The 144179-nt window shown below is 40.6% G+C and overlaps 9 protein-coding genes across 24 annotated transcripts; 6 read left to right on the forward strand and 3 right to left on the reverse strand.

Annotated features, from left to right (window-relative positions):
* Window positions 1–4835: 4835 nt before the first annotated feature.
* Window positions 4836–6935, reverse strand: LOC111601826 (RILP-like protein homolog). The gene is made up of 4 exons (XM_023318652.2): window positions 5762–6935; window positions 5250–5704; window positions 5095–5190; window positions 4836–5031 (listed from the first exon to the last, which is right to left on the reverse strand). The coding sequence occupies exons 1-4, from the start codon at window positions 6374–6376 to the stop codon at window positions 4896–4898; spliced, it is 1302 nt and encodes a 433-aa protein (XP_023174420.1). The 5' UTR covers window positions 6377–6935; the 3' UTR covers window positions 4836–4895.
* A 2317-nt stretch (window positions 6936–9252) lies between these two features.
* Window positions 9253–25805, reverse strand: LOC111601834 (serine/threonine-protein kinase phg2). 10 transcript variants are annotated; one of them, XM_030223517.1, is made up of 4 exons: window positions 25651–25805; window positions 17032–17711; window positions 11038–11458; window positions 9253–10722 (listed from the first exon to the last, which is right to left on the reverse strand). In XM_030223517.1, the coding sequence occupies exons 3-4, from the start codon at window positions 11428–11430 to the stop codon at window positions 9304–9306; spliced, it is 1812 nt and encodes a 603-aa protein (XP_030079377.1). In that variant the 5' UTR covers window positions 11431–11458; window positions 17032–17711; window positions 25651–25805; the 3' UTR covers window positions 9253–9303. The 10 variants fall into 10 exon arrangements, with proteins under 10 accessions (XP_030079377.1, XP_023174431.2, XP_023174432.2 ...); XM_023318663.2 differs by having other exon boundaries at window positions 25647–25805; XM_023318664.2 differs by having other exon boundaries at window positions 9253–10719; window positions 25647–25804.
* A 1033-nt stretch (window positions 25806–26838) lies between these two features.
* Window positions 26839–32732, reverse strand: LOC111601838 (putative mediator of RNA polymerase II transcription subunit 26). Its single transcript, XM_030223535.1, has 4 exons — window positions 31170–32732; window positions 30271–30718; window positions 28135–29926; window positions 26839–28008 (listed from the first exon to the last, which is right to left on the reverse strand). Exons 1-4 carry the CDS (start codon window positions 31852–31854, stop codon window positions 27109–27111), a joined length of 3825 nt encoding a protein of 1274 aa, XP_030079395.1. The 5' UTR covers window positions 31855–32732; the 3' UTR covers window positions 26839–27108.
* Window positions 32733–34863: 2131 nt separating this feature from the next.
* LOC111601816 (dynein light chain 1, cytoplasmic) lies at window positions 34864–47310 on the forward strand. 5 transcript variants are annotated; one of them, XM_030223508.1, is made up of 3 exons: window positions 34864–34949; window positions 38868–39039; window positions 47090–47310. In XM_030223508.1, the coding sequence occupies exons 2-3, from the start codon at window positions 38932–38934 to the stop codon at window positions 47249–47251; spliced, it is 270 nt and encodes an 89-aa protein (XP_030079368.1). In that variant the 5' UTR covers window positions 34864–34949; window positions 38868–38931; the 3' UTR covers window positions 47252–47310. The 5 variants fall into 5 exon arrangements, with proteins under 5 accessions (XP_030079368.1, XP_023174405.2, XP_030079370.1 ...); XM_023318637.2 differs by having other exon boundaries at window positions 34911–35007; XM_030223510.1 differs by having other exon boundaries at window positions 34929–34949; window positions 38834–39039.
* A 4053-nt stretch (window positions 47311–51363) lies between these two features.
* On the forward strand, window positions 51364–54129 carry LOC111601818 (pyruvate dehydrogenase E1 component subunit alpha, mitochondrial). Its single transcript, XM_023318638.2, has 5 exons — window positions 51364–51498; window positions 51790–51858; window positions 52479–53043; window positions 53106–53428; window positions 53486–54129. Exons 1-5 carry the CDS (start codon window positions 51439–51441, stop codon window positions 53666–53668), a joined length of 1200 nt encoding a protein of 399 aa, XP_023174406.2. The 5' UTR covers window positions 51364–51438; the 3' UTR covers window positions 53669–54129.
* A 183-nt stretch (window positions 54130–54312) lies between these two features.
* LOC111601820 (pyruvate dehydrogenase E1 component subunit alpha, mitochondrial) lies at window positions 54313–56647 on the forward strand. The gene is made up of 2 exons (XM_023318640.2): window positions 54313–54649; window positions 55228–56647. Exons 1-2 carry the CDS (start codon window positions 54497–54499, stop codon window positions 56602–56604), a joined length of 1530 nt encoding a protein of 509 aa, XP_023174408.2. The 5' UTR covers window positions 54313–54496; the 3' UTR covers window positions 56605–56647.
* A 995-nt stretch (window positions 56648–57642) lies between these two features.
* Window positions 57643–95470, forward strand: LOC111601821. 2 transcript variants are annotated; one of them, XM_023318642.2, is made up of 9 exons: window positions 57643–57693; window positions 58836–58970; window positions 90438–90783; window positions 91790–91962; window positions 92668–92784; window positions 92859–93140; window positions 93272–93486; window positions 94563–94766; window positions 94824–95470. In XM_023318642.2, exons 3-9 carry the CDS (start codon window positions 90599–90601, stop codon window positions 95277–95279), a joined length of 1632 nt encoding a protein of 543 aa, XP_023174410.2. In that variant the 5' UTR covers window positions 57643–57693; window positions 58836–58970; window positions 90438–90598; the 3' UTR covers window positions 95280–95470. The 2 variants fall into 2 exon arrangements, with proteins under 2 accessions (XP_023174410.2, XP_023174411.2); XM_023318643.2 differs by lacking the exon at window positions 57643–57693 and adding an exon at window positions 57758–58046.
* Window positions 95471–102291: 6821 nt separating this feature from the next.
* Window positions 102292–104637, forward strand: LOC111601822. Of its 2 annotated transcripts, none has more exons than XM_023318644.2 (2): window positions 102292–102627; window positions 102682–104637. In XM_023318644.2, exons 1-2 carry the CDS (start codon window positions 102405–102407, stop codon window positions 104583–104585), a joined length of 2127 nt encoding a protein of 708 aa, XP_023174412.2. In that variant the 5' UTR covers window positions 102292–102404; the 3' UTR covers window positions 104586–104637. The 2 variants fall into 2 exon arrangements, with proteins under 2 accessions (XP_023174412.2, XP_023174413.2); XM_023318645.2 differs by having other exon boundaries at window positions 102685–104637.
* Window positions 104638–137052: 32415 nt separating this feature from the next.
* Window positions 137053–137693, forward strand: LOC111601837. The gene is made up of 2 exons (XM_023318669.2): window positions 137053–137195; window positions 137268–137693. The coding sequence occupies exons 1-2, from the start codon at window positions 137124–137126 to the stop codon at window positions 137508–137510; spliced, it is 315 nt and encodes a 104-aa protein (XP_023174437.1). The 5' UTR covers window positions 137053–137123; the 3' UTR covers window positions 137511–137693.
* The last annotated feature ends 6486 nt before the right edge of the window (window positions 137694–144179 follow it).

The following is a 144179-nucleotide window of genomic DNA, read 5'->3' on the forward strand; positions in this document are numbered from 1 at the left end:
CCGGTTGTCCGAACGAGCGACTTCGTCAACAGCGTCAGCATTAGACGGGCATCATCGACTTGACTTGAACTTGAACGTTAGCCCGCCTAGCGTTAAATGCATTTTATATACATGTATGTATGTGAGCATGTATGTGATGGTGTATGTATGTTGCGCAATGACAACTCATTAAATGTTTTGCTCTTAATTACTCTCACTAAAGCACCACGCAGCAGAACAAATAGAGCAACCCCATTTCCTCCTCCAGCCCATCCCCTCGCAGTGCGCTGCCCGCAGGCTTAGCAGCCAAGCCAATTAGTGAAAAATATTGGCCACCCTGTTCATTAGCTGCACACATTTCGACCTACGCTTTTCGCAGCGCATCTTCTTCTAACCTATTACGCCGGCATCTTCTTAATTAAAAAGCTGACAATGTTTGCCCCCAGACGCGGTGGCGCATTTTTAATTGCTTAATTGGAATTGCGTAGACGCCGGGCTCGGCTCGTCCGTTGGCCCGGCTCGGCCCGGCACGACACGGCTAGGCCGAGCCCGGCAAATGCATGTATCCTTGCGCGCCCAGCCATTGGTGGGCATTGGCCCAGGCGACGCCCTCAACAGTTGCTCGCATGCCGTTCCTTTCGCACAGCCAATTAAGCGACCCGCCTCTCAATTCAGCAGCACGGCCCAGCGCTTGCTATCTATCAGCCGGCATACCGGGCCTGGTGTCAAGGTCATCCGCGGAACAAACACCACGCCTAGATACGCCTCAAACTCAGCGGGCACAGCAGGCGCCCAGCAAACAGCAGGCAGCAGTTACCAAGCATCAGGATTCTATATGTGTATTCCGGATGCTGAGCTGGAAGCTGTGAGCACGTCGCCATGTCCTTGACTCGCAATTGAACGCAAGTTTACGGTAGCTTAAAAGCACATCCAGCAGAAGAAAGAGACAGACTGAGAAAGCTTTTCAGTTGCTGCGAAAGCAATGAGCATTTGAACCATCTGCTAAATGTGCTGAATTATGTATGTATGTGTGAATGAAGAAATGAATAAGTGAGTGTATGTATGAATGTGTGAATAGATGAATGAAAGAATACATCCATTTATGAAAATATGAATGAATGAAGGAATGAAAAATACATCAATCTAAAAAAATATGATGATGATGATGATGAATGAATGAATGAATGAAAATATGAATGAACGTATGAATAAATGAATGAATAAATAAATATATGAATGTATGTATGAATATATGTGAATATATGAATAAATGAACACATCAAGCTACGAATACATCAATGACTAAATATATGAATGTGCGAATGACTAAATGAATGTATGAATGTGTTATATGAATATGTGAATGAATACATCAATTTATGAATATATTGAATGAATAAATGAATGGATTTGAATATGAAAAAATATATTTATTAAAATTTGAATGAGTGTGTAAATGAATGAATGAATAAATGAATGTGTGAGTATATGAATTTATGAATACATAAATTCATGAAAATATGAATCATTGAATGTATGAACGTGTGAATGAATGTATGGATGTATTAATGAATAAATGAATGTATGAATATATGAATATATTGATGTATATATGTAGGAATGAATGTATGAGTAAATGATTATTTTAATGTATGTATGAATATGTGAATATATGAATTTTGATTATGTGAATGTGAGATGGAATAAATGAATATATGAATGATAATGTATGAATGAACGAATGATTGAATGAATGCATGAATGAGTGTATGAATGAATATATGAATATGTAATTGAATGAATGAGGAAGGTACTGTTGTAGAGGCCATATGAGGATTGAGAGTCACGCTCTAGTAACAGCAGCAGATGAACTAAATAAAGCAAAGTTTTGACCAACGTAAGGCTGATCAAGCTAGAGTTAAGCCTACGAATCAATGAGTAAGAAGTAGACTAAGCTATGGGCGTGAATAGGGAATTGAAATAAATATTATAATAATATAGTTTCTGCATTTCAAGAGGTACAAATATTTTATACCCTAGTCAAAATAGATGAATCTATAAAGTCGAATCTAATCTTCTTTCTACTTATTTTTGTGTTATTTCTAAATTTTATTTTATTGCTTTCACATCTCTATAGCAATGTCAAATATACCTCTAGTTGGATTAAATTTTGAATCAGACTGAAGTATATTATATAGAGTACTTACTAGTCGAGCATGGTCTGGCTAAGACAGTTTTGACTTGTTACTTTTAGCTTACCTTGAAGACATAGTATATTATAGATTAAAAATAAACCCATGGAGAACTTGCCCACCGCTTGAATCGAAGTTTCGTCACTTGACTTCTGCTTGTCAAATATTTAACAACATGTTAAAGTAAAATTCGAATTAAAAGTCACAATTTTGGTTTTTCTTTTTTGTTTCTTGCCATAACTTTTATTTGCCGCATCCGTAAAATGCATAAAATGTGTGTCTATGTGAGAGGAGTACGATTGATGATATATCTTGTGTTCGTGGAGCCGATCCGTCAGCTCGCTCCGATGCACGCGTACTCGAACTAGGCATCTAGTAATTGTATATAATGTATATAGATATATATATGTATATAATGTTTCAAATATTTTTCGGTTAATATATATATATATGTATATCCTTTTCGTTCATATATATATAATATGTATATGTATATATAAATTTAGTTAACATTAATTTTTATTGAATATTTTTTTTTTCTTTTTTCTTTTTTTTTGTATAATTCATGTCCATTTGCTGCGCTGTGCCATGGAAAATCGCAAATCGCACAGGGAAATTTCGAAATCGAATCAGTCATTGATTGATAAAAGGAAAACCAAAAGTGAAACAAAAAATTTTGAAAAGTCTTCCACGACACAGCGCTTAAATATTACAATAGCTTTAATAATTTCAGACAAATACTCGAGCGTCTTCCATTTATCATTATAAATTGTTTATTCAATTTTCATTTGTTGTTTGTTTGTGTGTAAAAGTTCAGCTGCCAAGTGGAAATTAGTTTTGCAATTGATGTGGAAAATGTGGAAAATGAACGCGGAGCTGGGATTAGCTTTAGATGTGCGAAATCTGGGATCAATGGCAACCGTTTGGCACATGTTGTCTCGTTCGAATAGGAAACCAAAACCAGAAGAGCTCGATAAAAAAGAGAAGACTGATATGTACTTCATGATTGATCAGATTTCAAAGCAGTTAGCAGCAGGATGGCAGGGCAAAGCAGGAAATAAAATGCAATCTGTATTCAAATCTATATATATATATATATGTATATATATATATATAAATGTAATTGTGTGTTCGATCTATGTTCAACTGTGGCAAATGCAACAATGCACAAAAAACTGTTAAGCTACTTTATATATATATGTATATAAATTGGTACTTAGTTCTCATTAATTACTTTATAACAACATTTCTAGTTCATATTTTATCGAATTTCTTTTGTGGTTAAAATTTGCGGCTAAAATTGAATTTGATTTCTTTTGTTTCAAATTTGTTAATATTTTTGCGTTTGCTTTTGCTTTTGTTCATAATTATAATTAATTTGTTAACAAACAATCGGCTACAATTCAACACTGGCTAATTATGTTTAATTATAGTTTGATTGACTAATTAATTAATTTCGTTTTTGTGTTTTTTTTCTTCTGTTTTGCTTTTTGCAATGTTTTATGTATTAGTTTTAATTGTATTTGTATTTTAATATAAGGCCGCTTGGGGCAACTGCTATAAAGGCTCAATTTGCTATAAAAAAAACTTGGGTTGGCTAACGGGTTACAGCTACGGCAGGTGAGACACGGGAGTGAAAGAGATAGAGCTATGCATAGATTAGACTTGAGATATTCAGCTAAGTCCGAAGTAAATTTAATTTGTAGATTTGTTAACTGGAATATTAGAGCTTGCAACAGATATTGATATATATATGTATAAATAAATAAATAAATATATATATATATATATATATATATATATATATATATATATATATATATATATATATATATATATATATTGTATTAGTTATAGTTAGTGCTAAGGTTCTGTTTAAGGTTTGTTTTGGCTAATCTCGATTTGAACTGTTTAAAAACTCTGCTACAAATTACAAGGTATACTCATTCATACATATATATATAGATATATGGTTTCTAATTGGTTAAATTCATTCAAAACTCACTCACTGGCCTGATAAACTTGCGCATACATTTTGTTCTTTGGAACATTGCATATGTATAGGGTATGTATATGTATGTCTAAATGGTTAGATAAGATTAATATATAATGTAAAATTTAAAATGTAAAATGTAAAATGTATATATATATATATATACGTGTGTGTGTGTGTATTTGTGTGTACGGTTCGGCTTCGCAAGGAGTCCGTTTCCCATTGTGCCTGCTAGTCAAGCCTAGAATAGTTCCTTGTATTTGGTCATAGATTAGATTAGATTATATTAGTATACACACATAATGGGATAGGCGGCGGGGGGTAGTACAAAATCATACTAACTAAGTAAGTAGTCGAAAGCATAATCCAAATGGTGGCATATTAGGGTCAGTAATATATATATGTATATATAAACGTCTACATAGGTGAGCAAATTACATATTAAGCAATCACGTAAACAAGAAATAACAACTTATGATTATGAGAGCACAGCAATCGAATAGATAAGTTATGTACATCATAAAAGAAAACGGTAAATACTTAGCGAGCATATAAAACATAATAGCAAGGGACAGACAGGGACTAAAAATAAATAAATAAAAAAAGAACGAAAAAAATAATACATAAACAAAATCAAAGCACAATCAGAATAATTGTTATTGTTATTGTTGTTGTTGTAGGTTTGTTTTTTTTTTTTTTGGAATGCAGTTGGCTCTTAGGCTAAAAGGCATTTACTTCGGCTCGCCGCCTCCGCTGCCGCTGCCACTGCCGGGCGTGGCGGAGAGCGCCATTTTCGAGAGCGTGGCCAAGGAACGTTTCGGGAAAGTGTTGCTGCCATCCGATGGATCCGAGAACAGTTTACGGAAGCTGCAAGCCAAAACCAAAACTAAGTCAAGATGCAAGCAGTCAAAACTTATTTGAAGCACTCACAACTTGCGTATGCCCGACTCGGAGCTCTTCTTCCAGGGCGCGTCGTCTGGCTCATAGGGCAGCGGTCCCTGTACGGGCGCGTCGTGTCCAGGTGGCCTGGCAATAGACAGAACATTTAATATAAGCAAATAGAGTTAGCGTTTAGCTAGACGCACGTCTCGCCGGCCACATTGTCGTCCTCGACATCGGCCTCGACGCCGTCATCGGCCTCGTTGTCGTCATCGTCGTCGCTGTCATCGGAGCTGGATATTTGACGTGTTCGCTTGCCGCTGCTCGCAGGCTTCAGCTCGGCCAGCTGCTCGTTGAGGTTGTCAATGGTCGTGAGTAGCTCGTCGCGCTCGCTGATTAGATCCTTTAGCTCTCGCGTCGTATAGCGCGGCCGGTTTGGATCGTTTTGATCGTCATCGTACGACTGCACCAGATCCTCGTTCTCCTTCTCGGCCAGGCCCAAACGCTTGCGCAGCTGATTGATCTCGCGGCACTGATCCTGCAGTTGGGCGAGAAAATCGGCACGCTCCTCGCACAGCGTCTTCACCTGCGCCTGCATCAGCTTGTGCCGGCGTCGCGTATCCCGCTCCGATGCCTTCAGACGCTCCGCCTGAATGTTGACCTGCACATGGTGAAAAGTCTTGAGCTGTAGGCCAATCGGGCTAAGCTAACTACTCACATGCTCCAGCTCGCTGTACTTGTCCTGGAGTTCGCGTTCCCGCTGCTTCAGCTCGTCGCGCTGCTTGTATATCTGCTCCTTGAGCCGCTGCAGCACCTGCGTGTCGGAGAGCGCGCTGTGCAGCTCATTGTTGGTCATGCTGATGATGCTCTCGGTGAGGCTGGCGCCCAGCCCGGAGCTTTGGGCTGACGACGATTGCAGATCCTGCGTCTGCTTCACGAGCCGCTTGTTCTCGTCCTGCAGCGAGGAGACCAAGTCAACCAGCTCGTTCGTCTCGCTGCGCCACTGCTCCTCAATCAGCTCCAATTCCTTTTCGAAGCGCCGCCGAAACTCGGCCTTCTCCAGCTTCTCGCTCTCCAGCTGCGCTATCTTCTCGCGCAGCTCCTGTATGGTGGAGTTCTCGCGCTCGTTTTTCGTCGCCAACGCCTCCAGCAGCTCCAGGGTGTTAATTATCTTGGGCATCAGGCCACTTACCGCATCGGTGCCATACCGATCCATGATGCGTTCATACTCCTTGCCAATATCCGATGCCAGATCGTAGACATCGACCACGCCAATGTCATCGATGGCGTCCAAGACCATTTCGCCCATTTCATTGAGATGGAAGCCGGGCATCGGGCGTCGTTCAACTGTGGGAATTCAGCTACGCACAGCAGCTTGCGTTTTGCTATCTATCTATCAATGGAGCTGGGGCTTCACTTGGTCTCTAAATAAACACTCACGCACACGCACACTCACACACTCGCACAGTTGGCTTGGTGTATCGAATTCGCATTCACTTTATCGCTTGGCTCGGTCGCCCACAACAAATTGCACATATGTTACAACAAAATATGCGCATATGCAACGAGCTCGAACTTGGACCTGCAACTGGACCTGGTTTTTACAAGTCTTTCGATGACTGCATACTCGCTGGATGAGTAATAAATAAAAACTTGCAAATTCTGCCCCACTCCCTTCCGAACGGAGCGCTCGCAGCTGTCCGCGGAGAGCTATGCAAAACGAGCGTTGCCCGCTCTCGCTCTACACATGCGCGCAGCGTTGCTTCTGCTCTGGCATAGAGATGAGCGTTGCGGTCTATTGACTTGGCCAATTATTTCAATTTATCAATTTGATTTGATCTAAATTGAATATTACAAATGCGGGCATTTTCTTCAAATGAATTGCAACAAAACAATTTACGCAAATTTGCATGCCTAGCGATGCGCAGCAAAGTGTTCAATAGTTACTTGTCACGAGTATGCAATGGCAATTAGCTAACAGCTGTGATTTAATTAATAAATATAACATATAAATAACTTTTCGAATGCAGCAAATAACCGTATATAAATACTAATTTAATAAAATAATTATGTATATTTTATGTACGATATCTATTGCATAAGTATATTATCATTTTATCACTTTAAGTTCATAGTCTCGTGCTCATGTCTTGCTCATCCCTATATTTAGTTTCAGTTGCAGTAGGTCTGGCAGCGCTGTATTTCATGTTGCCACCCAACGATAGTTTTTAGCCGCCCAATTTGAAATTTGAAATTGCGCTCGAGCTTGGTTTAAAACTAATTTTTTTTTATTTAAGTAAGTTTAACGTTTAACTAGGCCACCAAATAAATTCACTGGTTTTTTTTTATTAATTTGTTTTCTTTACAAAAATTGTATAAATGTTTTTGTTTTGGTTTTTTCCTTTTCTTTGTAAATTGTGGTTACATTTAGGCAATATTTTACACATATTTTATGTTGTCTATATATATATATATATAGATATATATATATAGTACTATAATATGCAATTATTTGTATTATTAATATTTTGTTTGTGTATGCTAGACTAATGAATACAGTTATGCAGCGGCGACTAGCAAGTTGCTATCCAAAACTAACTAATTTAATTTTAGTTTTTTCTCTTTTTAGAGTTTTCGGTGCCTCAGCTTTGTTAAGTACATTAAAATTAGCTACAGTTCTTTGGATGGTTTTTGGGATTGGGGGCTTTGCATTTAAATATTACACAAAAAAAAAAAACAAAAAAAAATTACACACGTTGCGCTATATATGCATAACAATTATATTTTTTTTTTGTTTTTTTTTTCTTTTCTTTAAACAGTTCTTAGTTTTTTTTTGTTTTGTTTTTTTTTTTTTCTTTTTTTAAGGACTAGATTAGGAACCACATTTGTACAGTTTTCATAATTTGTTTGTTTCTTTGTTTTTGTTTTTTTTACATGACAAATAAAATTGTTATGTAATTTAAGGTAAAATTTACAGTGACAAATGAAAATTGATTTGTTTTTACTTTTTCTTTTCTTTTTTTTGGGCCTTTCGTTGCATTTCTTTTGGTTTGCAGCTACAAAAAAAAATACTTAAATATTAAATCTCAGCTAAATAAATTTGCTCTTTATATATATATATATATATATATATATATATATATATATATAAATGGGTTTATGTATGTTACATGAAAAAAAAAGATTGTTTAACAAAACACATAAATAATAAATAATAGTAGGCGGGGTCGGCTTGGTTTAAGCAATAAGTTAATGCTTAAAATTAAATTTTGGCAAGCATTTCGTTAAATGGCAAATAAAATTTGGTTTTTCTTTTTTTGTTGCAAATAACTAATTTAAGGTAAGGTTAAAGGGTAAAAAGACTAAAAAAAAATGGGACTTAACGGCCATGCACTCAGTCGTTCGCATGTTCTCGTTTTCGATTGTTTGGCACACAAAATTAGGCATAAATAAATAGTTGTACAATTAAGCATAGGTTAACGTAATAGTAATAATAATAGTCATAATAGTAATAATAATAATAATAATAATAATAATAATAGATTGTATATTAGTTGGTAATTTGGTTGTTAACATAAAATGGCAAATGAATTAAAGGGGGCGAGGGGCGAGGGGCGACGTTTGTGAACCGGGCCTCAACTGGAAAAGTTAAGAACCTGTCTCTAGACTAGCTAATAGCTCTCACGCAGATGGCAACTGTTGCTGCTGCTGCGCCAGTTGCAGCAGCAGCGCTGAGGCGGCTGCTGGTGGCAGCACTGCAATGTGACGTTTGATGCGCTTCGCTGGCGGCTGTGACGATAGCGACGTTGGTGGCGGCGGTGGCGGTGGCAGCGGTGTTGGCGGTGTCGGCAGTGGCGACGATGTGGGCGATACGCCGCCCACAATGCCCACGTCCTTGACCAAGGCATCCTGTGAGTCATACTCCTCCTCTTCGTGCAGCGTTAGGTCCGTTATGCTAAGCTTTTCCTGCTGCAATTCCACCTGCAGCTCCACCACATCATCGTCTCCATCCTCCTCATCGTCTATGTCCACAATGGATATGATGTCGCTGCTGTTGCTGTTGCTGTTGCTGCTGCGATTCTCGAGCGTTCCAGCCAGATCGGCAGATTCGTCGTCGAGATCGCTTTGCAGCAGCCCAATATCATTCAAATCGTCATCATCATCATCATCAGCAGCAGCATTGCCAATATCATCATCATCATCATCGTCGCCATCGCCGTCTCCATCATCATCATCGCCGCCGCCGCCATCCGCTTCGGACTAGCTGCTGCTCGACTGCGTTTGCAGCGCGCTCGCTGCGGCTGCGCTGCCGGCGCTGACGGCCACGCTGGCCCCAATGACACTGTTGCCCGGAAAGTGGCAGAGGCACGCCGGATTCGGATAGTGGCCGGACTGTGAGTCCAGCTTCTTGGTCAGCGTCTGCCAGTACTCGATCTGAGCATTCAGCAGCTCGATCTTCCGCTTGCGCTCCTCCACGGCCAGCGACATCATGTACTCATTGTGCTGACCCCGCGAGCCGCTGCTGCTGCTGTTATTCAGGTGGTTCAGGTTGTTGTTGTTGCTGCTGCTGTTGTTGTGATTGTGACTGCTGCCGTTGCTGCCGACACTGTTGTTCAGATTGTTGCTGTTGCTGCTGTTCGCTGCGGCACAATTGATCGCATTGATGCTGCTCACGCCGAGTCCATTGTAGCCATTGAAGCTGCCGGCAGCAACGCTGAGGCCGCCGCCCGGCTGCTGCGCATGCACCTTGTCGCGGCTCTGATGCCCGTTGAGCAGCAGCTGAACACCGCCGGCAACGTTCACGTTGTTGTTGTTGTTGTTGGCGGCGCAAACGGCAGCAGCGGCAGCGGCGGCGGCGGCAGCAACTGCTGGCGTCTCGGCCCCTCGCACCGCGCTGCTCGCCGTGTGGCCGCGCGCCAGACGCGGCAATTGCAACGTTTGCGTTGTATGCCGCGTGCTGCTGCTGCCGGTGCCGCTGCCCACGCCGCTGGTGCTCGCATTGATGGCCGCCTGCAGCGATTGCGCCGGCGGATGCTGTACGGCGGACAGGCCCAGGCCATTGAGCAGCAAATGCTGCTGGATCTGTTCCGCTGTTAGCTCCAAGCCATTGCTGCTGCTGTTGTTGTTGTTACTGTTGTTATCATTGTTGTTGTTGTTGCAGCTAATGCTGTTGTTGTTGTTGTTGCTGCTGCCGTTGCTGTTGTTGGAGACATTCTGCAGCGCCTTGCTTATGCTGGCAAAGGCGCCGACGCGTATGTTGCCCACAGTTGAGAGCGTGATCTCGGCCTTGGGCAACCCGGCGGACATGTAGCTGCCGGTGGATGAGACGGAGGTCTTGGTGGAGCACACTGGTGAGCTAGAGGCACGTGGCACTGGATCGTTGCTGTTGTTGTTGTTATTGTTGTTGTTGTTGTTGTTGTTGTTGCTGCTGCTGCCATTGGCCAAATGCGTGCCGTTCATGCGGGGAAAGCAGCCGTGATTTAGCTGACGCAGATCCGCCGCGAACAGCTCATCGTCATCCTCCTCGAGACACACTTCCGGCACCTTGGTGCTGGGGCAGTCGTCATCGTCATCATCGTCCATGCAGTCCATGCCATTCTCTGTCTGTTCATTGTCGCTAATTGTCTCCGATTTGATCAGAATGACATCCGTGTCCATGCCCTCGTACATGGGCAGCTGCTGCCGGGCAAGAGAGAAAAAATACCAAGTTGCAGTGTTGTAAAACGCTAATTGAATAAATACGTAACTCTAAGACTATTAACTAAAGCCATTCCCGGTTTGAGTTTGGCAACTAAAAAGCTCCTTGGGAAAGCTTTTTGCAGTGTTGGAAAACGAATAAAATGAGCTGCATTCAGGTGTGTCGAGTCCAGAGATTAAGCGCGGATTAGTAGACCGAACTAAAGCCAATTGGTTGGGAATGAACTTCGTAGTGTTGGTAAACGCGAGTAAGTGTTGGACAACGCGAACTTAACTAAACTTTACATATCTGTATACCTTAGAATCTTCAAAGTCATCGGCCAAGTGACGTCCATTGCCGGTCGCTTGGCTGCCAGCACCGTCGGTCTGCTCGGATATGTATTGGGCGACCGAGTCCTGTTGGGAGAGCGTGTTGAGCAGGTCCATGAACGAGCGATTGCCCTTGTCCTCGCCGCACAGATCCTTCTTGAGCAGCAGCTTCATGTTCTTGTAGAGCTGTCGCAGCTGCTTGGCGCTGCGCTGGTGATAGACCTTCGAGTTGAACTCCTTGGCTATCTGCAGCCAGACCTCGTCCTTCTTCCGATTGGACTCGGCGTCTGTGCGCTTGTTCTCAATAACATCCTTGTACTGGGCCGCATAGCCGAGCACCATGTTACGCTCCCGCTGCGTATACCGGGGAGTCTTTTCCATTTTCAACCGTTTGCAAGACGTCTTGAAGCTGATCGCAAAGAGGCAAGTATTTTAGAGTTAAGTACAGTTATAAAGGACAGATCGAGGCGTCTTAAAAGCAACCTAAGCTACAACTAATTAGAAGTAATTTAATGAGAAGTCATGAAAATCGCAGAGAAAGGTTTTAATGGGAAGAGAGGGAGAGGGAGAGGGAGAGGGAGAGGGAGAGGGATAGAGATAGAGATAGAGATAGAGATAGAGATAGAGATAGAGATAGAGATAGAGATAGAGATAGAGATAGAGATAGAGATAGAGATAGAGATAGAGATAGAGAGAGAGAGAGAGAGAGAGAGAGAGAGAGAGAGCGCGCAAGAGGGGTGATAAGCATTCTACTCACTCTCACTCTCACTCTCACTCTCACTCTCACTCTCACTCTCACTCTCACTCTCACTCTCACTCTCACTCTCACTCTCACTCTCACTCTCACTCTCACTCTCACTCTCACTCTCACTCTCACTCTCACTCTCACTCTCACTCTCACTCTCACTCTCACTCTCACTCTCACTCTCACTCTCACTCTCACTCTCACTCTCTCTCACTCTCCCTCTCCTCGAGCTTATCTAGTCACAACGTTTACCGCTTAGACTATCTTAGCTAAGAATTCAATAAATTGCTTAGATAATTTGTGGGATAAGTTTTCTATTTTGGGAAATAAGAAATTTCAACTTGGGCTAATGCTGGGAGCAGAGCTCGGCCCTCTGCACGTCACGCTATCCAATCAATTCACCTAACTATTAGATGCGCCATTCTTTAATTAATAAATGAAAATAAACATGAGGGGAAAAACAATTGAAGAGAATAAAATGAAAACGAACGCTTAACTCTTTCGCACACATCCATCTGAGCATATGTACAATACGATTATTGATAACACGATATGGTAGGGGCGTGTGTGTGTGTGTGTGTAGATGGCCTGGCCCAGACTGTGTCTGTGTCTGTGTGTGATAAGCTGGCGACGCAGCTAGCGACTAGGCCAGGCAGCAGCTAGACCCGGCATAAACCAAAAACCGTTCACTAAGAATTTCCACGAAATCCTTCATGACTGTGTTTTCTTCTTCTTATTTTTTGGTCAGTTCAGGCACTGAGTAAGTTGTGCTTATGATTGATTTTATTTCATTTCATTTCATTTCATTTTTATTCTTTCCTTTCTAGCATTGATAAGCGCAAAAGCTTTTGTTTTTTATCGATTTGTAATGTTTTACAATAAGTGCAGGGGTTAAAACCACGAAGACTTTAAGCTTAACTTAAAGCTTTAAGCTGCACAAGCTGAGCTTTTAAAGCTTGTATCTATAATTATATATATATATGTATCTATGTGTCTATATAGAATACAGAATGCAGGCCCAGACTAAAACAATAATGTAAGGCAACTTTATATCTAATCTCAAATTGGAGATTAGGGCGCCAACTCACTCACACACACACACACACATACACACGCACATATATAATCATCGAGTAAGAGGGAGCGCGTGAGAGCGCGCGTATTCAATAATACTCACGTTTTAAGGCCGCGCCAAAGCCGGCAAAAACACACGCACACACACAGAGAGACACCCACACTCGCACACACACACACACAGACACACACAGTCAACGAAAGAACCGAACGAGGAATAGGCGCAACGAGCACAACAAAATAAAAACGCCAGCAACCGACTTTCGTTGGGTGGTTGGCTCGACTGGGATGGTTTGAATATTTCTTTTTTTTTTTTTGGGTGCAACAACGGGACGATGACGACGACGATGGCGACGACGACAACGACAACGCGACAACTTCGCGAGCAGCACCAACGAAGCACAAAGCTTGACTGAATTCGAGCAAATAATAGCTGGCGCTCAGAAGTACCGTTGGGCAACAACAACAGCAAGAACTAAAGCAGCAGCAACAACAAGGGCGACGTCAACTGACGGGCAAACAAAAATAGGAATACCGCGCAACAACAATTCAACAACTGCGTCGCAGCGCCCCCTGACGGCCCCGCATAAAACGTACATATGAACACACACACACATCTACACAGCTGCGGCTGAGGCTGAATGAGTCCGTCTGTTTGCCCTCGCAGCTTTGTGCGCCTGTGTGTGTGTGTGTGTATGAGACGTAATTAAAGCTTGAAACCGAGTTTACAACAACAACCCCGCAACGACAACGACGGCGACGACGACGACGACGCGCGCATGAGTGAGTGGGAGAGCACACAACTGTAGGCTGCGTGTGAGTGAGAAAGGAAGACAGAAGGAGAGAGCAAGAAGAGAGCGCAGCGTAATATAACTGTTAAAGAGGCCGCGCTTGCCAGCACAGGAGACTCAGACTGAGACACTCAAACACACACACAGAAGCGTGCTTGCTGAGAGCGAGTCAAAGCCGCGTGTGGGGCAAACAATGAGCTCAGTTTATAAATAAATGCAATGCATATATACACATTTATATATGTGTGTATGTATATGTTTTTTATGTATGTGTATATATATTTACACTCACACGTGTAGAATTCTAAGTGAATGCAACTCCAACGTCAAGTTGGTGTTATAACATCCGCCCACGCGCGCCCCTCGGCTATACGCCTAGAACATAAGTGAAATGTTTTAAGCGCAGCAGCAACAAAGTAAGGGTTGACAGCGACAGCGACGCCAGCAGAGACGTTACGGCAGACCGAAAACCGAACGAAGCTCAAAACGAAGAGCAACTGAAGACTGACGTGGGTCGCTCTCGCTGCAGCTAAAATAGCCCGAATAATAACAGAAGCGCGGATGTAAACAGAGATGAAACAAATGGACATGGAATGAAATACAAAATACCCTGCACTAATAATACTGCAATGCATGCACATACATACATACATACATATATATATATATATATATATATATACATATATATATATATATATATATACATATATATATATATATATATATATATATATATATATATAGCTATGCTTTACATGTTTATCTTACAGTTGAAAGCAATTGCCATAACCCTCATATGTATCTAAGCTGTATGTACATATATGATGCATACAGGGTATGCACACATACATACCTACTTGTGTACTCAACTATGTACTATATATGTGCTACATATGCACATATTTCATGAGAATAATTGCAGCATATGTGAGCCCAGACATAAACGTAAGCTCTGCATAACCCCTGAATGTGGTAGTATATGGAGCGTTACGTGCAACATGTAAGCCTGACACTATATGATCGTAACTATAATATATGGCGGCTAATGCAGTTACGTTACATTACGATCCCAACAACTTCTGTTTAGCTCATTCTCAATGAAGTTTAAGCTTACACAGTTAACTTTAAATGGAGAGCTTTAACTGTACTTCAAGTTTGCTTGCCCAGGATCAAAAGCCCAAATCATTGATATTTTGCTGCTACCCCTAGCACAACAAGAAGAAGAGATCTGATGAAAGTTATCGTAAATTGAAAGCAAGTGTGCGTGTGTGTGTGTGTGCGTGTGTGTGTGTGTGTGTGCGTGTGTGTGTGTGTGTGTGCGTGTGCGTGTGTGCTTGGGTGCATTACAAAGCGTCAGCATTGGTATGGCGATGTCGACTCAAGTCTTAAGATAAGATTAAAAAGAAACCCAACTGAATCGCAGTCAATGATTCTATGTGTGCATATATGTGTGTGTGTGTGCTGTGTGTGTGCCTTGGTGCGCGCTATCTATGAAATCCATTGACAATGGGCCAGGCAACGGCTTTCTGCTGAGCAATGCAAACAGCAGCAAAATTTTTACTTCAAGCACGATACTCAAGTCTACGTACATATGTAAAAAGCTGCAAGCAGCGGCTCACAAAAGATACAAATGTATGCGTGTGTGTGTGTGCATATCTCTGTATATGTGTGTGTGAGCATATAGACATGCATGTCTGTCTATATAGTAAGCGCTGCTTTGCTCGCTCGTACTAAAGGCACAAGCCTCAAAGCGACACCTGACTGAATTTATCTGCACTTTACACACATATACACATACACACACATATACACATACACACACACACGCACACTCAACTAGACACACGTTGCTAAACAGCGCCCCTTCATACCGTAAACTGTGTCCATTACTGTTCGCCGCCCGCCCGTAACCCTTCAATAGCCAAAGCGCCCGCCCACCCCTGCCCCTCCCTGGAACGCCTCGCCAGCACAACAGGTGGAATTATTTACTGATAAGCCGCTGATAAAAGCGAGCCCAAGTGCTGGGTTTTGGGGCATACATATATATATATTTTTTTTGTTCTGCTGCTGCTGCTGCTGCTGCTGCTGCTGCTGCTGCTACTCTGACTGTTGCCCAAACACTCGCTTGATTCTATTTGTAGAGCTCTGATATTGGTAATGGCCGCGTGACTATATGATATCATATATGAGCACAATACTGTCTTTAACTACATATATATATATACATAAATATATATGTTTATATATATATAGACGCTATCAAGCTACAGCAATGCTTTGGGGTTTTCCTTATGTATGATTCTCCTTAAATGTATTAGACAATCTCATTTATAACATGTGTCTGGCTAGATATAGATATCGATCATGCTATATAGAACACATATCATTTATTTTCCACAGATATAATGCATATGTGGCTTCTAGCCATGGCCATCGTTGCGTATGCGCAATTTTTGCAATGGAGTTAATTCTTACTTCTTCTATATCTAGGTCAAAATATCGAACAGTTATACACAATATATGTGCACTATACTGAAGTCTGGCTGCATAGGTTTCAGAAACAAATGAATTCTGAACGTAATTTATTCGTAATTTGCATTCTTCTTCTTTGCATTCAATTATAAATTAAAATAGGATATCTTTTTACTTGAGACGCGTTTTCATTTGGTTATGGTGCCGCACTACTATTTTTGTGAACACTCCTCTCTAGTATATATGCTCAGCGTGTCACTCGTGTCACGACTGCAACAGCCATCTCTAGTCGACAGACAAGTCACACTATTCATTTGTTCCCGGCCTGTGGGTTGAGCAAGTTTTAAGTTCTAACTGTTTGTTGGCTCTTTGATAAGACTGGCCGAAACTAGCGACTGACAGGGCCTTGGTCACGAGTGTTGCTCCCTATACATATATATATGTGCGTATGTATGTGTGCATGTGCGTGCGTACGATGAGCTGCTCCAGTATCGAGCCAGCAAGCAGCGATAATGTAGAGTTTTTATGAATTATAAGTTAAATTGGCAAATTTATTTCAACTGCAAGCTGCTTCCCTCTCGCTCTCTCTCTCTGACTCAGAGACTCATATAACTGTGACTTCCTTTTACCTCCCGCTCTCTCTCTCTCTCTCTCTCTCTCTGACTTCCTCTAATGTCGAGCTAAAAGCTTCCTTAGCTCTTCAGGCTCTAGCGCACAACGCTCAGTTCAAAGCGCAGGTGTGCACAGGTAACAAAGCTGTTTACCGTAAGCAAGCCAAGTGGGCTGACTCGGACAGCTCTAGCCAAGGTTGCCAAGGCACAAGCAACTCTACAATAAATAGGCTACACTTGGTTTTAGGCTAGAGTATTGGGCAGGTAATCGCAGAGCTGAACTCACCTGAGTTTCGGGCCGGCTACAGTTTGAATAGTTGCACCACCAATGCAATGCTGCCTGCACGGTGGCTCTGAGGCAGCGATACGCTCTCGTTGGCTGTTGTTGTTGCTGCTGCTGCTGCTGCTGCTGTTGCAGTTGTTGTTGTGCTAAGAAGTTGCAGTTGCTCCAGACACTTGACAAACGTTTCAATTACTGCCGCAAACTATCTTTGATCGTTCACAATTTCGCTGGCCAACGGCATTGATGGGCGGGTTGGGCGCTGCACACACAATTGGGCTGAGTCAGTGCCGATCAGTTTATTTGATTATTAATCTTTTCTCTTGTATTTGCTGTTCGTTCTGTTTGTGTGTTTTGTGTCTTGTTTTTGTTTTGCTCTTCTTGGCTGCGATTGCGCTTCACACTGCGTATGCGTAATTTTTTCGTATTGGCCAAGCTACAGCTGCCAGCTCGCCTGCCTGTGTCTCCTCTATGTGTGCACGGCGTAAGTATGTACCTCGATCAGACTCTCTCTCTCTCCCTCTCCCTCTCGCCCTCTCTCACTCGCTTTGTTAACGACGCTCGTCTCGCTCTCTCCTTCGCTGCGTTCCTCGCTCTCAGTTGAAGACTTTGTTTTTGCGTCGTGCGCTTCTTTGTTGCTTTGATTACGTTTATAGTTGGCGGCAGTTGTTGTTTCAAACCTTGGACTAAAATTAAAAATACATAGAATCGAATTTGTTAGCATGAAATCACGTCCATACGTAAACATCACAACAGATACACACACACACGCACAGCTGTGTACGAAAAATGAAAATCGTGACGTCGCAGCTTCTGAATGAAAATGAAATTGCAAAAAAAAAAAATACAAATAAAAATATAATAAATAAAAACTTTACGGATTTTATTTAGAAGAACTGAAAACTAGAAAACTGAATATATAAATCACTTCACGAAACGTGTCTCAAACCTCGGCGCTTCGCTCTATTTTACTGCTTGCCAGTCTTGGAGATAATGTGACTGGCTTCAGCGACGCGAGGCGACGCGACGGCCAACTCATGCTTTGGCTGTTTGGCTGGAACCCAATAGGCGGCTAATATCTAATCTCTGTTAGCGGCAGCTTTATCTTATCGCCTTAAAGGTGAGCTTGCGGCTCCATGGTTACTGTCGCATTATAATATGGCGCGTAGCACTCCAACAGCAACAACAATACGCTGCAATTCAATTTGAAGCACCCCAAATACACACACACAGCCTGAACTGGCTGCTTTAACAGCCATGAGTCATATCAAAAAGGGGCGCAGGTGTTGAACCTGTTCACTTCGCTTGAAAAAGCTTCACAAAAGGGTTGCTTAAGCGCTTTTCTCTCTCTCTCTCTCGCTTACTCTCTGTCTCTCTCTCACTGGCTCTCTTGCTTCCTCGCTCTTTCTGCAGAGGCAGCTCAAGCCAAGCTTGCGCAGAGCTTTCATAAAGCAGTACCTAAGCAAAGCTTCAAACAGCTCTTTATGTACATCTATAACGGTAAATGCCTACATAAATATATATATAAATATATATATAAATATATATATATATATATATATATATATATATGTATATATCGGCATATAGCTAGCTATATATACAGCTGTCTAGCTGAAGCACAAGCGCGGCGTGAGCCAATAAAACATTTAACAGCAGCTGCACTCGAGCAATGCCTGACTATAAGATACCCTAACCAAGCTTTGGATGCGCTGCTGGAGTCTCGAGCTACAGCTAATGCGAGTGCTCAATGCAGTCAGGCTTCTACATTAAGACTCGCCTCTTCAGCTCGCTGCCAACTCTGCCAAGATCAGACGCTGACTGACTGCTAGATACCCAGACTAAACTGGTTAAACTCTTTTTTTTACTCCGCTGCGCGAAAGTAGACTTTAGTTTGATCTCTAAATGAAGTACGACAAGTGTCTGAGCCTTAAGACAAGCAGCGCTGCTCGAAGTACCTTCAAATTGAAGCATATTTAAGGCCTAATGATGATGCTAAGGTGAAGTTGATTTAGCCGCAGGTGTTTAAAGAAGCCGCACTCGGGCTTAAGCGTAACTTGAACGAAAAATATGTCTAATGCAAGCTTCAATATGCTATTATATATATTATTTATATATATTTATATAATAATTTGCTGGAAATCTACTGTGATTGATCTCAGATCTTAGAGATATACAAAAGCTCGCGCAGATGGCGCATGTTATCGAACGTGATGTCTGAGGCTGGACACACTTGTGCCCTGAAGACATAATGAGATCATATTATATGATTATATGAGCCAAGTCTGGACTCGAAATATGTGATCTTGCTGCAGCCAAAGTGAGTCTGCAAAGAGACATCGAAGCCATTTAAGACCGCAGACCTCGCCAGCCCCGCCCACTCAGCAGGCAGCGGACGGTCATACGCTTAGCCAGAAGCGAACAAATTATATTGTAGTATGCGCTGTGCAAGTGAAAATCAACAACAATAACAAAAAAAAGCAGCAGCACACACACACACAGACACATGCACACAAACACACGGAAAGCAGGAAAAGCGCAAAGCGCGAACGAAAGCGTTTTACCGTCTCTCTCCCTTGTTCTTGTGCTCCCGCTCTCGCTCTCTCTCGCTCTCGCTCTCTCCTCTCTTTCCGTCTTGATGTGTTTTGTTTTTAATTTTGGATCCGTTTGTCGGGATTTCGGTTCTCGGCGCGATGAAATAGTCACAGTCGCAGTCCAATCGAATACTGAAAACTGAATTCAGGCAACCAACTCGAATTGGCCGCGGCCCGAGCGCCACGAGCGGCCGAGCAGCCATCGCAGCCTGTTGTTGGCGCTGTTGCGAGCTGAGCAACAGCAGCAGCCGGCAGCGCATTCTCTGCCGCTGCGCCGGCTGTGCCACTAGCTGTGCCTCTATCTCTGGCTGTGGCCGTGATTGTGGCTGCTTCACTTTGCCACCCGCTTGCCACACCCCCCCCCCCCCCTCCCCAACCCCAACACCTCGCTCCACTCTCTCCCTCTTTCATTCTTGCATCAAACAGATCCACCTTAAACCTAACACCCCCTCAGCCAGCCCAGGCCCCCAGTTTGGTGCCACGTCCGTCCGTTCTATTGGGGTCTCTAGCTGATCGTCCAACAAAAGCGCCGTGTGGGGTTGGCGATTTTCCAAATAAAAGTTCAAAGTGTGCGCGCACACACATGTGTGTCTGTGTGTGTGTGTAGGTGTACATAAGTACAGCGGAGGCAGCAAGAGAGTGAGTAGCCAAGAGAGAGAGAGAGAGCGCAGCTTCATGGCCCACAAAAAAAAAAATAAATAAAGAAAAAAAAGAAAAGTCAGTCGGAAAAACGTTTCGTATTTATGCACAATAGAAGGAAAAATTAACCTAAACATTTTGGCCAAGTTTCACATTGTGTGCACATTCCATTGCCATTACACAAAATTAACTGAAAATTTGCATTCAAGCTAATCGGGCACGATATAAATATATATATGGCTATATATGTGTGTAGTATATAAGGCTTGATCATTAACTTTTCCGATTCAGATATAGATATGGAAATTTGGGAATACTGCGAGTCCCTGATCTCAGTCTTAACTTGTTTGTAACAATTTGATTGACTGACTGAAAACTAATTTCTGACTGAAAGTCTAACTGAATGATTGATTGAATGACTGATGATTGATGAAGCATTTGATTGACGGGCTGACTAATGGACTGACTGATTGATATTATTACTGCGTTGTTTTTAAGTAACAATTTGATTGACCGGCTGATTGAACTGTATAATTAATTGTTGAATGATTGACTGACTGACTGACTGATTGGCTGAACAAGCAACTGACACATTGACAGACTATTTGATTGATAGATTGACAAACTGACTGACTGACTGACTGACTGACCGACTCACTCATAGATTGACTGATTTAGAGATGGTTAATTGAATGACTGATTGGCAACAGATTGAGCGACTCGCTGATTGACTGATCAAGTATTTAACTGACCAACTGATTGAGAGCTTGTCTAAGTAATTGATTGAAGAGACGACTGATTGACTAACTGCTAAATAGACTGACTAACTGACTGACTGACTTAATCAAGAGATTGATTGAAGCACAAGCTTATAAATTGACTGCCTGACTGAATGAAGACAGACTTAGCTCAAAGATAGATTGATTGATTGACATATGAACTGACTGAATGACTACTTCTAGACTTGAACGACAAATCGAGTGACTTACAGCATAGCTGATTGACAAACTGACTCAATTGCTGACTGCGTATAAGGTTTAACTACCAAAAGGCTGGCTTACAGCCTCACTGATTGACAGTCAGATTGACTCATGTCAGGTCTACAGATTTACAGTTTAAAGCACAAAAACTGCCTGCTCCATCTAATGTATGAGTTATCAATGGCTTATAAAGAACCGGAACATAAACATAGGCTTTGCATCCAACCCAATGCATGCTGATTATGAGAAGGCTTCTGTTGACTAAAGTCGTTTGACTATGGCTTAATTCTCTGTGCATTTTAGAGGATTCAAGATTGACTTCTTAGGATCTATAAGCTATATACACGCAAGATAACAAATCAATGGTATATATAGAGCATGCCCATCCTTGAATATATCAGTTCTGGAACAGGACTTGCATATATATATATAGAGAGAGATATATATAGAGAGAGATCGTTATATAGTACATCTCGATCGGTGGTTCAACTTGTTTCGCTTGCATCAATTAGAACGTAAGCACACAACTGTACTTTATGCATGGTCCAACTTGGATACTCTCTGAATTATTTCGACTTTATAAATAGACACGGATGAGACAAGGCGGCGGCCAGACGTGAGACGCGAAACAAGATGTGAGATGAGATCGGGGCCAACCGAGAAAGATCGCTTGATGTGTATTTGTATATATATATATAAATATATATATATATGTGTGTGTGTGTGTTTCTATATATTTTATGCATATATATATAATGCTTCATAGCTAGAGTTTAAGCTTTCCGCTGCGCACGATTTTCCACAATTTTCCTGCTCTCTTTGTTTTTGATTTTTGGCTTTTTTGTTATTGTTTTTGCTTATTTCATTTCTTTTCGGGAAACTCGAAACTAATGAGGCCGTCACGTCCGTGGACGTTGCGTCATGAAGGGGCCCCTGGACTTGGGGATGGCTTCGCAGCGAGCCGACGCGCCACCCTGTCCGAAACGCCGCAACAACAACAGAACTCTGCACCAAGTGGCAAGAGCGTCTGCACTTGAAGCGCGCCTCATCCGGGGGCGGGGTCATGTTGCAGGCATAGATACACTAGGTATATACATCTAGCTATGTATAGATAAAAGTGGAACTATGTATATATATGTATATATATAGGCTCGGTTCGTTTGTGCTTTGCTTTTGCCTGGCTCTTGAGTAGGAGAGCAAAAAAGACGAAGAACCAGAACCAGAACCAGAACCAGAACTAGAAGAAGAACAGCAAGAAGAAGAAGAAATCATTGCGTTGGTTTTTCTTGGCACTCTTGGTTTTTCCTCGACTGCGCCGCGATTTGAGTTCAAATTTATTTTTGGCAGCAACTTGAGTTGTTGTCGGTTGTTGTTGTTGTCGGTTGTTGTTGTTGCTGCTGCTGAGTTGCCTCACCTCGGCCTTAGGCAAGAGGCAAACTGCGAGCTGACAACTGGCTACTGAGAACTGGGATCAGGCGCACGTCTGCCTAATCTGTGCGCCTGCGTGTGTGTGTGCGTGTGTGTGTGCGCGTGTGTGTGTGGGGTGCATGCGCCGTTTGATATCAGTTGCCCATCTCGTGTCTGTTTGTATAAACCATTTAAAGGTAATTGAACTTAGCTCCGTTCCATGCACCTAGGACAGCCATTAGAGCCGAGCCCAATGTGACCGAAAATGAGAGCAAGAGAGCGAGAGAGCGAGAGAGCGCGAGAGCGGGCGAGCGAGAGAGCGAGAGGAAGCGCAAGCGAGCGAGTGCACTGAAATGAGCGCTATAAATATGGCCAAGCCAAAAATAAACGGAAAGAAGCTTTGAGTACACGCCATGGGGCTGCCCATAAAATGAGATATAGGGCCAAGAGCGTTAGACAGAGATGGCCGATGTTGTAGCATTTGGTAAATACACAAATTTGTGTTCTAAACTTAAAGATGACGAGCGATTTAATTATAGCATCAAGCAGTTTAGTTGGATTAGACATAGCTTCAGTGTAAAATTTCATGTGCGACTCGGTATAAATAAAACGCGCGATTGGGAAATCTTTGGCGTTAGATCGATCGGGAGGAAAACAGCGTTAGATAGAGACATATCTGGAGAAGGGAGGGAAAGAGGAAAAGATTTCCTGAACTGCATTGGAGGAGAGGGGCGAAGAATTTGTTACCCGGCTTTGCACGGCTTGCGAGCTTTTTGCATTTCTTTACCGAAACTCAGGAGCTATAGATCTTATGAGATATTATCTATAGATACTCAGATAGCAGCGATCTAAGCACTAGATTGGCAGTCTATAGCTCTTATATTCCCATAGTTTCTAGCTGTATAGCTCGCATAGTTGCTGAGCTCCTAGTTCCTGAGATAAATGATTTTAGGCATACGAGACAAACGTGAAAACTTAATAGATAGGCTCAACTTTTGAAGCTAACTAAAAAAATCAAGTATTTTACTAAATATGCAAAGTGTTTTAACATCGAATACAATAAATTAAATTTGAAATATTCCAAATATTTTCTATTTTAATAGTTTACGAGTTTTTCAAGTATAAAAAAAAGGAAAACTTATCATTCCGAGCAATTTCAACCAACTGTTGCAAGCTTAAAGCACAGCATTAGGCGCACAGCTTTTTGGAAAAAGGTAACAAGCCAAAAATTGGGCATAAATTAAGCATTAAAAAATCTTTTTTTGAACTCAGAAGTTTCGGATTTCCACCCGAAGACGAAAACAGCTGCGAGTCCAACTCAAAATTGTTTGACGATATTTTTAGGCTAAAGCGTCAAAAACATAAAAAGTTTTCCCTTCAAATGTGCGCTGCACATTGGGTAAATGATCAAGACAAGGTGCGTTAGAGAGAGAGAGAGGGAGACAGGTAGAGAGGGGGCGCAGCTAAAGGAGTGTGAGTGAGTAAATATGATTGCATAGGGGGGATGGCTGCTCGAATTGTGCCACAAAAGCCAAAGTTGAAATGAAATAAAATTAGAATATAGCAAGAAATATGCAGACATACATTGTATGTATGTGGTGCACGCATACATGCATATGCTTATAGATAATATGGTATGTATGTGCATATGAAATTATATAATACTAAGCCGATAGCTTAGGACAGCATGTCACTAAAAAAATCGATAACAATTAATTCTCAGCGTCAACTGCAAGATGATTGCAGCCACAACACAAACGACAAACAAAAACAAAGCCAGAAACGAAAACAACAACAACAACAAAGACTGTAATGGCGCGCTGGCAGGCAGCAAACTAAGCTAACTGCAAAGCAAAAGCAACAATAAAAAAAACAACACAAAGTAACGGCAATGCTGTTCGGCTCGGCGGCTGTAAGCACGAATCAAGCAAAGCCGAAGCCGAGGGCAGGCCAGCGCAAGCTTTGGGCAAAGGACAAAGCTCGCAACGTAACTTGCATAAGTGTATGCGTATAAGTACCTCTGTCAATGTGTATGCGTGTGTGAGTGTGAGTATGGCCCAATGCTAAAGCGTGTGTTGATGTCATAACTAACGGCGAAAACGCGCACGCCAAGGATAATGCGCCACAATGGCAACAGCAAGCCATAGCAGCGGCAGCAAAGCCCACAAAACCATACAGCTGTGAGCCACCCATTTTGAAACACGTTTTAAGACGCTGTCAGGGGGGTTGAAAACCCAACAACAACAACACGATGAAGAAGAAGAAGAAAGTAAGGAACAATAAGAACTGGGAATCCGGCTCAAGGGAAGCTGCGCACAAAACTGCGAGCCGGGAGCCGAGCTGTGGCCGCGTTTCGAAACGCTGCTGGGGTGGAAAATACACTCACACAACACACACACACGCGCGCACGAAGACAAACTGACAGACAGACAGTTTGGCGCGGCAAGACACAAACACATAAATATATGTAGAATACACAAATAAAAAAAATACAACTCCAATTGGATTTGGCAGCAATGCAAAGTCTTGAGACTGGCATAACTCACGCTTAGCGCAACATACGAAAAAAAAGACATCAACCGTTCCTTTTGCTGCATGCTTGCCTGTTTGTGTGTGTGTGTGTGTGTGCGTGCACACGCATATACAGCTGTCAATTTTAATATACGCTCCGAGCATATTGCACAGATTTTGAGCTAGACTTTGCTTCTAACCTCACACGCACTATACCAGAAAACACGCGCAGCGCAACGTTTTGTTTACACTCTGCAACAAATACTAGCACACACAAACAAACACACTCAATTTTTAATATATTTTGCTTCGTTTCGGATTTGCTTACTTCAGTCTGTTATTAACAAAAACAAAACAAAAAACAACAACGGGAACGGGAACGGGAACGTGTGTCGTCACATGCTGCTCGCTGTTAGACAAACAAATTCATATGCGCAAAACAAAATAACCAAAAAAAAAATAATATATATATATATAATTTTGTACGTACGTACGCTCGAAGGGCGGCAAGCGCGCAGCAGAATGAAGCGAACGCGTTTAACTGTAGTCGGCAAATGGCCAGAATTCTTGTTGCTGCGTCGCAGTCGCAGTCGCTATTGCTGTTGCTGCTGCTGCTGCTGATTTCGTTTCGGCTTTGCATGGCTTGCACACGATTTCGATTCCTTCCTTGCCACTCAAGCGCACCCATACATACGCACGCACAAACACACTCCTCACTCACTTACACACACACACACGTTCACAGAGCTGCCTGTTTGACAGCAGAGCAGAGAAGTTTCAGTTTTGAGTTTGGCGCGATTAATGCATTTGAATGCTCGTGCTTGCTGGCACGCATGGCAAATACAGTGGATTGTTAGACAGAGACAGACAGATATTAGTTATGAGCTAATACATTGCTGAGTTTACTTTAAAGGACTGCAGTCGTAACCTCTGAGCGACCAATAAGCATTTCAGCTCATTATCGATATCGATTAATTGAGCATATCTTTCGCTTAGAGTTGCCACTGCGTTGCCTACGAGCGTGAGTGTGTGTGTGTGTTTGGCAGCTCTATTTATCACTTTGAGCTCAATTAACGGTTAATCAAATCACACACGCGAAAAGCTTCAATAGCAATTTTGTAAAAATATTGTTTATTTGTAATACAAAATAATATTTCTTTTTATTTAATTTGGTTGCATTTGCATTTCTTTGTAACAATTACATTAAATTAATATAGAAAAATTTTATGTACGCTATATTAATGTTTTATTTCTTTAAGCTTAATCTGACAAAAAAAAAGTAGACGAGAAACATATTTATATTTTACTACAAATATAAACTTAGGCTACACATAAATTAATGTAAGAAATCATATGAATGTTTTTTCCTTTCTTTTTTTTATAATTATAAGCATCTTTCTAGCCTATTTAAATAAATACTCTTGACAACTTAATTTGATTAATGAAAAGAAAAAAAAATATGTTCGCATTAAAAATTGTTCAAACGGTTAAAGCTTTGTTTGACGATGATCGAAATTTAACTTGTCTTAATGCAAAATTAGAAAAAAAAAAATAATAAAAAAAAAGATATATATCTATTTATATGTATGTATGCTAATCGCTTATTACAATTAAATTTTTTATTATTAATTTTTAGGCTTAAATAAACTTGTGTGTGTTTATATCTGTATATGTAGATTTTAGTGATTTTTTTCTACTTTTTCTTTTTGTTCTGTTTCTCTTTTTGTTTTGTTATGTACAACGCACGATTGCGTATGTGCACCTACAATTTTGTTTTGTTACAAAATAACATCCAATTAACCAATTACATTCACTTTGTCACTTCGTCTAACTAATTAATTAGGTTTCCCTTTTCTTTAATAGCATTTGTACTTGAAATTTTGAAACGCGTTGGCAGCACCACTCACACTGCCATTTTGTTCTTCCCTCTCTTACTCCACTGTTAACTCAACCTAACATTGATTTCGCCGTCTCGCCGTTGTTGTTGCTGCTGCCGCTGCTGCTGCAACGGCTGTCCGGTTACGCGCACTGTAACAGCTGATGGCTGTTACTAGCGTTGCCATCGCACTGTTATTGTTCAGACTGTTGCTGTTAAGGCTTCTGGCGCTGCTAGTGCTGCTGCTGCTGCTGCTGCGCAGCGACCAACGTTTGGTCAGATCAGCTGCTGCCGCCGCCAGCGCCGCCGTGTAGGCGCGCGTGCCAATCGCAAGCGTCGGCACGACTGCATTCAACTTCTTTGGCGACGGTGGCGGCCGCGCTGCAATGCCACCGTTGCAGGACTGCAGTCGCGTCGGCTTGCTAAACTGACTGCTGCCGCTGCCAGCGTTGATGCTGATGCTGCTGCCGCTGCCCACCTGACTGGCGCTTAGCGTGCTGCGTCGCTGACTGCGCCGCTGCTCGCGCTCCTCATTGCTGCGACGCATACGTCGCGAGCTGCCGCCTGACGCTGCGCTCGCTCCTGTTGCGGCTGTTGTTGTTGCTGTTGTTGGCGTTGCCGGCTTGTTGAAAGTGTGACTGGATTTGTTGTTAGTTTGCCTGTTGCTGTTGCTATTATTGTTGCTGTTGCTATTGCTGCTACTGCTGTTGCTGCTGCGCAGCGTTCGCTTTGTCATGTCCAGGCTACTCAGCTGGCAGATGGTGCTGCGCAGCTGCCGCTTGCTAACAGCGCCGCCGGCCAGGCTGAGGCTGTGACTGCGACGCGTCATCATGACGCTGCTGCCGCTGTTGACGCTGCGACGTCGACTGCTGTGACTAATGTTCACACCGCCACCTCCTCCTCCGCCTCCGCCTCCGCCGCCGCCGCTGCTGCTGTTGCTATTGCTGCTAATGTTACTCTTAATGCTGACACTGCTGTTGCTGCTGCTGCTGTTAACGTTGCTGCTGCTGCCGCTGCTTATGCTGGTGCTGCTGCTGCTACTGCCGCTTGGCAATGCTTCGCTGTTGCTGTTGCTATTACTGTTGTTGTTGTTGTTGTTGTTGTTGCTACTGCTATTGCTGGTGTTGTAGGCAACAATTGCTGTTGCGCTGGCGGCAATAAATGATTTGCTTTTGCTGTGCTTGAACAGCTGTCGACGACGCGTTTGCAAATGTTGATGATTCTCATTGGGCACGTTGCGATAGCGACGCAGAGGTCGGCGTATGCGCGGCTGCACTGCTGCCAACTGTTGCTGCTGTTGTGTTGCCGGCGGCAATTGTTGCTGCTGTGCGACAGCGGGTAGCTGTTGCTCACTTGCAGCCACGACCACAACATTCGCCTCCTTCTCGCTTACAGTCGTGGGCGTCGGCGTGGGCGTGGCTGGCAGCGTGGAGCTCACTTCGTTGTCCTGCAACGTGGCCAAGTTCGGTTCACGCCAAGGCGATGCATAGGCGAACGAGGAACAACTGGAGGAACTGCAGTTGGAATTGGAACTAGAGCTGGCCTCAACAAGCAACAGTTGCTGTTGCTGCTGCTGCTGCTGTTGCTGCTGCTGCTCGCGCTCCAATGCCACCTGCTGCTCCTCATCGCGCTCCTGCTGCAGCAGCGCATTAAGCGCTAGCAGCTCCGCTGGCTGCTCCACATAGCTCGCTTCGTGTTGCTGTTGCGTCTGCTGCTGTTGCTGCCACCTGTTGCTATGTGCACTCACCGCCGCCTCCTGCTGCTGCTGCTGCTGTTGTTGTTGTTGTTGTTGTTGCTGCTGCTGCTGCTGTTGCTCGCGTCGCGTCTCCAGCTGTGTCAGCGAATAGCCCTCCTGTTGCTGGTAGCGCTGCTGCTCCTGCAATATCTCCTGCATGCTGCTTTGTTGCTGCTGCTGCTGTTGATTATGCTGTTGCTGTTGTTGTTGTTGCTGTTGCTGCTGTTGCTGATCCGCTGGTTGATGCTGTTCCTGCTGCTGCTGCTGTTCATTGAGCAATGTGTTGTAAGACTCGGCAAAGCTGTACTCCGTGCTGCTGGCATTGACGGATGTGTTGCTAACGTAGCTATCGTAGCTATGCTCCAGCTCCATCTCACAGCTGCTGTTGCTGTTGTTGCTGTTGCTTTTGCTGTTGCTGTTGCTGTTGCTGTTGCCATATAGCTCCTGATCGTGTTCCTGCTGCGGCTGCAGAATCTCTCTCAACAAATCCTCGTCCACCTCTTGGCGGCGATGACGTATTAAAGAAGTTGTTTGCTGCCAGCTGGAGATCGATTGCTGCAGGGATTTGCGCCAATATTTGCTATGCTGCACTACATCCTCGTCGACTTCTTGCTCTGGCTCTGGCTCTGGCTCTGGCTCTTGCTCTTGCTCCTCGTCGTCTTCCTCTTCCTGCTCCTCCTCGACCACCTCCTCCAGCAACTCCTCCTCAATGTAATAGTCAAAATTGCGATACGGCTCCGGCGGCAAGTGCCGCTTGGCCAAGGCACTGTAGGGCGTGTCATGGAAGTATTCCTGCTCCTCAATGTGGCCGCACAGCTCCAAGTCGAGTTCCTCCTGCTCCTCCAATTGAGCTGCCAAGCTGCCAGGATATTTGTTCTCCGCATCCATTGGTTCCAGCTCGGCCGTATTCGTTGGCGCCGCTGCCGTTGTTGCTGCAGCAGATGCGGGCGTCAGTATCACAGTTACAACGGACGTGTTGTCCGCGCGCATCTTTTTGTTGGCCCAGGTCTTGAGGGCCTTGTCGACCAGCGCCTTGCTAGGATTCATTACGTCCTGCTCGTGCAGACACTCGCCAATGAGATGTTTCTCCTGCACCGAGTCCACTGCCTCCTGCGGGTTAACAACGTTCCAAAGGCCATCCGTGCCGAAGATGAGACATCTAAACGGCAAATTTCAACATTAGTTAAAGATATTTTTAAATATTTCAAGTGTTGGTAAGTGCTAAGATAATTTGTCAATGTTGGTTAACGCATATACATATTTAGTGTTGGTCAATAACGTTTAAATCTAGCTTTAATTAAAGCTAATTAATTTCAGCTGAGGTTGCCAAACGAACTATGTTGATCCATATTCAAATTGAGTGTTGGAAAACAACACTAACTTTAGTAGCAGCAAGACGCTTTTTTCAGTGTTGTTCAACATTGTTAGTTGAGCTATATTTGTAAACATAGCAATGGACTACACTAAACTATACTCGCACAATATCAATTTCTAGAGACACACCTGAACGTATTGGGATCAATTTTGACCACTTTAACATCCGGATCGGGGCTAACGACAAATTCCTTGCAGCGCGAATTGTAGCTCCATAGATCGCCCAGCGAACGTGCCACAGCCAGAAAGGGTATATCATCGACGAGGGTGCGTCGCTTGATGGGTCCACGATGCATTGGATCGCGCGGACGATTCCAAACGACTCGCGGCACACCTGACTTGATGGCCACCTGGCCGCCGGAGCGCTGAATGCGCGCCTTCTCTGCCTGTGATTCGGGCTTGTGATCCGTTGTCAATTGTTTGGCGCGCCAGCGGCGCTCACCCGGATTCTGATAGCCGAGCACAATGCCCGAATCGCCGACATGTCCAATGTAAATCTTTTCACGGCGCATAAAGGCGACCGTCGCTGTGGTGCCGGCGGTGCTAAGATGTCCATTAGCTGTACGTGGCCACTTTTCTATAAGTAAAAACAAAAATAATAAATTGGAATTCAAATTGCTGTCAACGATAACAATATATCGATAAGTCGAGCAATCGTATTTTATCTAACTTTACACATACACATTTCTAATTTGACATTTACTACAATTTCCAACCGTTAAGATAATAGTTTTGCTTTTATTTTCAGTTTAAATTGATAATCTTAATCTCTTTTCATGTTTGTGACGTCAAAGCAACAATAATTTTAACGAAAACCTTTCCAATTGTGCACACTTGCTGCTCTGATATCTGCTTTTGCATGTATTGCTGTCTCGCCTTAACGTATGATTATAAAAGGCACACGCAGCGGGGTTGCCAGCATATGTCACATTGCAATCAGATGGCAAGCCTATGGAATATTCCACTCGGCCAATCGATAAGCGATTATTATTATAGCTAGCACATATATAGTTGACTCGCTCACTCACCTTGCTCTCGCCACATGGCAAAGTGTGTACCAATGTAACCTTCACGTATCGCACGCAGCACATCCTCATCGTTATCGGACCAGAATAGCTTCTGCTTCACAATCTCCAGCATGAGATGCTCCTTGGCATAAAGTGCTGCCTCGGTACCGCCGTGGCCGTCATAGATGCCAAAGAATGCGTATTCTAGCTCGTGTGTTAGCGGAGACTCTTGATATGCCACAGAGAATTGATCCTCCATATATTTGCGACCGCCCTGGCTGCACTGACCGGTCACACGCATATTGACGCCCAATGTAGGTGTGGAACTGGCGGCAGTTCTCTCTTTGCTTCGTTGCCTGCTGTTGACATTACCGCTACCTTTGGTGCGCATCGGTGTCGCTGCAGAGCAACTGCTGCTGTTATTCGTAGTTTCTGTTATGGGCGTGGCCAGTGGATCCTCATGTTTGAAATTGTCGCACGCTGATCTTGAGTGAACAACAACATCAAGCATTGTGTTGTTATTGTTGCTCGCTCGGGAGCAGCGCTGTTCAGACATTGAAGCCACTGCTGCTGTTGCTGTGTCGGGATTCACATTTGGACTCGCATCTGTATAGTAATTTATAACATCATACTCCACATGGGCAACATCCTGTTCTGTTTCCATTGGAAGTCTGTTTGTTGTTGTTGTCTGCATGCTGGGCAGCATTTTTGCATTTAAAGGAAAGGGGGAAGGAAAGTTGGGGCTGGTCGCAGCCGGTGCCCGTTTTGTACTTGTTTTGGTTTTGTTTATGTTGCTGCTTCTTCTTGATAGCTTAGTGCTACTGCTACTGTTGTTGTTTTTGTTGTTGTTGTTGCCTTCGTCTTTCACAGCAGTGTTGTAATTTCATGTGACATTTGGCACTCGCACTCCCAATATTGACTACTATCGTTGCCGTCTCGCTCCCACGTAAACTGCAAACAAAGTGTGTGTGAACGAGCACACTACTGTCTGCTTCTTTGTTTGTCTACGCTGGACGACAAGCATGCATACGTGTGTGTGCGTTTTTATAGTATTTACGTTGGTTGTTCTGTGCCTGTGTGTGGCAGCTTGCCTTCTTCTTTCTATTTTTTTTGTTGGTATTTTGATTTTTGTATTGGAAACCGCCGCCAATTTTTACCGTCTTTCGCTGCTTATAATTCTTTCACTTTGTGCTAGTATTTTGTTCTGAGCTCGTGTAAAATTATGGGAAATTGTATGCAGTCAATGCCAGTTGCAGTTTCACCTTGATGGAAAATCAGATTATGCGCGCGCTTTGCGAACACAAACAAAACTCGTTTGCAGCCTCTTTTCAAATCTTACAGTCTTTATGTTGTTGTTGTTGTTAAAACCGTTGCCGCAGAGCTCTTTCTCTTTAAATCTGCAGTTTTTGTTGTTAACGAGCATTTTCATTAGAATATTTTCGAAATAATCACGTACACACACACACAGTAGCAGTTTGTTAATAACACAAAAACGAAATCAAATAGAAAGCAAGCGAACGAACGAACAGAGAGCAGCAGAGTTGTAGCAGTAGCGTAAGTTTGACGGTAAAAAAACAACTGAACAGCGCGCTGCGACTTGTTTGTGCTGCCAACTCACAAAATAAGCGGGCGCTAAACAAGCAGCAGGGCAGGCAGGCCACTCTGGCACACAAATACACACACGCATGCTCATACGGTATATAAACATGTACATACATGCATACATCCGTTCGTATGTTTGTGAGCATATATAAGAGGGAGCGAGCGAGCAAGCGGTCGGATAATTGAGTTGATGTGCTGCCTGGGTTGCCAGACGCGCTGAGAGAAAAATTGTGAAATTGCTCAGCAGCAACACACACAGCACAGGGTTGCGGTGAAGAGGCAAGATCCTCTGCATATGACAGGTTTGCGTAACCCCCTAAACTAAGGTTGGCGCGTTGCTTATAAGTTCGAAGTGCAACTAAGTCAGTCGCATAAGGAACAAATTTAATTGTCTTAAAGAAACTAATTAATCACTACAATAATCTTTTGAAAATATTGCATAGGTGAAAATAAATGTATATATATGCACATATATTAACGAAATATAAAAAACTTAAATGTATATTATATATGCATACATATGTACATATTTTAAGAGTTTGATGAACTTTTAATATTAGAAAACCCTTTTTACTTTTATGATACTAAAAATTACAGCTATAAAAATTTATGTATAATTATTTATCTATACCTAGGTTTATTTTAAAAATCGTACAAATTGCTAACCAACGGCCACACCCTGCATAAACACAATCTGTGTACCCATCTTGCAGCCCTGAAATATTAGTCATCGGCAGTGCGCTTTAACGCTCTTGCATGTTGTTGTTTTGCTGGTTTTATCCCACACTCACACAAGCAGCTTATGTATGTACTTATAGCTGACACTAATAGCGGCGAGCAAACAATAGTGGTCCTGCTCGCACCTCTGCATTGGATATCTTGAAATGGCTGTAGCTCACAACTACCGCTCGTCATCGTCAAGTTGCTTTCGCTTCAGCTATTGTAAAGGGAACAAATGAAAATTTCCAATTTTAATGTCAGACCATGCACATATGGTAGGTATAACACTATGTAGATATGTACAATGTATATTGTATTGCATATACTAACAACTAAGGATGCACTTGTTTTAAAAATAAAATTTATTATTTATACGACGTATATACATAAGACAATGGGGCGGACGGGCGAAATAATGGAAAATCGGTCATTTGAATATGCGTTTTTTTGCGCTGAGGTTGAGTTGCCTGTTTAATCGGCCTAGAGGGCAACACTTGCAAGCGATAGCCGATAGCGCAAGCAACCCTAAAACTGGTGTCTTTTTTATTATATTATTGATATTGCATGGGCATGTATAAGTGAAAATACAAGTGTGAATGCCAATGACTGAATACCGTTTCCATTTCCAAAATACGAATGGTATGGCGGCATTACATAATCTGATAAATAATTTAATAATGTAGTATGTGATTGTTATTGGAAAAATTGTTTTTTTTTTTCTTTTTTTTAATAAAATGGCGCTTAGCCAACTAATTGGATCGTTTATTATACGTTATTTAAATATTTTTAGAATTCGATATCCAGCACTGCTTTGAATTGTAGTGCTAAACAACGGCACCGCTTCAATTAGTGTTTGGTATTATATCAGCTTTTGCAAATACGCAAATATTTGGGCACTTATCTTTCGACAAAAGACTTTACTAGCTCTGGGAAGCACCAATCAAAAATGTAGGTATTAAAAGCTTCAAAATAATCATGAATTAAATGGGCTTTTTTTAAAACAACTTGAATTTTGTGATTAGCGCGCTATTCAATTGTTACCGTCAAATGCAACCCTGTTAGATTCTAAGTCGCTAGTGCTGTCGCTTGTGATTTAATTCGTTAGTTATTCATTACTTGGTAACGACTACTTGAAGGAAAACAGTTGGTTTTTGTATATTACTTTGATTTGTAAAATATCTCATAAACCTCTTTCTGTTATAAAGAAAATTAAAATTATATTAAATGTACTTTCAAATATAATAGCCTTAATATATAAACAACTTACTCGAAAAGTACTCGATGAACGGTAAATATTCGTTACAAAAACGATTATCACTGTTGCCAAACGCGGCCTGCCAGAAGCCGCCTGGCAGACGCCGCCACCGCCTAGCCAATCAGCGAAGAGTATGTCGCCTACACTGAAGGCATTTGGGCTCGGTAGCGGCTGCGATACGATTGAAACAGTTCACCACAGGCGAGCAAACAGTTCACAACAGGGTGCGTTCCCAACTCGAAGTGTTTTTTTAAAATTTAGTCACGACGAGTGCGCTTAGCGGTAAACACAACTTATTCATATTAACTAACAGCTTTGGATATTTTCGGGTGCCAAGAATATTTTGTTGATTTTTGTTAATGTTCCTGGTTTTTTTATCCTAAGTGCAAAACGCGGCGTGCCAAATTTATATTGCGTGCAAAATTGCCAAAAAGGAAATTATATATGTATTCACACACCCATACAAACACACATGCAAATACAGGCACATGCACACATACCTACACATACATTAAGTTTGATTGGTTAGGACAGATTTTTTTGCGATTTTTTTTTTAGCTGAGATTATTCAAAAGTACTTTAATTAGTCGACAGCTGTTGAATTAGCTACAAGGCCGCCAAAAAAAGAAGAAAAACAATACTAATAGAACTTTTTGTCTTGGCACGCGCGCAACTTCCCAAAGACAACAACGACAACTTTACAACAATAACTAAGGTGAGTGAATTGTGCCGACGCGTGAGAAAAGTTCTAAATGAAGTTGTGCAATAAATTGACATACTTATGCATGATTGTGTGTACGACAGAGGTGCTGCTGGGGGGTGGGAAAAGTGCCCGGCCGGAGCCAGAAATGTTGCAGCAGATGATTTTGATACTGCCCAGCACTGCTTTAGATCATGAATGGTGATGGGAATAGCTAATGCCATTACCCAACACTGTTTTAGATCATAAACAAGAACCTGTGTGGCATGTTGCCTTTCAATCACTTCCTTTTTCTAGATCACTTTGCAGCCGTAAAAGCAATAAGAAAAGCTGACTCATTGTCTAATTCGATCTAGCGGCTTGAATTTTATGAGCATACAAAACTCTATTGTCTGTAGTTTAAAGACGGAAGAGCTGGTCTTCACGTTGACGTCATTTGTTATTTCGGATTTGTATATTTCATTTATTTATTTTTCTTGCCTAATCTGTCGCTTAATTTATGAGCCTGCCTTCAGAGCTAATTATGGAGCTAAAAGCTTTCTATGCAAACCAATTTCATGAGCTGATTGGCGTGGGAGTGTAAGACGCACACAGACACGCGCTTACACACACACAAGTCACACGAAGCTGTTGCTTGTGCAAAACGGAAACATGATGTGCTCTCTGTCTTATGCTGTCCTGTGTTATTGAATGGAAATTTGATCTTTTCAAGGCGAATTGAAATTACAGAATTCAACAGGATGTTGAGGGAGAGAGATAGATAGATAGAGAGATATGATGTTGGGTTTGGTTTGTGATGAGAAATACCCTGTAACTTTTTATTAGTAATAATCATATATAATAATAGTAGTAATAATAATATAAATAATATTTCAAATTATTCTTTTACTATATCATTTACATATATTCTCATATAATACTACATGCTATATAATTTACATAGATTCTCATATAACGGTTCATCTACTTTACTATTTGAGTTCATTTTGATTTTAAATATTTATTAATTTAATATTATTCAAGAGTCGCTTTATTAAAGTTAATTAAAAATAAAAATCAACTTTTTTACAGTTCGATACAAATCGTAGCATACTTTGCTGAGCTCTGCCTCCACAGTTGTCAAGCAACTGCAATTGCACGCGCACACACACACAGTCGCACACAGAGTCTATTTATAGATCAGGTTTCTCTGCCGTTCTCTGTAATCAACAAGCTGTCTTCGTTTGTCCAACTGTCAATGCATTTCTAATTGAGTTAATCAGCAAAAGTTTTCTGCTCGTCTCTTTCATTTGCGTCGGCTTCATTTTTCTCTGCGTGCCATTGTTGCATGTTCATAATTCTGCCTCCTGCTTTCTGCGTCCTGCCTCCTTTGTTGGCTTCCTTCTGCCGGCAGCTGCATCCTTTTTGCACTTAAATGAATTTCCATGAATGTATTATACTGAGATGGGGTTATCATCCACCCCACCACCCGGCCGCCTTCTGTGAGTGTGAAGCAGATGCAGTCGAGTAAATTTTTCCTCTTTCTATTTGAACGCCGTCCTGTGTTTGTGTGTGTGTGTATGCCCGTCCATTCTTCACATTTTGCGGCTGACCTAGTAGCTACCCAAGCCACCCACGTACCCGCCTTGCCAATGAGTCAGTTAGTTCTCGTTAGTCAGCAAACTATTAAAAACATTTCCGCTGTTATTATTTGACATTTCCCTTTTTGCATTTAACTAGGAACAGTTTTTCTAGAGCTCCTCTTTTCTCCCTCTTTTATTCATTAAAGTTTGATTGGGGAATAGTTTTGGGTTAGTTAATTCTTAAACCACTAAAATGTGTAAACTCGAGTAAAACAATTTAGGATAGGCATTTGTATTGCTGCGAGTGGGAAAGTATGCCAGATATTCTAGTCTAGTTGAAGCTCGAATTCCGATTGCAACAATCTGGAATTTCTGCAGGAAAATCAATATGTTAATATATATTATTTAACTGGCAATATAATTTGATGAATGTGGCCCATTATCATACATATACAGTTTCATAGATATGCAATAAAGCACAGTTCTCGAAAATAATAAAACCTAATTACAGATTTACGGTATTCAAATGAATTTTTGTTTAATTCATATCATCTGGAATAACAAACATGAAAGACCTGCAAATTCCCATATACACGCACATACACGCGCACACATGAAAATATAAGCAGCTTTTGTTTGACTACACTTGAAAAAAAACAGGGTATATTGCTGCAGTATATATAAAAAAAAAAAACAAAAAAAAAACAGATTTCAGTTTTGAATTTATTTTATATAAATTACATTTGCTTAAAAAAAAAAAAAATTAAATAAAATAAAATGATGAAAATCTCTCTTCCTCATGAACAAAGTTCATTTAATGAATACGTGCTGAAGCACCCAGACATGCTCCCATCTCTCGATGATTGATAAGCTTAAATCGATGGCAGTTTGCTATGCTTTTGAGGTATTTGGCAAGTGCATTTGGGTTCCTGTTAACGTGGTCTTACCGTTGCAAATCAGGCTTATAAGCTCTTCAAAGTATAATGGAACGAACCGAATACTAACTGAACAAGCAACAACAACAACTGCAATGCACCAGCAACGTTATTAATACCGAACAATAACAGCATTTACAATAACAGAAGCAGTAGGAGTAGCGGCAGCGACCGAGTTCATGCAATTTACTGTTGCATTTGAATCAGTACTCTGAAAGGCATTTGCTCTTGCTCTCTACCTCACTCTGTCTCACTCTTGCGTGCTGTGTCCTTGGTTGCAGCAGCTGCGAAGAGTTTTTGTTGCTTTGGTTGCCAAGGCCACGGTACGTGCTTTGCACTGACTCTTTCACACAGCATTCGTTGCGCTTTTGGCACTGCTCTGGCTCATTGCTAATTGATGTTGGTGTGCGCCTGTGGACCGAGTGTGCGAGTGAGCAAGCGCGCACACAAATGCTATGTGGAGGCCGATTGTTGTCTTCTTTGCCTATTAATATGCGCTTTGTTCTGCCCAGTTGCGTGTGCTGTGCAGAGGCTTTATAGTTCAGCTCTTCTCTTTGATATTTGATTTGCAATGCTTTGTTGGTGTTCTTGTTGCTGTTCATAATTGAATTGCCAACGTTACGCATTGTCGCTCGCTCACAAAAGTATGCAGCAAATTTGTCCAACTACTGCGCCTGCGTCAATAGTGTGCATGTGTATGCATGTGTGTGTGTGTATGTGTGCATTACTTTATTAAGCAATTGATTACAATGGCAGGCACTGTTGCGTGATGTGCCTGTACCTGCTGAACTGTAGAATTTATTGAATTGCATTCTACTACCTGTACCTCCCTATCTGCATCACCTTTGTCTATGGCCCTCCCCCCCGAAAAAATGTATATGTATCTAATAAATTTTGAAAAATATTTGCAGAATGCAAATATTGGTTTTCTCTTTTTCATTGCAGACGTAAAGAAGACCACATTCAACGTAACAAACTAAACGAAACAAAACAAAAAACATAAGCAAAAATGTCTGACCGCAAAGCTGTCATTAAGAATGCTGATATGAGCGAGGAGATGCAGCAGGATGCTGTCGATTGCGCGACACAAGCCCTCGAGAAGTACAACATTGAGAAGGTAAGTCAGAATTGGCTAAGGAATACTTTTAGAAGTTGAACTTAGATTGCTATTTGATCTTTAAATGGAAATAGGAAGAAATACTTTGATGATATAGGTACAAATGTCTAACATATGTCATTCTCATTTCATATTTCTCTTTATATAAATTTAATTCTCTATCTTGAAAGCTAACACCGAATTGGTGTAAAGAGTAGAAACAACATGTATAGAGAGTACAGCCCGCCTAGAGTACACTCATATAGTTTCAAATTCATATTTATTTACGAATAGTCAAGAGTGCTCGACTAATAGATACCCTGCAACCTACGCAGAGCTGCTAGTCCAACGACTCTATGCTGCTTTTAAATTTCTACGTTTTCTTCAAACCTGATTCACATTTTCTATGGGCTCAGGGTAAAAAATGTATGGAGTATACAGCATTTTGCATTTGCTTGCATTCAACCCTCGCATTTTAACCTGATTTCCTTCATCAAATTATGGGCCTTCGGCAAATTGAATCTGGGCAACAAACATGGCCTATAAAACTAAAGCGCCTGGCGAATGCGGGTCAAATTGAAGGCATTCTCGTGGCATTTTTTAAACTTTCTCTTTTTTTTATCAATATTCGTTCAACGCGCATTTAAGAATTTTGCTTGTGACATTTGCATTGAGCATTTGTCGCGGCTTCTGGCTTTGCAGAGATAAAGTGCAGCTGGCTTTGTGTTGCCAGCGTTTGCCATTTTCTGTTTAGCTTCTAGCGACTATGTTTGACATTCTCAATTTAAAGTTGATTGCAAAGTCGCAGCAATCTCTATATATATACATATAAATTGGAACGTCAAAGGCAAGTGGCAGCGTGCTCATAATTGCGAATGTTTTCCTTTGAGCTGGAAACAAATCAATTCCACGTGTGTGGGAGATGCTTTTAGCCGAAGGCCATTGGAGTAGCTAGGATTATTATTTAAAAAGTTCCGACAGTTTGCAGAGCTCTTGTAGGAGTGAACACTAATGAAAATAAAAATCAATATGATGAAGGTAATGAAAATAATAATAATCATAATGATAATAATGAAATTAATAATGACAAAGATGATAATAATAATGACAATGATAATGATAGTAATAATGATAATGATAATAATAATGATAATGGTAATGATAATGATAATGATATAAATAATATTGATAATAATAAATATATATATATAAATATATAAATATAATGAAAATGAAAGTACTAATGATAATACTAATGATAATAATAATGATAATAATAATGATAATGATAAGGATAATGATAATGAAATTGATAATGATAATGATAATGATAATGATAATGATAAATATAATGAAAATGAAAATCCTAATGAGAATAATAATGATAATGCTAAGGATAATGATAATGATAATGATAATGATAATAATGGTAATGATAATGATCATGATAATTATAAATATAAAGAAAACCATATACATAATATAATTTTAATGCTCATAGTAATGATAATGACTATAGTAATGATAATGATTATAGTAATAAAGAACCAGAACAAACTTTCTCTTGCTTAGGCGTCTCCCACCTTGAAACTGAGCGTTTTACTCCGCATTAACCTTTCAGGTGGGGCCCTTCTAAGTGCTCTACCCAAGCATTATTTCCCGGGTTTCTGCGTTCAGGTTCCATTTTGCTTGCCGTAAATCAATTCCTTTCATTGCTCCTCTATTAGAGACTCTCCTTTGACTTCGCCCAGAGTTTCGACCAGGTTTATTCCCTTTCTTTGGATTGTCCATTGTAGTTGGCTTCGGCAGCTTTCCCTTTTGGAGCAGGATGAGTTGTTTTTCCATATTGTCCATTTTGCCACAAGGCTAAAGTCTGCTGTTGCAGCTTCTTTTATCAGTGAGGTTGCAGTTTTTTTACACCTGCTTATAGAAGTGCTTATAGTAGGACTTGCATTTGTGGCTTCCTTCAGGCGTATACGCAGAGAGTCTGTTGCTATCACTAGATGGTTCACTGAGCCCTTAGCGTGTCTCTGTTGGAATCTGCTTATGCGAAGACAGAGGCAATTCTGTTGTGGCAGCTGGGGCCGTGAAGTCAGGCAGGTGTCTTCAGGCAGGTCGCAGAGCTCTTGTGCCAAGTTGTTCATGTCGATTACCTGATAGTTTGCTAATAAGAATGGAAAATGCAATGGATTCAGCTGTGAGGTAAAAAATGGAACTCGGAATTGAATGTAAATCGACTTGGGTGGGTGTTCGCTTGGTGGCAGTGTCCTTTGACGTGATTTTCAGTAAACTGATTATACGAACAGCATTAAATGGTGGTCGTTGAGGTCGACTGCTTTAGCTGGCCATCAACTGGGTCTGCGTTGGCCGTGGCCAAGGGCAGGACTTAATATAAGCCTGGCCAGCAGCGGCGCAATGTCAACAAGCAATAGAATAATAATAAGAGCTAAAGCGAAGCAATGGAAATAATCAATAGACGTGCGCCAAAGGCAGCCGTTGGGGCAGCCACTGGGGCATCCAGCGATGCTACAAGCTTTCCGACTAGCACTGCCCCAACCCACTGGTCAGTTGGCTGTCCGTTGCGGAGCTGTGGGTGTCAGAGCCTCTGTCAATGCCAATGGCAGGTGCCAAGGTAAGGCCTTGAGAGCATAGCAAAATGCGACGAGAAAGACGCGGAGAGAAAATCACAGCAAATAAGCGAGGGCTCACTGTGTGTGCGGGTGTGTGAGGGGCGTGGGGCGTTGGGCATGGGGTACGCGTCTGCTAATTGAGTAGTTAAAAGGCAAAAACATCATTGAAACGCGCGCCCTGCCGGAAAGTATGCTACAAATTTTTCACTGCCGCTTACAAAGTTGACAGAGTGTGTGGCTGCGTGTGTGTGTGTGCGTGTATGTGTGTGCGTGTTTGCCTGTGTTAGTGCAGAGGCGCACGCATAGCTACCACGCCCCAATTGCCCATACATTGGCCCACAGCCGCCTGCCCCTCGTTGCTATAAATAAAATATATGCCATGAAATACACACACACACACACACACACACGCACACACACAGACACACGCACACAGAGGCTGGCAGCCATTCAAATACATATAAAAGACATACAACAAGTGAAATGGGTGTGCGTGCAGCAAAGTGGGATTGATTGGCTTTGCTTTGTTGCTGCTGTTGCCATTGTTGTTGTTGTTGTTGCTTGTTTGTTGTTCTTATTGTCTGATAATATTAATAATAGTGTCATTATGAATGCTCTTAGATGTGTGAGGGTGTGTGTGTGTGTGCTGTATGTGTGTATTGCATTCAATCTGTATTAGATTCAACAAGCTTTAAGCTCAAAGATAGCTTAGGCAGTCAAATTAAGTTAATAAAGCACATAATGATATGGTACATTGATATATGATGATGATATATATGTATATGATATATATCATACATGATATAATATATATATATGTAAATATGATTTATCTGTAGCTTAGAACTGATTTCCATTTCAGATTTTAATTTTGTCCAACAAAATTGTATATAGCTATAGTTATATCTCATTCTATATAAATATCTATATCTGTAACTACAGCTTTAGATGTATCTATATCTATATCTATCTATATCTACAGCTCTATCTATCTATATCTATATCTAAAGTACATAGAAATTTATTTTTATGTTATTTTACTTTGCTTTACAGTTAAGATCTCTCAAATATATATTTAAAGTATCTTAACTTTGAACGAAGCTAATGTTCGTTCAGTATATAGCAAACTGAGAGCAAATCACATCAGATTTCTCAGAGTTGAGTTTCTTTGGAAATTGAGTTTGATTTAATTTCAGCTGAAACGAAATTGATATTAGTTTAAATTTAATTGAATTGCATAAAAATGCAATAAATTCTTTCTAGGAAACGAAATTTCTGCAATTGAATTTAATCCGCTTTCATTTTGTGCTGAGATTTTTGCTGCTCGTAAATCATTTTGCAATTAGCAGAATTTCGCCAACTCTCCATTGTCCTTTGAAGCTTTCAATATGAAATTCATAAAAATTATTGTTATGAACTGAGTTCGTTAAAAACATTTCGAGTTGCGCTGCAAATTTGTGCGAAAATTGTGCAAAAACTCTAAGCTCTATGCAACACACACGCGCAACATAATGGAGAATTTTCATTAAGCAAAATGCATTTTGCTTTGCTTTTCAAACAAAAAGCAGCCAACAAAGTAGCAAAAACATTTATAAAAAAAACAAGAAAAAAGCTATAAGCTCTGGTATCCAATAGATACGCAACTAGCACACCAATACACAAGGGTTAAATTGGCACACACACAGCGGCAGAGGCAGAGGCAGAGGCAGAGGCAGCGGCAGAGGCAGAGACACGCACCGGATACACACACAGCACAGAAGCATAGCAAATTATGTGATATATATATATATAGTATATATAGTATATATACTATACTTATATATATTTTTAGGGGCGCTTAACCTTTCGAGAGGCTTAAGTTCTATCTACCAAAAGGCAGTATGCCTATGTATTGGTGTTTGTGTGTGTGTGTTTTGCCTTGGCTCTGGCAGCGATTTAAAGACAAAATCCCAAAAATAAGCCAAACAAGAGGCTAACAAACCAAATAAACCAGCAGAAAGCAAAGCGCGCTCTAAGCCCAAATTAAATCAATTTTCCCGCATCGTTTGCGTTTTGCTTTCTTTTTGTTAAAAATAAATGTAATTAGTTCGCTTTCAATTTACATTTGTTTTTGTTGTTGTTTTCGTTTTCGTTTTCGTTTTGAAATTCATTTATTATTATTATTGTTGCTGGTTGATTTCGTGCTTGTAGCTAGAACGAAAAATGCCATTTTGCGTGGCCAAATGTTTAATCAATATGCGGCCAAATATATCCGTCAAGTCTGTCTTCCCTGGTGCCTCCCGTCCCTCCCTATCTGCCTCCCTCCTGTCCGCCGTACGTCCCTTGTCGACATATAGAGTACATGATTTGGGCAGGCAATTACACAGTATCTGACAGGCTCCCACCACGCCCCGCCTCCCCAAATCCTGCCCAATTCAGATTGAATTGAAAATAAAAATTCTTTTTTTTTTTTATTTTTTTTTTGCTTTGTTTTGTTTTGTTTTGTTTGTGGCGCAGAGCTGGAAAATTAGCCGCTGCGGATATAGATAAATGTATTGATAGTAATATGGGCTATAAAACCAGCGTATTTAAGGATTTAAGTGGAATTATATTGATTTTCGTATGGGCAGACAAATATTTGTATTAATTAAAAGAAAAAACTCGAGTTCGTTAAGTCAACTAATTAAATACGCAAATTGTTAGTGAATCGAATCGGCTTGTGGGACTATTCTTTCTCTCTGACATAATGTTGAAGGCAAAGTCTGGTGACTATATAATGTGTGTATCTGGAAACTATGTATGAACAATGATAATGAATAATGATGAATGTATCTATCTAGTGATAACTTGCATAAATCATTATTCATTGTTCATTATTCATTATTCATTATTCATTATTCATTATTCATTATTCATTATTCATTATTCATTATTCATTATTCATTATTCATTATTCATTAGGCAGGAGGTCGTGGAATGTGCAGGAGGCAGGAGGCAGTGAGGCAGGGGGCAAGGAGGCAGGAGGCAGTATTCATTATTCAGTTATTCACTGAGGCAGGTTATTCATTATTCCGAGTTTCACTATTCCTTATTCATTCATTATTCATTCATTATTCATTCATTATTCATTATTCATTATTCACTATCATTATTCATTCATTATTCATTCATTATTCATTCATTATTCACTATTCATTCATTATTCATTCATTATTCATTCATTATTCATTATTCATTATTCATTTATGGAATATAATAATTTGAAATATTTTAGATCATTTATTAATAATAAATAAATGACAATGAATAACGATGAACAATGTAATGAAATATTGCATTATGATGATGACTCATAATAATAACAACAAGAATAATAATGAGTAATTGAATATAATAATGTGTAATGATAGCTGACATCGATGATTATTCATTTATTGATAATTAATTATTCATTAATAATACAAAATAATATATTTGATATGGTTTATCTGCAATGAATAATGAGTGATGTATAAGAATCATGAATATTAAGATATTCGTATATAATGTCATATACAATAATGATGAGCAGCTGATGATTATGATGATGTAATGATGAATGTGATGATGATGATAAATTGATGAATGATGTTCTAATAATGATTCATGATAATGATAAAGATAATGAATATGCTGAAGATGATGATGATGATGTTGGTAGTCATATAATGATGAATTATGATAATAAAGAATATAATGAAAATGATGATATAATGATGAAGATGATAATGTGATATGATGAATCATGAATCATAAAGATGATGATGATGAAGCAGGATGAAGATGATGATAATGATAATAATAGATTGATGAATCAATATGATGATAAAGATTATAATGATATATCATGATGTATCATGTTAATATGTGACTTAATTAAACTAGGACCAAGATCGATTAATTAATTAGCTATTCATTCATTTATTCATTCATTCTTTTATTCACTTAATCATTCATTAACTCATTCGCATAGCTATTCAGCTGGAGCATTATGAAAAACTAATGAAAAGTCATCAATGAGTGACTAATGGAAGAGCCTTTGCCTTGGCCAAAATATTCAGTTTAGGCAACAAAGAGATGGCTTAAATTGGTTGGGTTGGGCCAGTTGGTGTGTTGCATGTGTGGCAAGTCTTTTGGTGGCATACAACTTTAGGCCGCTAAATTAATGTGCACTTTGTTGTTGCTACTGTTTGGACTTATTTTTTGGCGTTGCCAAAACAAGTTGCCCAACGTTGCAGTTGGGGCAGCGCCTACCCTAGCCCGAGTCGAATGAATAAAGTTACGTATATTAAACAGTCAACGCATTATTGTCGTCTGGCACGACACAAAACAATAAGAAGCAAAGCTGAAGAAAACTTGGCAATAACTTTACAGCGATCGTGTCATTTAGGGGTGGTCGGTGGAGGGGGTGCGAGGTTGCGGGTGGTGCTCAAATGTGTAACAGTCGCCATTGTCGCACAGAGCTTTGCCAGTGCTGTTTGCTTTTGAGGTTACTGGGTTAAGTTTATGGCTTTAGCACGCATTTCTTCTCAAGTTAGGCAATTTCCTATCTACTGCAGACTATCCCCAGGGGCAGGGGGTAGCTACCCCTGGCTCATCCCTCACTCGATTGCCAGTCTTGGGCATAAGCTCTGAGTGATTCTCAAGTCACATTGATTTTGCTTTGGCATACAGTGCTGGCTAAAATAAGTGGCCCGGCTCAGTTGTTGCTCTGGCACGTCTGCTCTCTTCCTCTTGCTCTATATTAGATTAGTTAACAATATTTGTGAAAAGTCTAAATTCATTTCACTTCAGATGAAAGCCAACAAAAAAGAAGGCTAAAATACTGTTACTTGGCATTAAATGCCGTCAAATGTTTTGCTTTGTTTCCGCCGCCTTTTGGCTTGTGTGTGTGTTGCGTGTGTGTCTGTTTGTCTGCCTGTCTCGCTTTTCTTTTGTCTGTTTGGTGTCTGTGTATGCGACGTCGATGTCTGTTTGCATAACCCTGGCTTTAGCCCATTAAAAGCGACTGGCATTGACCTTTGCCATTTGCCAATGCGTCGCTGCATGTGCGTGTGTGTGTGTGTGTGTGTGACACACTGTGTTGCTTGAACCTGCCGCTGCTGATTATGCTACAGTTTTTTTATGATTTTACAACAACAGTCATAACTAACTCATTAGCACATAAAACTTTTTGGCACTTGGCGCTTACGCTGTGCCACAGCCGTGCCCCAGCCACGCCCACGCTCACGCCCTCCGCACAATCAGTTTTTGAGGTCACACAGGTTTGGTTACGGGTGGGCGTTTGTCGGTTTGTTGGTTTGTTGGTTGTGGATTTTGGTTGTTTTTATTGAGTTTGCGTCGTTTACGTTAATTCGAAAAGCCGTTAACAAACACTAGCTAAATAACTGTATCTCCCTCTCTCTCTCTCTGTTCACTTGCAGGATATTGCGGCTTACATCAAGAAGGAGTTCGACAAGAAATACAATCCCACATGGCATTGCATTGTCGGACGCAACTTTGGATCGTATGTGACACACGAGACGCGCCATTTCATATATTTCTATCTGGGCCAGGTGGCCATTTTATTGTTTAAGAGCGGTTAAAGTATTGTCGAGTCGGATGAAGTGGTGGTCAGGAGGCTGGAGGAGCAAGAGCAGCAGCAGCAGCAAAAGCAACAACATTCTGATGTTGCAGAAACTGCTGCTACTGCTACTGCTACTGCAGCGGCAGCAGCAGCAATGCGGGAGGGACAACAGCAGCAGGAACAGCAGGTAGATGTCGATGTGCACATGGAAGTGGAACTTGAGGGGGAGGAGGATGAGCTGGAGGAGGCAACAGCAAAAAAAACAACAACAACAACAACAGCAACAGCAACAGCTGATCACGATGTAGAGTTAATGGAACAGCAACAACAACAGCAGCAACATCAACAACAACAACATTATCAACATCAGCAACAGGAAGAAGAATCATATGAAGATATGGAGCTGGAACTGGATCTGGAGGAGCTAGCCATGCCCATCGATGCTGCTGCACAGCAATGCGCTGCGTATGTCTATGAGCAGCAGCAGCTGGTGCAGCAGCAGCAGCAGAATGCAAATTTTGCATATGATGAAGATGTCGCTGATGATGATGATGATGCTGATGCTGATGACGATGATGAAGATGACGATGATACCATAGTGGAAGACAGCGATGCAACCAGTTGCAGCAGCTGCTTGCGCGCTGACTTGGAGTACGAGGAACAGCAGCAGCAACTACAACAGCAGCAGCAGCAAGAGCAAGAGCAACAGCAGCAACAGCAACAGCAACAGCAGCAGCAGCAGCTATTGTCAGCAGAAGCAGAAGCATCGCCACCTTCACCTTCAACTCCGCCGTCTCCACCGACAGACATGAATTAATTTAATTTATATTGAAGAAGCAATTGCTGTTGAGTAACTACCGCATCCTGTAAAGCTTTTCGAAAAGGCCGCCCAAAGTCGTAGAAGCTAAATAATACAATAGGCACACGCACCTACACACACATACACCCACACATACACACACACACACGCCCCCACACACACTTATACAACTGCTAGGCATTACCATTGTATGAATCGACTTAAGCAACCGTTTGGACCAACAACGCTGTTTTAGTTTCTATGTTAATATCTGGTCAGATTTTCCTTACGCCCAGGCCGAATCCTCCTTATTCCGCGTACCGTTTAAGTTACATTAACGAAATTTATTATATTTAACAACTATTGTTTTTTTTTATCCATTGCTTTGGTATTTCACTTGCTTAACTGTAATTGTAGTTGTTTATAACATGGAACATTGTAACATACAATACAAAAAAGTAAAACGAGATGAAGATGATGAAGAAGGGTGAACAGAAAAAAACACACACAGAAATTGAATGCATGTTTCATTTGTTTTCTTTTCTTTCCTATTGTCTTCTTTTTTTTTTGTTGTTTACCACTTGCCGTTTTTCCTGATTCTATTTGTTTTCCTCTAATGCTCGCCTCGATGGTTTGTGCACGCTTGTCGAAGTCTTGGCTTAGCATGTGCAGCAACCAATTAGCAGCTTATCACGGACACACTCACACACACGTATACACGTATACACACATACACACATGTACACATAGCACAGGCAACAACCACCACTGCAGCCGAACGAATGAACGAAAAAAAGCAACAAAATGAATACAAGAAACAACGTTTTTTATTATGTTTTCTGCGTTTGTTTAGGATTTTTTGTACTCTTTTTTTTTGTCAAAGCAACTACGCAGCATACTGCAAACAATATTTATAACCGTGCTGCACTCATGGAAGGCATTGAACTATTAGAATGCCTCTCCATTAGCCTATTCTGCACAAGGCGTAGTTGGGTTTGCTTTGAATGCGAGTTTTTTTCGAGTGTATTTTTTATTTTTGCGCAACTCAATTGTTAATTCAATTGAGAAATTTGAAGCAAAATGCAGAAAAAAGAATAAATATCCATCCAAAAAGCAGACAAAAAGAGAAATACAGAGAGTTAAAGAGAGACAGAGAAAAAAAGATAGAGAAACGGAGGGAGAGAGAGAGAGAGATATTTAGAGAAAGAAAGTAAAATATAAAATTGCGAATAAAGCAAATTATTAAATAAACATGAAACATCATGATATTTGTCATCTTGTCGTTAAATAAATGTGTGCAATCTGTATGTTCTTTAAACTAGCAAATAATTCTTTTCGAAGTCAGCAAACATAAAGCAAAGCAAAGCTAAAAAAACAAAACAAAAACAAAAAAGCAAATATATATATTGAACTTAAATTGGTGTAAATTATGCAAAATACAAATAAATGCAAAAAAAATAAATAAAACACGAAAAAAATCGCGGAAAATAGAAACGGAAATACATAAAGTAAACTACTAAAAACAGCTTAAGCTAAAGCAAAGCAAAGAAAAAAAGATACAAAATAAATACATGCATACAAACATACATACGTAATTTCCTACTCACAAAGCAAGAGGATAAACATAATTACCAATACCTATGCAGCACTCACACACACAAGCGAAACAATTGCCGTTACTTTTTGTACACTGCACCACAAATTTGCTATATCTTTACGTTTTAAACTTTTTGCTGCACGTTTTCACACACACACACAAACAACTACTATTTATGGCTAACGGTAAGAAACACACACACACAGACACACACGAGAATAACCAAAACTAGAGAAACAATATACATATGCATGTGCATATACATATATATATATATATATATGCATGTGTGCGTGTGTTTTTCTGGCATGGACTCTACATATACATATTAAAACCCACTCCAACAGACACAAGAGAACTTCTTATAAGTGTTTATATATATACAATACATATAAAAAAAATGAAAAAAGCATAATTTTTTTTGTCATAATGCAAAATACTGGAGTGCTCCAAGAGGCATTAAAAGAAAAATATATTAAAATAAATATATACACATGTATAAATATATATGTATATATATATGTATATATATATGTATATATATATATATGTATATATATATGTATATATATATATATATATATATATATATATATATATATATATATATATATACACATATATATGAATACAATTTTTGATGTGAAACTTCAATGGAAACGGAACAAAAAAAGAAAAAAAAAAAATAAGCAGAAGAAAACAAAGAAAATTGATGTGAATTGAGTGAAAAATATCTAAAGCAAAATGAAAAAATGAAAATAATTTGATTAGAGAATTTGAGGAAATGTTTTGAAGTTTTGAATTTTCGCATTTCTTTTTCCATTAGATTCAATTACAGCTGGACAATTTTTCGATTCTCGATTTTCGTTTCTTTTCTTTCTATGTTCAACAATTCGCAAATTGAAAATTTCTGTTATTTATTATTGTTTCAACTAGAAATAGTTTAGTTTAACACTTAAATTTAATTTCGTAGAAATTCTAAATAATTTACGTATTTATTCTTAGTATTTTTTAGTTCTACGCGCTCTAATTGAAAATTTAGTATTTTTAGTTGGTTTTTGTGCATAAGTTTTTTTATAAGAACTAGAAAATTATTATATGATGAAGGTGCGGAAATGGAGTATTTAAAAGTATATATATATACGACTAAGAAGACAAGTGAAAGAAAAAGAAAAACAAAAAATAAACAAAAACAAAAACCAAATGAGATCTTTAATGTGAAATAAAAGTACTTCTTGAAAAAAATGCTTTTTATTTATTCGGTTTGGTTTTCGGGCACATAGCTTAAGGTGAAGGCTATTTTAGAAAAGCATAATTTTGCAAAATGGCTAAAAATATTTATTGGTTTTTAAAAAATTCCGCTGGACTTTATTGGCCATTGAAAAAATCCTTGTAGGGTGACCATACTCTCCCAAATAAGTGTGTTTATTGATCAATGTCTAACGTTTATATGGTATTATTTGTGATATATTGGGTATATTTAGTACCATTTCTGTTTCTTCTGCCATTAAACATTGCACTTTTTTTTGAATATAAAACAGTTTCCTGCCAATAGATTTTGTGTAATGTGGAAAATTGACCAACAAGTTTCTTATTTATATAACCAGAGACCATTCACTTTAAATATATCTTATCTATCTATTAAAAGCTGTCTGAAATATAATACCAAATAACTGCAGCTGTAGTATTTTTAAAATGAAATTTGGCATATTTAGTAACATTTGGTATTCAAATTAAAGTATTTTTCTAGCCATTGACCAGCAGCTGTTACGCGCACGAGAGAGAATAGTCGAAAACGAAAGCCGTCAAAATGTTGCGTACGTTGTCGCGCGTTAGTGAATTGCCAATAATTGTAAAGCAATTGCAAAAAGTACGTAACTGTAAAGCAGCCGTGGCTGTCACTAACAAAACTATTGTCACTGTCACTAATGCAAAGCAACAACAACACACAAAGCAAACCAACAGAAGCAGCAGCAGTAGCTACAGTACCAACAATAACAGCAACACCAGCAGCAACAACGTTAACAGCAGCAACAACAACAAGAGCAACAACAATGGGATAACACAGCAGCAGCAGCAGCAGCAGCAACAACAACATAAAAATGATCTAAGATTTGACAGCAGACGCAGTTATTCATCGTCATTTTTCGGTTTATTCCAGAATGCAGCACAGGCCGGTGTCGCAAAGACCAACAATTATGCCACGGAAGCGACCGTGCAAGTGAATCGAGTGAGTATTTTAGGGCAGCAACTCCCCGAATTGCCGATTACATAATGTGTGTCTGTGTGTGTGCGTGTGTGCGTCCGCTAGCGTCCGTTAGTGTATGACCTGATTGCGCAGTGTTGCATTTTCGCGTTTCGGTAGTTGCTGGTCGATTAGATGCATTACCGGCCTCAAGGTCACTAACTAACACTGTCTTGCTAGCAGCGCGTGACCGACGTCGGCAGCGACAGTGGCAGCGTCAGGAACACGCACTTTCTTATCAGAATGCGCCTGTTGTTGTTTCACCCCTCAGCGATACCAACACTGCTTGCCAACACTGTGAGCTGATCGACAGGTTATGCAAATAAGGCGTTCCGATTTTTCTCAAAGCAATATATAGTATTAATTATAAGCAAAAAGAGTCATATTTAAATAGGAGACATATAATTAAAATAAAAATAGCATCATTTACACATATAGAATGTTATGAGTATTGTATTAAAAATGTACTAAAAAATACCTGAATGTGCTGAAAAATACTTGTAAACCAAATGCAGCCGTCTCCCTTTCACTCATGTTGATTCATTTGCTCGCTCACTCACATGTATTATTTATATACCTTTCTCTGTCGCTGTCGTGCGGAATAGCCCTTTAAACTGCATCGCCTGGAGGAGGGACCCGAGACCACAGTGAAGCTAACAAAGGATGAAGCGCTCAAATACTACACACAGATGCAGACGATTAGGCGCATCGAGACGGCTGCTGGCAATCTGTACAAGGAGAAGATCATTCGCGGCTTCTGTCATTTGTATTCCGGTCAGGAGGCCTGCGCGGTGGGCATGAAGGCGGCAATGCGCGACGTGGATAACATTATATCGGCGTATCGTGTGCATGGCTGGACATATTTGATGGGCGTTCCGCCACTTGGTGTACTCGGCGAACTGACGGGCGTGCAAAGCGGCTGTGCCCGCGGCAAGGGCGGCTCCATGCACATGTACTGTCCAAATTTCTTTGGCGGCAACGGCATTGTCGGCGCTCAAGTGCCGCTCGGCACTGGTGTCGGTCTTGCCTGCAAGTATAAGGGCAACGGTGGCATGTGCCTGGCTCTCTACGGTGACGGAGCTGCCAATCAGGGCCAGGTCTTCGAGGCCTACAATATGGCCTATCTGTGGAAGCTGCCGGTCATCTTTGTCTGTGAGAACAACAATTATGGTAAGTGAATACTTATTAAGTAGCTTATACTTAACTACGACTAATTTAACTTGTATCCACAGGCATGGGCACCAGCTCCGAGCGCGCCTCCTGCAATACGGATTACTATACGCGCGGTGACGCTCTGCCCGGCATCTGGGTAGATGGCATGGACGTGCTGGCCGTGCGCAGTGCCACAGAGTTTGCCATCAAGTATGTAAACGAGCAAGGGCCACTGGTAATGGAGACGAACACCTATCGGTATTCGGGTCATTCCATGTCCGATCCCGGCACATCGTATCGCACACGTGAGGAAATCCAGGAGGTGCGCCAGAAACGTGATCCCATTACCTCTTTCAAGGAGTTGTGCATTGAGTTGGGTCTCATTACCACCGATGAAGTCAAGGTTAAAGCTGCTCCACTTTGGACATGAAACACCATTCCTAACACTTATCTTTTGTAGGCTATTGATCTGAAGGTGCGTAAGGAAGTGGATGAAGCTACTGCGCAGGCCAAGGGCGGCGCCGAGTTGGGACTCAGCCATTTGTGGACTGATGTCTACTCCAACAACTTGGAACCCAAGCTGCGTGGCACCAATGCCTACGACATCGATCACATTCAAGAGCGAAAGGGTGTCAATCATTAGGAGATGAAATGCAACGATTCTTTAACATGCATACACACCCACACACACACACCCACACACACATGCAAACATGCAAACATGCATACACAAAGCAAGCGAAATCTCTAGATCGTAAGCCCAAAGTTGATGTTAGAAAATTTTGTTTTCCAAGTAGATAAAAACCAATGCGTATACTATACGATTTCATATGACTGCGCATATATTGTGAATGATTTTGTGCGATTGTGAATGAAATATAATATTTCGTATAGCCTTAAACACACACAGACATACAGACATTTTCAAAGACAGGCAAAGACATCGTAGTTAACCCCAAATTGTACGCACCCCGCCCTCTCCCATACACACTCAACCACACAACATGGGCCAGTGGCAACAGCAAAGGATATTAATTATATGAACGTGTTCAATTTGGTTAAAGCGAGGTGTAAATTGTTGAAATATAAACTAACTACATACGATATCAAATGTGTTGAGTTCTGTGAACTACTTACGGCAATGGACTATAGATGGATGCATGATGATGAATGATGCATGATGAATGTGAGAGCAAACATCGAGATGTTATTTGAAAGTTGAATTGTAAACCTAGAACACATTGAAGTATTAATCGGTAAATCCAAAATAGTTTTTGAGTTCCTGATTTATTAGGCATTTTATTTTTGACTTTCTGTTACACTTATTTTCAATGCGGCACTAACTTTAAATTTATTTAAATTCGTAATTCTTAGGTCTTTCGTGGAACAGTTAATTTCTTCAAATTCATACTACACCAGAGAATTTTCGCATCCGTTCATCAAGATAATCAGTTTCTCAACTTTCTCAAATATGATGTCCACAGCTAAGAGGCTTTGCAAGAGCCGTCAACACTTGCTGCAACTCCAACTACACTTTAATTTAACTGGGGATGACATGTGTTTTAGGATCTGGTGGCTTCCGCTACGTTTAAATTCCGGCGGCTCTACGCTGACGCTAGATAACGTAAGTCAAAAGGGTAACAAGTGTTGAGAGGGGAAAAAAGGGGGAGAGAGAGAGAGAGGGAGGGAGAGAGGGAGGGAGAGAGGGAGGGAGAGAGGGAGGGAGAGAGAAAGAGAGCGATAAAGCGATAAAGGTGATAGAGATAGAGATAGAGATAGAGATAGAGATAGAGATAGAGATAGAGATAGAGATAGAGATAGAGATAGAGATAGAGATAGAGATAGAGATAGAGATAGAGATAGAGATAGAGATAGAGATAGAGATAGAGATAGAGATAGAGATAGAGATAGAGATAGAGATAGAGATAGAGATAGAGATAGAGATAGAGATAGAGATAGAGATAGAGATAGAGATAGAGAGATAGAGAGGTAGCGAGGGCGAGGTAAGGGTAAACATAGACATAGATAGAGAGAGATAGATAGATCTGTTGCATAATATATTGAATGACACAGAGAGAGAGAGAGAGAGGGAGAGAGGGAGAGAGGGAGAGAGAGGGAGAGAAGGAGCTTGGTGAACAGTTGGAAATTTAGATAGAGCTTTGTCTCGTTACTGATATGGATTCATTGCATACCTCTGATTAGACTTTCAAGTGCTATGAGCTGGAAAAGGGGCCTCCCATGGACGTGGAACTGTCACGTGAGGATGCTTTAAAAATGTACAAGCAAATGGTGGAGGTGCGTCGTATTGAGGTTGTTTGCAATAATATGTATAAGGCGAAGCAAATTCGGGGCTTTTGCCATCTGTACAATGGTCAGGAGGCGGTGGCCGTTGGCATGTGTGCGGTGCTGAAGAAGAGAGATAGCGTTATAACGGCGTATCGTGCCCATGCCTGGACGTACCTATTGGGCGTGACTGCATACGGCTTAATCGCCGAATTGGTGGGCGTGAAGACCGGATGCAGCCGTGGCAAAGGCGGCTCAATGCACACCTACAGCGATAACTTCTATGGTGGCAATGGTATAGTTGGCGCCCAAGTGCCACTAGGAGCCGGAATCGCGTTAGCGCATCGCTATAAGGGTGACGGCGGCGTGTGCGTCACCCTCTACGGCGACGGAGCTGCCAACCAGGGCCAGGTATTCGAGGCGTACAACATGGCCAAGCTGTGGTGTCTGCCCTGCATATTTGTGTGCGAGAACAATCAGTACGGCATGGGAACTAGCGTTAATCGTCATGCGGCCATCAGCGACTTCTATATGCGCGGCCAGTATATACCCGGGCTTTGGGTCGATGGCAATCAGGTGCTGGCCGTTCGCAGTGCAACACAGTTTGCCGTTGAATATGCAAAGAACTTTGGCCCGATTGTGTTGGAAATGAGCACGTATCGCTATGAGGGACACTCGATGTCCGATCCGGGCACGTCGTACCGATCGCGCGACGAGGTGAAGTCGATACGCCAACAACGAGATCCCATTGAAAGCTTCAAAAAGCAAATTCTCGCACTTTGTCTGGCCGAAGAGGACGAGCTGAAGAAGATCGATGCGAAAGTTCGCAAAGATCTCCAGGCAGTGTCCAAAAAGATATTGGCCGATCGCGAAGTTGGCTTAGAAGAGCTGGCTGCCGATGTCTATTCGAAAAACCTCGAGCCCAAAATACGCGGTGTCTCCGGATTCAATCTGAAGCACCTCAGCATCTCGGAAGTGTGCTTTGGCAAGTCGAAGCGTACGCCTGCGGATGAGATCAACGATGTGCCCGTCGGCGATGCAGCGTTTGCGGCCGCTCAGAAGAAGCTTGCGATGAAGAGCAAGGCCAAGGCGGCAAAAGATGGCCAGGCGGCAAAAGATGGCCAGGCGGCGAAAGATGGCAAGGCGGCGAAAGATGCCAAGCCGCCGATGGATGACAAGAAGACGGACAAGGAGAAGGCCCAAACTGTTAAGCCAGCAGCTAAAAGCGAAGAGAAACCCGCCGTCCCACCAAAATCAGCAGTCCCACCAAAAAGCGGGGACAAACCGAAATCCTAAATAAGCGAAAATTAAAACAAAAAACGCAGCGAAATACGCTGGAAATGGAAAAAAAAAACCTATCGGAATTTCTAAGGACAATAATTATTTCATTCTATTATAATAAATTTGAGCTAAGGGATGCTCCGTGAGCTTTTTAAATTATATAACAATATCATTTAAAGAACAAAAGCTGCTCCGCATGCTTGCAATCTTAACTTCGAGTACGCCGTATTAGATCCTTGAGCCCTGAGCTTTGAGCTTTTACAAAGCACTTGCCTTGTTGGCTGTGTAGTGTGTAGCTCGCCAAGTGCTTTTGCCAAAGCTGCATTTGTGAAAAGCTTTCGGCGTTGAGCTCCTTGCAAGCAACTTCTGTAAGTAGCGACGAGTTGAAGCTTTTCAGCTTTTCAACTTTTTGTGCGACAGCTGCATGAGTTGGACCATTGGGATTCTGGGTATTTCAAAGAGCTTTTAACATACAACTAAAGCTTCTGAGCTTTTAGTGTGCCAAATGTAAACAATCAGCGCAAGAAGGAGCAGAGCTTTGGGCGCTGAGCTTCTTGCAGGCACGTTCTATATGGTTATCTGAAGCTTATGGGTTAACTTTCTAAAAGCTTTCAACACTTCGCACACACCTGTGGAATGACCTTTAAATTTACTCTGGGACATGCTGCGTATGAGTTGTCTCTGAGTATGAGCTGTGAGCTTTGGGCTTCTCGAGGACACCTGTTGTGGCAGCTTTGCTTAAGCAATCCTTGTACGCCTATCCTTGAGAGTTTTAGTTGCGCTTTGTCCTCCCTCTCTCTCTCTCTCCTTTTCCCTTTCCATCTTTCTGCTCTTAATCAGTCTTCACAATTGCCGCAAATCGAGTGCGACGCGTTTCATTCATTTATCAAGCAGTTAAATGGGCAGCGCTGTACCCACGCGCTTGCTGTCTGCTCGACCGCACGCCGCCCCTAAGCAGCACCCACTCAGAGCGCACCCCAACTCGCCCGCACCTGTGTGTGCCGCGCCGGCCAGGGCCTTCGATCTGCTAAGATCGTCTATTCAGTCTCATCGCGATGCTCTGGCGTTGATCTTCACGTGCGCTGCGACGGAATTCGTGCTGCTGTTCGAACATCTCATTTAATAATTTATTTATTTATTTATTTTTTCATTTTCAATTATTTTTCCTTTTTTTTGGTTCTTTTTGGTTTTGATTAAGCCGCGTGCTGCGTGGGCGCTGCAGATTGTGCGATCGCTGAATGTTTTCAATATATGTTTAATAATAAACGAACGTTTCACATTTGATTATCGTTGGCAGCGGTTCATTTGGCCAAACAAATACAAATAAAATAATATTTTAATTGGCCCAACTTGAGCTTGATAAACTACCTTTTATTTGTTTATCAAAAAGTTTTGGGTTAAGCGAAGAACATCAGAAAATGCTCTGCGGAAATGCAAAGGAAACGGATTTTCCTAATGTATTTTTTTTAAATAACTTTTTTGAATACATATTTTTAATGGGTTTTCTTTCAATAAATTAAATAAAATAATTACAAAATAAAATTAAAAACATTGCCCAAGAATTAATTAAAAGAAAACTAAAAAATATATTTCGCGTTTTTATATGTTGCAATGTTTTAAAAAAATTATTAAAGAACATTTATAAAAAAAAAAAAAAACAAAACAAAAAAATATATTACGAAGGAAATTTTATAAAAAATAATTCATAATAATTTTTTTAGATATGTTTTTTTTTTATAAAATTCTTTTAATACTTTTTTTTAAATCTTTGACATATATATAAAAAATTAATATATTTTAAAATTTTATTTAATATTTCAAAAATTTAATTCATATTTATTTTATTTTGTATTAAATATTTTTTGCATTGTTTTTCCTGTTATTTTTGTTAATTTTTCCATGTTGTTAATAATGTCTAAAATATGATTTTTTTTGTATTTTTGCCCGTGTGTTGGAAGTGTGAAACATTCGTCGCGCTTGCCAAAATATGTTGAAAATTTTAGTTTTCTTGTTCTTTTTCTATTTGGTCAAAAGAATATTTTATTTATCAAACGAAAATTTGCGCCGCGTGTGAATAGTTGCATTACAAAATGTGTTAAGCTCCTGCTTAAAAACAGCGTGCCAAAAAAAAAAAATATATATTAAAAGAACTGCGTGAACATTTTGAAACATAAAGAAGAAAAAGAAAACAAAACAAAAATGTATTTATAATTTTTTTTCTTTTTTTTTTTGTCACATATTTTTAGACATAGTTAAAGTTTTGTGTTTGCAATGAATGCGTATATGGCAGAGATATCTATACATTGGACTTTGTGTATTGTGCTATTATTCACTATATGAATACATCTGCAAAGAGATCGTTGTTCAACGAATAATTCAAGGTAATAACATTTGCTATGCATAATTCAAAATTTGATTTTTATTTTTATGTTCGCATGCTGAGCAATTAAAGTTGAAGTCAAGTGCTCAGACGATAGCCAAAGGGTATAAGCAGATAGCCACATGCTCATATATATATATATATAAATTTACGGGTGTATCTATAGAGACATTTATATATACAGGTGTGTGTCTTGCGAGTGACACACTTGAGCGACAGCTAAGAGCAGCATGCTCTACACAAGAATATAGATGTATAAGTTAACTTATAACACTTAGTTAGCTTATAACACTTAATGTAAGGTATTATTCAACACTTATTATCGGGTGCTAGACAAGTTAAGGAACAGCCCTGGCAAGGGCAACTCTACTTACGCCGGTGAGGCTATGATTTGTAAAAATATAGATCAGTCTCGTGTTTTAACTCGTACTGATAGGACATGCTAAAAATTGGTGTCATATAAGTAAAACTAAAAATAGTGAATATAATAAGAAAAACCAATAAAATTAACTGTTTCGATTATTCAAAAAAGAACAATTAAAAGCAGGGTTAAAAAGCGTTCTTCCAGTAAACCGCTTAAATAAATATTCACTCCGTCATTTGCTCGTTAAATGGCTTATTTCATTGTCTGAGCCCGAGGCCAGCAATAAGAGGCACAGTCGCCTCTCAACCTAACTTTCAGTCACCACAGGACTGGAAAACATATAATTGGCGCCCAACTAGTGGGCGGACTCCACAACCAACAACAATTAAGACAGCAGCGCGGGAGCTGCAATTGACAGATCTTATAAAGGGATTTTTTTTTTTTGTTTTGTGTTAGTTGAATCTTGTAAGTGGATACTCTAGCCAAAATTTTTCTTCAAACACAAAAAGTGTTAAAATTTATTTTATAAAAAAATACCTAGGACTAGCGAGTATTTTATATTGCAATTGCATGTAAAAAAAAAAAAAAAAAATTAATGATCAGAACCAAGTGAGAGTGACTACTTTGGGAATTTTAGTGGCAGCAATTGATCATTCAGATCGTCAATAAAATTACATTGTGTTACTTTCTGTGTGTCTGAAGTTGTGCATGCAGTTCTCGTAGTTCAGAGCTGTGACGTAATTCGACCCATCTTCTGACGGTCCGTTTTATTTTTCGCGACCACTGACCTGCGCATGTCTCGGTTCAACCAATAGAGAAACCCTCGCAGGCAGTCTAGCGACTCAGATTCCGACTGTGCAGTTCTCCCACCATCAGGTAGAATGGATGTAGATCAGCTTACGGAAGTAATAAGGACGGCTATCAGCAAAGCTTTAGCCGAACAGGCTGCTGTAAACCAGCAGAGGGAGCATGCATGGACTCAAAAAATTAATGAGTTAGCTGAACAAATAGCAGATGCATCCCCATTAGTTAGAAGTTCTTTTTTGAAAATGCTGAAGACCAGACAAAAGGCCTTTGCAGACCCAGACGAGACGTTGCCGTATAACACATCAGTCGTGGCTACCATTAGGACCATAGATGAGCAACCGATCTATACCAAGCTTTACCCATATCCAATGGGAGCGGCTGATTTCGTTAATAAAGAAATCAAAGATCTACTAAAGAATGATATAATTCAAAAGTCCGTCTCTCCCTACAATAACCCAATATGGGTAGTAGACAAGAAGGGCACTGATGAAGCGGGCAATAGGAAAATGAGGTTGGTAATGGACTTTCGTAAACTTAACGAAAAAAACCGTGCCGGACAAATACCCTATGCCAAATATATCAATGATATTGGGGAATTTGGGGAGAGCCAAATTCTTTTCAACATTAGACCTCAAGTCTGGTTATCACCAGATCATACTCGCTGAACGCGACCGTGAAAAAACCTCTTTCTCTGTGAACGGGGGGAAATACGAGTTCAAAAGACTCCCCTTTGGATTAAAGAATGCAGCAAGCATTTTTCAAAGAACCATCGACGACATACTGCGAGAGCAGATTGGCAAATTTTGCTATGTTGATGTCAATGACGTAATCATCTTTTCAGAAGATGAGGAATCCCACATTAAACACGTGGATCGGGTCCTAAAAAGCTTATACAAAGCAAACATGAGGGTCTCCGTCAAAAAGTCACGTTTTTTTAAGAAAAGCGTGAACTTTCTTGGTTTCGTAGTCACCAGCACTGGCACCACGACGGATCCTGAAAAGGTTAGGGCAATACAGGAGTATCCAGAACCAAAAACGCTGTTCGAGGTTAGATCATTTCTAGGCCTCGCAAGTTATTACAGATGTTTCATTAGGGACTTCGCCGCAATAGCAAGACCCATCTCGAATATCCTAAAGGGTGAAAATGGAACAGTCAGTAAGCATAGGTCCAGAAATATAAAGGTTCAATTCTCTGAAGTGCAGCAGAGGGCATTTCAGAAGTTGCGCGATATTTTGTCATCCGAGAATGTAATGCTCAGGTACCCCGATTTTAAGAAGCCATTCGATCTAACGACCGATGCTTCGGCTCACGGCATAGGTGCAGTTTTGTCTCAAGAGGGTCGTCCTATAACAATGATTTCAAGAACATTGAAGGACAGTGAGGTTAACTATGCAACCAATGAGAGAGAGTTATTGGCCATTGTATGGTCACTTGCCAAATTAAGGCACTATTTGTATGGGGTGAAAGACATTAATATCTTCACTGACCATCAACCCTTGACCTTCGCAGTTTCGGAATCTAATCCAAATGCGAAAATCAAAAGGTGGAAAGCGCGCATTGACGAGTCTAATGCACGTATCTTCTATAAACCTGGCAAGGACAATCTGGTTGCGGATGCCTTGTCAAGACAGCAGCTCAACGCTATAAATGAGCAAGAAATTGAGTCCTGCGCAGCAACGATCCACAGTGAGGTATCTCTCACCAACACCATTGAGACGACAGACAAACCCTTGAACTGTTTTCAAAACCAGATAGTGCTAGAAGAGGCGCGTTTCCCCTTAAAACGAAGTTTTATTCTTTTTGGAAATAAGAAACGCTACTTGATCAGCTATACATGCGTCGAATCGCTGCTAGACGAGCTCGAAGATGTAGTCTCACCCAAATGCGTAAATGCTCTCCACTGTAATTTACACACGCTTGCAATGATACAAGATGCATTGGTGCGAAGATACCCAGCCACAAAGTTCTGGCATTGCAAAAATCGCGTAGTGGACATATTTGCGGTTGGAGAAGGAAGGGAAATCCTCACAGTCGAGCATAATAGGGCCCATAGGTCTGCACAGGAAAATGTTAAGCAGGTACTCTCGGAGTACTACTTTCCACGGATGGCAAAAATTGCCAAGGAAATGGTACAAAACTGCAAAACATGTGCTAGGGCTAAGTATGATAGACACCCCAAAAAACAAGAGCCACAAGAAAAGATAGAAGAAAAGATCAGAAACGCTCAGACGACGCTCAGAGCTAGGGAGAACGCAAAGCGGCAGAATAGAGTCTTCGATGTTGGTGACAAGGATTTGGTCAAGTCCAACCGACGGCTCGGAAACAAACTCACACCTTTATGTGTCGAGAAGGCCGTGGAAGCAGACCTGGGGACCGAGGTCCTCATTAAAGGAAGGGTGGTCCACAAGGACAACCTAAGATGACTCCCTTGTTTTTTTATTACACCTTTTATTATAAGCCGCTAGGCAATTTAGAATAAGTTAGATATAGTTTTTCAATTTACCTTTAGCCACTTGGCATAATTTTTATAAAACAATTTGGTGGCGGGTACACCCGATGCCGGTGATTTAGAGCAGACTAGGTCCACTGAAATGCGACTAATGAATGCCAACAGTAGACGGATAGAAGTAAACACTGAGGTTCAAGACCAACTTAACCAGTTAACATTTGCTGTCAGTGGAGTTCTCGGGATAGCCAAAACTCACAAATTGATTTTATTGATTTATTTATTTGAAACACTGAAACACTGTCCAGAAACAGAATGCGGACGATGGAGTTGCAAAGTTTAATGCTTGCTATTACTCTCGCGAAGGCTCATTGTTAGCCCAAACATTTTGGACTCCTCAGATTTAAAATCAATTTGGCTAGAGGAATCCATCAACACTATACATTTTATAACCAAATTCCCAAAAATTAAAAAAGCCTGCAGAAAAATTACGATTTATCCTGTCGTCCACAAGAACCAGCAACAGCTCTATTCGCCCCATAGTTGGATGCTAAGCCAGAACCACAGCATGCAAATCTACAAGCGGAATCGTTGAGGAAACCCCCTTGTTCACGGCACCACCACCAACAGTAGAAGCTCATCAGCCAGCAACAACTAACGAACTCTTCGCGGCGGCAGAGCCAAGCGACTCTTCATCCATACTAGAACCAAGTCAAGAAATCCCCAAAACACCGCCAACTGCATTAATTCAAGAAGTTTCACAGCCACAGGTTGCTCCAACCGCTGCCCATCTCTGTCGACACCTGCCACGGCTGCCTGCTCATCCTCATCCTCATCGGCAGCGGCGTCACGTCAACTGCAGCTGCCGGCATTGTCGGCAGTTGCCGCACGGCAACAGCAGCTACTGCTGAACGGCTCTCTGAAGAGCAAGACGAAGACATTTCCTGCGTATCGAGCATCGGTGCGCAGCGAGAGCGACGACAAGGAGTACAGGGCGGCTAGCAGCAGCAGCAACACGATACCGACGACGGGCAAAAGTCGGCCAAGATCAGCGGCAAGAACTGTAACAATCTGCTGCACAACGCCGGCAATAAGCTAAGCGTGAGCAGCAACTCCTTCGGCCTATACGCAGCATCTGGCATCATCGCCCAAGAGCCCTGTCTCCAGCAACGGCCATCTGAACAAATACTGCCTGACGGACTTGACGCGCCGCAAGGCCGAATTCAATCGCCAGCTGAGCGCGCCGACAGACTACACACATCACTCGTCCAGTAACGGCTCATAGCATCGCTGGAGTGGTGGGACACAGTCATCACGGCCATCACGGGCACGTGCACGGCCAGTCATCGACGGCGCCAGCCACACTCAAGTCGCTGCAGCTGCACAACTTTGGTATGCATCATCCGATGCCAAGGCCCACGTCCACGTCGTGCACCAACAGCTTCAACAGACGCCACATACGTAGGCGCAAGAGCAAGCTTAGTAAGCGCCTGCTGAACGGCGATAGCGAAGAATCAGTACGCTGCTCATACTGCTCCGTATTGAATGTGAATGAGAACGACTTGCGGATTTCATTCGAGAACACCTGCACCGACTCGCTGGTCACCGCTGCTAATATGCGACCAAGGAACCGAAATGGTGCACTTTGATGATGTGTCGTTGTACGGCACTCCGAAAGAGGAGCCATATGCTGTGCTTTAATCTGCATTGGCTTCACTCTTTGGTGGATCATCGACGCAAAGAAGTCCGCGAAGCACTTGCGAGGAGTCGTCGCTGGAATTGGGTCGGTCGAGGACGACCTTACACTTGAGGGGGGGGTAGTTAACTTATAACACTTAGTTAGCTTATAACACTTAATGTAAGGTATTATTCAACACTTATTATCGGGTGCTAGACAAGTTAAGGAACAGCCCTGGCAAGGGCAACTCTACTTACGCCGGTGAGGCTATGATTTGTAAAAATATAGATCAGTCTCGTGTTTTAACTCGTACTGATAGGACATGCTAAAAATTGGTGTCATATAAGTAAAACTAAAAATAGTGAATATAATAAGAAAAACCAATAAAATTAACTGTTTCGATTATTCAAAAAAGAACAATTAAAAGCAGGGTTAAAAAGCGTTCTTCCAGTAAACCGCTTAAATAAATATTCACTCCGTCATTTGCTCGTTAAATGGCTTATTTCATTGTCTGAGCCCGAGGCCAGCAATAAGAGGCACAGTCGCCTCTCAACCTAACTTTCAGTCACCACAGGACTGGAAAACATATAATTTATACATAGAGTATATATTTATATATATATATAAATATATATATATATAAATATATATGTATGTATGTGTGGCGTAGCATACTCAGATACTGCTCGACTCAGATACGAGCGCAGCTGATCGGCATTTTTTCGGTATTTCCGCTACATTTGCATAGTCGAAATTTGAAAGAGTCAAAGAGACAGAGAGAGGCAAATATATATATATATATATATATATATATATATATATATATATATATATATATATATATATATATATATATATATATATATATATATATATATATATATATATATAAATATATATATATGAACAAATGTGTGTGTAGTCCATTAAAATACTGCCAAGGAACCACACCAATTCGCTGTGCCGAGCTCCATTTCAGTTTCATTTCAATTGATATTGTAATTCATATGTTGAGCAAACACTTTGACAATTTCTTCGGCACATTTCGTCTATGCGCAGCCCTGAGCCATTCATCTGAATCTGAATAAGATATTATCTAAATTTAGATTTCAATTTCAATTAATTCAGTTTTGCCTGCTGTCCTCCGTCGCCTCCATCTCAATCTTCATTTAATTAATATAGTTGCTTCAATGGATTAAATACATTTTTGTTGCTATTTGGGCTAGTTTGGGTTGGGCGCATAATTTCTGGTTTTTCTTATATATTTATGTTATAGTTATATGTTTTATATATAGTTGTTATTGTAATCTCTGCTAATCTGTATCTGTATATATATATATATATATATATATATATATATTTTTTATTTATTAATTAACTATTTAATATATTATATAATATGTTATAAATGTATGATATATAATTATAATATATTTATTTATTAAATCACTTGTCTTGCTTTTGTTTTTTTTATTTGTAGCTTATTTATTAACTTATATATTTTTTAGTTTTTTTATGTATTAACTTATTTATTTTGTGTATTTTAAAATATTTTTCTAAGTTACTTTCTTTAGTTAAAATGAATTTCTTTCAAATAATCTCAGCAAAGGCGAAGCAAAAGTTCTTCAAACTTTTCTATGCCAAAGTTTTATTATTGTTAGCTTGGGTGTCTATCTTAGAGCTATACAAGCTTAAGTCATAATAAAATAAACAAACGTATTTTTAATATTAATCATATGAGTTTTATTGAATAGAAAAACCTATGACGTTAGTGCTCAAATATGATTTTGGCCATGTGTTTTGAAATTATATGGGCAAATGGCCTATGATTCCGCTAGCCCATACTCTGGCTAGCTTTACTCTGGTTCAAGTCTATCCATAAGTAAAAAATCAAACTCAGCTGTTAAATAGGCTTTCCAACAAAGCAATGTTGTCAGCTCTAATTTATAGAACTCTAAAGAAAACACCCTTAATATATCAAATATGATATATATAATAGCAGAAAATAAGATATCTGCAACGGCAAATTTTATATGCACTTAAAATTAGTTAAAGTCACATGAATAAACTTAATTTCAGTGTTAGGCAGATACATACATTGCAGTAAATTTCGTTTTGTAAGCCTGAGATCCAGTAAAACTGGTTTTAATTTAATGTTTAATGTGTTCACATGGCGTATACGCAACATGATAAGCAGCGCACAAAGAATTGTGCATATGTATATGTTTGTGTATGAATAACTGACTCTCACACATACATGCATAGAGACACTTTAATGCTTTCAATTTCAACGAGCATAATTGGAGAGGCAAGTGTAGACGATTGGGTAAGTCAAGGAAACGCTAAATGACAGCTAATCCGGCAACTAAATATACATACACTCATGCACACACACACACGCACATACATATACATGTATAGAGTCACATTCAGTCGGAACTCATTGTGCAATTGTGAATAATTGAACAATAATGTGACTTGTCTTGTTGTTGTCGTCTCAGTGGATTTCTTCCTCTTCACTTTTCAGTGTTGCACAATTCAAAAAAACTCACTTAACAGTTATGCTCTCCGCACAATTATTTGTCGCTGCTCTTGTTCAGTTTTGAAACAATTTGTATAACTATAACAAAAACTGATGACGCGACCTTGAATCAAAATAGATTTTAATGCGCGACGCTCGCCGATCTCCGCACGTCACCAAAATGCCATCAGCAAACTAAAACGAAAGAGTGAAAAAGAAAACAAAGCCAAATGAATATTTTTGGCCCGTATTTGTAGAAGAATTTACGGTTCGGTTCGGTTCGGTTCGCTGCGGCTCTGTTCTTGAAATGATATTTCTTAAATGCTCGTTAGCCAGAAATGCAATTGCCATAAAATACAAAATGCCTTTATACCAGATAAACTGAGACACCACCCGCCCACTCCCTCGACACCCTGCCCCAAACTCAAGTGGGGCGCCACAAAAGCAATAGATTTATTTATATATACGCCGCAAATGGAAATTAAATGAACCTCTGAATTGAATTTGCTGCTTTGGAAGTCTCCGAGAGAACTTGACTACGAACTACTTGACATTAGTCAAATAGACGCAAATATTTGCCATTAGCACTTAGGGTAATTCGTGGAAGGACTTGTTTATGTAGATATATATAGCTTCTTAATTCATATTTATATTTAATAATTTAATATTTAAACTTATTTCTCAACTTTTAAATTTCATGTATTTAATAATAATTTTTTCTTTTTATTATATTTTATTTTTAATGCTTTTTAGTTTGGCCTTTTTACAAAATTGATCAATTGTTGTGTAGTTAGTTATATGTCAAATATTGAATTATTTTACACTGCGTGCCTTCAGGGCAGCCTTCATGCTGCATATTTTACACGCCATTCGAGCTATAGTGTTACAATTTATTTTCTATGGAGCTCTGTTCTGTTCTTCCTAAAAAAAAAAATAAAACGAAATTGGCTTTTATACCATAACAGAAAATATTTGTTAAAAAAATTGTACAAAAAGCTATTATAATATCATGATGCTCAATTGTTAGCCAACTTTTTTTAACGTTTTTTTCAAAATTCTTTAAAAAATATTTGCTGAAATGGTACAGAGCTCAAATTTGTTTGATTTTATGAAGAAAAAAAACAGAGTCTAAAAGAAAAAAAATTTTAGGACAATAGTTTGATTGATGTATAGAATATTTAACATTCGCGGAGAAGGGTAAAGCTGCGCTATTCCAATGTTGCGCGATTTAGTTTCAATAACAAAAATTGACTTTCAAAATTGTTGCTTAATATTTTATAAATTTTTTAACAAAACAAGTAATATGGCATACCCATAGTATCGTCTATGTGACCTACCATAGAAATTTTACTCACTGAATTCGTAGCTTGCATAAATTAAGTCCTCATAGTTGAAGCAATTTAACTCAAAAGTTCGCTTTCCGCTTTGAGTTTTCCTGCAAAGATAAAGCAACTTCTCTTGCCGAAGTAAATACTTTCTAAAAGAAGATCAATGTGTGAGCTTCCACAAAATATTGCTGAGATAAATACAATTATATATCATCATATCCTGACAAATACGATTTGCTTTAGCCACATTCTGTCCATGGCCTTTGCCTTTGTTATATGCAATTAGTGTTTGTTCTGCCTTCGGTTTTTGTGTTCGTTTTTGTTGCCTTGTAAATATTACAAAACAAAGGGGGAAAAAGCAACGAAAATAAAGCTGAAACGCACATGGCTGGCATGCAATCTATATTTTATATTGGATTTTAATTGAACGCCAACCGTTTCGATTAACGGTTGAGTCTCTACATGGTCCATTAATTGCTCGGTGCTGCCAGCCAAAAACTGATAAAACAAGAATAGACCACAATTTTCCGGCAGGCCGAAGACTAAATACGCTAATGCATCTACATGACTTAGATTTTGTATATATATATATAGAAGATATTTTGATATTCCATAAGAAGAGTTAGGCTTGAAAAGAAAGCTTCTTTTTTTTATAGAGTTTTATAGAGAAATTTGTTGTCTTAGTTTCTATATTGCCAAGATCTTGTCAAGATATATTCTTATATATATTTTTATATTTCTTGTGTATATACATGTATATTTGATGGGCTTGAACATGCACCAAAATTGTACTAAGACTCAGAAATAAACAAGTGGGGAAGCTCTAGTCGGCTACCCTGAACCCACTCCACTTTAATATTTTCCATAAAAATAAGACAAATACAAACCGACATTAGAACACAACGATTCCAACCAATATCGCCTACACACCGCCACTTTACATTTAAAATTAAAAAATATAAATAAAAAATAATAGAAAAAATAGAAAAAAAAAGAAATAAGAAAAAAAGTCCCGCCGCCTGGCATTGAACATAGAATCTAACTTTTGTTTTACTTAACGGATTTTGGTAAAGTTTTCTGCATATTATCTACATATTCTATTGGCGTACTTGTCAGCTTAGTAACAATGCAAACGCCTTCACATATTGATCCTATATACAACTGAACTTAAATTTCAAGAATTTGGGGACATTTGTAGCCGGCAAGCCAAATTTTAACAAAAATCAAAATTTTATAATAGCTTCAGGTGTAAAAACAAGTCAAGTGGTTTCCTATATAAATAATATATATGCATATACATATGTAGTTAAAAATAAATAAAGTATTGTTGAAGAGCATTATAGATAGGTATTAAAATTAACATTAATTGTTTTTGTTTTTTTTTTTATTTACATATTTATTTTATTTTAAACATCTTTTCCATTCATTAGAAAATTGTCATAAATAATAATTTAGTAATACATACACTTGTAAAAAGATTATTTGTCAAACATTTGTCAATGTTATTGATCGTATTATAAAATATATAAAATAAATTTATATATACATACAATTATATATTCTTGTTCTTAGATACACACGTATGTGTACAATAATATTGTAAAAATTAAAATTAAGAGAACAGATCATCTGCCTATGACAAACACTATGCACACTGTGCAAATTTAACTAAAGCTCTTAAATATTATTTATTTTAAGAGTAAGTTACAAAACTAAACAATTTTAAAGAGAACAAGGCAGCATGAGTATGCTAATGATCATTATTGTTAATGATAATTACCAGTAATGATCATGTACATAAATTATGTAGATAAATGATCATTACACTTATTGATCATTATCGCTAATGAACATTATGACAAACTTCATTATTATAATAACAATTGGTATTTATTAATAATAATTAAAAGTAACTAATATACTAACAATTTGATGTTTTTAACATTTAAACAATTAAATATTTATTAAACAAATACACAATGTTCAAAAACAAAAAAACTTAAATATATATTTTAATATTTATTAACAAAACAAAACAATTATTTAAACTTAAACAATTTAACAAAAAAAAAAACTTAAATTTATTCACCACTTGCACTGCACTGCACTGCGACTGACCCAGTCCAGGTCAGAAAATTGACTGATCGCCCGCAGCCGCTGCTCGCCCTTTTATACCCAAAAGTCACTCAAAAGGCGACTCCAGCAGAGCTGCTGAGCCCTTTTTGAGTGAGAATTTGCATTCGTCTTGAGTTGAGTTAGAAGCAGAAAGAAGTGCGAACAGACAGAGCTAGCTTTATACACACAACTTTGTCATTCTGATCGAGAGAATATCGAGAATATATATATATATATATATATATATATATATATATATATATATATATATATATATATATATATATATATATATATATATATATATATATATATATATATATATATATATATACTTATTATTGCTGTAGTTGAGCTTTATTATTGTTTACTCTTTTTACATGATCTGAAAGACAGACAGACATATATGCAACTATTTTATTTTATTTACTACTCAACCTGATTATATATGTGTATTATTTATTATTTATTATTTATTATTATATGTGTATATAATTATACACATATATTATATAATTTCTCAGCTATTCTCTTACATATATTTGTATATAATATTCATAAAACTAAAAACAAAATTAGCAGTCTCTAGCTCCTAAGCCTTATGAGTTGTAATTTAATAACTGCAATTATCATTTCGAACAGAACGGACGAGCGGGCAGACAGACAGACGGGCATGGCTAAATCGATTCGGCTGGCAGTCCTAATCAAAAATATATCTACTTTATGGTATCTGCCACGCCTCCTTCTGCCTGTTACATACAATTTAAAAAAACCATTATGCCCTGATTTCCCATTTTCAATGTGTTCAGGGTATAAAAATAATCTAATTTGCTACAAAAATTGCCAAAATTAAAAACTAACAATAAAAAGTATAGAAAAAAAAATCTAAAAAATGTTTGCACATGCAAAAAGTTCTTCTAATGGGCAAAATAGAAAATTTTGATTGTTGCCTGTGCAACGAATATTTGATGCAAGTCAAAATCTGAGTGATCAGAGAGCAGATTGCAAGCAAATTGATTTATGCATGGAAAATTATTATTATTATTTTATTTTTAAAATTTTGAATTAGGTTTGAGAGCTTAAGAAGCTGTTGGCCAAGTTTTACTTAACGCTGACAACATTATAAAACATTATTTTCTGGCAAACTTTCTGATCTTTTTGTTTATGTTTCATTTTGAAACGTGAATCGCCTTTCTAAGCGATTATTCTCTATTTCACTTTGTTTTTAATACATTCTTCGGCATTTGGTTATACTCTTTATAAGGCCTTCAATCTCTTTATGTTTGTCGGCTTATAAAATTTTATCTTTTTGCATTAACTCTTTCCAAGTCTCTGTCAAATTTTAACTGCTCTGGCTATTCACATTCTTCTGTCTCACTCTCTCCACCCTTCTTTGACTTCTTCGTATTTTGCTATCACCTTTCTATGCAATTCTCATGGGTTAAATATTTATTTGTTATTTGTCGACTGCAATTAGATTTCAAGTCGATTGGCTGCTGTCAGCAATGACAAACATCAAGTGATTTCTCAAAAAGCCATAAAAATCGCAATAATAATATCATGCGAAGCCGAAAGCAAACAAAAAGCAGCGAAACAGATGTCAAAAGCGACAAAAACTGGTAAAATGTGGCCAGTGCAGTATGCGGACGACGTAATAGCCCACGTTTTATTTATTTTATGTTATAAATAGAAGCCAGCCGGAAAAATGAAATACTGTCAAAAAACAACACTAAATAAAGAAAATAGAAACAAAAATAATGAAGGAGAGAGAGGGAGAGAAAGAGAGAGCGAGAGAGGGAGAGAAAGAGAGAGTACACGCGTGGCAGATATCCTATAGCCGTATCAAGGAGGCGAAGTAGAACTTATCAGAGAGAAGATGTTGGAAGTGATAGCCCAGTTAAGAGACTGATGGATGATATGATATATATAGTCTCTAAGAGTACGAAAGGTGATATGATAGAGTCTGATGAGTTCCATACTTAAGGGCTCTTTTATATAGTCTCTAAGAAGATATGATAGAGTCTGATGGATAACAGAGACAGTGCTAATACTCCCTCCTCTGTATAGTCTAGTATGATAGATGGTAGGATAGAGTCTAATGAATGATATGATAGAGACAGTATCTGACTTAAGGCTTCTTCTATAGAGTCTCTAAGATGATGGATGATATGATAGAGACAATGCTAATACTCCTTATTTAAGTCTTCTTCTATATAGCCTCTAAGAGTCTGATGAATGAAATGAAAGAGGCACTGCAAATACTCTCTACTTAAGGCCACTTCAATATAGTCCCTGATATCAGATACCTGCTAATAGCTGAGTGCAGAGTATCTTAATGAATGAGAGCGACAGAGATGGAGCACTAAAAAAGCAACAAATAAATAAATAAAACGCCAAAGAAAATAAAACAAAAATAAACAAATCGCAAAAAGCATAAAGCAAAAAGCAACTGGCAGATAAGACTAATTCAAGCGAAGTGTTTTCCTCTCGCTAGCAACAAAAACAATTGAAATGCGAAACAAGAGCAAAAGACAGAAAAAACAGAAGCCCATACACAAAATTTCAAATCAAATGCAGCTGACTTCAGAGGCAGGTGAACAAAAATGACAATGGACAATGTGTGTGTGTCCGTTCGTGTGTGTGAATTCTGCTGATCCATTAGACAGAGAGGAGAAACGGAATCAGCCTAATGACGAATCTTGGACAAGTGCGAAAACTCAAATGGAAAATGAGTCCAGAAGCCGGCATTGACAGCTCAATGCCGTTCGGAATTTGATGGATGGGTGGCTCATGTTATTGTTGCTGCTTCTGCTGCTGCTTTAATTGAATCAGTGCGAAAATGCAAAGAGCTTTTAGGCTAGTCGCAAACTCAAATTGATGATGACAAGAAACTAAAGCGAGAATTAAAAACACTAAAAACTAATCGATTTAAAAAAAAGGGGAATAATAATAGAGAAGAGATAAGCAGAGCGTGGGATGAAGAGAGAAGGGTGATGAGAGAGAGAGGGAGAAGGAGAAGGAGAGTGGGAGCGTGAGCGAAAGGTATAAAAGGAGTGAAAGAGAGAGGGACTGAGAGACTGATAACAGCAAGAGAGATAAAACAGAAAGAGAGTTAAAGAGATAGAGATAAATACAGAAAGGGAAATACCAAACAGTGCAATAGAGAGAGCGAAAAAGGGAGAGAGAAGAGAAGGGAGAGTGAGAACTAGAAAGAGAAACATTGACGTGGAGAGAAAGAGAGACTAAGGAAAGAATAAATAGAGACAAATAGAGCGAAAAGACAGAGAGATAAAATGATTGAAAGAGAACAGAGATTAAATATGGAGATAAGGAAAGAGAGACACAAAGAGAGAGAGTGTGAGATAGAGTGGTAAAGAGAGAAAGAAACCAAGTGAATCGTATTGAGGGAAGGAGCTTATGCAATAATATTCGACGAATCGAATTACGATGCAATCAAGCGATCAATATACATTTTTCAGTGCCCTGGGCAACGACAGGTGCGGCGTGAGGGCAACAGATATTTATTGTCTTAATTGAATGCAGAACGCAATAAAAATGTATTTCAACAATATCATTTAGCTATAACACTGAGAGTGCACTCAGCTTGTTTGTAGATACTTAATGAAATCTCTATAACTATGCGAGACGCGTTGTGCATACGAATGCGAGGCGATGCGATGCGATGCGATATGGGGCCATAATTCAAATGGTTTACGAATAAAGTATTAAATCAAAATTGAAATGCAATAAAGCGGTAAGCGCTAAATAATTGACATGTGCCACCTTCGGCAAACAAAGCGCATTTTTAATTTAATTTGCCAATATTGTCCGACCAAATATACGATATGTACACAGACGGGCTCAGGCCCACAGAGTATGAGATATAATCTCGCTTCACATTACTCCATATACAACTATCTGAGTGTGTGTGTGTGAGTATCTATTTGAGTCTCATATCGTGCATAGGCACGTCGAGGCACGTGCGTGGCTTAAAAATTGTGAAAATAAAAACTGAAATGAAAATTGCAAATCTCAAGCGCAAAATTTATGCACGTGACGAATTCGGTTGACCCGATTAAAAAGCAAAATACGAAAAAAATGAACACTAAAAACGTGGCATTAATTGATTAATTATGCAAATTTAAGTGTCATGCCGGCCAAAACAAACACAACTGGCCAAAAGCGAGAGGGGCAACGGCAAATGGAAATAAAATGAAAGCATGAAAGCATTACAGAAGCACACGCTCTGGCCAATCGAATATATTTCAAATTTAAATGGATTAGTGTGTTCCAAACGCTTAACTGTTGAATACACTACACTACACGACTGTCACTTGCCACACCTGCTGCAGCAGCAGCTGCAACTGACAACAGCTAGCTGAGCAACGAGCTGCCTTTGGTCTTTGTAGTCTGAACAGAGCTACGGTGGCTTTACTTTCATGTCTTTCAGTTTATCTGCATGGCAAATACTATTTACAATGTGCATATACCTATATTTAGTTACTACTATTTTTGCTACTACTAGTAGTAGCTACTACTATACTACTAAAGGCTGTTTTTCTTAAAGTTATACAACTTTAAATCTTAATGGTAGAAAGAAATATATTTTTAATAATTGTAAATTGGATTTTATCAAATAGGAAATAATATGACATTTATGTTTAAATACGATTTTTGTCATGCTGCTATGTGAAACGAAAATATTGGTATTGCCTTCGCCAGCCCATAAAGCAATCCAAACAGTACTTTTATGTGGATTAAACAATAATTCGACTTAGTCTTGTAGATTATGTTCATTTTAAATGCGATAGTGCTGTTTTCTTACATACCCATTCAACCCATAAAAAAATGGTCTTTGTCATTATGAACGAAAGTTACAAAAAAATTTATTATTTTGATAAACAATTTTAATAATTTATGAGCTTTACTCTAGTTTGACTCTCTTCGTACTAAAATGTCAAGCTAAATTAAATAAAAAGCAACTATCAATTGTTAACTAGGCTATCAAAAAAAGTAATGGTGTCAACTCAAAGCTATCTAACGCTAAAAAGAACACCCTATATATGCCATATATATAATATTCGCTTGGTCAAAGCGGATTTTCGTATTCAATTGATGTCTAAACAATTTGTTTTGGCCATTAATCAGCTGATTTTAGCAAGGCTATTAATTCACATTGTAAATATTTAGAATGTGCATTTTTATGGTAGCTGCTTCGTAGTGTTGTGACAGGCAGAAGAAGGCAGCTCAAAAAAAAATCTAAATATTTTCTGACAATTGTCAGCAGGTATGAGCTCATCGGGGCATTGCTCAGATACTGAAACTTACTTATAAAACTTTGTTTATTTGAACATAAAGCTGAGCTCAACCCAACGACTGTGCCCTCTCTCTCTCGCTCTCAACTGGGCGCTGTCACATCAACTAGATAAATGAAATGTTACAACTTCCTAAAAGCATTTTTATTCTACAGTTGCAGCTGACTAGGCGAACTTCATATATATGTATACAGAGGGATATGTTATATGTCTTTGGTTTTTAATGTCCGTGCGCTAAGTGTATGAGTCACTTAGCCGCTAGCAAGTGTGATGTAAAAGGCTTTATGACTTAATGTAAGCCTTAACTGTTGATGCAATTGTTGGGAATATTTCAGATGTAAATCAGTTAAGTGCCTTAATGCATGACAGCGCGCGTGACAAATGCTTGATGCCATGCCCCCACGAAAGGGTATATATAAAACCTTTTGAAAATGCAGCAGCAGCAGCAAATCCGACGGACAATTAAACATAAACAAACAACAGCTCACGAGCTCAGTAATGCTCATATAGCAGCTTCAGTATTCGTTAGTTTACACACACACATGTATATGTATAAAAACCCTCTCACTTATACAGACGACACACTAATTAAGTGGCTTTGGTCCGCTACGGCCAGCAGCAGCAGCAGCAGCAGCAGCAGCAGCAGCAGCATTGCGCGTCCAGAGTTTTCACCTGTGCGTATACGTAATTAATTCCATTATAATCTCTTACGCATAATAAAACAACAGAGCAAACAGCGCTGAGCTGCAACAATAAAAAAAAAAAACAGCAACAGCAGCAGCAACGACATCAGACAGCAGGCATCATAATACTGCTGGGCCACTCCCTGGCTTCACAATTCATGGATCCAGATCTATGAATATCCCCAATGCGGCGCCTGCAATTAATTGACACTGAATTCATTTTCATTGAATTCAATTAAATATATGTATCTGCATGCACACATATATATAACTGTATATGTGTACATTTGTGTAGGCGTAAATCCGAACTGCCCCGCCCCCTTGGCCAGTGGGCAACTCTAAAAGCTTATAAATATTTGCCGTTTGGCTTTTTGCGCCATTTTTATGAGTTTCTCTTGAATTTTTGTTTATAAACAAACGCAACGAAATAACCAATTGATGGACATTGCCAGCAAATGATGCCTTCATAAAAATAACAAAGCCAACAACAACAACAACAACTAAAACAATAATAAAATAGAAAAAATTAACTGTATAAATAAATACAGGCAGCCGAAATGTTGGGGCAAATGCCAAGACAACGCAGCGTAGACAAATGCTAACGACTGCAACATACTCTGTTTTTCCATCTGTGCGGGCGTCTTCTTGCTATAAGTGGGCGTGGCATTCAGCTGTCCAGCCTTCGCTTAGGTTCATTCTTTGAGAATTTTGATTAGCGTAAATTGTTGTTATACCTGTTTACAAAGCAAAAAGAGTATATTGGTTTTAGTGTTCGGTCCGTCCTGTGGCTTGGCTTTGTGTCTGGCAGACTGTTTGTTCGTATGGAAGCTACAGACTGGAGATCATTAATAGAAATAGTTGTGTTTAGCCTGCGCCCCCGGTTTATATCTTCTTCTGAGAGTTATATCTTCTACTGGGAAGTATGTCTTCATTTAAGATTTATATCTTCCGCTGGCAACTATAGCTTTTGCTAGGATGCGTAATCCATCAAAGAAAACTAGATATTTAACAGTTCTAAAGTCTGATATCATCCGCAGCTTAAGAGTTAGAACCAAATCTATAAATAGATAGACTTATCTATTATATAGTAAGGATTCATCACTTCCTACCTATAAATGTAGTTATGCTCGTAGCAAGTGAGAGTATCGTGCAGTCGACTTGAAATTCTTGCTTGTTACCTGTGTGATGCTGACTAGAGATCTTAGGTTAAATACACATCTAATTTTTAGTCAAACACTCACCTAACTACATGGTGTACTGTTCGATCGCTATAAAAGTTGTTGCAAACAATAGCAGCAAGCGATAATTTTTGTGTAGCCAATATCGAGATGTTGATTTCAAAAGTTTACCTCTAATTTTGTAGGTGGCCAAGGGAGAGCGCAGCAAATATAGCAAATTATATAACAAGCGCGAAATGAACACAAACAAAACAAAACCTGAAAGCAATTGATGCAAATGTAATGCAGTTGAGCTAAAGGAGAAACATGTGTTTTGCCATTGCTCGAATTGTGCATCTGCTTGAATGCAAATGTGGCGAAATCGAGGGGAATATGTAGAGATATGTATAAATGTTTATGTGACTGTGCTAATAGGAATTTATATGGAGGCAAACGAGATTGATGTAGCAGATGGTTGAAAGTGAAAGACAGAGAGTGGGGGAAAGAGGGAGAGAATCAGTGAGAAGTATCTTTTTCTCGTGAGATAGTAAAATAAAGAGAGAGCGAGACAGAGTGAAAGAGAAAGCGGTAGGGAGTAGAGAGAGAGAGAGACAGATAGAGTGAGAGTTAAGGAATAAGATAAGAAGACAGGAGACAAGGGAAGAAAGAGAGAGAGAGTGATCAACAAGGAGGATGAAGATGAAAAAGAAGATACAGAAAAATAGAGAGAAAAAGTGAGGGCGGACATGACACAGAGACCGTTGAGAGAAGAGTAAATGGATACAGGGAAAGAGGCAGGCGGAGATATAAGCCCAATTTAACTTAATGAGAATCGCATGGAACAGGAGTGTATGCAGATAGATGAAAATTGGATCATAGCACAAGCTCGGATATAGTCGGATATATATTTATATATTTAGTTTAGATTCAGTGATTAAAAAATAAATCATCTCAAGGTGCAATAATTATAAGACAGCAAAGTACATTCTACAAGCTTCATTCTGTCAATCAATCAATCATTCAGATGTGCACCCATATATATATATATATATAGTTCTATAGCCGACATCTGGACGACTTCTGAATTTAAATTGCACTGCCTAGCGCTGCGGACGTTGATAGAACAATGTTATCCAAGTAAGTGCTTAATAAGCAGTGTGTGAAGATATTTATCGTATGGCGGTTCGGCATTAGCTGTGAGCTCTGAGCGGCGACAGTGTTGCCATAGCAGCGCACGCTGTACACGAAGCCCGGGTGGCAACAATGTTGACGGCTTTTACTCGGCGCGATATGAGAATAGAAATGAAGAGAGTCCTGCTGGCACGGAACATGTGCAACAATGTTTTTATTTGCCAGCGCTTATTTTTAGTTACTTTCTTCTCGCTCTCCCTCCCTTTGTCTCTAACCATTTTTTTTTAATATTTGTATTTTTTTATTTCCATTTTTAGCTCTTTTTTTTGTGACTTGCTTTAGCGCGTGGCGTGAAAATAACTTTCTAAATAAACGTTACACAGAGTTAGCAACTATGGAAGGCAACCTTGCAACTGCCACACACTCACACTCACACACACACACACGTACTACACTATATATCCATAGTTTGCTGTCTGCGCATTTTCGTGACGCTTTTTGTGTTGGCGCTGAGTTTTCCTTGTATCATTTTCATTTTATTGCTGTGCAGATTAGAGTTGCGAAATTGTTAAATTTTCCTTCTTTTGTTTCTATTTTTTTTCATAGCATTTTGCTTTTAATTTGTTTCTGCTGCTGCCGCTGCATCAGCTTTGACATCTTTGTACAATTTGGTTCACATTTTCCACGCCGCTCGTGTACTGCGTCCCGTGTCCTTGCCTTGCCACTTGAAGTAATTTCTTTTCCTCTTTGGGCATCAGCTAATTGGCAACTGTTAGTTAAATATTCGACTGGTTAATACGATTATTTTAAGATATTTTTTATTAAAAAAAAAATACAAGCAGAAGAGCAAAAGCAAAGGCAGCAATAAATTAACTAAGCATAAAAGGAATAAAAACTAAGTTCTCAAGCATTTACCTAACAAGGCGTGTCTCCAAGCGAACTTCATTAAAAGTTTGCTCACAAAAATGAATAATTTGCTGTGCAAGGCTGGCTCAACGTGGCGCTAAGTTCTTTTTATAGACAAGAAATTGTTAAGGGGCTTTATAAAATAATACTTTTAAATATGCACAAAGTATGGCGCGACCAAATAGTAAAAAAAATTGCCTTGAAACAAAAACGATTTTAGATATTATTTTGTCTTTTTTTTATTTGAGTTTGAAGTCAGATATTTGCCAGTAACCATAATATTTGATTCAAGTGAGTCGAGGCAAACGCTGCTGGCACTGCTTTAAGCAGCAATGCAGTGCTTCAATTTCAGGCTCAAGTTTTTCAACTGTGCGTCGAGTAGTTTAGCTACTGAAGCCATAATGCTGTTCGAGTCTTCACTTAGTGCATTTACAACTGAGCTGCAATGTGAATGAAGTTTTTGAATTATTTATGCAAGATAATTTATAATCAAATGGCAAGTCATATTAAATATTTAAGCTGTTGCATTTGTGCTTTAGCTTAAGTAGTTTCTGAAATATAGTTATTGAAAGTTGTATCAAGCTTGCTTGGTCAACCTGCTTTTATGTGGACAATTTTTTTAGAAATGACATTAGAGCAGGAAACTTTTATGTACTTTTATACCTTATATATTTATAAAGTTATAAAATATTGTATATATGGATATAACTGAATCATATTTAAGATTTTGTATAATTTTTAATTGTTTTTATCTTAGGTCTTAGAGCCTAGATCCTAGAGCCTTGATAGCTGCAAGAAGACTTTGACTTAAGCTTCACTTAGTGTATGTCCACATCTGATAAAGAACTATCGCTATCGATCATCAACTAACTAAATTTGATAATTGTTGCTGAAAGCGAAGTCTAAACGAAAATTCTCTTCAACTCAGTCGCGCTCTATAATAATGGGTTTGGCAGTGCATTCCACTCAGACTTGATGGCATATTTCTTGGTAATTTTGTAACGCCTACGAAGTCTTGGGGCAATTCAGGCAACCGCAGTTGTGGCATGTGTGCGTGTGGGCATGTGGCATGTGGCATGCAGCCGGTAGACGTTGCATTTTACATACGACAAATTCTAAACGTTGTTGTCGCCGGCGGCGGCTCGCTGCAAATTATGCGATGCGTTTGCAATTTGCCGCTTGCTGTGTCACGTGTTAATATTTCACACACTCACACACGCATATACACACACATACACACGCACGCATTCGTGCTATAAAATTTAATTAATGCGCAGGTGATGCTGCGGCAACAGGCAGAAGACTTGTTTAAGCCGCATCGCCTGGCCCTAAGGGCTTTGGCTGCTTATTGCATCTGCGGGCTGGATTCGCGTATTCGCATAGCTGTTGCGCCTGTTCGCGCTGTTGCCTGTAAAGTGCTTTGTTAATTAGCCAACTGGCGATGCTGCTATCCAGCAATAATTTGCGCCCGCAAGTATGCAACACATTTGGTGCCAACCAGTGTGCAGGGCTCCAGCGGGCGTGTGTATATGTTAGCGCCTGCATTGTATTTCGCACACTATTTGTCAATGTCAGCATAGAATACACACACACATGGACACACGCACACACGCACACACGCACACGCATAGACAAAGTGCTTGGGTAGTCAACAACTACTTTGGTGTGGCCGCAGCTGCATCGCGTTTCCGCTAAATGTTAATGCAGCCCAGTGACCCATGAAGTGGGATCTGCATGGCACGCTCATTCATTACTCCAATTGCTGGCCAACAGTTTACACAACGTGTTAATCAAAAGCAGCGCACAAAGTTTCGCTCATTTGGTCTTCCATGGCAGTCGATGGCATCAGTCAATGCGACCCCAAGCTGCAAAATGGGTAGCAGCAAGCCTGCTTCTGGCAGCCATTAATGTTGCATCAATCAGTGTCCGTACAACAAATGCCAAGCGAACTCAGTTGGCCAACTGCCCGCGGCATACATGTGACATGATTAGCCCGACCTGACGTGGCTCAAAAACTGGAAATGTTATAAACGAGTTGAGTTCGCGTTTCGATACAAAAATTAATTAAATTGACGTCGCCGCAGACAATAGGAGAAGATGCGAAGCCCTTGAGACCCTTTTCAATACTCTTACGTTATGGCTATCGATATATATATATCGATAATCGATAGCACGAGACAGCTTCAAAGCCGCCAAAGCTTCAAAGGCGACCAGCCAACCATATTATGCTTTATCGATCAATTTTAGATTTGATGTTATCGATATAACAATCGATTACATAGCAAAAGTTTGAGACCTCAACAATCAATAGACGAGGAGAAGAAATGACAAGAGCAGTTAGACAAATTAAGCTTTACAAATGGATTTTTTAAAACTTTTGTCTAGTTCTCTTTATCGATAAAATAATCGATAACATAAGAAAACTTCAAAAGGATAGCAAGGGATGAAATGAGTCTAGTAACTATAGGAGATTTTTTTGAACTTTTTAGTTTCGATATATTAATCGATAACACAACAATCGAAAAAACCCAATGGGCAAGAGAAAAACAGAATAAATAAGTTGAGCAAATGCTCTTTTTAAATCGAAACCATGAGGAAACATCGAAATCATGGAAACCAATAAAAATTCTCTTTAAAGTAATTTCCGACTTACATTTTCAAATTTAATTTTTATAGTTATAAAAATCTTGAAGAGTGATTAAAAACATAATAATTCATAGGAAAATACCTACAATAAAACATGATTTTAGTGTATATCAAATAAACCTTAAGTCGTATGCAATAAAATTTTAATAGTTGGTAACTACCAAAGGACGATTGCGACGAGGTGACCATTCGTGCTGAAATAAGTTTTATTATCATTTCGATTTGCACGATTTGCGTGATTTGCACGATTTTTTCGACGGCGAAACTATATTTACCATTTGATTGGCCTTAAAAATCTAGTCTCAACTTACGGTTGACAACGATAAAAAGTATATCCAGTACGAGCTACACTAAAGAGAGAGAGAGAGGGATGCAAGTGTGTGTGTGTAGGTGTGTGGGTGTGCGTGTGTTCGCGCTTGTTCTGTTTATATGGTTGGCCATTAAAACAATTTTACTAGCCAATAAAAAAGCGCTTTAATCTCTGGTCACACTGAAATCGTTGCGTAATTTAATGACACTTAAAGTCCAACAGTAAAAAAAATCTATGTAAGTTGTGGCCCAAGGAGAAAACACAAAAAAAAGTACGAAAATAAATAAGAGAACTTGAAATGCATTTCAACGCTGAGAGCTGAATAAAAAATCTGTCGTAAGCATTTTTTAATATATATTTGCCTGCTAAGTACTTATATATATATATATATCAAGTTAATATGCTGCTGCATACCCAAGAGAGAGAGAGAAACACACATAGGCAAACATACGCAGCTCTGCTCTGGCAAATGTATTTGGCTTGGTTTGGGCCGGGCTGCCCTCTGCGCGCCCTAAACTATGCAACACATTGCGTTCGCATGTTTGTGCAACGCATCTTTTTCTGTGCACTGTTCGCAAAGGCAATAGGGAGTATATCTTGTGTTGACTCTAGTTCAGTACACTGAATTGATGAAACCTTTTAGCAATTCAACTTTAACTTAATAAAGTTAACTAAAGCAAGCTGTAAACTAGCTTTAAAGTAAGCTAAGTGATTTATATTTAAGTGTATTGCCACCTTTTTTTAAATTATTATTAGGTATTAAAACTGTATATATTATCGACTAGGCACATTCTAGCTACCTTTTTCACTACAATTAACTTAGCTCACTTGCTCAGGTCTTTCATATAGTCTCTATACTCGATCGTTTTGTATGTTTGGGATTGATCGTAAATTACCCAATTTTCACTTGAAGATAAAGGCTGCAATATTGTAGATAGAGAGGAATGTTCAAGTTTATTTGTATGAATAAGTTATTTTATAAGCTTTAACATGGAATCTAGAGACATTTGAGCGCTGGTAAAAATAATAGAACAAAATTAACAAAATTAACAAAATTCTAGCAACGTGAAATGTGAAGTTTCAGTATTTATTTACCTATACATTTTCTCTTTATCAAAAGAAACTGATCTCTAGTTCAGTCCAGTCCGCTCTCTCTATTTTCCTATCTCTTTATTTCGCCTAATCTCGTTAACAGCTCTCGTTGACAATGCTTTCAGAATGTCAACTATAATAAAATAATTGAATATAGTTCATAGATAGCAGATTGAAGCTTGATAAATGAGATTTTGAATACGCAGCTAATCACAGTTCATAGCTGCTCTAAGCAGAGTAAACGTAGTATATTTAACAGTCGTTAACTATCGCCTCAAATACTCTGTTTTTTTTTTCTGCGCTCAGCCGTTTGATGCGCCGTCTGTCTGCACCTTGGCGAGGGGTGCAGCTAGACAGCTGCGCAAAATGCATGGGTGCCAGCCGAGCAGCAGCAGCAGCAGCAGTCGAGGAAAGCGCAGCGTCCTGAAATGTATGCGAATTTGCATAGAAAATAGACATTTGGAAAATTGCATTCCATGTTGATAACTTAAGGCCAAAGCAGGCGCTGTCGACGACTCTGACGTAACGTACAGCAGTTGCTGGTTGCTGCCTGGCTCGCTCGACGTGTGTGTATGCGTGGCGTATGTCCTGATTGTCCTGATTCACGTCGCCAGCTGCAACTGAAACGGGCTTGAAGCACGCAACGCATGTGCATAAATAACTTGTTTAAGTTTTATGGCAATGGCCATGGACAGGGTCCAGAGCCCTGAAAGGGCTCAACATCAGCCAGCCGCCGCCGCTGCAGCAAACTGCAGCACTGCGTCCGCCTCCGGCACTTGTCACCCAATTTATAAAAGGACGATCCGCACAACTAGCACTTATAAGCGCGCAGCAGCCCAGCCACACCTTGAGTAAAATGCAATTTAGCACATGGCCAAGGAGCGTTCCAGTTGAAGGTGAAGTTGATGGGCTGTCAGGGTCTGCATACAGGATGATTGTGCTCGCCAGTGTCCAGCTGCTCGGTTGTCCGGCTGCCCAACTGTCCTGGCCGTTGTCCTTCATGCGGTGTCCTTTGCCGCAGCGCCGTGCGACTGCGCTTTGAAATCAAACACAGCAACAACAACCGGATATCCCCTACTCGGCGAGCATGGCACACAAATAAGGAACGTATGAGCTGCAGTTGAATTTGTTTACGATAAAGAACGGAGAGACCTAGGCAAAGATTTGTGCTGGAATTTTGAAGCTGCTGAACTTAAAGCAGGGTATTTGCTGTTCCAGCATATCCTGTTCTGACTTGAGCCAGCTTGTTCTATCCCTTTGGTGTGTCTGTGTGGGGGGTTTTGTTTATCGTTTGCCATATCGCTATACTCTTTTCTCCCCCCAGTCCCGCCGCTTCTGACGGCCTTTGTATGTATACGGGCAGCAGCTACAACAACAAGATAAAGTCAAATAGTTACAGGCATATCATTTCAAGCAATCTGACTAGGTTCCCAGGCAGTCGTCCAGCCAGCAGTCGAGTCAGTCGAGCATCCATTGCATTCAGTCAGCCTTTTTCAAACAAACAGTCCGTAACTTCTTCTGGCTTTTGCGTCATTCCTTTACCTCTAAGCTTACTTTTTTCTCTCTTTCTGCAACCACAAACGCTGCGCTTTATGACACCGACCAGAGGAGAAAGTCAAGGCATGTTTGTCTATGTGATGGACAACTCGCATAAAGAATAAATGTCTGTTAAATATTTGAGCTGAAACTTTAATGTGCCCGCTCAACAATCTCTTTAAGCTGTGCAACTTATCGAAGGCGATGCACATAATGATTGCTAACGAGGCTCTTATTGCACTGTAACTATATGGCATTTGAGTAGCTAATCTTGACAGAGTATTTCGCATTGCTTACAATTTTTTCAATTAGCTTTGAGTGCCAAATAGGCGACTCCCAGTGGCTGTTTTTTTTTTTGAGAGTTATACATGTTTAAATTATAATAAAATAAAAATATATATTATTAACAGAAATGAAATAAGCTCAATTTTATGACAATTTTATGGCAATTTTATGACAATTTTATGATAATTTTATGACAATTTTATGAAACTACCTCGACTGGCTCAATCTGGATCATTAATTTTCACAATCATCACAACCATAAGCATCATTGTTTTTGAAGACATGAATGAATGACTTTGCCAGGTCATAAAGCTCAGCAAGCTGTATTTTTCTATGTTATGGTGCTTCGCCAAGAGCTTGTTGATTATCCTCACTGCAAATGCCACAATTCTGCTAAGCAAACTTGAGCTACATCATTATGAAAGAAGTGCACGGTTCTGTTCGAGCTAATTTATAAATAGTTTCAATACATTTTTAAGTTCATTTTAATTTATGTATATTAATAATAAAATGTCCAGTAAAACCTAATAAAAGGCAATTATCAGCTTTTAAATGGGCTGTCAAATAAAGCAATGTTGTCAGCTCAAAATTATGTAATCCTAAAAGAACGCGCTTTATATGATTGCATTCTAGATCAGACTCAACAGGAGAGTTGCGCCAGTCACCTATAAGAGCTAGAGCTAGATTCAGTTGAAGTTTCGCTCAAATCAGCAAATATATCGATATCAAATATCGATATTAAAAGCATTTTTAGCTCGCCCGAGTGCTATGCCAGCTGACCCCACACTTTTGCTCTGGTAGCACGAGGTATTTCGGCATTGTCCGTAAAAGCTTGAGTCAACTTTGACTGTGGCCCATAGTTAATTGGAAATTAGTTTTAAACGATGCTTAAATGCTGGCTCATCAGACAAACGAAGGCCACTTTTAAAGCAATTTTGCGACTGGAAAACTTAAAGTTCTCGAGTTGCCAGCCAATTAGACAGGAAAAGCAGAGCGACGTGCGTTGGTTTTAGCTTGAGAAAATGGCACAGCCACTTGACTTGCTGTTGCTGCTGCTACTTGTTGTTGTTGCTGCTGCTGTTGCACGTTGTAGCTGTTGCAGGCTGCTGCTGTTGTTGCTCTAACCACTGAGCCACTCACTAATTATGCAAAAATTAGTTGCATCTCGGACACAAAAAAAAAGAAGAAAGCAGAAGCAGAAGAAGAGAACTAAACTGGAACGCGGCCTGCCAGTGCCGACACATAAAAACAAGAATGAACAAGGACCGGCAGCCATAAGAAGACGACTAAATACTCTAACTAGATAGTGGCCAGATGAGACACTTGCACATAGAATTTATAAGTGGCTGCAAGTGCTTGGCTGACCTATTCGATCATCAATTAGGACTCTTTAAGCCTCTCTTTAAATGAAAAAATGAACAATGCTCGCTGCCAGGGTATATAAAGCTGGCAATTCTGCGCCTGCCTCCAATTCGCACGTACAGTTGGAAGCCGCGTGCCCGTACGTGTGTGTGTGTGGGTGTGTGCTAATTTAGGCTTCTTTTGTTGTCTCCCAACTGAATGACACACAGAGTTGGGCACGAAGCGTGGGAGCGCACAAAAAATGGCCGCCTGTCGTTTGTTGTTGCTGTCGTGCAATGGCAGCTCAGCAAAAAAAAAACAGCAACAACAAAAAAGAGGAAAAGGAGATCCCAAAAAAAAAAAAATAATAAACAACAATGCGACTTTGTCTGTGAGTGGGCCATGCGGTTGCAGCAGCTGCAACAGTTGCACCAACAGAATTGTAAATAGCGCAGCTAAGCAATGAGCCCAGCCCAGCACAGCGCAGCCCGCACAGCTGCATTGCCCATGGCCCCCGGGTATTCGTGGTGTCGTTCATGCATACTTTCATATTCATTCATATTCACATTCATTGATAGCCCAGCCGCTGGCCTAGTAGACGACACACACGAATGCAAAGTCCTCGCAACATATATGTCTAATGAGAACAGCGTAAGGTGCGTATGCGTAATATATGAGCAAGACTTAAGGAGAGAAAGTAAGAGGCAAAGAGAGAGAGAGAGAGAGAGAGAGAGAGAGAGTGAGAGAGAGAGAGAGAGTGAGAGAGCGCATACATGTTACTTGGCTAGCATTAAGAGACGAAAGTTTTTAAAGCTAAAAGTTTTTGTTAGAGCAATTTTAATAATAAGCGTCGCAAATGGGTCGTATGCGTAATGTGTTTGATGCTTTCAAACTTAAATAGGAACAGTATTAAATTCCGTACGACTTCTAATTTTACTTGTTCTAATTGAAATATGCGTAAGACAGCAGAATTAATGCAGTTAGAGGCAGCTTATGTAAAGCAGCACGCTGCGTATACGCAATGTGAGACATATAAATTAAGTTATTAAGGTGCCACATTTTGTGAGCAGCTATCGGATTTCGACTTTCACTTCTATTGATTTTCACAGTTCTTAGTAGGAGTAAATATGCTGCGATTAAATTGTGCGCAGCAAACGTTGCGTATGCGTAATATGAGAGTTGGCGTTCAACTTTGATGGCAGCCCAGCTTTACTTGACTGCAAAGATAACGGATAATGAGTTGTGTCAGCAGCAGAGAAGCTGTGGTTAGAGGCAACTCAATAATTAGCGCAGCTAACGCAGCGTATACGTAATATACTCAGAGTACTTTAAGTTATAAGGAAGCAATGTTAGCTGAAGCTTACTAAAGTTTCGATTTACGGCAATTTTGGCCAGAAATTAGTATGAGAAATATTATGTAAATAACTTGTTTGTGTAGCCAAAGGCCAAAAGCCTTATAGTTGATTTGTTTCCGGCTCCATAAGGTCTTCCTGGCTAAGAGTATCAATTTTCATTCTTCTGTGTTCAAGATTTGTGTACATAAATAGATCTGTCTGCCTATTGGTCTCGGTTCTCTCTCTTCAGTTGCTGAATTTTCTATATATGAAATTTCCTTTCCCTTTACATATTATCTTTGCATTCCAGCCAAATCGTAGCCAATGCTTTATCAGTATTTCCCTTTCAATGGGAACAATAGCTTTGGCATAAAACACATCTAATCCAATAATGGACTTTTGTGATATATTTGCTGATGCATATTTGCAAGCCATTTATTTGAATCTGGAAATCCTTCTGCTATATCATTAACTTCATTTTAAAGTCATTTTTTGCTGTTGCTGTTGCTGTTGCTGTTGCTGCTGCTGCTGCCGTTGTCATATATCTTGTGCGTCCATTAGATTGCATAATCGCTGTCTGCTCGAGCTTTTGTTGGTTTAGAATTTGCGCTGCTGGCGCATCGGTTTACAGTTAGTTGAGGCAAAAACATTGGCGTCCTTTTATTGCTCGCTAATCATCGGTTATATCGGAAGCTTCCATCTTGGCTAGCAAATGATTTATGGCCAGCATTGATACAATGCAGGCGGCAGGCAGCAGGCAGCAGGCTGCTGCCCCCAAGGCTCTGGCTGTCGGTGTGTTTGGTTAAGAGCTTTCTCCCTCTCTCCCTTTCCCTGTCCGTATCACTGTCTGTCTCTCTTCCTCTCTCTCTATATTTATATATATTTATTTGTATTTTTTCTTCTCTTTTCTTGAAATTGTTGCAGATTTTACAACTGCCACTCGGCTATTTGTCTTGAATTACTTTTCGATTTGCACTTTACACCAAGCACACCACACACACACACGCACCCACACAGACAGTTAGATAGACACTCACATATATACAAATGCACTTATTTATTTGGTTTTCAATTTCGGGTTTCGGCTTTTGCTTATGTGTATTGCTTGCAAAATGTTATTGGACAAGTGCACGCGCTGCCCTTGCCACCTGCTTCCCACTCCGCTATCGACAGACAAATTGCGCGTAAAATAAAACTTCAATTGCAGCAATAACACGAGCAACAACAACAACAACAACAGTTGCTGCTGCTGTAAACAGCAGCCGAGCAAAAAAAAATACAAACAAAAAAAATGAAAAACGTTTTAAAAACAATGAAAGTGGCAAATTCACAGCCAAAAACCGAGCGACTCCAAAAGCAAAAACCACTCCACTAAACCACCCAAGCCAACCCAGCCACCTAAGCCACCTGAGCAACCCCAGCCACCCAAGCCAGCCCAAAGCGCTTACAGCAAAGTTCGCAAATATAGCGAAAACCTTGCTTGTGTGTGCGAGTGTGTGTGTGGTGCATTTGAACTGTAACAACTGAAGCAACAACAGCACCAAATACAACATTAATGTTGTACGTGGCAAACCGAACAGCAATATTCGTTGCATTAAGCAAGCGCAACTACAGGAAAAGTCAAATTTTCCGCTTTTACCTGCAGTCGATGGCGCTTTAAGGGTCAATCGCACCACCGGGATAGAAAACGTGCCACGACATCGCTGCACGCTTCAGTGTGTTCGTGTGTGTGTGTGGAAAGCAAACACATCAGCAGAACGCTTCAAATTTATCAAATTGTACTTTAATAATTATTTTTAACTCTTTTATGTTTATATCAAATTGAATGAAAATAGATTGAAATTATAATGGATATATAAGATATTAGCTTTTTTTACTCAGAGCCCATTCTGCATAGATATTGAAAGTATAAAAGTCTTGTCAAAAAGTTCTTGATGCATTCAGCATGATGCCAATCGGCAGCCGAATTTACTGAGCTCCATCCGACTGTCTGTCCCTCCGTGCGAAGCAGAAGTCGCAGTCAAGCTCTAGATGTAGTTTCTTTTATATTACTTTAGGCTATCGATAAGTTGTTCATAATGAAGAGATCGATTACAATCGATATATTGAGAGATTATTATATTAAGATTAATCTAAAGTGAACAAAAATAAGGCGCACTTTCCTTTTTTGACAGCTTCATTCATTCGCTCCAAATCAAAGGCAGGGCAGGGTATATCCCAGTTGGCCACTGTGGGTGTGGCTTAATAAGACATATAAAGCACAATCTAAGCACAATCTGAAATGACCTAAGGCCAGGCTAAGGCTTATCTTCCATTATGTCTTTTACTTTTGGCAACATCATAAGTCTTAAAGGCCTAGTAATCAAAGTGCTTGGCCAATTGCAAGTCAACATTCGCAGGCAACTGCAACTGGAATTTTAATTTTAATTATCGGCGACTCTAGTTCTCTGCTATTTTTGGAACTCTTTGCAGGGGGCAGCGCGTGTGGGCGTGACAGCTGTTAGCCAAAGTGCAATTGGAAGCGGCACTGAGAGCAGGAACTGCAATCGGTATCTGAATCAAGATATACAAGTGCCCAGGCCCCCACTGCCCCTGGAGGGGCAGACGTAGCGGGGACCTCTAGCAGCGCAGCGATGACGACGCTGGCAGCGGCAGCAGCAGCAACAACAGCAATGCCAGTGGATGCCATTGCCGCAGCGAAAATGTTTTCGGATGCGGATGTGGCGGAAGTGCGGCACGTTGTGCAACGCATTTTGGTGCCGTGCGTTTTTGTTATTGGACTATTGGGAAATTCAGTGAGCATTTATGTTTTGACGCGGTAAGTGCACTTGTTTGCGATGCTGATGCCAGCTTCTGATGCTGCCACTGTTGCCACAACAGTTGTTGCTGTTGCAAGGATTACGGCCGAGCGGCCAACTGCATTCAAATGCTGCCGCAATGTGCGGGCGTGCGACTGAGCGGGTGTGACTCGGCGTGTGCGTGTTTATGTATTTTATGCATTTTATGTTTATGTTGCGTGTTGCATAGCCGACACAACTGAAAACAGGTATGCAGCACATTACAAAAGGCATTTAATTGTTACCATCTAGCTCTGGCACTCTAAAATCATTTCATTTCCCAAAATGCCACCAACAGCAAAAACAGCAACAATTTCACGTGCCAAATGCTAACGGTTCACAGATAAGCGTCCACTCTGTGTTGCATTCACACTTGAATTGCTTCAAAATAGGCGACATTGTTGAGCGCTGCAAATGCGCCAACAAAAGCTGAATGCTTTGCCATGCTCACATACAAAATGACGCTTATCTAGCTGGCTGCTATGGCACTATAGCCGTAGCTAACAGCTAAGCTGAACAGCAAACAATTGCTAATTGCTACGTAAGCTCAGCTTGCGTGGACTGCGATCCACACAAACTCTGATTGATATATTCTTATTGGCCAGGCTGGCAGCTCTCAAATATGATCAATCGCAATTGCTCGCTGCTATAGGACTCAATCGTGAGCCTGGCTTGCCTTCAGCTCTATAGGTCATTCAAGTGGCGACGTCGCCCCGTAGCATCACAATTGCCAACAACTAAATATGAACAGTTACGTTTTATGACCTTGCCGACATTTGCGCGCATTTGCCAGATTTCAATCCAGTTGCCCGACTGTTGCCGGCTGCTGGCTGCTGGACAATTTGGTTATTCAATTATTGCTGCATTTGGTGCAGTTGCAACGCTTGCATCCTTCGCAGCAGATTTGCATACGCAAACAAACAATTTGCTTTTATACTTACTTTTATTTATTTTTCTATTCCTTTCCTATTTTATTGCTTTTGCTAGGAAGCGCATGAGGTGCACCACAAATATTTATCTAACGGCTCTGGCAATTACGGATATTGCGTACCTGACCTTTGTATTAATTTTATCTCTCAAACACTACGAATATATCAAATACCATTGCGAGCTATATTGGCGCCTCTATGGATTCATAATGTGGTTATGCGATGCCTGCGGTAAGTGGGAGCTATGAACGAAGAATGTTGGGAGTTGCAAGGGAACTGCCTTCAGAGAGGAGCTTTTATTATTTTTATTAACTTTTAAATCAGTTTAAATTTCTAATATATACTTTATAGGTGAGTTTCTTTAATTTTCCCAAGGGAGTTGCAGGGGAACTGCTTTCAGAGAGGAGATTTTTTTATTTTTAATTACTTTTAAATCAGTTTAAATTTCTAATATATACTTTAATATATAAATCTCTCATAGTTGAGTTTCTTTCATTTTCCCAAGGACTTAAGCCATCAAACAAAATCCAAGAAAACATCCTAGCAAAGCTAGCAAAGGACAAACAATTAGACAAAATTGAGAAGTAAATTAGAAACGCGAGTCGAGAAATATCTGCACAAGTTTTAGCGCTCATCAATCAAAGCGATTGTTTTCCCAATATATATTCATAGAGCAGGCACATATCTTAGCTGTATATAGCTGTGTGTGTAGTAGTTAGTTGAGCACTAACTGGGGTCATTTGAAAGCTGCGCACAGGCAGGTGACGCGCCCTCGGGCAGCAGTTACAAAAGGCGCTTTGATGTGTGGGCGCTGTGGGCGGGGCATTATTAATAGCTCGATTGTGTTCAACAACTGTATACTGATATCGGCTTGCTTGAATTGTTCTCACACCAACACACACACACACACTTATACACACTCGTTTACACACACAGCATACATCTCAATTTACATAGCCGTGTGCTTTACTATCGAGCGATTTATAGCGATACGCTATCCGCTCAAAAGACAAACATTCTGCACCGAGTCGCTGGCCAAGAAGGTAATAGCAGGTGAGTGGCCATCGCATGGATGTACGCTGTGGCACGGTCGTAGCATTGAGCCAGCCTTTGTATTGTTTTGACAGCCGTCGCGCTCTTCTGCCTGCTGACTACGCTCTCGACGGCGTTCGAGCACACATATGACATCAATTGGAAATTGATTGACGGCGCCTATAGGCCCTGCAATCTGACGCTGGCAAATGTGTCGCCCATGCCAACGTCCACGCCCACGCCCACGCCCACGCCCACGCACACACCGGTGACCACCGCTTGGCATATAGAGCAGCCAGCAAGCAATCCAGCCACGTCTCGCTTTCTGCAGCCTTTCGATTTGAGCAGCGACAGTGGCAGCGGCGCCGGTGAGCCAGGTAAGTGAAGTAACTTAAATGCTGGCTGGCTCTTTAAATACTTTTATTCGCATAATCAATTTCACTCTCTTCACCTCTCTCCCGCCCTCTCTCTCTCTGTCACGCTCTCTTTGTGGCTGGCTCTTTGGCAGACCACATTCCAAGCAGGCATCGCCGGTTACCAGCATTCACGTCCGCCTCTGTGGGCGTGACTGCGGCAGCCACTGAGCCGACAACAGCGGCGGCCACTGCGAGCTTGTTGCAGTTGTCACGTGCCAGACGCAGCGAGGACAACTACAACAACGACGCCAGCAACAGCAGCAACAATAGCGCATTCGCATTTAACATTACGGAATACTGTCAAAACGTAAGCAAAGAATGTGAATGAGAACGAGAATTTCACGAAAATTTAATACCCCGATGGACGCCGGCTGTCCATGCAAACCAGAATTAAGTAGCACATAAGTTCTGAACAAGCTGAAAAGCAGAACTCGTTAATCTTCATTTTCTATAGCTGTGCTGTCGAGCTATGGAAACTTGACTCCAGCTTGATCAGATTGAACCACTATAACATATAGCTGTCATAGCTTGCGATCTAAAAATTCTGAACACAACTGAACTGCTTGTGTTCTGTATAGTAAGATCTAATCTTTAATCTCTAAAGTCTATTCCAAGCTTTTTATTATGCCTACATATCTTCAAGACTTTCCGAATAAACTTATATCAAATTGCCTCTTGACTTGTATAGGAAATAGCTGTTTGAATGTATCTTAAAAATGAGTTTAATATACAAGTCAAGAGTATAAGAAATACCTGTTTAGATGTATCTCAAAAATGAGTTTTAATATGACAGATTTAGAAATTTATCAAAGACTTGCAGAGCTGCCTGAGTCAAGTTGTCTGCCTGCATATTAATATTAAAATATACTCGCTCATGTACTGAAAAGTGTATATTAGTTTTGTGCAAAGTTCAATATGCAATATGAATCCTAAAGAGTTGATTTTTGGAACATATACTCGTTTGCATTCTTCTACTATATGAATAATATAAGAGATGCTCAGAACTTAGAAATTCTGAAAGTACAGGAATGTAGAGTAGTATAGCAAAGTGTAGAGGAGAGTGGACAATTCCAGCTATATAGTAGCTATATCTAAGCGCATTGTGTAGGTAACTAGAAATGTAAAAATTTGTCATATGAGTTAAACTTAGGATGCTCTACAGGTCGAAACTATAAGTAGTTTTAGAGCTACACAAATTACATTATTCCAGGTTTGCCTGCTGCCCAGATGAAGCAATAGAAATAATAATAACATTTGAGTATTGACTATTTATTAGCCATAAACAAGTATAATGCAGTCGAGCATGCCCCAATGCACTCTAGGTTTAACTTCTACTGGAAATAAAGCAAATTTATATATTTTTAAAAACTTGCTCGTAACCAGATGACTGTCTACACCAATGGGCTATCGAGTCTGGGCCAAAATGCGCTCTACTTTAATATCTGGAGTGTGTATACGCTGATTGTGTTTGTGCTGCTGCCGCTGTTTGTGCTGGCCACCTTCAACTGCTTTCTCATTCTGCTTGTGCATCGGTCGAAGAGTCTGCGCGGCGATCTGACCAATGCCAGCAGCATCAGGCGCACTAAGGTAACATGCCGGAGCCAAGCCAGCCCTAGAGCTGCTAATTTAATTGACCCATTGCAGCGCAAGACGAACTCGGGCCTAACGGGCAGCGTATCGCAGGAGAACCGAGTGACCATCACGCTGATTGCCGTCGTCCTGCTGTTCATCGTCTGCCAGCTGCCGTGGGCCATCTACCTGATACTGGTGCAGTACATGGAGATCGAGATGAATATACAGAGGATTGCGGGCAACGTGTGCAATCTGCTGGTGGCCATCAATGCGGCGGCCAATTTTTTCTTATATTGCGTGCTGTCGGACAAGTATCGCAAGACGGTGCGTGAGCTCGTCACGGGCTATCGCTATCGTCATCGGCATGCACGCAACAACATCAGCCTCTACGTGCCACACACGAGCACCACGCTCAACGGCGACGGCGCCAGCAGTGTCGGCAGCGGCGGCGGCTATAACGCCTACAGCGGTGCCAGCAGTCGACGTTGTCGTGGCAAAGCGGCGGTTGCGAGGCGCCTAATTGCGTGAGTCACGAGGCGATAGCATTTCCTGCTCATCGTTATCGTTATCGTTATCGTTTTTGTTTTCCTCCTTATATATACATTAGATATATCGTCTCTAATTCTTTTTTTTTATCAAATTCACAAGCTGTACAATCCTAAACTACTCTGTACTAGGCTAAGTCGAGCAATATATGCCTAAATATTTTAACTTTATATATATATAACTATATATATATATATACATATACTACCAAACATTTGTGCCATATATGTGATGATTATAGTTATACGATATGTAGCTATCCTAAACGTAATTATTGTTGTCCTAAGTGTCATAAATGTAGTCGCAATAAAACAATATGTGAATTACTTTGCAGTCGGAGAGTTGTTAATTATATAAATAATATTGCTGTAGTTGTCAGCAGCTGGCTACGAAATACCTTAAGCTGCATTCTACTCACAAAACACAGTTAAATGGAAATCAATTGATCGATTATTATCGATAAGAAGCAAATGGAATGGAAGGAATAAGCTCGTCTACAGTCTCTAGCTTTTGTGGCTTTCGAAGGGACAGGAGATCTAGCTAGATCGAAGATAGATACCATATGGCAGCTGCCACGCCTTCTTCTGCTTAAGCCCTGATATCCAAATTAATTCTTACTTCAATCGCTGAAAATTTGAGCTTGTAGCGCAGAAGAATCTGCATTTCCGGTTGTTATCCAGTTATTTGCTTAACTGGCCATTCGGCAATACCTGAGAACGAATAGTTGTCGACATTGTTTAAGCATTGTGAGTGCAGGAGAACATTGGAATATGGACAGCCGCCCGGCAGGAAATTGTCTATCGATTAACATCTGAGGCCAACTGCGGGCAAAATACCCAGCCCAAGCAGACAAGTAAACGTCAAAAACTTGAACAGCATTGGGAGCTGGAAGAGGCCGATGATGGCTGTTCCCAAAGGGGAAGCTAGACTTGAGCTGCGGAATATTTAAAACAGTAAGAGTTGAGAAGGTCAGGCAGGCGCACTGCTGGTATTTGCAGGAAATTGCATTATTTGAAGTTCAACTGCAAAGGTAAATGGCAAGGCAAAACAGTGGCACGCATTGAAGCCACAAAGCCGATACAGTTCTCACACACAGTAACTAAAGGCAGTTAAACCTTGTTGGAATGCGCTTAAAATTTGGGTTAAAATACGAAAATCGGGGCAAAAGTTGCGCAGACAGAACTTGTGCACAGCGTGGGGGAGGGGGGGTTGGTTTGTGAATGTAGACCCATACTCTATATATATATATATATATATATATAGTAAATATACTGGCCAAAAGGCTACACACACGCAGACTGTAACAAACGTAATGGAGTAACAAACATTTGTGGTTTACTGCATTTGTTCCTGTGCGTGTTTAAGTGTGCGTGTGTGAGTGTGTGTGCGGCACACACAAAAGCGCTCTGTAAATACACTTGCAGTGATGAGCCAAAAAAATAAAGCCAACTACAACAATTGCTACGTGTGAGTGTGTGTGTTTGTGCATTGAGAGTGTCAGTTGCCTAGAACGCTTTTCCCCTCAATTTCCCCGGCACGCTTTCACCACACACTCACACGCACACACACACACTGCACCCTTTTTCTCTGTTCGTGTTCATGAAAAATTACAAGTCAGCGTCACAATTGAAATATTTCCGCCTCAACGAACAGAAATGCGCAATCGAAAATAGTTATCTTGCCATTGGAATTTGCCAGAAATATGCAACTGGCGGGGCGACTGGTCGCAGTCGGATATGCCAGCGACAGCGGCGACAGCCAGCCAGCCAGCCAGCCAGCGCTACGGACAGACGACATGTGCCGACATATGTGGATTACTTGTGTGTGTGTGTGTTTGTGTGTGCCATAAAACCATAGCCTACCCACTTTCAAGCTGCTTTGGTTGGTCCGAAATTTCCATATTTGATTGTTTTTGAGCTCCTGCAGCAACAACAACATGAGCAAATGGCTTTGGAGTCGCAGATAGACAGGCAACGGCTCGTCGTATGTTTATTGAAAATGGATTCCACTGCCCAGCCGATTGGCGAATGCAATGTGGCATACTTTTGGACGCAAGCCACAATCATTAAAATGTCCAACTAATGTGACTTTCTGATGCGCCCAAAACATAATGCGGACTTTAAGAAAATTTCAAAAAATTTCTAATAATTCGATGTCAAATGAAATGTAAGTAGTAATGTCAAATTCGTATTATATATACCCTGTAATTTAGTTCATTCCATATCTCCCTTCATATGGAACTAAAGGCTCAACTGAAAGCGGTCTCACAGAATAACAAGATAACAAGATAGCAGGATATAGCCACAAGCGGATAACAGGATAATGGGGAAAAAGGCTAGTAGGATAACAGGAGAGCAGGATAACTGTATGACGGTATAACAGAATAACAGGATAACGAGATCACATGATATAAAGACTAGAGTAGAACAGGATAATACGAAAACAGGATAACAGAATTATAGCACAAATATCAAGATTGATTGATTCCCGGCTGGTCTTGTTTGGCCACTTTATATCTGCTTGCGATAGGCAAATATTATTATAATAATCTATTTCAATTGCCGGTGCGCATTTGCGAATATTTTAAATATTTCATGAGAGTTTTATGCATATGAAAAGACAGTTAACATTTGTTGTTTTTATTATCGCAATTGTTTTTGCAATTGCTGGCATTGTTATTGATGTTGCCGCCCGCAGGCTCGTTCTATTTATTTATTTATATAAAGCGATTTGTTTGGTTCGGTTTTATTTTTATGGTGCAGGTTGAAATGTTTTGACCAGCAAAGCCATAAAATGTGCATGGCAAATTTTACAATGGAGCCTCGTAAAATTTTACGTAAATTGCCAAAGCGTCAAATGTGCTGTTGCTAAATAAAAATGTGTGTGTGTGCGACCGAAAGAGAAAGATAGAGAGAGGGAGAGCGAGAGCGAGAGCGAGAGCTGGTGTGTTAAAGTTAAGACTGGGCGTTAGTAAAGCGGGGGGCGGGCAAACAGTTTGTGGTTGAAGGCAGTTAGCCAAATAAATGTACAACTAGATAAACAAGCCGTTGAAACGGCTTCTAGTTAGAGTTGGGCATACACATACACACACACACGCACACACGCAGAACTTCAGGCGCAAGTAATGTGCGGCTCAGCCTAAAAGTAGGCAACAAAAACGCACGCAACTTTCAACCGCAAAGCCTTTGCCCCTCCCCGTTATCAACAGCTGCCCGCCTGTTTGCTTTACATTTTATAGCATTACCTTGTGTGCGTGTGTGAGTGCGTGATGTTATACCCTTGCTGAGTATATTATAAATTTGTCTCAAAATATGGGCACCCATAAAAGTGTTAAATATGCCAAGCCATATGCCAGCAGAAACTAATCTTTCGATTTTCTAATTGAAGTCTGAGATGTATGTATATGTAATATGCTTAGGCAAAATATATTTATATATACATATATATAAATATATATATGTACTCATATATATAAGTATACTTAGGTCTTAGTTCTAGAAGCCATCGTATTAGAAATGAAATCTGCATGTGAATAATATGTATGTATGTATGTAAGATACTCTCTACCTATGTACAAGTGGGTATGACTGATTGTATGTATGTATCTTTGTATATTAATATACATATATATATATATATATATATATATATATATATTTGCATTCATCTTATCCAGCGTGTTGTAAGGTAATTCAATGGACGGCATACGATAGATGTATGAGTGCATGCATGCATGTACACACATATATGCACATATGTATGTATGTGTACACACATATATGCTCATGCATATGTATGTGTGTGTGGTCATGTGCTTGAGCAGGTTTTCTTTGCATGCGCTTTTTGCACTCTCGCTAAGGACATTTTGTTTCATTAGTTGTGCATTGTGGCTGCAGCCTATGAATAAGCTGCAAATTATATTAATACATACGTACAAACTAGAGACACACACACACAGACGTAGGCACACGCTTATGTACAACGGCAGGCATCAAATATTTTTAATCAACAATTTGCTGTGTTACAACATGCAGAGCGGCGACCTTATTTAATCAAATAACCGCATTCACACACACACACATATGTATTTAGTTTAGACTTGTAATTGTATTGGTGTGTGCGTGCGTTCATTTTTAAGTGTGATGCTTGCTTTCTTATATTTGTGGCGAAAATTTGCTTAATTAAAAATAACAAGCTTCAAGAACAGCAAAGCAAAATACAACAATACAAAAGCAAAAGCCCAACAACAACAACAGCAACAAGAACAAGAGAAACGGAAACCGCAGAGCTACAAGCAAAACTTTGTTTAATGGTTAGTTAAGCGTTTAATTTGCACAGGGTCTCGGTGCCCTTCTCATGTTAGGGGAATACAAAATGACAGTTGCCAGAGGGGCAAAGGGCGTACATGGAGGCGTACAGGAAGCAGCGGGCAGGGGACAGGCTGATTGGGCCCATTGTCTGTTGACGACTTTTTAAATGCAAACATAAGCCCCATACATGAGCGGCTAGGGAACTGAGCAGCTAATGTACGACTACTCTTGCTGCCCTCAACTAGTGTATATCAGTTAGAGCCAGGTCAACAGCACTATAAGCGAAGATCAAGTGTAGATCTCATCATATGCCAACTGCACAGCTTTGACACTGCTGAGAGTCTCACGTATTATAGAGTAGCTGAGCGTCGTGCATGCTCAGCTTTTGTTGCTGAAAGGCTCATCCCTGTGGCTTTTTGGCAGCCTCTCAAGTTTTCTTTTCTAATGTTATTTGATTTGTGAGCTGCGCTTGTTGTTGCTTTGCCAGCCAGAGCCAGGCTAAAGTGAACTGGCGCTAAGTATATGTAAATTAGCAATTAAGAAAGGTAAAGAGTAGAAAGGTATAGCTGGAGGCTGATTGAAATTGTGATTTTGTGATCGCTTGGACTAAGCCAATTTCGATTCGAGCTGGTTATGTGGCGAGCAGTCGACGCGCTGTGGCAGAAGTTGTCGCTGCCAAATGGAAATCGTGCTGAGCCAAAGGCATAATCGGCTTAAAATTGGCGCGCACTAAAATAATTTCAGTGTTAATTTTATTTAAAACGTCAAAAGCCGTCGTTGCCGTCGCTGCCGTTGAAAAGTTTCGGCCGCCGGCGGCAAACGTCAGGCTAATGCCAATTAGACGTGGATGTATAAAGCTATGCCAAAGAGAGCTAGAGACACAGACGGACGGAGAGGGAGACCGATGGATAGAGGAAGCATGAGCATGGCAGTGAGTTGCGACCGCAAAACATTTGGCGATTAGCCACGCAGATTATGCGATTCCCTTCAATCTTTGGCTGCAGACAAGTTACGAAATATTTGGAAATGGCCTGACGCAACAACACAAACAAACAAAAGCAAATCCGAAATGTAGAATGTGAGGAGCAAAAAATAAACAAACAAGTAATAAGGCACATTTAAAATGGATGTGATTGACAGGCCGCGGGCCGTGAGGCGTGGGTGGCTCTAAACATATAAATGGGAAGACAATGTAATGCACTCTGAAGAAGAAGTTTTCGCGTTTAGTCATTATTCAATTAAAATTTACAAGTGGACGTTGTTGGGGAGGGGTAGAGGGAGGGAGCAAGCTATGTCCTTGTAGCTGTTTGCTTTAATGTAATATAATTTGCCGCAGGCATCAGAAATGTTATTGGCCAACAAAAGAGAATGCCGCATTGTGCTGATGTTAATGTCGATGGGGATGCTGTTGATAAGAGAACGTTAAAGACGCTGTTAAATGACAGCAGCAGCAGCAGCAGCAAAACTGTGTCTTCGGTTTACAGCACAGCAACGTTCGAAACAAGCTTCAAGCTGCAAGCCAGCAGCTGGGCAGCTGGGCAGCTTAAGTCTTTGGCTCTGCCAGCATGCGACATTTTGGTACTGTTTACATCGCACTCACTCGGTCTCCGGCACTTGGCCAGAAGTTGCTGTTTTGTGCAATTTTTATAGGCCGGCAGTGGCACAAATTTAACTTTTTAATTAAAGCCATGCAATTGTTTTGGACGCCGTTGCCGCCCAGACATGCACCAGACAATAGCCCTCGCACAATGCAGTCCAACTAAGAAGGCAACAGCACAGCCAGCAGCAGCAGCAACAGCAACAACAACAGCGACAACATCGGTTATAATTTAGCGCCAAAAGGGGGAGAATTGTGCCAAGCTGGCAGCGCAACAGGCAAACTTGACACAAAAACGTAGACGAGCCAAGGGACGCAAAAAGTACATTGAAAAGGCGAGAATGATGGCATCACAGCGAAAAAAAAGGCGCCTCGGCTTGAGGAATTGTTAATACCCTTGACATATGGCTCGGAATTGTCTTTGTGCCTAGTTAAAGTAGGTCAAAGCATGATGAATAAATTGCATAAGAGCGAAATAAAGTTGAAGAAACAACTTGAGCAAAAAGGTGCATGTACATTTATGAGAAGTGCATAGAAGAGCACTTCGGGTTTCTTGATTCTATATGTATATACTCTATTTGTGTAAATATATTATATATATGATTGAGTCGGATATATGATTGAATAGGCATTTATGAGAATTGCATAGAAGAGCACATTGAAAACGTATAAAAAGGTATATACGCTCATGAGAATTGCATAGAAGAGCAGATAGTTTTTATTGATTATATATGCTTTTAAGGATGAAATTTATGAGAATTGCATAGAAGGGCACATTGAAAACATTCAAATATACTCCTTTTAATCATGACTATATTTCTATATAATTACATATACATAAACAGATATATATATAGAATCATGACCTGTATATGTATATATATAGATAGATATAGAATCATGATTATCTCTTATTGAAAGTAGTTAATGAACCTGATATTACTCTGGCTTGGCAATTCGTCAAACACATATATACTTGTATATATGTTTGTATAGTAAGATCTACCTATATAATCATAAAACGAGTAGGCCTGGACAGCAAGGTTATATGAGGCAGTAGGAATACAGTTCATCAAAATTTAGTTACATTAAATATTTCAACTTGTTAACAACTGAGCAACTGAAAAATATTATTATTAAAAAAGGTGAAAAAACAATTAATATTCACTTTGAGAGAGAGGAGACAAAAGCAACGGGAAGATGTCTGAAGAGGAATCAGGAAATGAGACTGATGCTGATGAGGACGACTCGACAGAAACTGAAACTGATGCTAGAAACACTAATAGCGATGAAGACATCACGAAAATAGTTAAAGATTGCATGACGTATATAGAGAGTTATATTGCCGACGCCCTACTCGAGGACACAGTAGGCAGGATCAACGCTGAAAAGGATGTGGAAGCAAATATGAGTGGCAGCACAGGTAAGTGGACATTAAAGTCAGTGTATACGAGATGAAACCATTCCGAAACTTTAGAAGGCCAGCATAGTCATCGCGCAAGTAGCGTTTCTCTACCCGATGGCGATAAGAAGTTTGAGACGGTCAAGTATGTCGTAGAAAATGTAATACGGGTGGTGCTAGCAGACATAGTGGGCAGTGTAGTAGAGAAGAAAAGTGTAAGAACCGTTCACGAGCTGGCCAGACATATAACTGAGATTATTCTCGACGATGTCGTTGAAGTTGCAGTTAAGAGCGTGAAGAGCGGTCAAATCGACCATAAAGTTGACTATATTATAGAATTCGTGACGGCATTCATAACGGATAATGAGATTTTGCACAAGGTCTTGAGTTTATCGGGACTGCGAATGATGCGTCAAGTGAATTCATTGCTGGGCGATGAGACGGAAAGATACAGCGATTATTTGGAGTCTGAGCTTTTGCAATCAACCTCTAACTGTGAAAGTGAAATGTTATGGCTAGATGATCGAGATAACTCGAAGCCATTTGCCGAACAGTTAATGGAATGCGTGGCCGATCGCGTGATCACTGATCTTGTTGAGAGTCTTAAAGATGAAACTAGTGAGCACTTAACTGATTACGTCGCCGAATACATAACGGAAGATATTCTCGAAGAGCTGCCCGAAGAGTATACTAGAAGTATGGCCGAGTTGTCCGACATATATGAAAGTATGAGTGATTTTGGAGACTTCAAAACTTACGAGAGCTTTTCGGATGAAAACTGTTCAACGCCAAGGGAATGCTCCTCAAATATCTGGAAGACTTTCACAGATGCCGAATATGTAGGCAGCATGTCGTCAAATACCAGGATCCATGAACGATCGTTTTTCTCGTACGTCACCGTTCAAAAAAAGCCCAACTACATTTTGAATGTGCCAAGAAAACCGTCGATTGAGGAGCTGCTAAATAATAGGCTGAAGGGCAATTTGGGCGCCAATATGCGCATTAACATTGGAAATCGCTACTTCGACTGCATATCCACTTTGTTGAAGGTGAACTCACCCTGGTTCGCCAACAGGGATTGGCACGAGGAGCACTTTGAGTTCAAGGAGACGGACGTTCCTCCATCGGCCTTTGAGATCATCTATGACTGGCTGCGCTTTCACACGCCCATCAAGCTGGCCGACGCCGTTAAAGTGCTGCAGGGCGCTAGACACCTGCAGTTTGATCTCTTGCAGGCCGATTGCTGGGAGCTACTCTCCCAGGGGCACGTACGCGAGAAAACCGCATTTCATTTATTTTTGGAGGCTGAGCAAATGCCGTTGCTGCAAGATGTCCGTGAGGTGTTGCTGAGTCGCGTGCGTGGCTACTTCTTGGCCCTCGTGGGCAGTGATGAATTCGTCGACCTGAAGCTTAGCAACATTTTGAGTCTTCTCGAACGCGATTCAATCGGCGTTAACTGCGAGGTCGAAGTGTTCTTTGCGGCCCTCCTATGGCTAAGCAGGTCGAAGAGCCGTCTCGAGCACATGGAGCCGGTTATGAAGTGCGTGCGGTTCGCTTACATGCCAATGGCCATGTTATTCAGCATACGCAGTATGGGCACCGCGAAGGAGACAAAGCCCATTGGCACCACAGAGCGTGTCATGCAGGAGTTCCAAAGGAATCCAAATTTGAAACAAATGCTATTCGATGCAATGACCTACATAAGTCTACATTTTCAGAACGAACTGGATGGCGAGTCGATGGATCCTCGCACTGAAATCAACCAGCAATGGGTTTATCCGCGACGCTGGATTTATCATCCGAAGTGCCCCTATCACAAGATTCGCCTCATATATCCCTATCAGCATGTATTCACTCAAGCGGACTTTTTCACTTATGTAAAGTCGATACAGGGTGATTGGAGCGGCGATCAACCACCGCCCAATGCAACGATGGATGTGGAATTTGATGGTGTTGTGTCGTTTAACTCCAAAGATTAAATCAAGTTGAATTATATTATAAAAGAATGTATATAAAGGAATTAGCAACAAAGGCAAATTATCCGTTTCTTTTAGAATCTGTCCTACTTCCATCAAGGCTAGCAGTTTCCTGGTTGTTGCACTGACTTATTAGACTGTCTTTTTCATTTCACCAGTATGCGTACACCAATATAGGTACACCAATATAGGTACACCAATATAGGTACAACAATATAGGTACACCAATATAGGTACACCAATATGGGTACACCAATATGGGTACACCAACATGGGTACACCAACATGGGTACACCAACATGGGTACACCAACATGGGTACACCAACATGGGTACACCAACATGGGTACACCAACATGGGTACACCAACATGGGTACACCAACATGGGTACACCAACATGGGTACACCAACATGGGTACACCAATATAGGTACACCAATATAGGTACACCAATATAGGTACACCGATATAGGTACACCAATATAGGTACACCAATATAGGTACACCAATATAGGTACACCAATATAGGTACACCAATATAGGTACACCAATATAGGTACACCAGTATAGGTACACCAATATAGGTACACCAATATAGGTACACCAATATAGGTACACCAATATAGGTACACCAACATGGGTACACCAACATGGGTACACCAACATGGGTACACCAACATGGGTACACCAACATGGGTACACCAACATGGGTACACCAACTTGGGTACACCAACCATTAGTTCCTCTTATTCGAATTCCAATGCTTCTGGTGTGGAGGCAAGAAAATGAGGAAGCAGTCAGCCACTTCAGGGGGCAGTCTGGTTCAACTATGCTTGAAGTGGCAAAAGACTGGAATTCAATAAGCAATTTCGTGCACAAACGTACAGCAAGGAAAACCAACGTACATTTTTTGGCACGTCATTCGGTTATGCAAATACTGCACTTCTCATCACTGCACAGGCTGCACAGCATAGAGATCACTGAGTTGCATACGAATACACGTAGTGCATTCCATTTGGTACATTGAAATCTTTGTCAAGTCCTCAGCACCTCTCAGCACCACAAATAAAATTGGTTTGTCTTAGCAAATATCACGCATACGCAATGTTGTCGCACGTAATTGCACAGACCAATAATACAGATAGCAATTTGAGCAATTACCAATTTGGACACGAGGGCCACATCTCGTGATAAGTCAACAATTTTTCCACAAAAACTGCAACACAGAGCTGTCAAAAGCAGCTAATGCACAGGGAGTCACTGGCATGCAGCTGGCGAGAGATTTAGAAAGGCCATATCAATGTCCTGCTTGCAGCTAAATTTGTGTGTGTGTGCGTATGTGTGTGTAATGCCTTATTGACAGTTGATTTCGATTTTAATTGCACAAAAGGAAACTCAAAATCCGTCCATTAATTAAGCACTTCAATGGGATTATGTCGATGCCTTTGTGTGTTGCGTGTGCACGTTGTAAGCAGCTGCGTTTGACTTGCTGCGTCTACATGTTGAAAGTTTCAAGCATAGATTCGAATTATTTACTGCAGCTTAAGCTTATTTAACATAGTTGCTAATGTTAAATTTCTCATATGAGAAACTGTCTATGTTGCCTATTTTCTAGTGGGATATTTCCATGGGCCTTGGCTAATAGAGTGCGTCTATTGTCTATGATAAACTTGCCGATTGAAGTTGTTGTTTGCTGCTGTGCTTTGGCAAATAATACAATAGCTAGAAAATTATTAATAATTTCATAAGATATAGCGCGGGCGGGAGCAGCTATCCTTTGAAATAGTCCAATTACTCAAGTCTATTTGCGCAACGACCCCAAATTCCAAGTATTTCTGGCTGATAATAGGTTAAGGGCTTGCTCGCTGGCGACATTCACTGTACATATTTATATATATATGGGCAGCTGGGTATAAATACACATTTCCTTGAAGTTCTCTCATAATTGAATTTGAGGCCCTTATTAATTTGCTGCGTGGCTGCATTAAGAGGCAAAGTGAAAATTGTGTGTCTTTAATTTGTGCCAGAGGCCTCGACCTGGGCTTAGCATCTATCAATTGTGTGGCTGGACGGGTGCTGTTAATTATATATATTACAACGCGCACACGCACACACACACTTACACACACATACACACACATACACACGCCCAACCATAATTTAATGCATGTTTATTAGCGGCTGTGGGGCCACTCGATTTATGTTTATTATTATAATTTATTGCGCGCATTATAATTCATTTGGACAGACGCCACCGACTTGTTTATCCTTTAGTTTTAGTCATTAATTAAGTGCCGCTCGTTGGTTACTAATTAAAATTAAAAGTGCTGCTTAATTGGCAACAACAGCTGCTCGCCGTCAACCCTCTCTCTCGCCCCCTTTCTCTCTCTTTGGCCTAGACTTGTGTTGTCACGCCCTCTCGTCTCGTCCTAATTTGCTTGATTGCCCATTAAATGGCCAACTGGCAGGCAATCTGAAAGCGTTTTATGCAGCACAAATTAAGCATTTAACTGTGTCTGTGCTGTGTGGCTCCCCCCACCTGCCTCCCTGCCTCCCTGCCTCTCTGTCTTCCAGCCTGCCGCCTGTCCAAGTGTCCCTTTGCTCTTTTTAAGGCAACATTGCATTGTGCGAGTGCAACCAATCAAAATTCCTGTAATAAAATCAAATTTTCATTGCTTTTGTGAGCATTTCCTTTACAGTTCGGCGCCATGACCAGCCGCTCTCTGCCCCTCTCTGTATTTGTTGTTGTTTTGTTTTTATTTTTTTTATTTCGGAGTTAGGTTCCTGGTGCAGTTAGCTGTTTGCCAGTGCTTTAGACCACGTGGCCTGTGGGTTCAGCATTTTGTTGGTGCTAACTGTAACACAAAGGCTGTAACAAATTTTTACCAGCTGCTGTTTCATCTTTCGTTTGTTTTACCACACAGACACAGACACACACAGTCGCTCACACAGATACGTACGTAATTTTTTATGCCTCTGCTCAAAGGGTTTTTGGCCTGCTGTCTAGTGTTTTGACTTGCTTTTCCTTTTTCATTTTTTTAAACATTTTTATGCAATGCTCATTGCTTTGTTCTGCAAAGCGGGTATATTGACGGGCAAATGTATAAGTAGTTTTTATAGAAATTATAAATTATTATCCTTATATATATCATAGATATCTGGAGTTTAAGTGCCAATCGCTAACTAATGCAGGGTATTATTACGTCAGCTATTTTAATTACTCTATATTTTTGGCTCTAGCTTATTAATGAAAATGCTGTTGATGATTTGATTGCGAACGTTTTTGGCTAAGCGCAATTGTGTTTTGATTATTGATAACAGCACTTAATAAAGCTGTTTATGTTGGCTATATACATATGTGTGTAATCAAGTATCAATTTACTTGCAGAGCATTGCTTCAGTGACCCATGCCCAAACGGGCTGCGGCTGGTTGCGATTGATATCCGTTTGAATTTTTTGTTTCACTTTGCACATGTGCACACGTAGTTATGCGCTGATATTCCTATATATATATATATATGTATATATATATATATATATATATATATATATATATGCCTTCGACATGCGGTTGGCCAACGGGTGGGCAGTCAGACAAGACCCAATGCCAATAGAAAGTACAAAATTTGAAACAATAACTTTTACGCACGTCAGTGTAAACTCAGATAGAAAATTTGCATGCGGCGCATAGCACACAAAAGGAAAGCACACACAGGCAGACACACGCACACACGCACGCACACACACACACACAAAACACACAAATTGGTTGCTGAAAAAAAAACTCGAGCTAAGTTTTTCACAGTGAAAATGCAGCCTGCTCAAAGTGAAAATTTGTTTGAGTTTGTTGTAACGAAGCTTTAGCCTCAAATACATATAGGAACGTACACAGAAATTCATATTTCTACATAGATATAGAATACCGTAATTTTTTTTCAATTTTCCGATTATTGCTTTTTATTTTGTTTATACTTGTTCAAGACGTGAGCAGAGTATATTAGTTTTGCTGCATGGCCTCGCGCGCTGCCCAAGTGAAAGGCAGCTGGAGACTTGGCATCTGGTGTGAGTACTCAGGAAAGGTGTGTTGAGGTGTTTAGATCGTATGCCTAGGGGCTTGGCAAATTAGCTTTTGAAACATAAATTTATGAATATCATTGTTAGAGGGTGTCCTTTGTAGAGCTTTACAACTCAGAGCTAACAGCATTGCTTTATTTAATAACTCATTTAAAGGTTGATAGTTGTTTTTTATGGCGTTCTGCTTGACATTTTGTTATAAATAGATTTAAACTAAGTAAAAATTTGCACATTGTTGATATTATTTATCAAAATAATAGTTCTGTTCGTACGCTGCGTCCATACGGAGGGAGTCCACTTTTGGATGGGTTGAGTGGATAAGCAAATAAGCAAATATGTCGCATTATGAGTGGGATTAGCTTAAAAGCTTTAGTCGAAACACCATGATAGCTAAATAAAAGTGCTCTCGGAACCACTGGTCATTCATTCATTCATATGTCTTAAAAAACGATGATGCTCTTGCATGTGATGATTGATGAAAATTAGTGTTTCAGATTGCGACTTAAGTATAAATGTCATATAATTTACTATCTAATCAAGCCATGAAAAATGTATTTCTTTATTTTATTATATTTTCAGCTTGTACAACTTAAAAAAAAAACTTTTTCACAAATGTTAAGATTCTAAAGCTGAGCTAACAGGTAGCCAAAATCTTTGAGCTTTAGAGCCAGAGCTAGCTGGAATACTGCCTCAATTGGCTTTTACCGCTAAAATCTTTGCTTTAAAACGAATTTTGTTCCTTTTGATAGCTGAGCAGGCATTATGCAGTCGGTTGGCTTCGACTGCAAAGTTTTTAATTGCTGTTGTTTTTTTTTTTTTTCATTTTTGGCGTGGCATTTTCTGTGGCTTTGTGTAATTTGCACTTCATTAGAGCAGGCAAGCGGAACAGCTGAAATTGCCCAAATGAAATTAAAGCTTGCCATTGTCAGAGCAGCTGAAAAGCCTCTTATAAATAGCTGCCCACGTTCTGTGGAACATATCGTATATATATATATATATATATATATATGTATATCTACTATTATATATATTTTTTGTCAATTATTTTCATTAGATTAATTTTTAATTGAATTAACATCTATTCATACTTTTTTAAGGCTGCGCAATTGATTAAGCATTTATTGTGCGTATACTTGATATGCGGTGTGCGTATACGTAATATTGAATGCTTGTATATATATAAGTGTTTTATTTATGACTTGAGCCGTGTATGAAATTATATATTTATATATGTATATATATTTGTGTGTATTAATTATATTAAAATTAGTTTGAGTCTTAAAGCGAATTCTTAATTTATTTTTTAATTTAACTTTTATTACATTAAAATGAATTTTAGTTTTCAAGAGGAATTTCAATACATTTAATTATATTTGCAATAGTAAAACACGTAATTAAAATAAATATTGGTATGAATTCATTCGTGTTCAGTTGATTTACTTAAAACGTTGTTGCACGCTGCGTATACTTAATGCCATTTTATCTTTGAAAGCACGCAGTATATTTTGCTCATTAAGCGAATCGACTGGTGAAATTGTGTGGCGAGCACTTAGCCTGACCCTTGCGGTCTCATTTATGAACTGCACAGACACACACACACACACTGAGACACACACACACAGAGACACACACATGCGGCTACAGATTTTGTGCGTATGATGCGGAAAACCACATGCAGTGACCATGCAAAGTCAGTTAGCTGCTAATAATTTATAAAGCTCGGCCAAGTGAACTGCAGTCTATTAGACGCGCGTTAGCCAAACAGGTGAGCAGGTGGGCCAGACAAAAGGTGGGGCGCCGCCGCTGGGGGTGTCGGGTATCGGGTGCCGGGGCCGCAGTCAATAAAAGTCAGTGGAAGTCAGTGGTCCAAACAAGTTGATGATTAATGCAAGTTGAAGTGCATAGAGCCACTCGCTACGATACCCAAATGAAACTTGCCTGGCCCGGCCCGGCCCGGCCCCAGCGCTAACCAAACAAAGTTCGTGTCTTAGTGGGCACGAAAAGTTTCTGCAACGCGCCCAACGTTCAACGGCAACCGCAAAGGCCAACAACGCACCAGGCAGCAGTCAGCAGTCAGAGGCGCCAGCGGAGTCAGAGGGCATTTCAACAGTTGCACTCTTGTCTTTGGACTGTAGCTTTATAATCAAATCCGTTGTCGGTTGCCTGCTACCGGTTTTGCGCCCTCGCTATGCTATGCTCTGCTCTGGGAAATGTTAAAATTGTCTCCAAGTGTCTTGTCTCGATGTTCTTAGAGCCTGCTGGTGCTACGGCTGCCCGGGCTGCCTGCTTAGCAATCCACCCACATACACATTAGGCAGCAGTGCGGAAAGCGGGTGTCACTCGACTCGACTCGACTAGACTCGACTACGGCTCGGCTGTGGCTGTGGCTGGGCCCTGTCTCCAGCTACTGCTCCGGCACCCTTTTCACAGTTTGCGAAAAATGATTAATGCGATTTGAACTTTAAATTTACATTGTGTTCATGATATTCAGTTGAATTTATGAGCGCTGTTTGAGTTTGTAAATGAGTTGCTCATTTAATGCCCTAACAAGCGCCGCTCTGCCCGCCCAATGCCCCACGAACTACATAAGTAACTGGCTCGGCCGCCCAGCGGGCAGCCTCAGCCACATCAAGTCAAGACAAGGCTGAGGTTGAGACTGAGGCTGAGGCTGCTGTCTTCCATTGGATTTTGCCAACGGCAAAGCGGAATTAATGATTGTATTCCATTTCACTTTGGTATTTCGTATATATATATATATATACATATATATATATATATATATGTATAGTATATCATAGATTAAATGAGTTATCCGTTTGCTGCCACTGTCGCCTTCCTGCTGGCCAATTCAGCCAAATAAGTGGCTTTTATTGTATGCCCTAATCCTGTTACCATCAAGTGTCAAACATATAAGGTAGCACAAAGTGAGCCAATTCATAGCAATTCCTGCTCCTGTTTCGTATAACATTCACATGAGCGAATGCTTTACTCAGTGTACGCATGTTGTGAGCCAATAGAAAGGTATTTTTAGTGCAAGCATGAAAACTTGTCAAAAGCAAAGCAAGTGTGAGTGCTCTAGTCGGGACTGCTCGACTAGGAGATACTCTGAACACGGCGAAGTGCTGGTATGAGGTATCTAAAATTCAAGATATGCAAAATGTCTATTACAGAAGCCCCCATATTAAATTGGATAATTCAAGCTACGCTTAAAGCACGAGGTGATGTCATCGATTTTTATCGATAATATGAATGAGTTATCGAAAAAACCAGCGTATGGTATACATTTGTTGCTTTCGAGGCGGCTTACAAAGCCTTAAGGGGTGTGGCTCCCGCTGCCTGTTACAGACATATTGATAAAACCAAAATACCCTGAATTACCTTTGTCAATCGGCTCAGGGCACAACAGTTCAATAACCTGCTCTAAGTAATAAAATTGTCATGCCTTGGCTGCAGTCGATGCGAATGTAACTTGACCCGGCAGACAAGTGTAAACCTGTGTGCATATGCAGGACAATCAGGGAAGAAGAAGCTGGCTGGGGCGTCAAGTTCATAAAACAGTTCAAATCATGACGGCTTTTCATTAACTCTCTGCCTCTCTCTTACCCTCTATCATTCTCTCTTTCTGATAGTTGGGTCTATCACATCTGACAGAATATGACAATTTCAAGTTCCCTGAAGTTTTTTGTGAATGTATGGCACAGATATGAGGAGGCATCATCCGACCACATAAGGTATTCTACACTGCAGGCCAATAGTTTAGACGCACTCGCACTTGCATGCAAATTTGTTTTAAACCTTTTATATACAAAATACACCTTGGACAGTCAATGATTGTTCAGGTATAATATATGAATAAAAATGTGAGAAATTTAAAAAATTGGCTTCTTGGGGCACTATTTTCTGGTTCGCAATTGAAATAAGAAATTTATTATAAGAAAATCAACTTATTTTTCGAATTTAATCTTCAGTTAGTTTGACTAGTTGACTTATCACAAGAAGAAGAAAAATGAATTCAATAATGGGCACTGCACGGGTAACAAACGACCTTACTCCTCGAGTGTTATCTTGTTGAAAATTGCATGAGATGAGTTCAAAGACAAAACCTGCATCATTTACTATATAGTAATATCAACTTTAACAATAAACTATAGTCAGTTAATCTGTTTAGGCCAGTCAGGGGACTACGAGCCAAAGATTTTAATATGACAAAGTTCAGCTTCAGTTTGAGGTTGCATTCTGTGAAGCTTTTCAGAGGCAAATTAAAGCAAAATATGTTTAAATATTTAGTATATATATGTTTTACTATTACCACTGGAACTTGGCTAAGTCTTCAAGTGAAGTTGGCTTTAATTTGGATGCTTAACACTCAGCAGTTATTTGATTGCTCTAAGCTAGAAATCGACAGTTGAAAATGTCAGTTTGAGTTGAATTTTGAGCTGCAGTGCGGTGATCTGATTGTGGGCAGAGTCCAGTTGTGCCTGGCTTTGATGGCAGCATATCGATAATTATGACACAAAGCAAGTCCTTGTGTGTGGGCTGTCGGTTAGCCAAGCCCTCTGTGCGCCTGCTTACTTTTTGCATGCTGCTACCAATTTGTGTGACTTTTGTGTGAAAAAACAAGAAAACTCACAAGAAGCTCAGAAGCACGTAAATACACACAGACTCACACGCCCAGTCAGACACACTTATAGTTGCTTCCGAGAGACGCATGTGCATAAATTCATTGTGAGGACGACAATGACGACGTCGACGACGACGACATGAAATGAATGAATGAATGTGGGCAGTGCGCAGTGCCCAGTGCCCAGTCTTCTGTCTTGTTGTCCTCTGTTCTCTGTCCTCTGTCCCGTGTTCTATGTCATTTGCAGTGCGTTTTGTGTGTTTGTGCGGCTGCCGCGTGCCGTGCCCAACATTTGTAGTTCTTTCTGCCTTTTAGGCTAAGAGCTCAGACACGCACACAAAGGCCCGCACACACACTCACTCACGAAGGTCGCATAAATCTTTCGACTTGTGTTTGATCGAACGCAAAAATAATGGCGTTTTGTTAGTCTCCTGTTCCGTCTCGTCTGCTGTATGCTGTTGGGTGGCGCGCGCTGTGCCTTTTTCCTTGGACTGCTTCATAAATTCTGCGAGCAGGGCCAGAGAAATCAGCAAGAAAATTGACACTTTAGCCGTGCTCGGCGCTGCACTCAGAGCCAACCAACCCAGCCCAGCCCACAACTCTATCCGCTGGCCAACTGCTAATGATACAAAGCGAACTCTACTCGTATACCCAGCAGGCCAACGCCCCGGCAGGGTAGTTTGTGCTAATGTGCGTACATCGAATTAGAGTGAATGGCTTTATCCAAAACATTCCACTCGGAAGTCAATAAACTTTGGCATTCGCTTGAGTCAATTTACAAAGAACTTCTGACACTCTGAGCTGTGAATACCTACAAAACGAGCTGTTTAAAGGCTTCAACAGCTGTTTTAGGCGTTTTATTTTTAATGTTTGGGCACAAAGAGATATTTTTCGGTGCCGTAAGGTGAAGTGCTTCAGGGCTCCCTGGCATTGTCTTGGTGAAGTTTGAGTCGTCTTTGGCGCTTGCTTTTCCCTAATTCCGATAGTTCTCTATTAATGTTAGCTGTCTTTTATATACGTAGTCTTTTTTTTTAAATAAAAGGCGGAACAGTCCAGCGAAATCACTGAAATAAATCAAAATAAATATATATATAAATACTGTAAAGAAATATATTTTCATAAGATCGATTAATATCGAAGCCAATTTGATACAAATATATATATATATATATATATATATATATATATATATATTTTTTGACTACAGGGCACAGCATTCGTCCGTCAACATCGATTTGCAAAAACGTACTTGTTTTTAGCTGTTTCTGTTTAGCTTTAGTTTTTTCTTTGGCTTTTTTTCTGGTTTATTTGTCGAGCTCAGTGCAAATTCATCAGCTGCTCAAATAAGTACATGAAATGGCAAATGCCAAGCAGTAGAGCCACTCTACAGTTGACCAATTGACCAGTTGACCAACTGGCTAAAACTAGACTAGCTGAAGTGAGGTGAGTTGGGGTGGGGTGGTATGAGGTGAGTAAAGCTGCTGCCTGATTGCTCAAGGGCTGGGGGTACTAAGGCAGCTGTTGTTGCTGCTGCTGCTTTAGGCAGCCTTCATTTTAATTGCCAAAGTTTTACAGGTAGGCAGCTGGCGTCGCTCAGCAGCATTTGGCTATTTAAGTTTTTGATGGGCCACGCAGACGCGACGCTGACGCATTTTTATGACCACGCATTAAGCATACGACATGTGGGCGCGGCATTTAAATGATATAATGCTCGTGCATAATGCACAACAATTAGTGGCAGCAGAGTGTATATCATATTTAACTATTGTCAGGGGCAGAGCAACAGCTTTATGGAGCTCGTACCATTTCTGCCATCCATTTGCTGATGGTCGCCTGCAGCTGCAGACATTTTCATGCGAAGCTCAACTGAGCTCGACTAAACGGCAAAAATCAAAGAATTTTATGCATGACTGCTTCATATGCATAAGTGTGTGTGTGAGAGAGAGAGAGTTGCTCTATGTGTGTGTGTGCGTGTCTAACTGACTGATGGAGCGTGTGCAGCTGTCCCGGTATGCCGTGTCGTGTGTACATTTTGGGTGCGTGTGCACTTTGTACAAATTAAAATTGCAAAATTCTCATGCTGTGTGGCCGTGTGGCCGTATGGCAACCGAGTGGCATGTAATGCATAAGCCCCTATCTCATAGCAGTAAACAATTGAGTACGGCTCTGACTAGCAGCCAGTCCTTTTGTTGTCTCTGTTTCGTTTTCGGCTTTCCGTTTTACGCTTTCCTCTCTCATATCTTAATTGCTGGAAGTTGTTCGGCTTAGTCGGCCGGACAAAACTCAAGATCTTGACAATATTAAATTTCAGAAGTGCATTTTTAGCCTTTCCTATTTGATTTTATTATTATGCCACAACATCGGCAATACCGGCCCGTATTAATTGGCCCAGTTGCTGCAAATTGAAAGTCAAACAATCGCTTAAGTCAACTCCGATGCCTTGGCCATAAATTCCACTCTTGCCCACTTCCAATCGAATTCCCAACTATTTATTTTGTGTCAGTTGTTGGCCATCTATTTGGGCTCATGACATTGGCGTTTAAGCCACATAAATCAGTGAGAAGTGAAAAAGATTCAAAAATATAGATTAGAAACATGAGAATCCTGTTCACTCTGCTCCATATTGTCAGGTTGTCTGCACGTGCCATGTTTCTATTTCCATACAAGGATCTTGATTGTGAGCCTGGCAAACAGCAAATAAATCAATTTAATATTTCTCAATTTAAATTACTTAAGACAACAGGAAATATTTGTCTAATGAAAGTCACTAAGCAACAAATAAAACCGACATAATAGCAACAATCGAAGCTATGTCTGCATTTGATACAAATATGTATATAAAGGCTTGCATATTTCAGACTTTGAAATAAACTATTTTATGATAGGAAAAAAAATAATTATTCAGAATTTATGCTTGGTATCTTTGGTTTATATTTATATATATATAAATATATATATATATATATATATATATATATATATATATATATATATATATATATATATGTTATCTATATAGATGTTTTAGTTGTACCAATCACACAAGAAGGTGAACACTAGCTTTACTCTTCACACAGCTTAGCTAGAGCAGCAAGGCGAATATATGCAGTCGATAGCGACGTCTGCCGATGACAGCCTGCTTACATTTGTTGTTAACCCCTGCTAATTTGCTTATTGGCAAGCATGCAAAATATACAGATATATATTTGAAGGGGTTGTATTAATTTTATAGCATTCCATTCTTATTTAGTAATTTGATGTCTGTCGCCATGAACTTGTTCAGACTGCTCATTTAAAGCAGCGTGCTATTCGTCCAACGAAATCATAGCCACCCTGTGCGAAGAGTCTAGGTAGCCAGCCATCTTGCTCTCACTCAGCAACTCCCGAGACTGCGTTCAGTAACAGCTATCGTTGTCTCGCTTCCTCACAGTAAGAGCAAACGGACACAAGCTACGAATGAGAAGACGCAAACTCACTTGGATAATATTTTTACAACAGCTCTCAGGCGCTCACTTACCTATCTCAGTTTTAGCTAGCTTTTGGCAGTGTATCTACTGGTCGACCACTCTCTCCACTCACTCCACTCTTAGGTGTTTCCTTCAATATGTTAAGACTATTATTTTCGCTGGCCAATTGCTGACAAATCGATTCGATTTATGATTCCTTCACGCGATTTTTTCTTTACACATAAACATTCCTGAATTAATTTCAACTGTGACGGCAATTTGAGGAGGTGGGGCAGGCCGGCAGGGCATTTTGATAAATTTAAATGGCCAACCAATTGACAGACAATTTGCGGTTGTGCTTCTTGATTGTGTCGGCTATGCTCTACCCGCCTCTGTTCCAGCTGTGCAGCTGTGTCCTTTGTCCTTGATTATATTGCCATGCGGCTATTTGGCCATTTGGCCAGTTGGCCATTTGACTGTGGTCTGTCCATGCCGTCCTGCAGTCGTTCAACTGCTGCGTTCCTTGCGTTTGTCGCATTGTTTTGGTTTGTTTGTTTGTTTGTAGCTCTTGCGGCTTGCTTAACACAATTAATTAGTTAATGCCAAGCTCTGGCGTGAAATTTATTGCTATTTGCGCTTTTGTATTTGATGAGCAATGCTCATACCGATAGCTGTTGTTGTTGTTGCAGTTGTTGTAATTGCCACTAATTACTGGCGCTGCGATTGCTGTTGCGGCCTGCCTCGCTGCTCGATGTCCCTGGCCCAACTTATGCAAATGACGGCCCAGTGCTCATCATCTGTCTCCTGCCTGATTTTGGCAGCGTCTCGCACTCCTTTCATTGTCCTCGCTGCTGTCAGTTTCGTGTATATAATTTACATAAACATCTAATTGTTGGCTGCCATTGTTGTTGCTCCTGCTGTTCCTGTTGCTGTTGCTGTTGCCGTTGCTATTACACTTGCTGTAATCATGCTTAATTGTTTTCGTTCGCATTCCATGTTTAGATGCTCATGATTGACAGTTTGTGCTTTGGTGGTTTTATGCCAACAACAGGCCAGCGAAACCGCCGAAACCGCCAAAGCTCGCCGAAACCCGCCAAACCGCTGTTTGCCCTGCTCTCACCTCCCGGCTCGCTTTCCTTCTCTCCGCCGTGTTTCCCACTTACACCATTTAAGTGCCTTTAAGTGTTTAATAGCACGTTTGCATAGCGCCATTTTGCTGCCCGCTTTAACTCGGCGTCATTGGGGGAGGGGGCGAAGTGGGCGTGGCAGGAGGCACGCGTATTTGTGAGTATATTTCATAAATTCAATTAAGCAAATTGTTTTCAGTTATGGCCCAAGCAGCGCTCAGGCCACAGTTCGCAGCGCAAGGGCCAATATGTCATGATGTTTAACTGCGCTAAGGGCACATTAAGTAATGCTAAGAACATAATAAGCTGCGCCAAGTTATCGGGCTCACAAATTGACTTCAGAAGAGGCTAAAGTAGTTAATTGCCAATTGCAAGCAATTTGCACCAAATAAAACATTGAAAAGGCGTTGAGCTTGTGGACGATTTCAATCATATTTGAAATATTTCTAAGATACTGAGCTCAAAAATAGCAAAATGCCCAGAAAAGTGAAGAGCAGGCAAATGCTTACATCTATTTAAAGCACTTTACTAAGCTGAAGCTACGCTTGAGACTTAATAAATGTGATTTCAATCAATTACACGAAATTCGGCTCAGCCGCCTCAAGCTTTAGGTGCTCGGCTCATTGTTGTAGCTTAAGCTGTGCTTATTCTTACGAGATTGATGGAACTGAACGTCCATTAGTCTTTAGTGCTATTTGCTGAGCTGTTTGCCAACCTAGCTATGGAATTAAGCTTGAGATTGGCCTGTGATGCGGCCAAGAGTCGCTGGGAATTCGCTTTGTAGTGAACTTCGATGCAATGTGCATATTTTCAGCAGAATTGGCGGGGGGCTGCAGGAGGAATGCTTTTGTTTTTTTTTTGTTCCTCTTCACACGGCTCATATGATTGCCAATGCAGCCATGACAACTGGCTGTGTGTGTGGCATGTAGATGGCCTTGCTATAGATCAATGCCAGCTGCACTGACAGTTGATATTTACCTTTTAATATTATTAATATTATTAAAATGAGCAGCAGCAGCAAGCAGACTCATATGCATATAAAGAGCATCCTTGCCAAATGTGCTGCGCGTGTCTGTGCATATGTCTAAATCTGTGTGCGTGGGTGTGCCTGCTGACTGATATTTATGCTGTGTTGCTGTCGCTGCTGCTGCTGCTGCTGCTTGCAAATGAAGTTCTTGTGGCTTGGCGAAATGAAGTCCAGGCTCGTCGCTGCTATTTTGCCTTTGACAGCAGAAAATACACACGCAGCCATTCCGTGCTCTTGTTGTTGTGCTTGTCTCAGTGATGGCTGCATGCAATGCCTGCCTGCCTGCCTGTTGGCAATAAAATCAACAAATATTTTCATGAAAAAAACATTTTAAAATTAAGTAAAATGAACTGAGACCAGCTCTGCGCATTGCTGACAGCCATTCCATAAGATGGGCTTCATAATTGCAGAGCGTCTTACAGGATTCTCTTATTATTAACAAGTTTTAAGCGCATGCAACAATACTCAACTTAGTTCTATGCTTGTTGGATGCTCAATTGTAAAGACTGAAGTCATGGAAACTGAATCTCTCACTCTCCCTATTTCACTTGCAGTTAATCTATACTCTAGGCTGGCTAGGGTATTCGTCGGTTGTTCTCCTGCAATTTGTGCTGTTGGCTGGAAATTCACACTCGCCGCGTGTTATAACTAGTTACGCACTTATTAAGTTGCGCGCCTCTAGGTATGCAATGTAATTATCAAGTCTTCAATGCGCCTATGAGGTATGTGCGTGCGAGTGTCTGCTAGTGCGAGGCAACAATGACGGCGAGCACAATGTTCGCATACTTCAACAACTTGTTGTTGCTGTTGCTGATGCCCAAAGGCCGCAGACGCGTGTGTTGTATGGCTGCCAAAAGGCTGGCAATGACAGCAAACGTTGGTTAAAGCCGTGCTACTTACTGCTGTGCAGTAGTTGCCAGAACTAAAAGCAATATCAGCATGCATACGCCCACACACACACGCCCACACACACACACACACTTTGCATATTGCTGCTGCTTCTGGTATTTCGCGTGGCATTTAAAAGCAAACGAATGCCAAAGGCAACTCCAACAACAATACAAAAACTTGTACACGTGCCGCATACTGTGGCCGAGCTTCTTGTTGTTGCTGTTGCTGTTGCTGTTGCTGTTGCTGTTGCTGCTAGCCTTGTTGTGCTCTGTAGTAGAATTTAAAAATCTGCAAGTCACTTCACTCATGCAATTTCAAATATGCTGTCAACAGCTTTAAACATTTACCATTTTTAATGCTCTCACCTGCATTTTGTCTACTTTTAATAGTTTTTGCAGCAATGGGGAATAAGAGGTACACGTGAGCTTAAAGATCTATTAATCATATTTAAATAAAATAAAAACTTTCTTTATTTTTAATAAATCAACAGCAAATATGAATATTTATATTGACTATTAATCAGCTATCCTATTTTATTTATTTGTTTTTATTTTATTTGTTTTTTATTTATTTTTTTTATATAAATATATTTATTTTTTATTTTATTTATTTGTTAATTTTTGTTTGTTCTATATATTTATATATATTTTATTAATTTTGCTTTATTTTATTTATTTGTTTTTATTTTATTCATTTTATATATTGTTTATATAATTTTTAATTTTTTATTTATTTGTTAATTTAGGCTGGCTTTAATATATTTTTATATATATTTTTCTGTTTTATTTATTTTTTATGTTTTTATATATTTTTTAATAAATTTGTATAGATACTTAGATATATAGATATTATTTGTCTCATTGTTATATTTTATTTTTTGTTTTTATTTGATTTATTTTGAATTTTTTTTTTATTTTCATATCATTTTTTGTTTATAAATTTTTTGTTGATTTTATTTTGTTATTTATATATATATTAAGTTTAATGTTAGGCATTTTTTCTATATATTATTTTACTTATATTTAATGTTTTTTTATGTCTCTAACTTCTTACATACTGTTAAATATTGCCTCTCTATGCGATTCTCTCGAATTTATTCAAACCATCTCCAGTTCAGATTTGGAAATTATTCTAAATAAATCTTTCGGACTAATTTAATAGTTTTCACCTTTATATAGGTGTCAGACTCTTGCCATTTTTATCTGCCTCTTTCTCTCTACTTCTCTCTCTCTCTCCCTCTCTCTTGCTTCTATCTGCCCATTCTGCATGCCCACTTAAAAAGTCTTAAGACAGAGTTTGGCTGAAAGCATATTTGCATAACTTAAAAACATTTCCATATCTATTTTTTACATAATTAGTAACGCATTAAGTCTTAGTGCATTTGGTCATGGGAAGAGGCTGGCGGAAGCGCTGTCTCAACTCTTCTAGCATATATCAAATATAATTACTGTCTCAGTGGCTGAGACAACTGTACGAGCAAGCTGACAGCAGCAGCTGATTATCTATGCACACCTGCTCCATCTGCCGCCTGGCACCTGCCACATGTTGTCTGGGGCCAAGATGCCAAAGTGTGTACTCATTATAACGAATGACCCTTGTTGTTATAGCAGCAACAGCAGTTGTCACACACAAAGACGCGCGTGTGCGTGTGTGTGTGCGTGTGTGTATAACTCGCGGCTGACAAATGGCATTATTTTTGTTTGTCAAGCCAAAAAGGGGCAGTGGTAGCTGCAACAGCGATGCAGCCGTTGCAAGTGCACTTCAAAGTTTTCAGAGCATGCTTCAAGGCCCACCCAAGTGCATGTGTCGCTGTGTGTGTGCGGGTGTGCGTGTGTGCGTGTGTGTGTGGGTGTGTGTGTCAGTCAGTCAGTCATTTAGTGCTCGCTGGACTCGCAGACTCCAACGGCTGCTGCTTTGACTAACGAACGCTCAGAGTTATGCGGAGCGTTCAGCAAAAAAACAAAAACAAAAAAGTAGAGAAAAAAGGCAGTAAACGCTTTTAGACAGCTTGTAGTTCTTTACGCTGTGGCAGCTGTCCATTTCGCTGGCTCCAGCATTTGCATAACAGTTGCCGCTGCTCGACTAACGGCTCTCTCTTCGCTGCCAGCCAGCGGCGCCTCTCTTAAATACAGAGAAGACGGCGCAAACTCACCACGTGTTGAGTTGCCAGCTTCGTTTGCGTGCATTCTTTCGTAACTTTGGCCTTTTCGCAAATGCCACGCTGCCATTTGCCTGACCAGGTGTCCCAGTCGAAACCTTGTTTAGTGAGCCACCCCCCCACAAGCCTTAATGCATTTCCATTTGTTTCTCCACTCTCTGGCCTACTCCTGGGTGCTGTGATCGGGTCTAAGCCTCGCGCATTGCCATAGCTGCTTAACCTTTGGATGCGCATTGCATTGCCTTTCCAAGGTTTTGTGTCTACGTCACTTCATCTATCAGAGCTTGCAAGTAATGAATTATGAATTCCAACTGCGAATAATGCAAGTATATGAATATAACTTCAAAAACAGCTCATGAATGATGCTGCAGCCACGCAGAACTGCTGCCCCGTGATGAGTTGCCTGAAAGGATGACGCTTGAGTGGATGGAGCAGCAGCTAAATAAGATCACAAGAGATGAGCATCGACACAAGCCGAGGGGAATAACTTTGAAGAGCACAATTCATTCAGATATTCATTCAATAAATATCTCATTTTGGATAGAGAAAAAACTATTTGTTATTTTTTTTGAACAGACTTCGTATGCAGAAGACTCTTTAGGATTATGTTTTGTGTAGCAGAATGAGCTCGGCTGATCTATGCCAATCTAGTCAAGCGCTGCGTTGATCTAGCTTAGCTGCAAAAACATTTTTGGTTAGGCAAACTGACGCCCTTTCATCGATGGCAAAACTGAATTACCAAGAGTTAAGCAACTCCTTAGAGTTAAGGATCTCTCTTATTACGTACTTAATTCAAACTGAGCTGAGCAGAAGATTTGATTACTTATTGCGACCGTCAAAAGTCCTTTTGGCTGGCATAAATATCAGCTGCAAGTCCTGAAATGAACAAATGTTTGCTGATAATTTGGCAAATAATGGCGGCTATTTAAGGGCTCTGCTGCTTGGCTTACAATTTAAAAGTCAACCAGCTAATGGCCGAACATAAAAGGCAACTAGCAGAGCGCTGGGGCATTCGTTGTTGGCCTTGCTCTTTTCTTATTGTTTTTGTTTTCGGCTGTTGCTTGGCCAATGGGCAGCGGTGACGGGGCGTATGCGTAATGCGCATATGTGTTTATAACAGCATCAACGTCAAAGTCAACGTCAACGTCATCATTGACGCTTGGAACGTGCCAATGAGCTGTGCGGAGCCCATTTCGTTTTATATATCTGCTAATGACTCAATTTGGCGACAAACACCAGAGCGTGAGGTGCGAGTGGGAAAGCAGAGCGGGCATATTGAGAGCGTGCTATGTGCACATTATGAGACATACGACCTAAACAATTAACTGTTAACACACACGCATACGCACACGCACACAGCCGCAACAAATGACAATTGATGACCAGAAACACTTGCTTTTTATATTTGTCTTTCCACATCAGCCCCAGCGTCTGGCTGGCCACACAATGCCTTTCAGATACCAAGTGTTTCGGTGGCATACAAATTTGTATTATTTAATTGAACTTAAAGCTTCGCTGTTTCGCGGAAAGCTCTGCCACGCTGGCCAGCAGTAAGTACTGCAGCTCCGCTGGTCATTGACTACGCACAGTTTGAACAAAACAATTGTGCTGGTCGCGCATACTTAGCGCAAATTGCTCTTTTGCAGTACAAACAAGTGCTGCTGGTGCTGCTGGTGCTGCTGCTGCTGCTGCTACTGGCGCTGCTGACTGCAGCCTTGAACCAAAGCGTTGTCTAAGTAAGTATGTCGCTTCCGTTTCCGTCGCCGTTGCCATTATTGGTGGGCCGGGAACGTTAGGTTAGCCTCCATGCGCTCATTGTTGTCGCAAAGTGCTGACACAGAGTGCTAGATAGCGTGGGTGGGACAGTGATACAGTTTCCAACACACACACATACACACACACACACACATGCATCATTGGCTATTATCGTGTGCGCCTTAAAAGCACAGAGCGATAGACACTGAAAAAGTTGTCTCAGAGCTGCGGCAGGACAATGAAATGCCTTGCTCAATAAATAGTCAAAAGCAGTAATAGCAGCAGCAGCAGCAGCAGCAGCAGCAGCAGCAACAGCAACAGCAACAACTCTGAGACCACTTTGGCTTGCACAAGTTCGCTTCGCTTTGACAATGTATGTGGCTGCTCTTGCTGCTTTATCGCAACCAATTCGCAATTCGATTTGCTTTTGTGCGCGTCGCATGCGGCGTATGCGTAATGTGTTTGCCTACGATATTTGTGTCTATCTCTCCCTCTGTGTGTGTGTGTGTGTGTCTGTTCGTATCGGTGTCTCACAGTCGCGACAATCGCAATTTAGCGCAGCTTTTATGGCCCCTAGGTGCGAGCGCCGGCAAACTCTCGCATAATGGAAATTACTTGATTATCGTTTACACGTCGCCAATCGCTTGCCGGCTCGTATATAGGACTAGTTAATAGACTTCCTCTGACCACATTCATCGTGAATCTTATTAAAATTATTGTATTCGACTCGGCCCAGCATGGATGGAAATTGCTTGGCTGTTCGAATCTTCAGCGACGTCTCGGCCACCTGCTTGGCAGCTGTAGTTGGCCTCGAGGCCAGCGCCGGTCAGGGTCATTAAGGGCAGCTCGTTAATTTCAATCTCATTCTGGACGTTAACCAATTGGGATGGCAACAAATACATGTAATTAAATAAACTGGCCAGCGCTTAGCTGGGCTAACGTAACGCCATTTCGATTAGCCGAAACGGGTTAAGTTCTGTTGCCAGTAATTATATGATATATATATATATATATGATATGTTCTTTTGCTCAAGACATATTCCATATATATATATATATATATATATCTTTTATATATCTTTTAATCACATTTACTTAACGAACTTAAGCACTCTTGCCTAAGGCAGTCTGGCTGTAGCTCATAGAGATGGCACACAATCGATATTCTCGATAGTTGTTCTCGATAGTTGATGCTCAATAAAGCCTATGAAAACCAAATATAATTTAATATACCTTTAGCAGACTTTAACTTACAGATTGAGCTTCTCAAGAATGAGCAAAGCATTCAGGCAAAATAATGAATAAAAGATTTTACTCTATGTACTTAAATAAATTATATATATATATATATATTGGTGAGCCAAAAATAGCTGACATTCTTAATAGAGAGCAAAGCCCTTTTCCAATTTATACTCGTTCATTAACTGCAAGAGAGTGTATGCGTTTCGTCTTGTCTACATTTGTTGCCCAAAGACTGCGAGGCTTTAAAGCTGCTCGGCGCCCCTCAATCGTTACTCAGCTGGGAGCGAGTATTGCGCAGTTGTTCACACCTGACTGACATATTCATACCAATTTCGTTTTTATTTTTTATTTACTCTTTGTTTTATTTTTAAGCAAGTATAAAATATTCCATTATGTTAAATACCAAAATTTGCTTAAAAAATGTTCAAGTTGTGCTGGTGGAGCAGACGTCTTTAAGTGTGTGTAAGGGTGTGTGTGTGTGTGCGTTTGGCTTCTTAAATTTTCCGGCTTTTGACGTGCCAATTTTACGCAGTTTTCAGCAAGTTGCAAAACTTTGAGCTCGCTAACAAAACTATATAAATAAATGCGCCCTTTTACACACACACACAGGCACAGGCACAGGCACACACGACACAGACACACACGTGAACTGTGAAATAAGTAAAGCAATATAAGTAAACATATATATATACATATATGTGTGGATATGTTTCTGAAAGCAGCATAAAAAATGCGCTGCAAATAAATACAAGCTGTGTGTGTATGTGTGCGCGCGCGTGTGTGTGTGTGTGTGTGTGTGTTAGTGTAAGCCTCGCTGTTATGCATGAAAATAAAACTTTTCCATAATTTTGTATAAGAAAAGTTTTGCGTTGTGCCACATAGTTGCAAGTGCTTCCTGCTGATTTTTCTTGAGCCGAGTTTTTTTTTTCTTTTCGACTATTATTTACCCTAAGCCCATTGAAAATAGCCATTTGGGGTATATTGTTTGTATCCAAGTGTATGTAACGGGCGGCGGCAGGAGTTGTCGACGAGCTAAGGTATATATATATACATATATATATATATATATTTTAACTGTATTTAATTGATCTGGTCTGCCTGCCTGACGGTTCGTCCATCTCCTTCGACTGTTGCCGCATCGAGGCAGTCCAGAAGCTAAAGCAGCTGCCACTTCAAGTCGCGCTGCCTTGAGTCCTTGGGATTGCCCTGCAAGCATAGCAGTTCCATAGTCAGATAGACACTGACATTCCAGGGCATCTCCTGGTTGGCCCTTCGGTACTTTCGCCTGTATTTTTTTTGTGTGTGTTTTTTTCTTTCGCTTCTTTGCCGGCATTTTCATTTGTGTGGGACTAGGCCCAAGTGGTTGCCGCCTGCAGTTGCGGCGCAAAACTTTGCTCAGCCTGTGAATTAATTAAAAGATGAACTGGGCAAAAGGAAACGGAGCAAGCGAGTCAACAGGCAGCGCCCTGCGTTGGAGGCCAGCTCGAAGACCAAGCCCAAACACCAAACACCCAAAGCCTGGCCCCGTACCACACCGGCACAACCCGTTAACAAACTCCGCTAGTTTCATTGAACGCAAACTTTTAATCTAAATGATAAGAGTCTCGGAGCCTTGTGAGCTGTGTATGTGAGCGAGCTGTGCCCCACTGCGCCAGGTCGCTAACGATATGGACAGCTGGAGAAAAGACTAAAATATAATTCGAAACTAAAAGACTTTTTCCTTAAGCTCAGCTACAGCAACATCAATAAAGTTCAGTCTAAAGATCATTCAAAACGCACACGAAATATATATGAAAAGAGCAAACTTTCGCCCAAAGCATAATTAATTGAAAAGCCTAGTGTTTCGAGTGTCTGCAGCAAGTGCTGCAACACCAACTGTGAGTGTGAATATTTTTGTGTTTTTATTGAGTTTTCCCAGACAACTGAGAGAGGGCGGCTCCTGTTGGTACCTGCTCAGGTGAAATGCTGAGACTTCTGGTCTCAGCTCGAACTTAGCTATAAGGGGGAGTTAGTGAGTGACTCTCAAGCATTAAAGGGTATCTGCTAGCCAGGCATTTACTGCATGAGCGGGCGCTAGGAAACGCTAAAGAGCCAAAATGAATATGAATCTGAAACATAAACTGTTAGCTTGGAGGTGTGGCACTGTTTGGGCAGCAAAGGATAACAGATATAACAGGACGCTGGCAAAGCGCCTTTTCATGTGCGCTCCATTGGCTTTCAATTAAGATTCAGCGTCGTTGTGTTTCAATCATCATTTGCGAGCAAAACAAATTTTCGCACATCTAGCTAGCAGCACATGTCACGCCCGCACACATGCACACACACAGACAGCCAGAGACAGCCAGACAGACATATAGATGTGTGCACATGCAGAGTTGAAGCTAGCGAGTAAAATGTAGATTTGTGCGCGCCGCGTGACGTGCGGGCAAGTTTGCATGGGGTTATAGTCTGTTCATGGGCCGACCGGAAATGGCGGCTAACATGTTGCCAAATGCCAATACAGAATGTCCCAGCTCTGCCTGTCTATGTCCCTCTATCTCTCTGTGAGTGTGTGTGTGTGTGTGCAACACAAATGCAATTTGTATAATTGACTGTGACTGTTGCCTCCGCTTGGCTCGGCTTAGCCCAACTCTGCTCGGCTGCAGCAAAGGGCGTCTATTCGAATTTAAATATATGAATCTGTCTGTGTGTGAGTGAGTGCGTGTGCGTGTGGGTTGGTATAAGTTTAAACAATTTGTACAGCTAAATGGGTTGGGTGCTCCTGCTCCTGCTCTTGCTCCTGCTCCTGCTCCTGCTGCTGCTGCATTTTAGTTTTGGTGCGGTTTTTGGTTGCTGGCTCTTTGGGCCTTTTGCCGTGGCTCATGGCTCGTAGCTCGTAGCTCGTCGTAGTCGTTGTCGAGTTTCAGAATTTGTTTGTGGTAAAATGCAATTAAAAAGAGATTTACAAGCTTAGCAATGACTGAGAGATGGCCATGCTGGGCGCCCGAGATGGCATCTAAACGAAATACAATATGAATAACAGCGCAAATATGCGCAAATACCAAAAATACTGCAAATTCGCACTGTCATTCAGTGGCAATGAATGGCCATAAAGTATGCGTATTCATATGATTCACTTTTGCCTCTGTCGTATTCACAAGTTACTTATTCAATTTGAATGCCAATTATTTACAGCGCCCAAGGGAATTGGCGCTGGCTTCCCATGTCGGGCTCATGCTTCGTGCGTGTCGGTCAGAGTGACCATAGAAGAAGAAGAGCATACTTAGTTGTCCGTGGAATTGTGCTTACTGAAGGCAGAGTATCATTGACTACCTCTCGTATCATTATCATTATATTCATTTTCTCACTGGTCTCTTACTCTCTCTCTCTGCCTGCCTCTTTCTCTTTGCCTGCCTGTCTCTCTCTGTTTCTCTCCTCTTCTTCTTCAGAATGATTATTCTTTTCTTATTCTGAATGACTCCGTCTTTGCTCTTAGAGCTTTTGCCTTTCTCTGCATGAGCTCAAGTTGAATTTTCTCTTTTTCCAAATTTTTTATTCTCTTTTTCTCTCTATTTACATATTGCCTTTATTGATGTTGTCTGCTTCTCTAACCTTTCTCTGCCTCTTTGTGTCATTCCCTCTCTTTCTCTGCTTCTTTCTCTCTGCTTGCCTCTATTTTTATCTCCTCTAGCCACCCTCAACCTCACTCTCTGAATACTCTCCTTATATTCTATCTAGCTTTTAACTGCCGCCTCTCTATGCAATTCTCATTATATCAAATTGAATTACATTATATCATTAAGCTGATATCTGCTGTTCCTCTTTGTGCACAAATGAATTATGTTCGAAATCAGAGTAAATCAGCAGCTGCAGTGCGAAATTCAAGCAGAGCCCAGTTAGACAGCCCTGGATGCTTCGGGGGCTATTCGCATTCAAACGATAATCCCAGTTGGCTCATTTGGCGAGCAGCTGAGTTAACAGTTTCAATTCTAATTCGTTTTTGAATGCGACTTTGAGATATTTACATAGCAATTAATAAATGCCATAATAGGCAGCCGTAACAATAACAATTACAGCATCGGCAACAACAATGACAGCCGCCAGCGGCGGCAGCAGGACAGGCGCCCAGGACAATAGCGCAGCAGGAGTCGGAGGAGCGGCGCATAAAAAAAAGGTACATGTAAATATTTGACAAAAGCATTAAACGAACAAAAAAGGACAACAATGAAATGTAATGAAACGAGCTGACAAGCGCCGCAGGAAGACAGCAGCAGACAGCAGCAGCAAAGGATCACTCAAATGTTCATATATATATATATATATATATATAAGCGTGCATGTTTGTGCCTATAGAGCCAAGGCAAGGTCCGCCTTTTCACGACTCTATTTGCCATATATTAATGGCAACGATAAAGTCACGATATGTCAAATTAAAAACGATAATAATTCAAATCGAAAGGCAGCAAATTGAATGGGCAGACAGCAACGCAGCAAGGCATCAATATCAGCAATCTTTTAAAAGGAAAAAATATATAAATACACTGCAGTCGGGCTCAACCAACTGCTTAATACTCGCTCTTGAATCTGCAGACAGTGAAAGTAGTTTTCCTATCGGAATTTGTTCGTCTTGAGAATCAGCATTGAGAGATCATTGGAAAACTGAGCTAAGGCAGGGATCCACTGCGAGCTTGAGCGTGGCTCTAAGGACCGAACTTATTGAGGGGTTTGCTGTATGCAGACTCGTACAACAGTTAACAGTGAATAACAGTAAGCTGCGTTTCTTTGCTGTATGCCATATGCTCTTTTTACTTGGTGAGCGAGCAGAATTTCAACCGTGAGCTACATCACAGGCAGGCAGGCAGACACCCACACACACAACAACCCACACACACAATGGTCGCATGCTTGCCTCAGTTTCAGTGTCTCAAGCATTGGCCCAGTTGCAATTGGTAATTTTCTAAATTACATTTAGAATTTTGCCCTTCTCTCGATAGATGCAAACATTGATTCCATTTGCTGGGCTACCCTGACTTGGAGTATTGCAGTTTGTGAAAGCTCTTTGGCATTTGCCCGCTCTCGATTGTGGAATCTGAGCTTAGAAGATCTCTGCTCACATGGGTCTTTTCATGGCAGCTTTGACAAATTAAAGCGCATTCATATTTCGCACACTTTTCGCTAATGTTTACTGAATTGTTTGTTCTTTTTTCTGTGTTTGTAAATAAATATTTGGTATGCTTTGTTTCGTTGCTCCAGCGATTGCAAACAGTTTGTTGTTGTCTCCGTCTGGCGCTTCTTGAATATATTTTCATGTTTGCCTTGGCTGATTGTAATGCAATTTGTATGCATTGTGCATGACAAACAGAAAGCCGAACCTGTATAGTTAGGTCGACCCGATCCCAGTCCAGGCCACACCTCTGCGCCAGCCCCAAGGCAGGCAGCCAATCATTGAGCTTGGCGCTCCAGGAATACTTTTAAGAATATGCAGCAGCAGCAGCAACAGCAACAGCGACAGCTGCTGCAACAATGCCAGCAACAACTGCTCGGGAATTATGTTGTGCAAAACTTGAAAGTCATTGCAGCTCACACGTGCACACACACACACATATACACACACACACACAACACTGGCACACACTCGCCAGCAAGCAAATAAACAACGAATTATTTCTAGAATGAAAATTAGTTTTGCTTTCCGAGATTCTTTGTTGGATTCCAATGCTCTCTGGCAATCAATTGAAGCATTTACCAACATAAAGCCAGCAATTGATGCCGTCAATTGATGCAACAGGCAAGACCCATGATTTCCCAGCTGCCACAAAATCATCAACTAAACAACTGACTAAAGCTAGCGCAAGTTCCCAGCGCACTCTGAAGTACCAATAGAATCGCCTTTCACATGGATCTGCTCTTAGGCAGAACAAACTCAACGGCCGCTGGCTCGATAGCCATAGCAAAAGCTCTCGAATTTGCATGCAATTACGGACGAAAGTATCTAAAGTAAGTAAGGGATTGAAAGTTCCAATTTGCAGGCAAATCTGGGTTAACTGAAATGCGTGAAGTTTTCTGTTACTTTCAGTTGATTGAAGAGATCGCGAATAGAGGAAGAGAGACAGAGAAATGGGATGGGATGGAGAGGGAGGGAGAGATGGAAAAAGAGAGAGCGAGAGAGAGAGAAAGAGAGAGAGTGATGGAGCGATAGTGAGTGAGAGATGGAGAGAGGGAGGGAGAGAGAGTGTGGAGAGGGAGTGTGAGCTTATGTTAGCTATATAGAGAGATAGATAAGAGAGTGAGAGAGAGCGAGATAGACTGAGAGTTAGAGAAATATACAGAGAGAGAGAGAGAGAGAGAGAGAGAGAGAGATGGAGAGATGGAGAGATGGAGAGATAGAGAGATTGAAAGAGGGAAGGAGAGTAGTACGAGAGAGAATAGATAAGAGATTGTGAAAGAGATACAGATATATATTTATATGTATATATATAGAGAGATATATAAAGATATATTGTATATATATAGATATATAGATATATATAGAAAAAGTCAACGTTGTTAGCCAAAGCCTTAAGGCTCAACTCTCCATCAAAACATGTCACTTAGGTGTGGCCACAAAAGTTGCATGTCCTCAAGCGTGTCCGAATCGATTTACCTGTCAAGTGTCCCGCAAATGCTGCTGGCCTACAGCAGCAGCAGCAGCAGCAGCTACTGCGGAGTCAGCACTCGCAGCTGGGGATCGCCTTTGCCTATTGCCTATCTTTTTTCTTCCTCTCTCTCTTTCTTTTTCATAGCTTTTTTGGCTGCTCGATTAAGCAGCAAAGTTTTGTTGCAAGTGCTGCAGTGAGAAAACTTTATGCAAAGATTATTTAGTTGAGCGCTGCGATGGCGCGTTGTAAACACGTCTAGTGCAAGGTCAGAACAACAAGATATTGGCTTCATTGTCAACTGAGCTGGAGCTTAGTAAAATAACTAAAGAATCGCGCAGCTATTTTCCAAATGCGTAATTCAGGCAAGCACTTGCTTACCATCAAGTGTAAAAATATGTTTGCATACCCTGGAAGGAATTTGAAGGGCGCTAGGCAGTCCATCTGCCTTGATTAAGCTAAGCTTTTCAGTTGCTTCGAGCTGTTATGGTGTGTCAATAATATCACATTAAGATTTCATAAGAAAGAGCTATAGTCCAGCGGGTGGGTTGGTACATTTGTAACATTCCTGTGCCTCAGAATGGGGTATGATAGGCAGGCAGAAGAGGGTGCTCAGCAAGTTCAGCATGTCAGTCAGCTTTGTTCGTCTGTTCAGCTGACCTTTACCTTTACCTTTGTCCTATGCTCTGGAACACGTTGTGCTCTTAATGCTTAAGGTAAAAGTATTCCCTGGCAAGTTCAGGGTATTTGCCAGTCGGCTACTTACCACTGGAATATTCTGAGTTGTTATTTATGTCAGAGGGCAACTCCCACTCCTCTCTTATGCAAGTGCATAGTACAGCAAGCGAGTGGAAAAGAACGCATACTGCAATTTGTATGACATTCGCAGTGACATTCTACGCTGGGTAAGGCACGCAGCGAGTGGAGAGGCAGGGCCAGGGTGAGTCGAAGTATTTATAAAGAATGGCGACTGGACCTACAGCAGCAGTTTAAAGGCAAAGCTCAACTGGAAGCTTCAGCTGGACGCTGAATCAAGACGATATAAGAGAGATAACCGGAGCGATAGCCACATGGACCGTTGCCTTGGCAAGCAGGTCACATTGCACATGGCGAAACGCTTGAAGCAGTCTAATAGTCGTTCGCTTGCAATTTAGATGAATTTCTGTTTGGCTTGCGCACCGAGAAAGGCGCAAGGCAAGAAGGCAGCAGGCAGGATGCAGCAGACAGGGCAGCCAGTAGCTGTAGCTGAGCCACTGGCAAAACCATTGTGCTGACGTCTACTGTATATTAAATGGGTGTGTGTGCACGCGTGTGTGTGTGTGTGAATATGATATAAGTCCAACATGTGTTGGGGCTGTATGTATTGGGCCATGTCCATGCCTTGGCGTTGAGCTAAAAACAACAACTGCTGAAATGCGTTCACTTTCAGCTAAAATGCAGCTGCGCAGCGAAGGGGCCAGACGCTGCCATAAAGTATTTGCTGGCACTGGCGCTGCTTAAGGCAATTGGAGCTTTTGTTAACGTAGACGTTAGCACAAGACCCCCACAGCCCAGGCCCCATTGGTAGCTGGCATTACTTATGGCCGCAGGCCAGCCAAGTGATGTCATTGTTAAGGCTAACAACAACTAAAAACAAGCTAGAGTCTAATAGTTCAGATTGACCGACTGTGAGATACCTTCGCTTGGAGCTCTTGAAACATGGAAGCAGCAAGAAACAACGTCTTGCTATGCACTATGCGAACTTAGAGTGGACCAAATTTGTATTTAGATTGGCTTAGATTTGGGATTAGATTTGCGTCTTATAATCAAAGAGCTAGAAAAAGAGAGAGCGAGAGAGGTATGATAGGTGATCTCAAGCAGATGTTGCTTGTCCCATTACCCGTTCCCAACAGCAACATTGAATGACTTCGAAACTGTGGCTAGAAAGAGTTAAGAGTATTCGACAAATCCACCCTGCTTTCCTGGAAGAACAGCTGCTAACAGCTCTTGCAATCGGATACCTTACAACTGCCAAGTGCCGTGGAAATGTGACCACTTTGCCCGAATGATGCACAACGTTTGTAATGACCTCAAAAGCACCATTTGCTTCCGATGCTACCCTTTAGAATTTGTAGCGTATCTATTCATGCCAAGGGCATTTCAGTTATTCGAACAAAACCACAGGATGATCTGTTCTCAGTTGGCTAAGAAACTTAGCCGGATCAGATAGCTGTGCCGCTTAGCGGGCAATAGAATAGATAAGCGTATTGGTAAGGCAACTCGCAGTCGTGTACTCCTTGCGTAGAGCATTTGGGCTTCGGCTTGGCTGTTTTGTTTGCTGCCCCTGCGTTGCTTTCGGATTTGGCTTTCGCACCATTTGTTTTGTGCTGCTTGACGCTTTGTGCGTTCAATTGAGTGCAAGTGCAATATTTTGATTTGCAATTGTTTGGCGAGCTGCTTCCTGCTGACCAGCGGCTCTCTGTCCACTCTATTCCAGTGCGGCTCGGCGCGCGCTCCGCGCCAGCAGCCGCTGCAACTGACCCCGACCAGTGGAAAGCTCTTTTGTTGTGCTATTTTAATTGCTGGCGCAGATTTTCAGAGCTCTGCCGTTTTTGTCATTCTTTATTGCTGCAGGCCAGCCGAACGAACGAGAGAGTGAACAAATGACTAGTCAGTCTGAATAAATAAATGAACGAAGGCACATACTATTAGAATGAGATCCTTTCATTTGTGCTGAGGTCACTGGGCAAATGTTGGGAAAAGTGTCCCAGCAAATTCGTATTAAGTAAACTAAAAATATAATTAAAATTATCTTAAATCTTTGTGTGATTTAAAAACTATATATAAAAATATTTTTGAGTTGTGTCAACTTGATTGCCTTCCATTCTAATTACATAATTTTAAGCGCTTGTTCAGACTTTCACGTAAAGTCGCGCTCTATTCGTCCAACGAAATCATAGCCACCCTGTGCGAAGATTCTACGTAGCCATCTTACTCTCACTCAATAACACTAGAGCCTACATGCAGCAACAGCTATCGTTGTCCCGCTCTCTCGCAGTAAGAGCAAACGAACACAAGCTACAAATGGGAAGCGGGCAACTAAGACACCGACTTACTATATTATACTACTATTTTTACAACAACGCTAGCCAAGCTTTCAGTCGCTCACTAATGGACAACAACAATTGAGTTGAAAAAGCCGTGTAAATTTGGAAATTAAAACGATAACAATTTAGCGTTGCAAACAAAATGAGCGTAATTAAATAAAATTATATAAAAGCTTTGATTGCATTAATTATTGTTTTAATAGTTTACATTTTTCTGTCAATTTGTGTTCGTGCAAATTAATTAAAATTCTCGCTTAGCTCCTTTTGTTGCGTGTCCTGCTGCGTGCATTAACGCCACAGGTGATACCCTAACTGCGAGTATTTGCCTATTTATGCGTTCTAAAATACACAGTTCATAGAGCTTGGCAACTAACTGAAGTTCATTTGGCCTTGATGCAACTTCGGCTTCCTCTTTCCCTATATTAGAGAACTATTTAATTTCAGTTGTTGTTTTTTCTTTGGCTTTTTCTTTCAATTTTAAATAGCTGTCAGTGTATAAAGTCGACTGCTAGAAGTTTGCTTGTGTTTTTGAATGTTTCAACAAATTTTTGCAGCTGCACTGCGAGGCGTTGGCAGTCAAGCGCAAAAACAATTGCACGCCACGCCCACGCCAGCGCGCTCGAGACTCCGACTATATGAGAACTATTGCAATGTTTGTATAGTCTATATATGTATATGTGTGTGTGTGTGTTTGTGTTGGAGTAATCGCACAACATGAAATTCTATGAAAATTAAAACAGCCACAACAAACATAAATTAAGTGCGCTGCTTCATCTACTACGTGGCATGTCGAGCTAGGTAAACAGACAGGGTACGACCAGTGGGCGTGGTTGTGGCAATGGGGGCGTGCTGCTGCTGCTGCTGCTGCTGCTGCTGCTGCAACTACTGCTGCCTGGCTCCAAAAAATGATTTGTTGCAGTTGCATGCCAGTGCAACTGCTGCTGCTGCTTCTGCTGCCATGGCTGCTGCTGCCACGGCTGCCGCTGTTGTGCTCCATTTTAGTTGCACTAACAGCTACTTCTGCTAATGCTGTTGCATTTTTATCGTACTTTAATAATATCGAGCAACATATGTTAGCAATAACGTGCACAGCATGGCTGGCCAATGCCATTGAACCGGCCAACCCGCCAACCTGCCAGCAATGCAGCTCTCACTGAACTTATCTGGTTTTGCGGTTCTTTGGCTCTGAGCTGGTCTGAGCTATTATTGCATAAAGTTTTACTTTTATCTTAGCCAGCTTGGAGCTTGCAAACTTCTTGGCCAAAAGTTGTAAAAAAGCAAACCGGGTAACGGAACAACAAACTTGTGCCACTCGCCCAGCGTGAGGCATGTTTTACGGCCCCCAATATCTACCCCCGCCCCACTTCATTCATTCATATTTTAGACAGTGCCTCGTAACACAATTCGCTCAGCGAACATTTCAAAACAAATTCCAGACTTCGACTAGACGCTTTACTTGTGCTCCACAATTAACTTGGGCTCCAAATGTAGATGTAAATAAAGATAAAGATATATAGATATATAGATATATAGATATATAGATATATAGATATATAGATATATAGATATATAAATATAGACATTGATATAGATATATATATATACAGATAGATTATCTAGAACAGATAGCATACCAACTGAGCAGAGCAGAGTATCTGCTAGTCAAGCATTCTCAGCTAAAGCTCCGTCATTTGTAGCTTCATGGGTAAATATTTTGTTGACTAATGCCATCTGATATAGCACAAGTAGATACTATTTGTCCAAGTTTTCAGCAAATTAAAAAACGCCTGTCAATTTGCGGGACATGTAACGACATTTAACTGCCTTCCGTTGAGCTGGCGCTGACGCTGACACTGAAGCTGAAGACGCGTCCCGTCGGCCATCACATGTTGCGCCCATGAATCTGTCCTGTCATCGTTTTGTTTTTCTTGCCTTCGCGCTGCCAATTGGCTGCGACACGCCCCGCCAGCCGCAGCCGAAGACAATGCTGGATTGTTCTTTTCTTTTCTTATTTTTTTTTTTTATGTTTTTTACAACTTCTAATAACACAAAAGTGCTGCTGATTTGGTTCAACACTTCAGCGTCATATCCGCAATGGCATTGTCTGTTGCTCTCAGCACCCAGCAGTTCCTGCTCCTGCTCCTGCTCCGCCCCCTCTGCCTACGGTTCCAGCTGCTGTGTCACTGTCTGTCGTCTTAGGGCCGCTCCGTTTGTCGTTTTGCATTTGCGTTTCATTTTATTAAATGAAATGCCGTCAAATACGCCGCAGAACAGACGCCGCGACCGTTGAGCGCGACCCAAACGAGCTGTTTGCAAATGGCCGAGGGTTGCCAGCTGAGTTTCCAAAATGAAAGATAGCTCCAGTCATCTAGCAGCTGCCTCACTTGCTGTCAAAGCACAATAAGTCAGCGTACGACTCATTGAAAACAAAAACAGAGAAACAAAGCTTCAGCTTTGCCAGCCGAAGAATTCTCTAAAGAAAAGAAATTTAAATAAGGAAAATGTGTAGCACTTGCCGGAATTATTTGAAGCAGCGCAACAGACAGAAAAAGCCGCGATTCAATGCAAAGCGCGTAAGTGTAGCTCTACAATATATATATGTATATATAGCAATGTGCCAATGGGACAAACACCTGATCCATCAGAGTCATCCCAATTGGCAGCTGCCACGGATGCCGATATCCGAGCTGAAGTTCAAATTGACTCTGGCTTCATTCTTCGAGCGCTTTTGGCGTCTGCCCGAGCTGGCCTATGTGGTAATGCAGCCCGTACGCTATGTGCGCAAGTTGCTCCAGGAGATGGCTGACTATAGGCGAGAACCGCCCCATCGCGGCTATTGGGCCTTCAAGCCAGAGTTCTGCATGATGCTGTACTTACCCACGCAATAAAGGCGGCGTAATAAAAAACAAATCTCGAATGGAATGCTGAACATAATTTAACCAAATAGCAATAACCAAAAGCAACGCCAAAATCAGCTGCAGGCACAACAACAGCAAAAACAACAACAGCAGCAACAACAATAACAACAGCAGCAACAACATTCGTGAGAGGTGAGGGGAGTGCTCATAAAACATCAAGAGACGAGGCCAATAAACGCAAACTAAGTGACTTGGTAACGCCCCCCGAGCCCATGCCTCGTTGGCTCGTTTTCTTTCCCGTACACACACACACACAGACACACACATTCACAGACATAGCGCAAGTGCTTAATAAATGCAAATGTGTCCAAGTATGAACAATTATAGAATGGAAATTTGCATTAAAATTTTATGTACTCGCAGAAGACGTTGTCCATACAATCTTCCACTTCCAGTTCCACACACACACTTGTACACACGCACACATACACATACATTCTTCAACTCCAAGTGAGATAATGCGAGGCAAGTGGCACATAAATTCAGTCTTTTTTCCTCTGTTCCTTTGAGCAATAAAGAGTATATGAAGTTTGCAAATGGAAAAATTCATTTCTTTAATTGTAGAGAATCAACTGATTTGTAAGGGATATATATATATATATATATATATATATATAGAAACAAAGCTCGATGTTCCTATTATGCCCTGTTCTCAAGTCGGGTATATTTTGGTTTGTGTACTTTTAAGCTTGGCGAGCAATGAATGATGAATGATGAGTGATGAACCAAACTTGTGTTGCGTGATGAATGATGAATGATAAGTTATGAGTTATGAGTTATGAGTGATGAATGATGAGCGATGAGTGATGAGTAATGAATGCTGAATGATGAGTAGTGGTGAATGATGAATGATGAATGATGAATGATGAATGATGAATGATGAATGATAAATGATCAGTGATGAGTGATGAATGATGAGTGATGAGTGATGAGTGATGAGTGATGAATGATGAATGATGAATGATGAGTGATGAATGATGAATGATGAATGATGAATGATGAATGATGAATGATGAATGATGAATGATGAATGATGAATGATGAATGATGAATGATGAATGATGAATGGTGAATGGTGAATGATGAGTGATGAGTGATGAATTATGAATTATGAATGATGAGTAATTGATGAGTGATGAGTGATAACTACTCACATAGATGCAACTCCTCTGTATTTACCTAGAGTATTGTTCAGTCATGCACAACCTAATATAAATGTTTTTCTTTATTATTTTTATTTTATTTATTTATTTTTTTTATTTTGTTGGCGCCAACTTCCTTGCTGCTAGGATAATGGCGCCTGTGGTCGACGACCAAAGGAAACACTCATTCGTACTGCTCTGATATTGTTGTTGTTGTCCTTGTTGACACATTCGACTCTGCCTGTGTGAGTGTGCGTGTGTGTGTGTGTGTGACTGTAGGCATTGTGAGTGAGTCTATGGCTAACTGTGTCCAGTGCCTAACTAGCAGGAAGTCATTAAGTTGTTTAGCGCCTTAAATGCGTCCCACATCTTTTACAATGGCCCATGTCTGTACAACAAGAGGAGCAACAACAATGCGAAACATGGAAATGAATGGCACCCGATGTGGCAGTGGCTGTGGCTGTGGCAGCGCTTTGATGCAGCTGACTGTGCCAATTAGCATTAACTGAAGTAGAGCTGCCAACCTACACCAAAGTTGTGGGCCGCATCAAAGCGGAGTCCTTGCGCACTCAGACCTAATGAAAAGCTTGCCGCAAAGAGCGTCAAGTTGATTGGGTCTATTAACATGGAAATGTTCAGTTCGCTGACAAGCTCATTGATGACATCTTTGACGTACTTTGCGACATGCTATCGCAGAGTCTCTCCTCTGGCCTGTGCCCTGTGCCCCTAACAAGCGCCGTCTAACGGAAAACTCCAGCAAGACAGGTCATCAAAAGAGTTCTGCGAAGCTCTTATTACACTATCTTAAAAAAGGTGGTAAGGTGTAGTTGGGTGCTATCGAATAGTCGAATACTCTGAACACCTTGTCGCTAATAGTTCTGAATAAAAAACTTTGTCTTTAGTTAATGAATATCATAGTTGAATTATCTAATATTTAATCACTCCATTTTTAGAAGGAATGAATTGCTTATGACAGGTTTGATATAATATAATCGAAACAGTTATCGAAAATTTGAAACAGATAGACGAATAGGTCTAGTCTGTTCAACCTAATGAAGAATATATATTATAGACTCAGCCATGTCTGCTTTGCTCTGTTACCAACACTTCGACCCAACCAACATGCCCTAAAATCTCACTCTTCACTGATTTCTGAGCAGAAACATTTAATGGCAATGCAATTTAAATTGAAAATTAATGAGATTGTGACTATATAGCAGAAATTTAAATATATATATATATACATATATATATATATTATTATAATTTTGTCTATACCCCACTCAAACACTTCACTCCGTTTCAATTGTCTGCCGTTAATCACACTGAATGCTTAACAAAAAGTTTGATGCTGTCCTTCAGCGGATCGCTGTGCTATATAAATATCGTGTGCTCGGTGCTGTGTGCTCCAGAAAGCATATAAATATAAATATATCGCAAATATTTGTTGATTTGTTTTAACCGAGGCAGTGAAAAAGCCGTTGAAAACTTTTTATTGCTCATCCGCAGCGTTGGCCATATAAACCCCGCCCCAGTCGCTGTTAAGGCAATCGCGGCAACCCCTTCGCATCCAAAGCCACTCAACATTGCTTATCAATGAGTGGGCGAGGGGGGGCGGGGCGGCAGGGAAGGGGACGGTTTGCGATGTGAAAGGCTCAACTTCATCATTTTTATACCCTGTAACCAAATAGATGCGGCTGCTGGGATATGTTGATTGGGTAACAGAAGACGACCTATATGCAGAATACATTATAAGCTCAGACACATAGTCCCATCTGTACTACGCCTTGCAGGGAAGTTGCTCAGGAAAAGATTTTTTATTCGTGCTGCAATTAAGGTGCAAGAAGCACGCTGCCGTTGCAGGGTATTTGCTAGTCGGTCAGCTGTGTCAGCAGACATATTATTTGTTTTATGTTTTCCTATTTTGTTTTTTGTCTTATTTTTTTCGAGTATTGGTCGATATTTGTCAGTCGGTAAAACTTTCGAGCGTTATTTAGCCATAAGAAATCAAACTTTCTTAATTAACTTTCTTTAGCGTCGTCGACGTCGAAGTCGAAGCAGCAGGCAGATAGACAAAGTAAATTGGGCTATGGCAGTAGATGGAAAAGAACGCACCGCCAGAAAAAAGATAAAAAAAAAGGGAGGAATATTCAATGAAATTCAGATACCCTAACAAAGACATTTGCCTAATGGATTCTTGATCTCTTGACTTCACTTGAGTCGAAGACTTAATTATAAATAAATTATGTATGTAGTAGATATAATTACGATAATATAGTTAAATATATTATGTATTTTATATAGCATATATCATTTATCATTCGACTCGAATATCCTCTTTAGCCATTGGGGCAGAGTATGCAGATATGTGTAGGAGCTTAAAGGATGGCCTTAATTTTGGTTGCATGCTTCGCTTGTACTCGGCTTGCCGCTGTAAATGGGAACAGCGAAGAAGAAGAAGAAGAAGAATTGATCATAAGCAAATAATATCACGTGTGTCTATACTTAACAGCGAGGTGCCAGGGTCTTGGGGCATGGGGCATGTGGCGCGATTGGGTTCGCACAAAAAGTTGCCAAAGCGTCGGGTTGGGAATTTGCTGCTTTTTTATACCTTTTTTTTTTGATTTTGCTGCCTGTTGTTGTATGAAAAGTTTTATTGATTTTCAAGTTTGAATGATAACTTTGGCAAGAATTTCGCTTTTATGTGTCTGTATAGCAAATTGTTAAATTGCTTGTTATTGACAAATACACGCGCAATTTATGTATGTGTGTGCGTGTGTGGGTGTGCGGGTGTGTGTCTGTATGGAACTCGTTACAGTTGACGCTGTGTGTGGCCCTAGCCGGAGCAACGTCTCGTGCAGCGTTGTGCTCAAAGTTATCAATTCCAATTATATAACCAAAAATAATTTGAAAACTTTGCGGCACTTTTGCAAAAGACCAACATACTCACACACACTCGCACACATACCCATGCACGCACACACAAACACACTTATGACTTTATAAGTTCATACTTGTTACCTGTGACTTGTCAAGTATTTGACTTTATCTCTGCGCACTCAGTTCAGTGGCGCATTTAAGTTTTCAGTCAACTTTCAAGCTCCGATTCTTTGCTCTGTGCATACACTTTCAAGAAAGGCAGAAAGAGAGAGAGAGAGAGAGAGAGAGGGAGAGAGGACGAGGAAGAGAAAGCGCAAGAGAAGTGTTGCAGGTGTGAAGCTGGGCAGGTGACATCGCTTAGAGCTGTGTCAAGCACCAGTCAGTATTCACTTCTCTTTGGATGAGAGCTCTTCATTCTATTTTCTGATTTACTGCTTCATAATGCCACTCAGCTATATTTAATCTAAGCTGCGTATTAGCTTTCAGTGTGAAGTCCATTAACTCTGAGCTGAGCAGCTGACTATATCTGTTAGTTCCACATTTACATTTCGTGACGGTCGACGATATCAGCTAATGCACGTTGAGCCACATGACATGTCCAGCAACAGCAGCACGTCATCAGCTTCAGCCATCACTCAAAGTTTTAGTCTCTGGTAGATGGATTGTAAATTATAACTAAAGTACCCTATAATAATAGAAGGGTGGGTATTACCCGAAGGCCGTGTGAGTTGGACTCTAGAGAGAGGGAGGGATGGGGAGAGAATGTAAGAGGGGGAGAGAGAGAAAGAGGGACAGAGAGAGAGAGACTGGGGAGAGACAAAGAGAGAGAGAGAGAGAGAGACAGTCAGAGAGACAGATAGAGACGGAGATAAAAGATAGGTAAATAAGAAATTGGAATACAAAACTAGAGATACAAACGCAGAACACCGATAGATAAATAGTTAGAAATATATACATAAAGAGCGAGATAGCTGAAGATAGAGATAGATAGGACGTGTTGAACGGAGAGTGTTGCCATACTACATCTTTCTAAATTGCGAAATATATTGTCAGCTGACTCGACCATATCTTCTGTTGATAATGGAAAAACCGAGCCAGGGTCGCTTGCTCTTTTCCGATACTCAAGATCTCGATCTTAGGCACAGCTATGTTTCGTTTTACAACACGCAAGATCCATGATGTTAACTTTTAGTGAGTGAGCTTACATCAGATTTGAAGCTTTTCAGATGTTTCTTCTGCGTTTTATTATGTAATGCTGCTCGTCATGGCTGGGGGTCAGCAGTCGAGTTGCTGCCTGGTTGCCTGGTGCCTGGTGCCAGCTTAGGTGACTCGGCGCTGATCACCTGGCAGAGTTTTGAAGTCATGTCGTTTAGCGCTTATGTCATTGAATCAGTCCAAATTGAGCGTTGAGCAGGATTGGTAATCGACTGGCTGCTGTACGAGCATGCTAGTGAGTCGCTCCACTCAAACCCCAGCTCCTCTAGCCTCTAGTCTCGAGCACCGAGCCTCGAGAGTAGAGAACTTTAATGAAACTTTGTTGTAGTTGGCAGCCCGCATGCAGCCAGGCAAAGTTTGACTGCAACTTTTGTTGCGTGCAGCTGCCATTAAATAGCTATCTATCCATTAACTTAAGCAGGTGTGTCTTTGTGTGCATGTGTGTGTGTGTGTGTGTGTGTGAACTGTGCTCAGGTGAGCGACTGATGACATCACGTTTGCTTCGTTCTCGGTGCGTTTCTTGCGGCTGGGCATAGTCAAATAGCTGGGGAAATTGAATTTGCACAGAGTTCAAAATTTAAATGGAAATGAAAAATATATATATATAGGAAAAGGGAAAACAAGATGGCGGCGACAGGAAAAACTATGACTGGCCGATCAAATGGTGCGAAAAACCACTCGACAGCTTGTTGACAATGTAAATAATGCGGCCAAAGGCGATGGGCGGCAGTGAAAGGAGAGGCGTGGCAGTTGCAAGTGCTGGATTCAAGTGCATGTGTTTGGCTTGACGTTGATAAGCCGCAAAAGTGTCATAAAAAATATGCAACTACCACAGCGACGACAACAACAACAACAACAACAACAGCAGCAGCAGCGCCAGCGAAGGCAGGGACAAAAAGCTGCTGGCGCTGATTCTGCCGCTGTCGCTGCCAGACGCAGGCGTCAGCGTTTTGTGTTTGGGCCATGCTAAGCAACTTTTTGGTAGCTATGCTGCAACGCGGCTTGCCGCTTGCTGCTTGCTGCTTGCTGCTTGCCGCCGCGTGCAGCAATGCGCAGCGGGCGTGAAAGTTACGAGAATTTATAAAATTCACATTGACGCTGCAAATGTCATTTATCAACGTGTCACTGCCACACACCAATGCATACAGAGACAGAGCCAAGTGGAATAGAAGCGAAAGCTAAAGAGTGTTCCGGAGCGAGAGAGAGAGAGCGAGGCAGCCAGCAGGCGAGAAAACCCAGCTCGAGAGGGTTCCTTATGGATTATATTAAAGTAAGTTCGATAGACTTTTGCCTTGCAAATGTAGCTAAATAATTGAATTATGTGAAAGCAAGCTCAGCCTTGTTAGAGTTCGAAGCAAATGTGAAAAATATTGTAGCATACTTTCCAGCGCATCCGAATCCA

This window comes from Drosophila hydei, unplaced genomic scaffold, assembly GCF_003285905.1.
Source record: "Drosophila hydei strain 15085-1641.00,03,60 unplaced genomic scaffold, DhydRS2 tig00000232-arrow-arrow-pilon, whole genome shotgun sequence".
Taxonomy (NCBI): domain Eukaryota; kingdom Metazoa; phylum Arthropoda; class Insecta; order Diptera; family Drosophilidae; genus Drosophila; species Drosophila hydei.

What these genes read in the sequence shown, in the direction of transcription:
- LOC111601826 (XM_023318652.2), bottom strand. Translation starts at nt 6,376, where the DNA reads ATGCCCGGCTTCCATCTCAATGAAATGGGCGAAATGGTCTTGGACGCC. An exon ending in AGTACAGCGAGCTGGAGCAT is followed by an intron (nt 5,705 to 5,761) that starts GTGAGTAGTTAG and finishes CACCATGTGCAG; the next exon opens with GTCAACATTCAGGCGGAGCG. An exon ending in GAGTCGGGCATACGCAAGTT is followed by an intron (nt 5,032 to 5,094) that starts GTGAGTGCTTCA and finishes TTTGGCTTGCAG; the next exon opens with CTTCCGTAAACTGTTCTCGG.
- LOC111601834 (XM_030223517.1), bottom strand. Translation starts at nt 11,430, where the DNA reads ATGGAAAAGACTCCCCGGTATACGCAGCGGGAGCGTAACATGGTGCTC. An exon ending in ATGACTTTGAAGATTCTAAG is followed by an intron (nt 10,723 to 11,037) that starts GTATACAGATAT and finishes CTTGCCCGGCAG; the next exon opens with CAGCTGCCCATGTACGAGGG.
- LOC111601838 (XM_030223535.1), bottom strand. Translation starts at nt 31,854, where the DNA reads ATGCTGCCCAGCATGCAGACAACAACAACAAACAGACTTCCAATGGAA. An exon ending in TGCCATGTGGCGAGAGCAAG is followed by an intron (nt 30,719 to 31,169) that starts GTGAGTGAGCGA and finishes TTTTACTTATAG; the next exon opens with AAAAGTGGCCACGTACAGCT. An exon ending in ATTGATCCCAATACGTTCAG is followed by an intron (nt 29,927 to 30,270) that starts GTGTGTCTCTAG and finishes TTTGCCGTTTAG; the next exon opens with ATGTCTCATCTTCGGCACGG.
- LOC111601816 (XM_030223508.1), top strand. Translation starts at nt 38,932, where the DNA reads ATGTCTGACCGCAAAGCTGTCATTAAGAATGCTGATATGAGCGAGGAG. An exon ending in AGAAGTACAACATTGAGAAG is followed by an intron (nt 39,040 to 47,089) that starts GTAAGTCAGAAT and finishes GTTCACTTGCAG; the next exon opens with GATATTGCGGCTTACATCAA.
- LOC111601818 (XM_023318638.2), top strand. Translation starts at nt 51,439, where the DNA reads ATGTTGCGTACGTTGTCGCGCGTTAGTGAATTGCCAATAATTGTAAAG. An exon ending in TTGTAAAGCAATTGCAAAAA is followed by an intron (nt 51,499 to 51,789) that starts GTACGTAACTGT and finishes GGTTTATTCCAG; the next exon opens with AATGCAGCACAGGCCGGTGT. An exon ending in TTACCACCGATGAAGTCAAG is followed by an intron (nt 53,429 to 53,485) that starts GTTAAAGCTGCT and finishes TATCTTTTGTAG; the next exon opens with GCTATTGATCTGAAGGTGCG.
- LOC111601820 (XM_023318640.2), top strand. Translation starts at nt 54,497, where the DNA reads ATGATGTCCACAGCTAAGAGGCTTTGCAAGAGCCGTCAACACTTGCTG. An exon ending in CTACGCTGACGCTAGATAAC is followed by an intron (nt 54,650 to 55,227) that starts GTAAGTCAAAAG and finishes ACCTCTGATTAG; the next exon opens with ACTTTCAAGTGCTATGAGCT.
- LOC111601821 (XM_023318642.2), top strand. Translation starts at nt 90,599, where the DNA reads ATGACGACGCTGGCAGCGGCAGCAGCAGCAACAACAGCAATGCCAGTG. An exon ending in GGCCAAGAAGGTAATAGCAG is followed by an intron (nt 92,785 to 92,858) that starts GTGAGTGGCCAT and finishes TTGTTTTGACAG; the next exon opens with CCGTCGCGCTCTTCTGCCTG. An exon ending in CAGCGGCGCCGGTGAGCCAG is followed by an intron (nt 93,141 to 93,271) that starts GTAAGTGAAGTA and finishes GCTCTTTGGCAG; the next exon opens with ACCACATTCCAAGCAGGCAT.
- LOC111601822 (XM_023318644.2), top strand. Translation starts at nt 102,405, where the DNA reads ATGTCTGAAGAGGAATCAGGAAATGAGACTGATGCTGATGAGGACGAC. An exon ending in AAATATGAGTGGCAGCACAG is followed by an intron (nt 102,628 to 102,681) that starts GTAAGTGGACAT and finishes CCGAAACTTTAG; the next exon opens with AAGGCCAGCATAGTCATCGC.
- LOC111601837 (XM_023318669.2), top strand. Translation starts at nt 137,124, where the DNA reads ATGTGTAGCACTTGCCGGAATTATTTGAAGCAGCGCAACAGACAGAAA. An exon ending in CGCGATTCAATGCAAAGCGC is followed by an intron (nt 137,196 to 137,267) that starts GTAAGTGTAGCT and finishes CTGATCCATCAG; the next exon opens with AGTCATCCCAATTGGCAGCT.